At 50.6% G+C, this 142,894-nt stretch overlaps 1 protein-coding gene across 1 annotated transcript; it reads left to right on the forward strand.

The window, feature by feature from the left end:
- The first annotated feature begins 53,897 nt into the window (after window positions 1-53,897).
- On the forward strand, window positions 53,898-93,987 carry LOC148217916 (uncharacterized). The gene is made up of 2 exons (XM_088158357.1): window positions 53,898-55,354; window positions 93,389-93,987. Exons 1-2 carry the CDS (start codon window positions 54,355-54,357, stop codon window positions 93,985-93,987), a joined length of 1,599 nt encoding a protein of 532 aa, XP_088014483.1. The 5' UTR covers window positions 53,898-54,354.
- The last annotated feature ends 48,907 nt before the right edge of the window (window positions 93,988-142,894 follow it).

The following is a 142,894-nucleotide window of genomic DNA, read 5'->3' on the forward strand; positions in this document are numbered from 1 at the left end:
GCAGTTGATCACCCCAATACGGTATATTTTTGTCAGCTCTGAATTTCCCTTCTCCACCTTCAGGAGAAGAAAAAAGTCTGACTTTGTCTCTCGGGTTTCCTGATCATTCATAACTGAAAGCTGTTGAGGTCCTGAACTTGCTCCCATGGTGTTGGACCCATTGTGCCCCCCCAAATATCTTCCTTTACCCTATAAACAACTGACAGAGATGGAAAGCACAGTAACAGGTCGAGTTGCAGGAATGCACCAGCTACAAATCTGTGCCACCTTCTGTCTGCTGCCCTGACCTGCCAAAATAGGGCTTGGAGAAAGTTTTTTTTATAAATGCACATGCTCTTTATTTTTTCTTTTCTTTTATGAGAGCTGCCAACCCTTTTGTACCCTGAATGTCTCTCCAAGTCTCTACCCAAAGGCCTGACCCGAGCTGTGATCCTTCCAGCCAGGACCCCACCGTGAGGGGGTGGCAAGAGCTCTGTGTGTCAGCCCGGGTCTGGAGGCTGAGCTGGGAGTGATAATTATCCCTTTTCTAATGTCCTGTGAGCTGTGACTGCCAATTCTCCAAGGGCTGTGACACATTTTCACCAGGAGTGTGATGTCCATTGTTAAAAGTTTCCATTTTTACAAAGAAAACATTTGCAGTTTCGTTTTCTCCCTGTAGTGGAAGAAGAAAAATCACGGCTACTATTGTAAATAAACCAAAAGCGTTTCAGGCAGCGTTTCAGAAGTTGAAACATCGACTCCTCAGGGCACAGCCTCAGCCTTTTTACAAGGCTTTCTTTGAATGCAATGTGGAATTTCCTTAAATAGGAACTGCTGGTTGATGCTTCCTGAGATGGATTTTTTCTCTTGGATGCAACTGTCTCCAAACTGGAGGATATTTAACAAACTAATAAGTAAATCAGTTTTGTCTCATTTAGGGTGTGGAATGCCAGAGCGATGCAAAGAACTGGTAGAAGCAGGATATGATGTTCGACTCCCAGACAAAGAAAATGTGACTCTTCTTCACTGGGCAGCGATAACAGAGAGGAGCTGGTGAAGAGAGCTGGGAGTCCCTGTGACAGTAACAGCAATAGCATCAGCATATTCTGCCACTGTTACCTATAATGACTTTGTTGCTTTTGGACTTGAAGACAGAGGAATGCCCTGCTTGAGAAGAAAAGGGTAGAATTCAAATCTTAATGAACTTAGCTTTGTGAAAATGTCACCAAAATGGAAAGATAGCCCATTCTCTGCATTCCCGAGCAGCAGGGAGGCAGGGAAAGCAGGCACATTGGATCCCATTGCCGAATTGCAGCGTAGCAAAGTCCCGAAGCCGAATGCACAAAAGCTCCCACAGCGACCATGCAACCGACTGCCCTGATCCACTGATGGAAGGGAAGCAGCTAGGGTTACACCCCAGTCACTGAATTCCAACATTAAACCAAGATTCTTTTGCTCTAGGTAGATTTTCTAGGAGAAAATCCCAACCAGATATTCTCAAGAGGTAAAAAGCACACAGTTTACTAGCAAACTGGCAAAAAAGTTTTACAGGCAAACTAGAGAAAATTAAGGAACATTGTCAAAAGAGTAAACACAATACCACAGCATAGACTTAGCCCACAGAACACAGAAAACCTTCTCACTCATTTGATGTTACCGTCCGTGAGAGAGAAGAAAGAGGGAACCAAAAAGACAGGAAAGATATAGAAAACCAGACATCTGTCTATGGAGTCCTGGGTTCCAGTGATGTAAAACTCCAAGATGAAGGTAGGGCTAAAGGATCATGTGCTTGCCTTATGGTGATCCTTCTTCCTTATGGTGTCCCCAAACCTTTTCAGCCCATCCTGGGCCTTCCTCCCCAGAGGGACTTCTGGTCTTTTGGCCACTTGGGTGCCTCCAGTGTGCCATGACTGACAGACATTGTGGAGCAGAGCACTACCTTCCCAGAGATCTGATCTACTCCTAGCACACATTCCCAGCCCCTCAGGACGTCTCACAAAAGATTACCTTTTCCAGACTCTGACAGGCAGGACCCACCCCCCACAAAATCTTGGGCAGAGCGTACACCTTTAGCACAATGTGAAACTGCCTAGGCAGCCTTTAAAAACTCGTGTCTGAGAGCAAACCCCTCTGTCCTCCTCAAGGTTTCCTGGCAGTCAAATCCTAAAGACACAGCGACCATCTTTTTGGCACAAAGGGTCATGGGACCGATACTTTATCACTAGGAATCCCTCCTAAGCCAGCATCCTTCCAGAGAGTTGGAGAGAAAGAGAGAAGGTCCTCCCTGAGCCTCCTTTCCTGCAGGCTGAGCCCCCATCTCCCTCAGCCGCTTCTCATCTGACTTGTGCTCCAGAGCCCGCCCCAGCTCAATTCTCTGCACACACTCGAGCACCTCAAAGTCTTTCTTGTAATGAGGAACCCAAAACTGACCCCAGGATTAAGGTGAGACCTCAGCAGTGCCCAGAACAGGGGGACAGTCACTGTCCTGGTCATGCTGGCCACACTATTGCTGACACTGGCCAGGATGCCATTGTCCTTCTTGGCCACCTGGGCACACCTGGGCTCGTGTTGGCCAGGTCTCGGTCAGCACCTCGAGGTCTTTTTCTGTGGGATGATTGGAAACTGCAGGGAACGATCAGTGGAATGCGGACAGTTCAGTAACAACTCCAAGGGGCCCAGTCTGATTTCGGGACTCTTTGGCCGCTTTGGTAACAAGTCAAGTCAGCCCAGTTCCCCTTAAGGGCTCTGTGGCCGCCTGAAGTCACCAGCCCGTAGCCCTGCAGGGGGATGTTGTAACCCAAGTGCAGGTGTAAGCTATTTCTTTGGACACCCGTTCCCACTCTTGCAGAACGTTGGGGTTTATTTATGGATCCCTCGTGCCCGCTGGCCGAAGCGCCTCCTGCCCCCGCTGTTGTTGCTGCCGGAGCTCGCAGCGCAGCCCTGCAGGAACGGCCGCTGCGCGCGGGCCCCGCTCCGCCGCTGCCCCGGTGACGGCCGAACCCTGGGCGCGAGCACCGCCACGGGGGCGGGGCCTGCGCCCCTCGCGCTGCTCGGCCACCAATGGGGAGCCGTGGGACGGGCGGGGCGGGCGGGGATTGGCTGGGGCTGGTGGGCTGGGGCTGGTGGGCTGGGGCTGGTGGGCGGGGGCGGGGCCCGGCTGAGGGGCCGTTGGTGCGGCAGAGTGGGAGCGGCGGCGGCCGGGGCGGCGTGGGGGAGCGGAGTGCGGTGGGGAAGGGACCGACCCCCGGTGGGAGAGAAACCGACCCCCGGTGGGAGAGAAACCGACCCCCGGCGAGAGAGGGATCGGCTCCCGGCGAGGAACTGAGTGGCCTCTGGCGAAGGAGTGAGCCCCGGTGAGTGGCCCATAACGAGTGCCCCTCGCGGCGTGGTCTCGCGTCCTGTGCCCAGTACCAGCGCTCTCTGACTGATCCACATCTGTACTTGCATCTGTTTGACATCTGGAACAGGACTCCCATGCTGACCTCCATGGCTGCTGGCATATATTTATTCCCTTTGTGTCACTTTCCAGGTACATTATTGAGTTTTGATCCGGATGCAGTGTCTGGTTTCTCACACAGCTGTTGAATGAATCCTTTTGCACAAAAGGTGCTGGATGATGCACTGGCATTTACTCTTTGGTGTTTCACACTTTCCAAGGCATTTTGGAATCCAAATGAAGCTTATGTACTTAGAAATTAAATATGTAGGGAATGTAGTCAAATATTGCTTGTGTGACGTATTCCTTAATGAGTTCTTTTAGAAAAAGCAACTATATAGAACTGTACCCATTTGTTTTAAATTAATACACAAGATCAAAATAAAAGGACAAGGAGCCGAATCTAATTGCCAACTGTCCTGCCTCCCCACCAAAAAAGGGTGACAACCTTACATGCAATCCATTTTTAGAGCTGTGTAACAGGTTAGATGTATTAGTAGTCTAGAATCACAATATCTGTATACTGCCGTATTGGCTTACCCAATACTTAACAGAAACTTAATAGTAATATTTGGTATATGTATGTAAGGGATAGTGTTTTGAGGGGTTTTGTCTTATATGCATTTACTGTGAATACAGTCTCTTTTCTCGGTGGTTTTGTATGTGTCCATGCCTCACTTCTGCCATAAACTTCTCCCTGGCTGTGTGGGAGGTGTACAAGGAGGTGCTGTCAGCCCTGCTGGGAAGGTCTTCCTTGGAATACATGCACACCATGGAATCCTCTGAAGTTATACTATGTCTGTTCTTAGAGTATTTAATAACCATTGTGTAGCCAGAGCAAACGTGGACATAAAGGCTCTCACCTTCCTCACGTGTTCAGTTCAAACAAAACCAGAAAGCAATCTATGTCATCTTTTAGAATAAGTTATAGCATTTGTATTTCTTATAATTAGTAACACTGTTGATCTGGTAGGCACCACATCATCAATGGAAAAGTACTGGTTGATAATTTTGGAACTTAAAATTGTCAGTGGACTATTGCTGGTATTTGACAAGATAGTTTTACCTGCTCAAGCTCCATGAACCCAAGGGACTTGAACAAAATGTGTGATGTGAACTGTTAGAAAGAGTACTACAGTTGTTACTAACTTGTTCCTATAATTCCTAGGGTTTGGGAGAGAGTCTAATTTCAGTTTTGTGATGAGAAAAGCTCAGCCTAACAAAGCCTGATGGGTTTGGCAGAGTCTAAAGGAAGATTCAGAAAAGTGCCTCAGGGTATATAATTGTGAGGATACGGAGAGAGAAGTCATTTCATGAGCACTTGATGGAGCTTCTGTGTGTTCTGTGCATCCCCATATTAATTAAAAGCTGTATTAATGCAGGGTCACTAACACTCCGTTTTTTCTTCATATTTCAGGTGTCATGAGTAAATCTGAAATCAGTTGACTTCAGGCCTGGATCACTGCCCGTGTGCTTTGGTTTGGAAATGCTTCTTGCTGCCACTTGTTCTCACCTACCATCATTTTTGCCAACTGGATTCCTCTCCTGTGGTGTGCCAATATCTTGGGATTTGCAGTGGCCGTGTTTGCAATGATGAAAGGCTACTTTTTCCCTGCCAGTGCCAAAGACTGGTATGTAAGTTTTAGTAATGAGAGAATACTGGTATCAGAGATTAAAACTGCTAACTAAAATTCGAGTATATAAATGGAATGACAGAGGCACAGGGAGCTAGGCCAGTGCATGGCAGTGGTTCTTTGCTTCAATAGCACCATCCCCTGTGTCTCATGCTGCAGCCTCAGTGTCACAGGTCCTCCCACAAAGGAGGTTTGATTGTTGGTTGCTTGTCAAGGGATGAACGGTGGAAATGCTGAACTGCAGAACCTGATCTTAAACAAAAGTTTGTGAAAACTGTTATAAATTCGTGTCGTTTTCAGCACTTGACAATATGGAACATGACCAACTGAGTTTTATTTTGATACTGAAACCAGACTTTATGGAGCTACTGAGCTGAGCAGGTTGGCCTGGGGTAGTAGCTGGTATGGGCATTGTTTTGGACTGGAGCTGAGACAGTGTTGATAACACAGGGATGTTTTCACTGTTGCTGAGCAGTGTTTACACAGCATCAAGGGCTTCTCTGCATCTCACCCCACCCTCCAGGGAGTGGCTGGGTGAGCACAAGGAGTTGGGAGGGGACACTGCTTACCCCAGGTGAGCCAAGGAATATCCCAGGCCCTATGGCATCATGCTCAGCACATCAGGCTTGAGGAAAAAGGAAGTGGAGGATGTCAGGAGTGATGGTATTTGTCATTCCAAGTCACCATTACCTGTGATGGAGCCCTGCTTTCCTGGAGATGGCTGAACATCTGCCTGCAGGTGACAGGTGGGGAATAGATTCCTTATTTTGCTTTGTTTGTGTGCTTGTACTTGTTAAACTGTGTTTGTCTCAACCTGTGAGTTTTATCCTTTTCCTGATTCCCTCCCCCATCCCACTGGGGGAGTGAGCAAGCAGCTGTGTGGGGCTGAGTTGCCAGCTGGGGTTAAACCATGACAGTCCTTTTTGGTGCCTGACATGGAGCTCAAAGGGTTTGAGTTAACAGCAGCTTTGGCTGGAATGTGCTGGATTGGATTTATAGCTGTTGGTGCTGTTGAGTTGTCTGACTCCTGTGCTTGCCATGGGGCTCTTTAGGGGTTCCATTTTGATTTCACTGCTGGCTCTAGTGCTTCTTCTCTTCCTGTGCTGTGCCTGGGGACACTTGGATGACAGCCATGGTGACACACTCGGGCTGGCAGGTGGCCAGGGCATCGCTGCTGTTTCTGTGCTGCTGGAACTCCAGTGTGAGCTCCAGTTGAGGGAACCGTGACCTGTGGGTGAGCCCACGTGGGACCAGGACACCCTCAGGCATCAGTGGCTGGGAGTAAGCCCATGGCAGAGCAGGAACCTCTCAGAGCATCAGTGGCTGTGGTCGTGTCCGTGCCCAAGAAGGAATTGTGGCCCAAGGATAAACCTGAAGCCCCTGTGGCTGTGGATAGGGCCATGCTCAGCAGGTGCCCCATGGAACATCAGTGCCTGTGCATGGGGTCGTGCTGGAGCCCCTCAGAGCCATGGCCATGGATAAACCCCTGGCAGAGCAGTTACAGCCTTGGAGGTGCTGCAGCCGTGGGGAAGGCCACATCCACTTCTTTAGCGTGGAGAATGGAAAACTTCATTCTCTATCACTTGTGTAAAATCATGTTTGCAAAAATTTACGGTTATAAATTCTTAGTTTCAGGACAAATAAAATACTGCTAATTTCCCTTCAGCTACTTCTTTTCCTGTTACATGGTTATCTTTCAGAGTGACTAAGGGATATAAAAGGACCTCTTGAGAAAGGTTAATTTCAAGAGCTCCTTAGAATTCTGTTTTCCAAGGTGAAACAAATAAAAAGAAAGAGGGATCATAGTATGAAGTATGCAGCTTATAACAAGTTTGGTAGTTATGTTCAAGCAAAAAGACTTTTTTTTTTATTATGGCACATAAATATATTGTTAGTTTTTAGAGGAAGTAGAAAAGTGTGTAAGTTGAAAAGTGTTTTTGTAGAAGCAGCTGAATGCACTGTTCTTCGTGGCAGGATTGGATGAGTTGTGGTGGTGAGTGTGTGTTTTGGTTTTGTTGCAGTCATCCTGGAGAGGATGGTCTGGGCAGGAGAAAAAGGCTCTCTGCAAACCTAGAAAACAAGTGTATATTGGAGCTGAGCTTTGTTTGGCAGCTGGATCTACACACATCATTTTCTTATGTAGCCTTGGAAATTGCACTGCCCCTTTGCTGTTAAAGCCAAGGTGATTTAAATATTGCAAGATAATCTGGACTCCTAAATCAGGGTAGCCTTGCACAGCACAGTGTGGTCCCTTCTGTTCCCTGAGAACTGGTGGATGTTTTATGGAAGAAATTGTCCCTTCAAGAGTAATAAAAATCCCATTTTAGTCTGTTCTGTGAGCTTCATCCTAACATAAGCACTGTGTAAGCAGTGCTCCAAGCAGCGTCCCACTAATGTCACCCTTGAAAACTGGAATCTGAAGGACCATCAGCTTGCTCATCTTCATGCCTGGATCACTTTGTTGTGTGCATGGCAGTGCTGTTAAATTCGTTTATTCCAGAATACCAAAAGAAAAATAAAAAAGTGGAGTATATTTGGGGGTGTATATTGAATTAACTTCTGTCATGATATTTCCTATTAATTGATACTCTGTGGTCAATATCACCTATGAAGTTTGAAAATCACCCATTCAATCTCTGTAGTATGCTGGGAATTTCAAATATAAAAGTGTCAATATTTGCAAAATGGGACATTTTAAAACTTGGGTTAAATAAAACATAGTGGGAAAACACAACCAAATGATCTGGTAATCTGGTAATTACTTGGAGCAGTTAACAAAGTAGTTTGGTTGGGTTATTGTAGGAAGAAAAGTTACAAATTCTCACTTGAAGGGGGCGTAAGAGGATGAGAATCTTCCAGATTGTTTTAGATCTACCAAAGGAACAAAATACACCCCAGTGTTGTAGTGTACCACCTTTATGGATTGTCAGTGTTCGATTTATGGGTGGAATGGAGTGGGGAGAGGGGAACCTGCAATACCTCTGGGAGGGGAGATTGCCTTCACACGTGGAAAACCTCTGCCACCTCTGGCATTTCTGAGACCAGGGCTCCACCTTTGCAGTGTAATTTGTGATGGAATGGGATTGCTCAGTTCCAGTTTTACTCTGACAGTGGGAATGACAACAGGAGAATGTGCTGTTGCCTCACGATGACAGCCAAACTCTTTTCTGCTTTTAATTACCAGTCTAAGGTTCTGATTGTGTGTCTAGGGCTGCACTGCCTAAATTGGATCTCTTCAGTAATGCAGAGTCTTCACTCAACGTTAAAAGTGATGTGCAGTTGAAGATAAAATTATAATAGCATATTTTTTCTATTTTATTTCATGCAGGATGAAAAAGTGTAAATGTGTGTGTCAAATCAAAAGCTTGCTTTGTTTTTAGATGATAGATACAGATCTACTTTATGGCTGCCTAACAGGTAACAAAACTAATTTTTAAAATTATGACATGCAAACTTTTAAAAATATACTTTCCCTTAAAAATGTAAAAAATTCGTGCAGTCCACGGAAGTGTGAAATACATGTTTTATCATCATACCAAAGTAAAAATCAAAACAACAAAAAATATCTAATAAGTACATGTTGCAACAGCTATAAAGTAGTATGGAAGGATTGGAGAATCATTGCAAGAATAAGTAATAGGAAATGTCTTCTAAATAGAGGAAGTGAAAACAGGAAACAGATGAGTTCACAAGAATATAACACAGAGAAAAAATAGCCCTTGTTTTCTGCAAAAAAAAAATCTGACAAATATGTGTAATTATATCATGTACATAGAGGAAATTAATAATTGTATAGTATATTGTGAAATACTAATCTGGACAAAGATGGTGTATAATCTAGGATATGAAATAATAAGACTTGCAACAGTTATGAAGCATAGTCACTATAAAGGTTTTGAGAAAGATCTTAAACTTTTTGTACACTGTAAAGAGTTAGAGAAGAGATGATGTATTCAAAGCTAGAAGAAGAGAATCAAGGTATGAAACCTTTAATCTTGAAGGAGAATGTAAAAAGTAGGCCTCCAAAAATGCAGGACAAGAGGCCAGAGGACCAACAAGGACACAACCCTGAGGATGCAGATGGCCACAAAAGGCCCAGAAGAAAAAAGAGGAGCCTGGTCCTTTCACAGAAGCTGTTCCCAGAGGTGTGTCCCAAAACCACCTGTCCTGCACTGCCAGTCACCAGTCCATGGCTGCCTCAATGCTGTGAGAATGCCATAGGAGAAGATGCTCAGAATGGTGCTGGAGAAGATGGTTCAGGAGCAAAGGCAGGTGATCCCATCTCCAGTGAAGTCCCTGCCATCAGCAGTACAAGAGCAGGATAAGTAAGACCTCCAAAACTGGGATACTTGTTGCAAGAGACTCCATAGCTTTAAGAGCCTTGGTGAGAGCTGCCAGACTGGAGAGGGAGGAAGCCCTTTGGACAGGACTGCCTGCACCCTCACATCCATGGGCATCTGTAAGGTAGGAAGGATTCATGGTCCTCAGCCTTAGTAGAAGTGGAAAGCTTTCCTCACAGTGCACATAGATTTTTTAATATTTTGGCTATCAGGTTAGAATAGCTTGAGCCTGGACAGCCAATAGTAGAAAAGTTCCACTGTCTGCTAAGCAATAATATACATGATGGATTCCCTAGTAGCAACATCAGCTTTCATTTCCTATCACAATTGCTTGCAGAATAATTTCTTCTCCATACCACCTTATTTCTGCTACTTACTTCATTTTGGAAACTTTGTTACATCTCTCCTGCCTTGACTGAGTAGTGTTCTTTGTTCTCTTATTCCAAATCCTCTTGGTTTTCTTTCCCTCCAGGCATCGGCAGAACCTGCTCCTCCTTGAGCAAGCAGATCGGCCAGGAAAATGCAGAAAGCAGGAGTGGAGGCCAAGGCCATTGCAGAAGGGGTTTCTGGCAGGCAGCCACAGAGCAGCAATTTGCAGGAGCTGTGGCTTGCTAAATCACAGCTTTAAGGATGCTGTGGTGGTGCCAGAGGAGAAGACCCTTGGTGTTGTGCAGGAACAAGTTCCTCCAGAAGAAAAGGTGGCGTTCCTTTGTGCAGGGAACTCGTTGGTATCAGCAGTGGAGGAACAGGGTGAGGAAGGCCTGCAGCCTTCGGATTGTACTGCAACAGCCTTCACCCCTGCCAGAACCTTGGTGAGAGCTGCCAGAGTGCAGAGGGAGGCAGCCCTTTGGACAGGCGTCCCTGCTCCCTCAGAGGCACAGCTATGAGACAAACAGCCTGATCCCTGAGGATGCAGATGTGTAGGAAAAGCCTGAAAGCAAAGCTGTGAAAACCTTTGAGTGGTCGTCCATCTTGCATCCATCTTGGGTAGATCCATCGCTGTGCTCTTGTACTACCCAAGGTGTATCCTTTGAAAGCCTTTTTATAAACCTCTCCTGGATTCCTTTTACACTGTCCAGCTGCCTCTGTTCCAGGCAGCCTCTCCTAGGCATCACACCAGGGAACACTGCAAAGTCCTTGAAGAGGGCAAGCCCTTGTTATGAATGATGTTCTATTTTTCTCAATTTATCAAGCAACAAGATTAAATTTAATAGTAAGATTTTAATAGTAACAAAATGAATACAATCAAAGTATTGGAGATGACAATTAAAGTATTGGAGATGAAACAATCAAAGTGCATATATTTAAGAATATACAAAATTCGGCAGTAAGTAATTTAGTATAATTGAGGTTCGTATAAAGCATAAGCAAAACCGACCGGGGAGGGGCCCCCCTCCGACCGGGGATACGGGGAGTGGCTCCCATTCCTCACGTACCAAAGCATCCAGGCTAACAATCCCACTTATATACTGTAGGCTACAGAAGTTTCTAGAAAGCTCCTCCTAGTTTCTATTCCTAAGATCTACGTAACTATACTGCACGGCGCATGCTCTACTAATGGGTTAGGGGGTCTCTTATCCTTTTGAGGGTCTTATTTCCGGTGAAGGCTCATCATCTTCATCAGTGACCGAGGTGTGACCTGCAGGTAGCGCAGGTGCTCTGTGTGACTGAGCAGATGTTTTCCATAACATGACTTTAATTAAGTCCCATGCTTGGAATCATTCCATTTTTGACAGCTTCAAGGTTGAAGCTGTATTTCTAGATGCTGCTTATCAGACCTTCGTCCTTCTACTATTCTTATCTGACTTTCTTCTAACCTCCTTCTTCGACTCCCAACATCTGGAAGATGTCTTTTATCCTGTCTCACCCATCTCTCCCCCTTTCACTTGGTAACAATAGTCTTCTATTGATCTAAATACAATTTTGCTAATATAGTTATAATTTAATTAGCACGAATCACATTTATCACAATCCCATGGGTACCAGCCCCCTTCACTCTGCTGCAGCGTGGGTCACTCTGCCACGGGCTCAGTCCTTCAAGGACAGGCTGCTCCAGCGGGGGCCCCTCTGTCTGCGGGGTCACAGCCTCCTCTCAGGGGTCCCCGCGCTCCTGCGTGGCTCCTCCAGGGGCTGTGGGGGGAACTCTGCATCCCCATGGATCTCCAGATCCTGCAGGGGGATCTCTGCCTCCCCATGGATCTCCAGGGCCTGCAGGGGGATCTCTGCATCTGGAACTGCTGTGTTTGGAGGCAGCAGGAATAGGCTGAGCTCCACCTGAAGCCTTCCCACATACCAAGCACCCAGGGCTTCTCCCTGGCCTGAGGCTTCTCCACCAGTTCCAAGATCTGGCCGGATCTCCCATTGCCTTCCTGGCACAGGGAGGGTCTTTCCTCCTCACAGCTCCCTGGGCTCGGTTTGCAGCCCCTCCTTGTGTGGGATCTCTGGGACTTTTCCTTCCCGTTGCATTTCATTGCCACGAAGCCACTCAAAACGGCCTCTTCCACAAGGTTCTGTGCCAGGGATTTGTTGTCCCTGGTCTCTGTGTGCAGCTCAATGTCTGGGGGAGGAATGACATGGAGAGGAAGGGACAGAGAAGAAGGGAAAAGGAAAAGGCAGAAGAGGAAAGAACAAGAAGGAGCAAGGGAGGAAGGAGAAGGGAAAGGAACGTGGATGGATGAAGGAAAGAAAGAGGAGAGGAAGGAAGGTGGACAAGGAGAGGATGGGATTTGCCTCCATTGCAGATGGAAGGGGAAGGAGATCCCCCCCAATCCGTCCCTGGCAGGAGGTGTCGGCAGCGGGGTTGTCCTGCAGCCGGGGGTGATGCTGGGCTGGGAGATGGAGCAGAGGAGAGGAGGAAAGGGGCACCTGCCCCTTCACCTGCCTCCTACCCAGAGCATCTTCCTTTTCCTCGCAGCCTCCTCCTCCAACATCTGAACAAAGTTTGGGATTGACAGATCCTGGCTTGGGGGGGAAAGAAAGCGGTGAGCACCTTGGGTTTTGTGAGGAACCAGCCTCACTCTTTAAAATTTTTAAAAGTTTAATAAGAGATAAAAGGGACAATAACAGTGCTGGGTGCGTAGCCACAGCCAGAGGCACACTGGTTAACCATAACAACTTTTTCATTGCATTGGTCAAATACATATTTATAAGGATTATACATATTCAAACATTGCTTTGAATTCGTTTACATCTGGCAATTCTTTAGCTTGGTTCGACCCCTGCCCCCCCTTCTGTGCAGTTTAGAGGTTCCTGTGTCACTTGCTCACAAGGGTCCCCTGCTTGGTAATTTCAGTGACAGTTATTGACAGTCAGCAGCAGAGTCCTCCTTACATCTGTTCTCTCAATGTTATCTGCGTGGTTCTTTCAATGATGTCTGAACATGCAGACGGTTTCAGCTATTTCCACTACTGTAAGTTTATTACAAGTACTTTGAATCAGCATAGCCATTTCACAAATATATTTGAGTTATTCTAAATATCGTCAGTTAGTTATAAAAATAAAAGTATTATTTATTATTTCACAACTACATTTATTTATGCAAATATTAATATTATAATGCACAATACAAAGCCTCTACTTAAATATTTTGTGAAAGTTTTAACTATAATATACATTTATCATGGATTAGTGTGTATGGACCCCCTAAACTCCAAGTTTGTGGGGGACTCTCAGCACCAAGAAAATGGAGATGTAGAGCATCCACAGTATGTCACTGGGATCCATCTCCAAGAGATCTGTGGATGCTCTCCATCAGAGAGCAGAATTCCATTGGGATCCACAGAGTGTGAGGTTTTCTATTTAATCGGCCTCTTTCTCTCTTTCTCTCCCCCACCTCTATTCCATTTCTATTTTTCTCTTTTTTTTTGTTCTCTCTGACACTTGTTTACTCTACAATAAAACCCACACTATTGACTTTGCCACATGCTCTCATTTGCACCCCAATTGAGGCAGAGCCATTTCTGATCATTTTCATCAGTGGATCAGAACAAGGGGCTAGAAGCCCTCCAGTCTGGCTGCTGCTCCATGCCACTTCCAGGGGCTTGGGCTGCTGAAGGGCTGCTGGGCTGGGCCCTTTGTGACACAGGGCCGTTCTATCGGGGTCCTGGGTGCTGTTGGCCATTCTGTTGTCCTGGTGCCATGGCACAGCCCCGCCCTGCAGGGGTATATACGGGGCACAGGGCCCTGCGCTGCCCAGTGCCAGGAGTGCCACTGGCTCAGGAGGAAGCAGCTCCTGGGATCTCTGTGCTCCAGGCAGTTGCACATGGAGAAGGAAAAGGTGAATCCCAACTCCAAAGCAGCCAGCCCCATGCCCAGCAGGCTGGAAGAGCAGGCCCTCAGCGGGCAGGGGCTGGGGACAGGCGACAGCTCAGGCCTGCAACCATGCAGCAACAGCTGCCATGAGGGATCCCAAGGGGAAGCCTGCATTGAGCAGGAAGTCTCCCTAGAAAAAAACACCAGCAACCATTAGGAATCCTGTCCCGGCTGGGAGGGCTCTGCTCCCTGCGCGCACGAGGGGCGGCGTGGGCAGAGCACAGAGACCTTCCAGGGGCCTGCGGGAGGGACATTCGTGGCCAGCGCCTTCCAGCTGATCCTCGCTGTCTCCTGCTTCCTCCAGGCTATGGCAAGAGCTGCCATGTGGGATGGATGGGGCACGATGAAAGCAACCCCTTGGATGTTAATGCATGCAACAAGTCCTTTAAAAGGTCAAAACACATGCCAAATTTTGTGATGCAAGACAGAAACAGCTGGAAGGGCTTGAAAATGTGTTCCAGAAACTTGTGATATGACAGCACTGGTGCTGCTTGGGAACTGTTCCTCCTCCCCTCCCCCCTCATCTCCCTCATCTCCTCTTGGAGGCTCACAATTACAGCAGAGACATGAGCCTGCATTGGGCCTTGATTACACTCTCAAAATTTCTAAGCTTGTTGCTTGTTGGCAACAGAACCCACTGTCTCTGTTATTATCAGCATTAATTGTTGCAATCAAGGTGGTGTATTGAGATGGCCCCAGGTTTGCCAGATTCCACAACATCTGCCCTGTGCACCTGACCTTGTCAGGGCCATTGTCATGCTGTCCATCCCTCCCAAAGAGCACCTCCAGCACTGCCACTTCCCTCAGCTGTTGGATCCCTTCCTCAAGGGTCTTCCAGCACATTCTATGGTGGTGCTCCTGCATTCTCTCTCTGTGGACAAACCTCTCTCTTACACTCATTAAAAGTCACTCCCAGAGGGAAAGGGGCCCTGGCTCCCTTACAAATACCAGATTCAGACCTGAGTCCTGGGTCAAGGCTCCCAAATTCCTTGCCTCAGTACCATCCAGTCACACACCTGTTCCCATAATGTCCCAGATCCGCAGTAACCAGGTTGTAAAAGTCTCACGGCACTGTCACACAAGGTCTTTTCACAGATTACGGAGACTCTCATACCACAGGGCCTCATTGATGATCTCAGCCTCTGGCTCCCCTGTTGGTTGTGAGGGCCCTCCTTTCTCATCCTTATTATCTAGGTGCCTTGTTTCCATCTTAGACTTCTTTGTTTCCACAGGGGTGACTGCTGCTGTCTGTGAGTGCCCTTGCAGTTCAGCTGGAACCTGGACAGATGTAATGTCTGTGGGTTCCACTGCTGCACCATCAGACTCTCCCTCTTTAAGGCAGGGGGAGTTTCTCACCAGCTGGGGCAAGGTACTCCTTCAGCATCTGGCTCATCTCACACATCTCCTTCACTAAAACACCCACCCAATCCGGGTGTTTCATTTCTGAAGTGGGCTGTGGGGCAGGGTCAGTCTCTGCAGCAGCATCCCAATTTCCTGGGGTAGGTATCAGGGTTGTTATCCAAATAAATCTCCCCTTATCTCTGAATGTTAAATAGAACAGGTTTAACAGGCATATCAGCAACACCAGCCACTGTAGTATAGCATTAGCATTTAGAGAAGATTTGAAGCCTTTGAAGCCTTTGAAAACGGCTAAACTGTGGACTGGATGAAGGGTTGGGAGAAAATTTCCCCTTCTGTCACTTCCTCACAGTAAATACCATTATTGAATTAAACTCCAAAAACACACAGTTAGAGTGCAATAGCTCTGAATCCACGTTGCCATCTTCCAGAGGAAGTTAAAAAACCATGAATTCCTCACCTTATCAACCCACAAAATGAACTGGATAATAGTCACAGTACCCTTAGTGATAGGACCCATGTTCAAATAAGGGCCTGCAAATGGGAGAGATGTAGCAGTGACCACGTGCAGCCCAAACCAGGGTAGGCTGGACAACATGGTGCCACCTAAAACACAAAATCAGGTCACTCAAGAACTGTTATTGCTTTTCCAGCCTTTCCACTCAATGCCCACAGGTTCCACCGTTGGGTGCCAAAATCTGTCCTGGTTTGAATAAAAGACAGGTGTGTGCTAGGGAAAGCAGGGCCTTCCCTTGAAATGGAGGAAGTAAATCCCTCCCTATGAATGAGTATAATTTTGAAATTAAGGGGCTCTCAGGCCAAGATACGGGGATAGGAATGACAGTTCTTTACTAGTATATCTAAGAAGGCAAACAGAACAACAACTCTGGAATTAACAAGAAGCAGAACAGGAACCCAGTTCCAGTCCTTCTGGGCCTCAGGCTCTTTTCCCCTGTGCTGCAGTCACCGTCACCGCTGGCAGTGAGCGCTGGCAGATTCCCGGTGGACGGGGCAGATGTGACGATCCCGGCACCTGCAGGGGCTGGGGGTGATGGCAGCTGTGTCCCAGATGGGAAGGGATGGAGGAGAGGCAGGATGCTGGGAAAACAGCAAACTGAAGCAGGAGGGCGTCCAAGCAGGGCTGCGGGGTCCAAAACAGAGAGGCAGCTCCCGGCGTTGGGATGGTGGGGGGGTAGCAATGACCTTTCTGCTCCGAGAGCCAAAAGCGAGCGAGAGCCAGCAACTGCCCCCCACCCTCCTTTACCTGCTTCCAATCTCACCGTGTTCCCCCTTTCCCTCCCCCCGCCCTCCGAGAGAAACTCCCAAAAAACCAGGGAACCTCTCCCTGGTGCCAGGACCCAACCATCAGTGCTTCTTAGCATGTCAATGGGAAAAAAATTCCACAGGCAGAGAGGAAAGGAAAAAACAACCCCCAACAGACGCTTATCCAGTTCTTCACTGATTTGAGTTTTATCAGCTGTTGCAGACACTGGGATGATGGTACAATGTTTTAATGTTTGGTAATAATCTAATTTCACAAGTGTTTTTAATTATATCTGTTATCGGAAATGTTTTGGATTGTTGTATCAGAATTATTCCCAGTTACTGTAAATTTTTGGTTTAGTACATGTATTGTTTTGTTTTGAACTTCCCCTCATGTTCATGGCAAGAGTCATGAATGCTGTTTTTAAAACACGGAAGGGGGAATTAGCTCCTAAATTTATATAATTATAAAATTTTTTTGCAATATTTATGCCAAAAAAAAGTAAATTTTTTTTTGTAAGGCTCTTCAATTGAATGTACAATGACAAAGTCAAATCAATTCATTAACTTAAGGAGAAGGTATGCATGTGTTTTTATCATCAACAAGTTCAAAGTAGTCACCTGTTCATTCAGCCAAACATCAATTGCCTCCAAGAAAATGAAGCCCAGTGAGAAGAAAAAGAACCTAATCACCATGCAGCCTTCGTGGCCAGAACAAAACCAGAAGCAGGAGTGCCAAGACATCGCTGTGTCTGGAAATTTACAGGCAAATTGCCAACAAAAGCCTTGTGTCATCATCATGGTATAGAGTTCCTACTAACCTTCTTCAGTTATTCCCTGTTTCAGGATCCAAGAGCACATTCAGTGATGTCAAAGATCAACATTTCCAGCTAATGGACTATTTGGACTTTAAAACAATGGTCATTTATTCCCATTTGCCTAGGAGACATTGGACATAATTCTTTTGTTTTCTCATGCTGTGAAACCCTGTGTCAATGACATGATTGAATTTGCTAAGTTTTGTTGATTGTAATCGGTCTTTTATGTATCTTATCCCATATCTAACAGATAACCAGTGATAACCTTAATGAGATAACACCCTCACAAGAGAGAGCTATTTTATCATCAGAACATATGAGCCTTCTTTGAACAATGAAAAAGGGTGAGAGTTTGCAATCAGGTAGACAAATTATAAAAGGCTTCATAAAATCAGGTGTTGCTCTCTGCTAATTAATAGCTAGCCTGTCACTTCTTCTATGTGCAGCTAAGTAACTTGCTTGTTCCCAGGTGAAAACAATCTTAAACCTGAAAACAATTAACACAACAAGCTATTCTGGTAAGAGAACCATTTGCACCTGCAAGAAATAAGAAATCTGTCGTGCTGGGGACAAGGACGTTCATTCCCTTCCAGGAGCCCAATGCCCGGCTGGGGCTCCAGGACAGGGGGTCCTTGAGCAGCTGCCCCAGAACCTCCGCCAGGGTCTCCCAGCGCAGCCGGAGCCGCTCGGCCTGGGGTCCCCAAAGGCCTCAGCGAGCCCCAAGTCCCTGCCAGGAACCCTCAACTCCCTCCAAGCCAGCATCCCCCACAGCCCCTGCAAGTTCCCCCCATGGCACCGGCCGTGGCCGTGTCCCCACATGTCACTGGCCATGTCCCACCATGTCCTCACCCATGGCTGTGTCCCCACCATGTCTCCATCCCTGTCACTGTCCCCCACATCTCCATCCACGCCTGTGTCCCCCCATGTCCCCACGAATGGCCACGTCCCCCTCCATGTCCATGTGTCCCCATGTCACTCTCCGTGTCTGTGTCCCACCATGTCACTGTCCCCCCATGTCCCCACCCATGTCTCAGTTCAGTGTCTTTATTTTTACCCCAGTGTTGGCTGTTTTAAAGGGATGAAGAGAAATGAAAAGCAAATCCAGGCCAAAAGCAAACTATTTCCATGTCTCTGCGAGCTGAGGATTAACGTGCTTGGGAGGGAGGGAAGAACATTTTTTGGAGGAGTTTCCCCCCAGCTGTCTCCAAAATCTTGGTCTTTGCCCCAGTCCATCACCATTTGGCTGCGGAGGACACCCTTGGACAATAGGAAATCAAAATCCTGGAATCACTGAGGTTAAATGTAGTAGTTTTGGTTTATTAATTTGAATTTTTTTTTGTGAGGTAGGATTAGGAGGAAGACAAAAAGCAGGCTTTACTTTAAATGGTATAACGATAAATTTTATTACTAGAAACCATAAGAAAAATCCCTTAGAATAAAACTTGAGACTACTTTTTTCTTCCATACATTTTTTTAACACTAAACACGTACAAAAACAACTCAGTTAGTTTAACATCTTTAAAATAGTTTTTTACTCATTTACATGAAAGAGGAGACTTTTATTCAGTCTATGGAGATTTTTTCACAAGAAAACGGATTCTTCTTGTTTTGATGTTACAGTGATTAGCTTCCCAGGAGAATGGAAATCTGATTACTATCTAAAAAGCCTTTATTCAGACTAACAGTTTTTCTCATAACTTTTATTGAGGACTATATTAACTTATGCGGCACAGTTTAAGGATTATAACACTTTAAACAAAAGCTTATTTACTTTTGAGAAAAGAAGTTTTTTCCTTTTTCTTTTTGTTGGCGGGAACACCAGGGGTTTTCTTATTATTTAAACCTAGGAGACTACTGCAATTTTAACATTTGTTTGCTTTAATGTTATTGCTTTTGTTTATATGTACAGGTAGAACAGTCATACTCACTTCAAAATATTAAAATATTTTTACAGGTTTTAAAGGAAACAAGAGCTTTTCCCCCATAGTTTAAAAAGAGAGAAATGTTAGCGCATGACTTTTCTCGTTTCTTTATTTCTGATTTGACTTTTCTTTTTGTTTGATTTCGGTGCTTTTATATTGTTTCTATGTGTATCACTATTTTGGTGGGTTTGGGTTTTTTGGTTTTGTTTTTTTGTGTGTGTGTGTGTTTTTTTTGGTTTTTTAATTTTTTTGGGGTTTTTTGTTGTGGTTGTTTTTGTTCGTTTGTTTTTCTTTGGTTTTTGTGTTTTTGGGGTTTTTTTGGATCATCCAACACCAATCCTCCCATGGGGGATGGAGCTGGAGCAGAGCATGAAGCTCTTCCCACACTCGGGGCACTCACAGGGCTTCCCTTAGTGGAGACTCCGTTGGTGTCGGGTCAAGGTTGAGCTCTGTGAGAAGCTCTTCCCACACTCAGGACACTCGTAGGGCCTCTCCCCAGTGTGGATGCGCCGGTGCCTGATGAGGGTGGAGTTGTGCTGGAATCCCTTCCCGCAGTCGGGGCAGCGGAAGGGCCTCTCCTCTGTGTGAATCCGCTCATGTAGGAGGAGATTGGAGCTGGTCTGAAACCTCTTCCCACACTCAGGACACTCATAGGGCCTCTCCCCAGTGTGGATGCGCTGGTGCCTTCTCAGGGCAGAGCTCCACCCAAAGCCCTTCCCACATTCCAAGCAGCTGTAGGGCCGTTCCCCTGTGTGGATCACCTGGTGCCAGATCAGGCTGGTGCTGTAGTTGAAACTCTTCCCACATTCCCCACAAATGTAGGGCTTCTCCCCAGTGTGGATCCTCTGGTGTAGGATCAGCTGGGACCTGTAGCTGAAACCCTTCCCACATTCCAAGCACTTGTGGGGCTTCTCCCCTCCAGGAGGCTTCTCCACCAGCTCTGAGCTCTGCCTGGATCTCCGGCCGCCTTCCCGGCTCAGGGAGGGTCTTTCCTCCTCGCAGCTCCCTGGGCTGGGTTTGCAGCCCCTCCTCGTGAGAGATCTCCGGGGCTTTTCTGCCTCTTCCATTCCCGCACACCTGGGGAATGAAAATTCCTGGTTTAGGGGGAAATAACAAGAAAAGAGCTCCATAAATTGGATGTTCCTCCTTGCCCAAGTTCATCTCTGGAAGTCATTGAGCATCATGTATCTGTAAGAACCTCCCAAACACCAAGATTCCCACCCAGAATCCTCCAGACTTTAAGACACGGATCAAAAACTCCCCAAATATCAAGATTCAGCCAAAATCCCCTCCAGACTTGTGCTGGTTTGAAAGCAAAACCAGTGAAAGACTCCAAGGCAGAAATAGAATTTGATAGGAAAAAAGAGAAGAGAAATAAAATCCATGCAATAGTACAAAAGAAAACAACTGACAGAATCAGAATACAACCTGACACCCCGCTAGTTTTGATGGTGGTAGCAGTCCAGATGAAGTGGTCTTGTAGTAGTGATGCTGTAGAAAGGTCTGGTAGCTCTTGTCCTCTGGAAACCAGTGGGTAAGGGCTGTCTTGGTGTTCCAAATCTCAGATTTTATCTAGGTAGGACAGGCTTGGCTCCTCCCCCTGGCTGGAGCATCTCCCAATGGGATGATGGAATTTTATCAGTCATGCAGCGGCACTCAATGGCCCATTAACAGAAGATATCTTCCTGGAGGAAGGATGGGTTGTGGAACAGATAAAGAACACTGCCCCACCTGGTTTTAACAGATGGCCCATTAGCAGAGGATATCTCCCACAGAGATAAGGATCAGTGCTCCATCTGTTTTTATCCACCACTCTTTGTTCTTTTGTTTCTTCCCAGTACCTCCGACTAGTTACTTAATGTTTGCTGTTGATTTCCTCTCCCTTTTGAAGATGAAAATGGTAAAAGTGTCTTTGACCTGCCTTGCTGGATATTGTGAAGAGGAACAGTCATCTACTGCAAGTGGAAGTGTCACAGGTGGAGCAGAGTTCTGTGAGTGCTGTATCAAACCAGACCTCATCAGACCTGCCAGAACAACTGGTCCATGCTGCCCTTCACTGCTCTGCCTGTTCCCCACTGTTTCATGCCAGAGTAATTTAACTGCTGTTAATTGGGTGTGTGTTTCACTCGAGCCAGTCCAGCAGAACCAGCAGAAAGCAGCCCCAGAATGAATGGGGCTCTGCAGAGGACCCCCAGACTATTCATCAGCCTGCCCGCAGAACTGGCTCCAACTCTGAACCCTTGTGACCACACTCTGAAGAAGACACACTTCTGATATTTCTGAGGCACTTATGACTGAGGCACTGCACGTGCTTGTGCAGGTAAGAATCCCCAAGTTCTTTCTTACTTCAGGAAAAACCCTGCAGCAGTGCATACCCAACATCTGCTATCAGCACATCCTGGCTGCACGTGCAGGAGAAGCAGCAGCAGCATTGTACACGTGGGTTTGTTAAGCTGAACTCCCCTACACTTTGAACAATGCTCATCACAAACATATTTAATGGCACACCGATGCCATACATTTCTCCTAAAAGCCTCCCTTGTAACTAAACTTTACTGGAAAGTTAATGCCGAGGATGAACGAGCAACTTCGGTCTCAGTGCGGAGGTGGAGGGGTTCTAAACACTGACTTTCCGAGAGCAGCATCTCTCCTGAAGCGCTCGGGGCCACCCGAGGCGCCGCCGGGAGCGCGGTGCAGAAGCCGGCCCGGACTCAGCCGCAGCGCCGGGCACCGCGCATCGCTGCTCTGCAGGGCGGCCCGCACGTCCTCCAGCAGCTGCCGCAGGCTGCCCTTCTCCTGCTGCAGCTCGGCCATGCGCTCCTCGGCCCGCTCCAGCGCCACCATCTCCTCGCAGCGCTCTCGGGAGCAGGGCCCCGGCGGCCGCCGCTCGGGCTCGGCGGGGGCTGCGCGGGCGGATGTGGCTCTCGATGTGCTCGCCCTCCCGGCGCAGCGGCAGCCGCGGCCCCGTGCGGGTGCTGAGGTGGCCGCAGAGCCGCGCGTGGAGCTGGCGGAAGGTGAGCTCGGCCCAGAGCCCGTCCCACAGCCCCGCGCACTCCTCGGGCTCCGCCGCCTCCTCCGGCCCCAGCGCCCGGCACAGCGTGCGGGACTCCTCGCCGGGGATGCGGCCCGGCCCGGCGCAGTCCCGCTGCTGGAAGATCTCCTGCAGGGACTGCTCCGGGCCGCTGGCCAGCACGACCATCTCGTTCTCCACGCCGCGCTCCAGCCCGTAGCGGTGGGCGAGGGCGCTGAGCAGCCACTGCGTGCGCCGGGCCGGACGCCCGGAGGGGTCCCAGCCTTCAGGCGGCTCCATCGCGCCCGCCCGGCCCGCGGCGCTGCCCGAGCATCCTGAGCGCCGCCCGCCCGAGCGCTCGGACCCGGCCCCGGCACGGAGCGCCCGGCTCGCCCCGCACGGAGCCGCGTCCGCCTTTGTCCGGCAGGAGCAGGGACTCGGGCAAAGCGGGCAGGTGCCGCCCTGCTCCCTTTGTCTGACAAGCCCGAGCCCCAAGTGTGGTTCTCATTTCTTAGCTAATTTCTCCCTGGTTTCTCTCTAACACAAGCAAGACAATTGCATTGCCCAATTCAGTTTGACAAGTAAGGCTTGTGAACGTGTGAGTGCTTCCACTAAATTAAAAACTCAATGTGCTTGAATGCTGACCTTCTGTTCGCTCAGACTTCCTCACCTCTGTAGATGAGGTGACTTCCTGGTGTTGGTGTGTGGATGTTAAGAGGTCTGTGTTCGAGATGAGTAAGTGTTCAACTCGTTCAAACGAGCTGCCCAAAGCAGTGATTTTGGTCTCTCTTTGCCTGGGGAGCAGGACGGGCGTTGTTGAACGCAGGCAGCAGCACGAGCAGGGCTCCTCCAGCAGCAGGGATATGCCAGGAGCCAGAGGGGACCGTGGCACCAGAGGGGACCGTGGCACCAGCCGTGCCCGAGGTCTGAACAGGCTGCCAAAGTCAGGTGGTGCTGACAGGCTGCGTTAACAGCCCAGGCAAGGCGTGGTGAGGAGCCAGGGCTGGGGGCCACCCAAGGAGTCCTGTCAAGAGCAAATCGTTCTAATATTCTCTCAAGGATAAAAAAGGAGCAAACCAGTCCAGCAGATATGTGAGGAAAACGAATTCAAGTTCGTTTAAAACGCTGCTTAATATAGGGTTGGGTTTCTTTTGGGTGAACTGATGCTAATAAATATTTGCTCCCATATGGTGAGGTTTCTCTGCAAATAGGTCTTGATAGGAAATTTCTGACGACCTTTAGTTTTGCTCTTTCTTCGGTTGAGCACCTGAGTAGCTTTGTTGACGAATGGAGAATTGTTTGTAGCTCATTATTTTCTCAGGAGGAGCCTTAAATTTCAGCACAGGAGGAAGGAAAAGAAAAGGTTTGAAAGCCTTCCTCTGCTGAAGTGACACACTTTGAGAGGAGTCTGTGAGGAGAAGTCCCCTCAGGCACTGCCAGGGCTGTTTGCCTCCTCTGCAGGCTCAGTATTCTGGGAGTTCCACAAGCCTCAGATGCCACTGTATTTTCCCCTCAATATTTCTTGTCGTGCAGTACACAGGGAGAATGTTTTGTGCTAGATTCTCCTCTGGGCTGAGAGGAATGTTGAATTTGTCTTTAAAAATGAGCTCTGGATCTGCCTGTAGATAAGGTTAAGCACTGAGATATAAAAGAAACAATGGGATGGATTCCACTGATTGATGAATGGAAAAAGATGTTTGCCTTTACAAACAAACTGTAAGGCTGCTGATAAATCAAATTGGATATCAAAAGATGAAAGAAGCAAGGGGGGAGGGGAAACTATGAATTATATAAAAAATAAAAAGGAAAAGGGAGGGTTATACATTAGAGGGGAATTTCAGGTATCAGGCGTTCCGAGAAGTCTGTGCCTCTCAAGTACTTCAGCCCATGGGGAAAGAGAGAGGGAAATGCGGCCGGGAAAATAGGATAAAAAGGAGGCTGCGTCCTCCAAAAATTTGAGAGATTCCACGGGAATGTCCCATGGCCTCTCCCTTTATTCGAATAAAGCAAAAAGGATTCCTCTGTCTCCTTTTTGGACATAAACCTCTGGTGTTTGTGGATTAATTTTCCTGACAATTTTGGGGGCTCGTCCGGGATCTTTCCACCGTCCGGGGCAGCGAGTGGAGCTGAAGGCGCCTCACCCAGTTTGGGTGATCAGCTCCCCTTGGTGCCGGCCGGTACCGGGCGATCCATTGGGTTCCCGAGACTGTCCAGGAGACAGACGAGTGGCGGACCAGGGGGGTCCGTGAAGAGTCCGCAGGGAAGGACCACTGAAAATCTCACCGGTGAGTAAAATGGGATCTTCGGGGAGCAAACCTGGGAGGGCACCCATGGAGGGTAGCACAGGTAAAACGGGGCACCCAGAGAGGGTTGGAAGGGTGAAGCCGGGAAGGGGCCCCGGAAAAAGGGATGACGATCCCATAATACCCCCGGAGAGTCCCTTGGGGAGAATGCTGAGGTCTTGGGACAGATTGTATATTCACCCAGAAGTAACTATGGAAATAATGGTAAAATATTGTTATTTTGTGTGGCCAGAGTATAAGTTGGCAAGGGGACTTATATGGCCACCTTATGGAACAGATAAAATTCATTTGTGTTGAATTTTGTGAAGGTACTTAGAGGAGAATTGGAAAGGATGGATTGAAAGGGAATGTGGATTAATATGGGTCAGACAAGAAACAAGAGAAATTTATGTGTTAAGAAAAAAGAGGAGGAAGAGGAAAGTGGTGAGGATTGGGATGTTTTTCAGCTCCTTCCCCCTTCTTGTCCTCCAGTGTTGCTAGCTGACCCAGGGTCAGCTGCAGGTCGTCTGTATCCTCAACTTTCAGAGCAAGGGGATCAGGGAAATGTTATTCCCACAGCCCCACCTGAGAAGGATGATGGTGTAGGGGGAGGGGAGCAGCATGTTGTATCACCCCCCAGAACTAGAAGAGGAACTCAGTTTAGGGCATCAGAAGCCCCCCAAGAGACAGGAGTACACCAGATGCCACTCTGTCAAGTTCCTTTGGGGGGTCAAGGGGGAGGATTTGGGTTTGTAATTGTACCACTCACTACCCAGGATATAAGAGGGTTAAAAAAAAAATATTTATATGTTGCCATAGGGGTGTGGGAAAAGATAGAGAAATATTTGGGAAATGCGGATTATACGTGAAAGGATTGGGATTTTCTTTTGGGAATTTTGTTTGGGTCATCAGAGAAATGAATGATTTTGCAGAAAGCTCGGCAGCTGTGGGAGGATGAACACCCACAAGCAGCAGGGGGGGCTGGACCCAATGCACCTACGGTGGGTGATGCCATCCCCCAGGCAGACCCCCAGTGGGACCCAAATAACCAGGCCAGTCTGGCTCACCGTGATTGCCGTGCTTATTTGATCAGGGCAATCAAGTCAGCGGCTCCCAGAACGAACAACAGAGCTAAGGCTCTGTCGTTAGAACAGGAGAAACAGGAAAGCCCTCATTGGTTGGAGAGGATTAGGGATGCCTTGAGGAAGCAAGGGGGATGGATCCTGAAGGGCCAGCCTTCAACACATTGCTTAAAGTACAATTTGTTACTAAAGCCTGGCCTGATATAAGGAAAGGAGTACAAAAAGATGAAGAGTGACAAAATAAGCCTCTAGAGGAATTGGTTAGAAAAACACAGCAGATATATGTAAGAAGGGATGAGGAAAAGGCAGAAGCTAAAGCAAGGATGATGGCAGAGTTTTTGCAGCCCCGGAGGAATAAACCACAGGGTCCAAGGGGTCCCCAGCGACAGAGGGGACGGGGTCGGCCACAAGGAAGTGGCAGAGGGATTCCCTCCTCGGCAAGGGACAGCCGACCCAAACAGCGGCTGGGGAAGAACCAGTGTGCTGTCTGCAGGGCAGAAGGGCATTGGAAAAACGAGTGTCCGCAAAAACAACTGGACCCTCAGGAGGAGGAAGTCCAGAGAATAATATAAATGATTTGTTAGGGGTGTCAGGGGCTCCTATTATACCAAGGACCCTCCACTCAGGAGCCCTTGGTAACTTTTAAGGTGGGTCCGGATCGAGAGGAGGTGTGTTTTCTGGTAGACACGGGGGCCTCTCCATCCACCTTAAATTTTATACCTAAAGGGGGGGAAATTGTCAAAAAGATCCTTGGTTATTCAAGAAATAAGTGGGAAGGATGAGCAAGTGCATTTTATTCAACCACTGTTAATGAATGTGGGGGACAGATTTGAAGTGCATGAATTCTTGTTTGTTCCTAATTGTGATTGTAATTTACTGCGAAAAGCTTTGATGGCTAGAATGGGAATGCAAATTAGCATTGTAAAAAAGTGACACAGAGTCCGAAACTGTGATATCTTTGTGTAAAATGTCTGAGAAGGCTTATGCTGAAATAAATTAGGAAGTATGGGCAGCCCCAGGGACAAATTGGTTAATGCCCCAGTCTTAGCTCTTCCAGATGCAAGAAAAAAAGAAAAAATTTTCAACTATATGTGGATGTCAAACAGGGTCATGCTAAAGGAATTTTGGTGCAAGAGCATGGGGGAACACGGAGGCCTGTTGCCTGTTTTTCTAAGTTGTTAGAGCCGGTGGCCAGAGGCGGCCCCATTGTCTGCAGAACTGTGCAGCCACAGCTCTGATGGTGGCTGAGGCCCGAAAGCTGACAAGGGGAGGGGATCTCATTGTTAAAGTCCCACATCAGATTAAAGCTTTGTTAACTGAGAGAGCCTCTAAGTGGATGACGAGTGCTCGATTATTACAGTAGGAATCTTGTTTAATGGAACAGGAGGATTTAGAATTTAAAGGTGGGGAAATTTTTAATCCAGCCTCTTATTTAAATGGCCCTAGAGAAAAGGGGGGCCAGGAAGAAATCCATGATTTTGTCCAGGTTATAGAACTCCAGACACGGGCTAGGGAAGATTTACGAGATATTCCCTGGGCTGAGGGAGAGAATGTGTTCATTGATGGGTCCTCCAAGGTGGTAGAAGATAAACGATTTACAGGATACTCTATCGTGAATGGAAAGCAATTAAGGGAAGGGGGGAGGTTACCACACACCTGGTCAGCTCAGACAGCAGAGCTGTACGGGCTTGTGAGAGCCTGTGAATTATACCAGGACAAGACAGTAAATATATTTACTGATTCTAAATATGCATATAGGGTATTACATGCATTTGGAAAACTATGGGGAAAAAAAGAGGTTTATTAAGCTGCAGAGGAAAGAAGAAAATAATTGGTTTACAAGGGATGGTAAGCAGTGGATACCAAAAGCTCTAGCCTTACAATTGTTAAAACAACTTCATGAAGGGAGTCATTGGGGCTCCCGAGGACTGGCAGAAGCCTTCCTCGAAATGAACACTGCTGTTGGTCTCTTTAGCCTGGCAAAGCGAGCCACTGAAGGCTGTTTGACTTGTGCTAAAACCAACAACAAAGTTACAAAGAAACTGGCCAGGGGAGGGAGGCGTTGGGCAGTACGTCCCTTCCAGAGATGCCAGGTGGATTTTACTGAAATGCCTCGAGTGGCAAGATTTAAATATCTTCTGGTAATAGTATGTCAATTAACCGGGTGGCCAGAAGCATTTCCAACTGTTTCAGCAACTACAGGATCAGTTGTTAAAGTATTTTTGGAACAAATAATTCCAAGATATGGGATAGTGGAAGCAATAGATTCAGATAGGGGAACTCATTTTACAGGAAAAATTCTTCAAGGAGTTATGACTGCTTTAGGGATACAGTGGAACCTCCATACCCCCTGGCACCCAGAGAGTTCGGGTCAGGTTGAGAGGATGAGTGGAGAAATAAAGAAACATCTCCTGAAGCTGGTGATAGAAACTAAAATGCCGTGGGTACGGCTCCTACCCCTGGCTTTAACAAGGATAAGAGCCAGACCCAGGGGAGATATTCAATTATCTCCCTTTGAATTGATGTTTGGAATTCCTTCCCCTTGTAATTCTCAGCCTAGTGGGGGGATAGAGATAAGTGATGTGTATTTGAAACAATATGTGGCTTGGATAGTGTCTCTTGTGAAATCTCTTCGACAGGAAGCTCAGCTGGCACAGACCCTGCCTTTGGACTTTGCTGTTCACAACATCCAACCGGGACACTGGGTCCTGGTTAAGGAGTGGGAAGAAGCACCACTGGTGGCCAAGTGGCGTGGACCTTTCCAGGTGTTGCTGACCACAGAAACAGCCGTCAAGACAGCTGAACACGGCTGGACCCATCACACTCGGGTCAAGGTCTCTGCAGCCCCAGAGATTTGGACATCTCAGCTGGAGGAGAAGGACGGGAAGCCGCGACTGACACTCGGCAGGAGGGGACTGGAGCAGCAGCCAGGGCGTCGACATCGGGGGAAGCCTCGTGTGCCCACCCACAGAGTGCCTGCTGAAATAGTCTGTGTGGGCATCCCTCCTCTCAGATCTCCAGGCACTGGGGGCCAACCCTTGCTGTCATTGTTTTCTTTATGTTAAGTTGTTTCTGTGCCTTCACTCGCCACAGGTGGTGTGAAAGACAACTTGAAAGTAAAAAAGACGTTAGGAAATTAGATTACACAATCAGAATGTTTCTCTTAATAATGTTCCCTTTATATTATCAGTTAGGTTGGGGCCAAGAATGGGAAAATATTTTTTTGACCTTAGGAGAAGAAGTAGCAAAAACCTTTAACCTTAGCAATTGTTGGGTCTGTGGAGGTCCAGGAGAATCTGAAAACTGGCCATGGGTGGCCAGCCCAGTTGAACCTCAATAGTAGATTAACACCGTGAGTAAAGTCTGTAATGGAATAGGATTTTGGGATGAGGAAGGAAGTCCATGGCGGCTTCATTCTTCTGAAAAAGACACTTATTGCCTAAATAGACAAATAGAGGACAATGGAAAAGTGGTGAAACAAATTGCAAAATGAATAAAAAAAATTAGCTCATGTACCAGTCCAAAGCTGAAAAAGATGGGAATGGGACATGTTTTCTTGGCTACCTGGTGGACTATGGGTTAAACAACTACTTTTTTTCCTCTTATGTGCTGTAGCAACTCTAATCTTTTTGCCAGGCATGATCCCTTGCTTAGTACAACTTATTCAACATGTGATCAAAGGGATGCAGGTAAGAGCCACGCCCACTAATTCAGATATGGTTCCAAAAGGTCAGAAATTGATGTCACTCCAAATAATTACAAAACAAAAAACAACTCAGGAACAAGAAATTAAGTCAATGAGAGCTAAAGTGTGTAAAGACAATTATTAAAAAATAAAAGAGGAGGGGTTGAGAGGAATGTTGAATTAATCTTTACAAAAGAGCTGTGGATCTGCCTGTAGATAAGGCTAGCACTGAGAGATAAAAGAAACAATGGGATGGATTCTACTGATTGATGAATGGAAAGAGATATTTGCCTTTACAAACAAATGTAGGGCTGCTGATAAATGAAATTGGATATCAAAAGATGAAAGAAGCAACGGGGGAGGGGAAACTATGAATTATGTAAAAAATAAAAATGAAAAGGGAGGGTTATACATTAGAGGGGAATTTCAGGTATCAGGCGTTCCGGGAAGTCTGTGCCTCTCAAGTACCTCAGCCCATGGGGAAAGAGAGAGGGAAATGCGGCCGGGAAAATAGGATAAAAAGGAGGCTGCGTCCTCCAAAAATTGTAGAGATCCCAGGGGAATGTCCCATGGCCTCTCCCTTTATTCGAATAAAGCAAAAAGGACTCCTCTCTCTCCTTTTTGGACATAAATCTCTGGTGTTTGTGGATTAATTTTCCTGACATAGGTGACCCGGGAGAGGGACCTCGCCCCCAATATCTTGGGCCGTCCTGGCAGGGGTTTTTTGAGAGGGGGAGGGATATTCGGAGCTCACCCGAAGTATCTTTGGGTCTCCCTGTTTGTGTAGTTCGGGAGGCGACGGGCGGAGCCATGTTTGCATCTTGCAGGGCTCCAAAGCTGTCCCGAAATCCCCTTTTGGGGGATCCTGCGGGGTCCCTGGGTGGTTTTTTGGGGATGTCTGGGTGGCGGCTGCAGACAGAGCCCCGGCGGTGGGTGGGGGATGGGGGTCCCCGGAGCCCCGTGGCGATCGCCCGGGACTGGCAGGGCGAGGGGAGCAGCCTTGAGGGGGGGAAAGCGAAAAGGGGAGAGCCCCGGGAGTGCCGGAGCCTGGAATGGGGGCCTGGAGAGGGGGGACCCCGAGAGCCGGGAGTGAGGGGAGTCTGGAGAAGGGATGAGCCTGGAGACGGGGAACCCCTAGGACACCAAAGTGGGGACCCCAAAGCCTCCCAGGGCTCTGGCCACGCCAGGGGCTACAGGGACACGAGGCCGGGGCTGCTCCGGGCCGCTTCCAGGCTGTCCCTCTGCTCTTGGGTGCCGGGGGTGGCCCTTTGTGACACGGGCGTGTGTCAGGGCCCTCGGTGATGCGGGACATTGTGGTGCTGTCATGAATGAGAGCGTTTGAGATCGCTTAAAAATCGGTGACAAGGGCATGAACAAAAGTCAGATTTAATACTGAGCGACAAAGTACAATAAGTTTGTTGGCAAGATTCACTCCACTGCCTACAGGACAGGTGAGGCACAACAAGACAAGAACAACACCAAATAAAATCCATGCAATCAGAACAGAAATTAACTGGGAACTCTCTAGGGGAGTGTGGATGGGTGTGTGCTGTGTTTAGGTGCATGCAGGGATTAAAAGGAACACGGCCTAAAAACATTTGAACTTCTACCTTAATTTGTAACTTAACTTATACCTTAGGCCTAGCAAATCAACAGACGAACAACACCAAACTTATACCTAACTTAACTTAGAACTTAACATTAACAATTCCACAGAGCAATAACACTTAACAGCATTTAACCTAACTTACAGCTGTAACTTCCAAGTTGTATTAAGCAACTTAATACAAAAAACAACACTTATGACTTACATTTAAGAACTTAGCAAAACACTTAGCATTTAACAGCATTTAAGTAAGTTCATAACTAGAACAGAACCTTGCTAAGAGGCCTAACTTAGATATTCACGGTAGTTCCACAACTAGGAAAGCAAGATTTCTCCCAGATTTGCTATAGCATATGTGCACGGGCACACACACAGACAGGAACAGTCAGTGCAAGCAATTCCCCCCAGAGCTCATGAAATCCTCCCTTCAGATGTTTTTGCATCTCCCACTGGCCGAAGGATGGGGCCTTGAGCAGTGAGGGTATGGGCCCAGGACACGTCGTGTTTCAGCGACCCTCCAGGCACAGCAAAGCCGAGGGTTTGCTGGCTCTGAGAGGCCCCTCAGAGGGAGACTGCTGGTCACAGCCCACGGTGGCCCAGGAGAGCTCAAAGGTCTCCTTTTGGATTTCTGCTGACAGGGTCACAAGAGAGTGGGCTCCAGTCATAACCATGTTTCATCCTGGCCTCAGTTTGGGTTGGCACTTTCTCTAGAAGTGGGGGAATGCATCCCCACACTGGGATCTCAGGGGTGCCCATGGCCTGGGTGATGCTGGCCCAATGCCAGGCACCCACCAAAGCCACTCTGACCCTGCCCCTCCAGCTGCAAGGGAAGAGAAAGTTTAACCAGGAGCACCAGGATCAGATTAAGACAGGACAAGCAAACACAGCAAACAGCAAAACGGCGTCACAGACACAGCGTGGGCACAGCGAGAAAATTTATTCCAAATCAAATCATAGCAACAGAAGGAAAAGAGAGAGAAATCTCTCCAACCCCTTCCCCCCACCCAGCACGGATCACCCAGGCTCTGAACAACGGGCGTCACTGGGGACCATCCAACACCGATCCTCCCATGGGGGATGGAGCTGGAGCAGAGCACGAAGCTCTTCCCACACTCGGGGCACTCACAGGGCTTCCCTTAGTGGTGACTCCGTTGGTGTTTGGTCAAGGTTGAGCTCTGTGAGAAGCTCTTCCCACACTCAGGACACTCGTAGGGCCTCTCCCCAGTGTGGATGCGCCGGTGCCTGATGAGGGTGGAGTTGCGGTTGAATCCCTTCCCGCAGTCGGGGCAGCGGAAGGGCCTCTCCTCTGTGTGAATCCGCTCATGTTTGAGGCAATCGGAGCTGGTGTGAAACCTCTTCCCACACTTGGGACACTCGTAGGGCCTCTCCCCAGTGTGGATGCGCTGGTGTCTTCTCAGGCTGGTGCTCCACTGAAAGCTCTTCCCACATTCCAAGCAGGTGTAGGGCCATTCCCCTGTGTGGATCACCTGGTGCTGGATCAGGCTGGAGCTGTAGTTGAAACCCTTCCCACATTCCCCACACTTGTAGGGCTTCTCCCCAGTGTGGATCCTCCGGTGCTGGGTCAGCTGGGACCTGTAGCTGAAACCCTTCCCACATTCCAAGCACTTGTGGGGCTTTTCCCCTCCAGGAGGCTTCTCCATCAGCTCTGAGCTCTGCCTGGATCTCCGGCCGCCTTCCCGGCTCAGGGAGGGTCTTTCCTCCTCGCAGCTCCCTGGGCTGGGTTTGCAGCCCCTCCTCGAGAGGGATCTCTGGGGCTTTTCCTCCTCCTCCATCCCCGCAGACCTGAGGAATGAAAATTCCTGGTTTAGGGGGAAATAACAAGAAGAGAGCTCCATAAACTGGGTGTTCCTGCTTGCCCAAGTTCATCTTTGGAAGTCACTGAGCATCTTGTGTCTGTAATAACCTCCCAAACACCAAGATTCCCACCCAAAATCGTCCAAACTTTAACACACGGATCAAAAACTCACAAAATATCAAGCTTCAGCCAAAATCCCCTCCAGAATTGTGCTGGGTTGAAAGCAAAACCAGTGAGAGGCTCCAAGTCAGAAATAAAATTTCATAGGAAAAAAGAGAAGAGAAATAAAATACATGCAATAGTACAAAAGAAAACAACTGACAGAATCAGAATACAACCTGACTCCCCGCTAGTTAGGGTGGTGGTAGCAGTCCCGATGAAGTGGTCTTGTTGTGGTAGTGATGCTGTAGAAAGGTCTGGTAGCTCTTGTCCTCTGGAAACCAGTGGGTAAGGGCTGCCTTGGTGTTCCAAAGCTCAGATTTTATCTAGGTAGGAAAGGCTTGGCTCCTCCCCCTGGCTGGAGCATCTCCCAATGGGATGATGGAATTTTATCAGTCATGCAGTGGCACTCAATGGCCCATTAACAGAAGATATCTCCCTGGAGGAAGGATGGGTTGTGGAAAAGATAAAGAACACTGCCCCACCTGGTTTTAACAGATGGCCCATTAGCAGAGGATATCTCCCACAGAGATAAGGATCACTGCTCCACCTGGTTTTTTCCACCACTCTTTGTTCTTTTGTTTCTTCCCAGGACCTCTGACTAGTTACTTAATGTTTGCTGCTGATTTCTTCTCCCTTTTGAAGATGAAAATGGTAAAAGTGTCTTTGACCTGCCTTGCTGGATATTGTGAAGAGGAAGAGTCATCTACTGCAAGTGGAAGTGTTACAGGTGGAGCAGAGTTCTGTGAGTGCTGTATCAAACCAGACCTGGTCAGAGCTGCCAGAACAACTGGTCCATGCTGCCCTTCACTGCTCTGCCTGTTCCCCACTGTTTCATGCCAGAGTAATTTAACTGTTCTTAATTGGGTGTGTGTTTCACTCGAGCCAGTCCAGCAGAACCAGCAGAAAGCAGCCCCAGAATGAATGGGGCTCTGCAGAGGAGCCCCAGACTATTCATCAGCCTGCCTGCAGAACTGGCTCCAACTCTGAACCCTTGTGACCACACTCTGAAGAAGACACACTTCTGATATTTCTGAGGCACTTATGACTGAGGCACTGCATGTGCTTGTGCAGGGAAGAATCCCAAAGTTCTTTCTTACTTCAGGAAAAACCCTGCAGCAGTGCATACCCAGCATATGCTATCAGCACATCCTGGCTGCAAGTGCAGGAGAAGCAGCAGCCGCATTGTACACGTGGTTTTGTTATGCTGAATTCCCCTGCACTTTGAACAGTGCTCATCACAAACATATTTAATGGCTCACCGATGCCATACATTTCTCCTAAAAGCCTCCCTTGTAACTAAACTTTGCTAGAAAGTTAATACCGAGGATGAACGAGCAACTTCGGTCTCAGTGCGGAGGTGGAGGGGTTCTAAACACTGACTTTCCGAGAGCAGCATCTCTCCTGAAGCGCTCGGGGCCACCCGAGGCGCCGCCGGGAGCGCGGTGCAGAAGCCGGCCCGGACTCAGCCGCAGCGCCGGGCACCGCGCATCGCTGCTCTGCAGGGCGGCCCGCACGTCCTCCAGCAGCTGCCGCAGGCTGCCCTTCTCCTGCTGCAGCTCGGCCATGCGCTCCTCGGCCCGCTCCGGCGCCACCATCTCCTCGCAGCGCTCTCGGGAGCAGGGCCCCGGCGGCCGCCGCTCGGGCTCGGCGGGGGCTGCGCGGGCGGATGTGGCTCTCGATGTGCTCGCCCTCCCGGCCCAGCGGCAGCCGCGGCCCCGCGCGGGTGCTGAAGTGGCCGCAGAGCCGCGCGTGGAGCTGGCGGAAGGTGAGCTCGGCCCAGAGCCCGTCCCACAGCCCCGCGCACTCCTCGGGCTCCGCCGCCTCCTCCGGCCCCAGCGCCCGGCACAGCGTGCGGGACTCCTCGCCGGGGATGCGGCCCGGCCCGGCGCAGTCCCGCTGCTGGAAGATCTCCTGCAGGGACTGCTCCGGGCCGCTGGCCAGCACGACCATCTCGTTCTCCACGCCGCGCTCCAGCCCGTAGCGGTGGGCGAGGGCGCTGAGCAGCCACTGCGTGCGCCGGGCCGGACGCCCGGAGGGGTCCCAGCCCTCAGGCGGCTCCATCGCGCCCGCCCGGCCCGCGGCGCTGCCCGAGCATCCTGAGCGCCGCCCGCCCGAGCGCTCGGACCCGGCCCCGGCACGGAGCGCCCGGCTCGCCCCGCACGGAGCCGCGTCCGCCTTTGTCCGGCAGGAGCAGGGACTCGGGCAAAGCGGGCAGGTGCCGCCCTGCTCCCTTTGTCTGACAAGCCCGAGCCCCAAGTGTGGTTCTTATTTCTTAGCTAATTTCCCTCTGGTTTCTTTCTAACACAAGCAAGACAATTGCATTGCCCAATTCAGTTTGACAAGTAAGGCTTGTGAACGAGTGAGTGCTTCCACTAAATTAAAAACTCGATGTGCTTGAATGCTGACCTTCTGTTCGCTCAGGCTTCCTCACCTCTGTAGATGAGGTGACTTCCTGGTGTTGGTGCGTGGATGTTAAGAGGTCTGTGTTAGAGATGAGTAAGTGTTCAACTCGTTCAAACGAGCTGCCCAAAGCAGTGATTTTGGTCTCTCTTTGCCAGGGGAGCAGAACGGGCATTGTTGAACGCAGGCAGCAGCATGAGCAGGGCTCCTCCAGCAGCAGGGATATGCCAGGAGCCAGAGGGGACCGTGGCACCAGATGGGACCGTGGCACCAGCCGTGTCCGAGGCCTGAACAGGCTGCCAAAGTCAGGTGGTGCTGACAGGCTGCGTTAACAGCCCAGGCAAGGCGTGGTGAGGAGCCAGGGCTGGGGACCACCAGAGGAATCCTGTCAGGAGCAAATGGTTCTAATATTCTCTCAAGGATAAAAAAGGAGCAAACCAGTCCAGCAGATATGTGAGGAAAACGAATTCAAGTTCGTTTAAAACGCTGCTTAATATAGGGTTGGGTTTCTTTTGGGTGAACTGATGCTAATAAATATTTGCTCCCATATGGTGAGGTTTCTCTGGAAATAGGCCTTGATAGGAAATTTCTGACCACCTTTAGTTTTGCTCTTTCTTCGGTTGAGCACCTGAGTAGCTTTGTTGAGGAATGGAGAATTGTTTGTAGGTCAGTATTTTCTCAGGAGGAGCCTTAAATTTTATCACAGGAGGAAGGAAAGGCAAAGGTTTGAAAGCCTTCCCCTGCTGAAGTGACACACTTTGAGAGGAGTCTGTGAGGAGAAGTCCCCTCAGGCACTGCCAGGGCTGTTTGTCTCCTCTGCAGGCTCAGTATTCTGGGAGTTCCAGAAGCCTCAGCTGCCACTGTATTTTCCCCTGAATATTTCTTGTCGTGCAGTAGACAGGGAGAATATTTTGTGCTAGATTCTCCTCTGGGCTGAGAGGAATGTTGAATTTGTCTTTAAAAATGAGCTCTGGATCTGCCTGTAGATAAGGTTAAGCACTGAGATATAAAAGAAACAATGGGATGGATTCCACTGATTGATGAATGGAAAGAGATATTTGCCTTTCCAAACAAACTGTAAGGCTGCTGATAAATGAAATTGGATATCGAAAGATGAAAGAAGCAACGGGGGGGGAAACTATGAATTCTATAAAAATTAAAAATGAAAAGGGAAGGTTATACATTAGAGGGGAATTTCAGGGATTTAGCTTTAAGGGAAGTGTGTGCCTCTCAAGTACTTCAGCCAATGGGGAAAAAGAGAGGGAAATGCAGCCGGGAAAATAGGATAAAAAGGAGGCTGCGTCCTCCAAAAATTTGAGAGGGGAATGTCCCATGGCCTCTCCCTTTATTCAAATAAAGCAAAAAGGACTCCTCTGTCTTCTTTTTGGACATAAACCTCTGGTGTTTGTGGATTAATTTTCCTGACAATTTTGGGGGCTCATCCGGGATCTTTCCACCGTCCGGGGCAGCGAGTGGAGCTGAAGGCGCCTCACCCAGTTTGGGTGATCAGCTCCCCTTGGTGCCGGCCGGTACCGGGCGATCCATTGGGTTCCCGAGACTGTCCAGGAGACAGACGAGTGGCGGACCAGGGGGGTCCGTGAAGAGTCCGTAGGGAAGGACCACTGAAAATCTGACCGGTGAGTAAAATGGGATCTTCGGGGAGCAACCGTGGGAGGGCACCCATGGAGGGTAGCACAGGTAAAACGGGGCACCCAGAGAGGGTTGGAAAGGTGAAGCCGCGAAGGGGCCCCGGAAAAAGGGATGACGATCCCATAATACCCCCGGAGAGTCCCTTGGGGTGAATACTGAGGTCTTGGGATAGATTGTATATTCACCCAGAAGTAACTATGGAAATGATGGAAAATATTATTATTTTGTGTGGCCAGAGTATAAGCTGGCAAGGGGACTTATATGGCCACTTATGGAACAGATAAAATTCATTTGTGTCGAATTTTGTGGAGGTATTTAGAGGAGAATTGGAAAGGATGGATTGAAAGGGAATGTGGATTAATATGGGTCAGACAAGGAACAAGAGAAATTTATGTGTTAAGAACAAAAGGAGAAGAGGAAAGTGGTGAGGATTGGGATGTTTTTCAGCTCCTTCCCCCGTCTTGTCCTCCACCGTTGCCAGTTTACCCAGGGCCAGCTGCAGGTCGTCTGTATCCTCAACTTTCAGAGCAAGGGGATCAGGGAAATGTTATTCCTACAGCCTCACCTGAGAAGGATGATGGTGTAGGGGGAGGGGAGCAGCATGTTGTATCACCCCCCAGAACTAGAAGAGGAACTCAGTTTAGGGCATCAGAAGCCCCCCAAGAGACAGGGGTGCACCAGATGCCACTCTGTCAAGTTCCTTTGGGGGGTCAAGGGGGAGGATTTGGGTTTGTAATTGTACCACTCACTACCCAGGATATAAGAGGGTTGAAAAAGAATTACCCCCATATTTGGATGATCCCATAGGGGTGGGGGAAAAGATAGAGGAATATTTGGGAAATGCGGATTATACATGGAAGGATTGGGATTTTCTCTTGGGAATTTTGTTTGGGTCATCAGAGAAACGAATGATTTTGCAGAAAGCTCGGCAGCTGTGGGAGGATGAACACCCACAAGCAGCAGGGGGGGCTGGACCCAATGCACCTACGGTGGGTGATGCCATCCCCCAGGCAGACCCCCAGTGGGACCCAAATAACCAGGCCAGTCTGGCTCACCGTGATTGCCGTGCTTATTTGATCAGGGCAATCAAGTCAGCGGCTCCCAGAACGAACAACATAGCTAAGGCTCTGTCGTTAGAACAGGAGAAACAGGAAAGCCCTCATTGGTTGGAGAGGATTAGGGATGCCTTGAGGAAGCACGGGGGGATGGATCCTGAAGGGCCAGCCTTCAACACATTGCTTAAGGTACAATTTGTTACTAAGGCCTGGCCTGATATAAGGAAAGGAGTACAGAAAGATGAAGAGTGGCAGAATAAGCCTCTAGAGGAATTGGTTAGAAAAACACAGCAGATATATGTAAGAAGGGATGAGGAAAAGGCAGAAGCTAAAGCAAAGATGATGGCAGAGTTTTTGCAGCCCCAGAGGAATAAACCACAGGGTCCAAGGGGTCCCCAGGGACAGAGGGGACGGGGTCGGCCACAAGGAAGGGGCAGAGGGATTCCCTCCTCGGCAGGGGACAGCCGACCCAAACAGCGGCTGGGGAAGAACCAGTGTGCTGTCTGCAGGGCAGAAGGGCATTGGAAAAACGAGTGTCCGCAGAAACAACTGGACCCTCAGGAGGAGGAAGTCCAGAGAATAATAGAAATGGATTGTTAGGGGTGTCAGGGGCTCCTATTATACCAAGGACCCACCACTCAGGAGCCCTTGATAACTTTTAAGGTGGGTCCGGATCGAGAGGAGGTGTGTTTTCTGGTAGACACAGGGGCTTCTCCGTCCACCTTAAATTTTATACCTAAAGGGGGAAAACTGTCAAAAAGATCCTTGGTTATTCAAGGAGTAAGCGGGAAGGATGAGCGAGTGCATTTTATTCAACCACTGTTAATGAATGTGGGGGACAGATTTGAACTGCATGAATTCTTGTTTGTTCCTAATTGTGATTGTAATTTACTGGGAAGAGATTTGATGGCTAGAATGGGAATGCAAATTAGCATTGTAAAAAAGTGACACGGAGTCCGAAACTGTGATATCTTTGTGTAAAATGTCTGAGAAGGCTTATGCTGAAATAAATCAGGAAGTATGGGCAGCCCCAGGGACAAATTGATTAATGCCCCAGTCTTAGCTCTTCCAGATGCAGAAAAAAAAAAAAATTCAACTATATGTGGATGTCAAACAGGGTCATGCTAAAGGAATTTTGGTGCAAGAGCATGGGGGAACACGGAGGCCTGGTGCCTGTTTTTCTAAGCTGTTAGACCCGGTGGCCAGAGGCGGCCCCATTGTCTGCAGAACTGTGCAGCCACAGCTCTGATGGTGGCTGAGGCCCGAAAGCTGACAAGGGTAGGGGATCTCATTGTTAAAGTCCCACATCAGATTAAAGCTTTGTTAACTGAGAGAGCCTCTAAGTGGATGACGAGTGCTCGATTATTACAGTATGAATCTTGTTTAATGGAACAGGAGGATTTAGAATTTAAAAGTGGAGAAGATTTTAATCCAGTCTCTTATTTAAATGGCCCTGGAGAAAAGGGGGGACCAGGAAGAAATCCATGATTGTATCCAGGTTATAGACCTCCAGACACGGGCTAGGGAAGATCTACGGGATATTCCCTGGCCTGAGGGAGAGAATGTGTTCATTGATGGGTCCTCCAAGGTGGTAGAAGGGAAACGATTTACAGGATACTCTATCGTGAATGGGAAGCAATTAAGGGAAGGGGGGAGGTTACCACACACCTGGTCAGCTCAGACAGCAGAGCTGTACGGGCTTGTGAGAGCCTGTGAATTATACCAGGACAAGACAGTAAATATATTTACTGATTCTAAATATGCATATGGGGTAATACATGCATTTAGAAAACTATGGAAAGAAAGAGGTTTATTAAGCTGCAGAGGAAAGACATTAGCTCACGAGAACTTAATCTCTCGCCTATTGGAGACAGTGAATTTACCAAAAAAGGTGGCGATAATCCACATTAAGGGGCATCAGGCAGGATGGTCGGAGGAGGCAATAGGAAACCGACTGGCTGATGAAGAAGCTCGCAAAGCTGCATTGTTGCCAGAAGTCTCTAAGATCCTGCCTTTGCTCCCAGTAACTGCACCGCTGCCAGAGAAACTCTCTTTTCCACCAGAAGAACTTGAAATAATTAAAAAGAGTGGGGCAGAGGAATGAGAAAATAATTGGTTTACAGGGGATGGTAAGCAGTGGATACCAAAAGCTCTAGCCTTACAATTGTTAAAACAGCTTCATGAAGGGAGTCATTGGGGCTCCCGAGGACTGGCAGAAGCCTTCCTCAAAATGAACGCTGCTGTTGGTCTCTTTAGCCTGGCAAAGCGAGCCACTGAAGGCTGTTTGACTTGTGCTAAAACCAACAACAAAGTTACAAAGAAACTGGCCAGGGGAGGGAGGCGTTGGGCAGTACGTCCCTTCCAGAGATGCCAGGTGGATTTTACTGAAATGCCTCGAGTGGCAAGATTTAAGTATCTTCTGGTAATAGTATGTCAAGTAACCGGGTGGCCAGAAGCATTTCCAACTGTTTCAGCAACTACAGGATCAGTTGTTAAAGTATTTTTGGAACAAATAATTCCAAGATCTAGGATGGTGGAAGCAATAGATTCAAATAGGGAAACTCATTTTACAGGAAAAATTCTTCAAGGAGTTATGACTGCTTTAGGGATACAGTGGAACCTCCATACCCCCTGGCATCCACAAAGTTCGGGCCAGGTTGAGAGGATGAATGGAGAAATAAAGAAACATCTCCTGAAGCTGGGGATAGAAACTAAAATGCCATGGGTACGGCTCCTGCCCCTGGCTTTAACAAGAATAAGAGCCAGACCCAGGGGAGATATTCAATTATCTCCCTTTGAATTGATGTTTGGAATTCCTTCCCCTTGTAATTCTCAGCCTAGTGGGGGGATAGAGATAAGTGATGTGTATTTGAAACAATATGTGGCTCGGATACTGTCTCCTGTGAAATCTCTTCGACAGGAAGCTCAGCTGGCACAGACCCTGCCTTTGGACTTTGCTGTTCACAACATCCAACCGGGACACTGGGTCCTGGTTAAGGAGTGGGAAGAAGCACCACTGGTGGCCAAGTGGCGTGGACCTTTCCAGGTGTTGCTGAGCACAGACACAGCCGTCAAGACAGCTGAACACGGCTGGACCCATCACACTCGGGTCAAGGTCTCTGCAGCCCCAGAGGTTTGGACATCTCAGCTGGAGGAGAAGGACGGGAAGCCGCGACTGACACTCGGCAGGAGGGGACTGGAGCAGCAGCCAGGGCGTCAACATCGGGGGAAGCCTCGTGTGCCCACCCACAGAGTGCCTGCTGAAATAGTCTGTGTGGGCATCCCTCCTCTCAGATCTCCAGGCACTGGGGGCCAACCCTTGCTGTCATTGTTTTCTTTATGTTGAGCTGTTTCTGTGCCTTCACTCGCCACAGGTGGTGTGGAAGACAAAGTGAAAGTAAAAATTAAGTTAGGAAATTAGATTACACAATCAGAATGTTTCTCTTAATAATGTTCCCTTTATATTATCAGTTAGGTTGGGGCCAAGAATGGGAAAATAATTTTTTGACCTTAGGAGAAGAAGTAGCAAAAACCTTTAACCTTAGCAATTGTTGGGTCTGTGGAGGGCCAGGAGAATCTGAAAACTGGCCATGGGTGGCCAGCCCAGTTGAACATCAATAGTAGATTAACACCCTGAGTAAAGTCTGTAATGGAACAGGATTTTGGGATGAAGTAGGAAGTCCATGGCGGATTCATTCTTCTGAAAAAGACACTTATTGCCTAAATAGGCAAATAGAGGACAATGGAAAAGTGGTGAAAAAAATTGCAAAATGAATAAAAAAAATTAGCTCATGTGCCAGTCCAAAGATGAAAAGGATGGGAATGGGACATGTTTTCTTGGCTACCTGGTGAACTATAAGTTAAACAATTGCTTTTTCCCTCTTATGTGCTGTAGCAACTCTAATCTTTTTTGGCAAGCATGATCCCTTGCTTAGTACAACTTATTCAACATGTGATCAAAGGGATGCTGGTAAGAGCCACGCCCACTGATCCAGAGATGATTACAAAAGGACAGAAATTGATGTCACTCCAAATAATTGCAAAACCAAAAAAGACTCAGGAACAAAAAATTAAGTCAATGAGAGCTAAAGTTTGTAAAGACAATTACTAAAAAATAAAAGAGGAGGGATTGAGAGGAATGTTGAATTAGTCTTTACAAATGAGCTGTGGATCTGCCTGTAGATAAGGCTAGCACTGAGAGATAAAAGAAACAATGGGATGAATTCCACTGATTGATGAATGGAAAGAGATATTTGCCTTTACAAACAAACTGTAGGGCTGCTGATAAATGAAATTAGATATCGAAAGATGAAAGAAGCAACGGGGGGGAAAACTATGAATTCTGTAAGAATTAAAAATTAAAAGGGAGGGTTCTACATTAGAGGGGAATTTCAGGTATCAGGCGTTCCGGGAAGTCTGTGCCTCTCAAGTACCTCAGCCAATGGGGAAAGAGAGAGGGAAATGCGGCCGGGAAAATAGGATAAAAAGGAGGCTGCGTCCTCCAAAAATTTGAGAGATCCCAGGGGAATGTCCCATGGCCTCTCCCTTTATTCGAATAAAGCAAAAAGGACTCCTCTCTCTCCTTTTTGGACATAAATCTCTGGTGTTTGTGGATTAATTTTCCTGACATAGGTGACCCGGGAGAGGGACCTCGCCCCCAATATCTTGGGCCGTCCTGGCAGGGTTTTTTTGAAAGGGGGAGGGATATTTGGAGCTCACCCGAAGTATCTTTGGTTCTTCCTGTTTGCGTATTTCGGGAGACGGCGGGCGGAGCGATGTTTGTATCTTGCAGGGCTCCAAAGCTGTCCCGAAATCCCCTTTTGGGGGATCCTGCGGGGTCCCCGGGTGGTTTTTTGGGGATGTCTGGGTGGCGGCTGCAGACAGAGCCCCGGCGGTGGGTGGGGGATGGAGGTCCCCGGAGACCCGTGGCGATCGCCCGGGACTGGCAGGGCGAGGGGAGCAGCCTTGAGGGGGGAAAGCGAAAAGGGGAGAGCCCCGGGAGTGCCGGAGCCTGAAATGGGGGCCTGGAGAGGGGGGACCCCGAGAGCCGGGAGTGAGGGGAGCCTGGAGAAGGGATGAGCCTGGAGACGGGGAACCCCTGGGACACCAACGTGGGGACCCCAAAGCCTCCCAGGGCTCTGGCCACGCCAGGGGCTACAAGGCCACGAGGCCGGGGCTGCTCCGGGCCGCTTCCAGGCTGTCCCTCTGCTCTTGGGTGCCGGGGGTGGCCCTTTGTGACACGGGCGTGTGTCAGGGCCCTCGGTGATGCGGGACATTGTGGTGCTGTCATGAATGAGAGCGTTTGAGATCGCTTAAAAATCGGTGACAAGGGCATGAACAAAAGTCAGATTTAATATTAAGCAACAAATTACAATAAGTTTGTTGGCAAGATTCACTCCACTGCCTACAGGACAGGTGAGGCACAACAAGGCAAGAACAACACCAAATAAAATCCATGCAATCAGAACAGAAATTAACTGGGAACTCTCTAGGGGAGTGTGGGTGGGTGTGTGCTGTGTTTAGGTGCATGCAGGGATTAAAAGGAACACGGCCTAAAAACATTTGAACTTCTACCTTAATTTGTAACTTAACTTATACCTTAGGCCTAGCAATTCAACAGACGAACAACACCAAACTTATACCTAACTTAACTTAGAACTTAACATTAACAATTCCACAGAACAATAACACTTAACAGCATTTAACCTAACTTACAGCTGTAACTTCCAAGTTGTACTTAGCAACTTAATACAATAACAACACTTATGACTTACATTTAAGAACTTAGCAAAACACTTAGCATTTAACAGCATTTAAGTATGTTCATAACTATAACTAAACCTTGCTTAGAGGCCTAACTTAGATATCCAAGGTACTTCCACATCTAGGAAAGCTGTATTTCTCCCAGATGTGCTATAGCATATGTGCACGGGCACACACACAGACAGGAACAGTCAGTGCAAGCAATTCCCCCCAGAGCTCAGTGAAATCCTCCCTTGAGATGTTTTTGCATCTCCCACTGGCCGAAGGATGGGGCCTTGAGCAGTGAGGGTATGGGCCCAGGACACGTCGTGTTTCAGCGATCCTCCAGGCACAGCAAAGCTGAGGGTTTGCTGGCTCTGAGAGGCCCCTCAGAGGGAGACTGCTGGTCACAGCCCACGGTGGCCCAGGAGAGCTCAAAGGTCTCCTTTTGGATTTCTGTTGAGAGGGTCACAAGAGAGTGGGCTCCAGTCATAACCATGTTTCATCCTGGCCTCAGTTTGGGTCAGCACTTTCTCTAGGAGTGGGGGAATGCTTCACCACACTGGGATCTCAGGGGTGCCCATGGCCTGAGTGATGCTGGCCCGATGCCAGGCACCCACCAAAGCCACTCTGATCCTGCCTCTCCAGCTGCAACAGTGGGGAGAAAGTTTAACCCAGAGTTCCTGGGATGGTGTAAAAAGGGGAAGCATCCCATACCAAACAGCAAAATGTGCATCACAGACCCTGCCTGGGCACAGAGAGGAAATTTATTACCAACCAAATCACGGCAGGACAAGAAGAAGGGAAAGAAATCTCTCAAACCCCTTCACCCTCACCAAATGGGGGTCACTGGGAATCATCCAACACAAATCCTCCCATGGAGAATGGAGCTGGAGCAGAGCACGAAGCTCTTCCCACACTCAGAGCACTCACAGGGATTCCCTTAGTGGTGACTCCGTTGGTGTCGGGTCAAGTGAGAGCTCTGTGAGAAGCTCTTCCCACACTCAGGACACTCGTAGGGCCTCTCCCCAGTGTGGATGTGCCGGTGCCTGATGAGGGTGGAGTTGTGCTTGAATCCCTTCCCGCAGTCAGGGCAGCGGAAGGGCCTCTCCTCTGTGTGAATCCGCTCGTGTAGGAGGAGATTGGAGCTGGTCTGAAACCTCTTCCCACACTTGGGACACTCGTAGGGCCTCTCCCCAGTGTGGATGCGCTGGTGTTTTCTCAGGTTGCAGCTCCATCCAAAGCTCTTCCCACATTCCGAGCAGGTGTAGGGCCGTTCCCCTGTGTGGATCACCTGGTGCTTCGTCAGATCAGAAATAGTGCTGAAATTTTTCCTGCATTTTCCACACTCATAGGGCTTCTCCCCAGTATGGACCCTCTGGTGTAGGATCAGTTTGGACCTGTAGTTGAAACTCTTCCCACATTCCAAGCACTTGTGGGGCTTCTCCCCTCCAGGAGGCTTCTCCACCAGCTCTGAGCTCTGCCTGGATCTCCGTCCGCCTTCCCGGCTCAGGGAGGGTCTTTCCTCCTCGCAGCTCCCTGGGCTGGGTTTGCAGCCCCTCCTCGTCCTGAGAGATCTCTGGGGCTTTTCTGCCTCCTCCATCCCTGCACACCTGAGGAATGAAAATTCCTGGTTTAGGGGGAAATAACAAGAAGAGAGCTCCATAAACTGGGTGTTCCTCCTTGCCCAAGTTCATCTCTGGAAGTCATTGAGGATCTTATGTCTGTAATAACCTCCCAAACACCAAGATTCCCACCCAAAATCCTCCAGACTTTAAGACACGGATCAAAACCTCCCCAAATATCAAGATTCAGCCAAAATCCCCCCCAAAATTGTGCTGATTCGAAAGCAAAACCAGTGAAAGACTCCAAATCAGAAATACAATTTTATAGGAAAAGAGATAAATTCATGCAATAGTACAAAAGGAAACAACTGACAGAATCAGAATACAACCTTACACCCCGCTAGTTAGGGTGGTGGTAGCAGTCCAGATGAAGTGGTTTTGTTGTAGCAGTGATGCTGTAGAAAGGTCTGGTAGCTCTTGTCCTCTGGAAACCAGTGGGTAAGGGCTGCCTTGGTGTTCCAAATCTCAGATTTTATCTAGGTAGGAAAGGCTTGGCTCCTCCCCCTGGCTGGAGCATCTCCCAATGGGATGATGGAATTTTATCAGTCATGCAGTGGCACTCAATGGCCCATTAACAGAAGATATCTTCCTGCAGGAAGGATGGGTTGTGGAAAAGATAAAGAACACTGCCCCACCTGGTTTTAACAGATGGCCCATTAGCAGAGGATATCTCCCACAGAGATAAGGATCACTGTTCCACCTGTTTTTTTCCACCACTCTTTGTTCTTTTGTTTCTTCCCGGGATCTCTGACCAGTTACTTAATGTTTGCTGCTGATTTCTTCTCCCTTTTGAAGATGAAAATGGTAAAAGTGTCTTTGACCTGCCTTGCTGGATATTGTGAAGAGGAACAGTCATCTACTGCATGTGGAAGTGTCACAGGTGGAGCGGAGTTCTGTGAGTGCTGTATCAAACCAGACCTCGTCAGACCTGCCAGAACAACTGGTCCATGCTGCCCTTCACTGCTCTGCCTGTTCCCCACTGTTTCATGCCAGAGTAATTTAACTGCTGTTAATTGGGTGTGTGTTTCACTCGAGCCAGTCCAGCAGAACCAGCAGAAAGCAGCCTCAGAATGAATGGGGCTCTGCAGAGGAGCCCCAGACTATTCATCAGCCTGCCCGCAGAACTGGCTCCAACTCTGAACCCTTGTGACCACACTCTGAAGAAGACACACTTCTGATATTTCTGAGGCACTTATGACTGAGGCACTGCACGTGCTTGTGCAGGTAAGAATCCCAAAGTTCTTTCTGTCAGGAAAATTAATCCTCAAACACCAGAGGTTTATGTCCAAAAAGGAGACTTTATTGGAATAAAGGGAGAGGCCATGGGACATTTCCCTGGGATCTCTCCAATTTTTGGAGGACGCAGCCTCCTTTTTATCCTATTTTCCTGGCCTCATTTCCCTCTCTCTTTCCCCATTGGCTGAGGTACTTGAGAGGCACAGACTTCCCAGAACGCCTGATACCTGAAATTCCCCTCTAATGTATAACCCTCCCTTTTAATTTTTAATTCTTACAGAACTCATAGTTTTCTCCCCCGTTACTTCTTTCATCTTTCAATATCTAATTTCATTTATCAGCAGCCCTACAGTTTGTTTGTAAAGGCAAATATCTTTTTCCATTCATCAATCAGTGGAATCCATCCCATTGTTTCTTTTATCTCTCAGTGCTAGCCTTATCTACAGGCAGATCCACAGCTCATTTGTAAAGAAAAAATTCAACATTCCTCTCAATGTGGTTCTCTAAGAAGGCCATAACTAAATGCTTGCATGGGGGTTTTGGCTTCTGGAGCAGTGGGGTAGGGCTGTTGTTGGTTCCTACCCCTCCATCCCATGATGATGTAAGGGGTGAGGGATGCCATGTGTGCTGTGCACTGGCAGTGATCCTCAAGAAATCCTATGAATCCTCTCCTTCGAGCTAGTCAAGCTCCTGGAAATGACAGGACAGAAAAAAATTTTACAAGTGCTCAGTTTTGTGCCCTCCTGCCCTTGTGGGGTGAGGGACAGGAGGCAGAGGTCCAGCTTGGTCTCTCTCTGACCTTTCCTTTGAGACAACACTGTCTGCTCCCACCACAAAGGCACAGAGGGTGCTCTTTGCCCCCACCAGTGGGAAGTGGCTCTGCCGACCCCACTAAGAGTGCTGGAAGATGAGTCCGTGAACTAAACAGTTGAATATTGCCTAGAGGGGGGTAGCAGGCAGTAGATTTTGCCACCATTCTCTTTCCAGGACCCCACTGGGAGTACTTGAACTATCGACGATGAGAGAGCGAGACGGGGACACTGAATGGTGATCAAAATCCAATTTTTACTGAGCACTACATGTGCTTATATACCATTTACAGGAAGGCTGGCAATATTTTACTGCAATCACATAGACAAACCTTACATAGACAAACTCTCACATAGACAAACTTTACATTTGGACTTAGTAAAACCTTATTTCCCATAACCCAGACGTGATCCAGTCCTCTTGCAGTCAGGTCTCTGTTTGCTCTTGCCAGGCTTCCTCGTTGTCAGGCTGCATTTGCTGATTAAATCTGCAGTACTATCAGTCTCATTTGCATTACCCATATCCACACCTCCCCCGTTTCTTTTAACTAAAAATACACTCTTAAGCGATTTGTCGATTAAATTCTTAACACATTGTAAAGTACAAGGAATAACTACTACAATGCATAATATGATGCCTAATACATACAAACCTATTTGAACTAAATTCCTAACCCAGCCAGTGAGTCCCCAGTGCCCTAAGAGCCAGTTCAGCCAGTCGTACCCATTATCTACCCGAAGTTTATTCACACCTTCTTTCAGGGCTTGAATGCTGGCATAGATGGGCTGGGAGTGGTCAGAAAGGTTAAGGCAACACATCCCATCGAATTCCTCAGCCACAGGCGGCGGCGGAGCTCGGAGGCGGCCCCAGCGCAGGTGGGAGCCGCGCTCGGTTGTGCGGGGGCTCGGGGCTCGCTGCGGGCCGAGGGGGCGGCAGGGGGCTCTGGCGGGTTGGTTGTGCCGGTGCCGGCCCGTGTTGGCGCTGGGCTGAGGGCGCTGCGGGAGCGGCTGCCCGCGGTCTCCTTCCCGCTGGGGCCTCGGCAGGAGCCGGTGCCGGAGCAGCGCTGGCTCGTCCCGGTTGCTGTGGGTGGCACAGAGGTGTCTGCCCTGTGCCCGGGGCTGTGCGGGAAAATTCCCGTGGCCAGAGGTTTGTGTGCCCGAAGGAGACAGAGGAGTCCTGTAAAAGTGACTTCGTTCATGAACAAAGGGAGACGCCATGCGGCATTTGCCATGCGGTCTCTCCAGTTGTTGTAGTACGCAGTCTCCTCTTTATTCTCATTTTCCCGGCTGCTTTCCGCCTCTCCCTTTCGCCACCGACTGAGGTACTTTGAAGGCTCAGACTTCCCGATCCGACTACTGCATGTCCTCGTTAATATGTACCTCTCCTTTTGTATAACATCCGATATTCATGGCTCTGTTAAGTGTTTCTCCTTCTCGAAGGTCAGGCACTGAGCAGGATCTTGGCTGAGCAGCTGTCTCTGGAAATTAGTAACAGTTTCTGAAAACGATGGTTTCTCCCATTACTTCCTTTTATACAAATCCCTGGCCCTATCTCCAGGCATATTCATCTTACTCTACTCAAATCCTCTTCTTATTTTCTCAGTAATTATCTTTACTAACTTTAATGTCCATTGGCTTAGTCTCTTTTCCTGGATCCTCTTTGGTTTGGGATTATTCTCAGTGTCCTCATTCCCTGTCCTTTTATAGACATTTGTGGATCAGGAGGCCTGGCTGCCACCTGCATCCCCTTGCTCACCTGCTGAATGAGCTGCACTCAGCGAGGTGTCGTGCATGGTAAAAAGATGAGAGTTGCTGCAGCACATCAGAGGAGGAACAGCATTCGTTTAACCCATGGAGCCCCAAAAACTTGTCTAATTCTCATCCTTTCTACACTTCTACCAGAATATGAGCTACTTTCTACTTTCCTTTGTTATCTGTTTCACCACTTTTTGGTTTTTATCTGTTTGCAAATAGCAGTTTGAATAATCTAATTTTCCACAAATGTCGCCTTCATCTTTGGCGTGGTTTGGTTGTCATGAAGGTCAGGAGCTGGGTCTGCCTGCTTCATTATTATTTCGAGGACATCTTGTAATCTAGTCCTGTAGTTCGAATGATAAATGGGTATTTTCCCCAGCAGTATTAATCTGCATTTCTAAAGCTCTTCTGACTGCCTGGTACCAAAGGTTCTCTTCCAGAGGAGGAGTTGCATGACTCACATGTGGCCCCCCACAATCTGCTTTTTACTTGATATCTTTAGAGAGTCAAGGCATTATTTGATTCTGGGCAGGATGTGCAACAGAAATCATTTCATCCACACATAATTGTCTGAGTGTGCAGAGAAAATCATTCCATGACACGTGAGTTTTACTAGATTTTTCCTGAACTTTATACAGTCTTAAACCCTTTGGAATCCGTTGGTTTAGTGTTCATTACTTCTAAGTTGGATAGTTCTTAATATTTGGTGTCCTATTGGCCCCGTATTACTTTTCCTCTGATGTTAATTAGGTCCACATTCCTGGATTTCCTTCTCAGCCTTTTCCAGACCAGGTGCCTCCGTGTATGCCGGGGGCAGTGTCTGGAGTGGGTGTTCCTTGATGTTTGCTGATGTTTCGCTGTTGTTTGTTAGCTTTGTGGGAATCTTTTGGGCTATTCCCAGTCTCTTGGGATGATAAACTCATGTTCATTGAGTGTAACATCCCTTTAAAAACACACTCAATAATTCCTTTCTCCAAGACAAATGCAAATCAGACCTGCCTAGAGAAATAATTTTGAAAACATTTTTCAACTTGGTATATTTTCCGGCCATGGAATCCCTGGCAGCCCAGTGTGTGAGTGTAACTGAGGGGCAGAGTGGAATTGTGCCGTTGTCTTCCCCAGCAGCTGTGGCAGTGCAGGCACAGAAAGCAGCGAAGCTCCAGCAGTGGCAGCAAGGATTGGCCCCAGTGTGTGGAGATGCCAAAGGAGGGTGCCCAGGCAGAGGATTTCAGCAGAGGATCTGTGGGCAGGCCCAGGGGCTTGGCCCGATGTGGAGCCCTGGCTGCTGCTGCGTTGCCTTCAGTGCAGGGTCAGTGGTGCCCTCCCATGCTGCTCCTGCAGCCAGGAATTCCAAATCTCCGGGGCTTGAGAGCCCCTGAGCCCAGGGTGAGGGGTCCCCCCGTGTTGAGCTGTGCTGGCGGCTGTTTCTGTGCTCAGGGACTCTTGGAATGGGCCACGGCACTTGGCCACCAGTGGTGCTTCTTTGCACTCCTTAGGCAGGACCCGATGTCCTGGGTGGATGTTGTGAAACAGCAAAGTGCCAAGGCAGGCTCTGTGCCAGCCCAGCTTCCTGTGGCAGAGATTTCACATGAGACAGGATTCTGGCCACAGACTGCTTGAAATATACATCCCTTATCTCCACCCTGCACTAGGTGGAGAATTACCAGGGCAATGAATTCCAAAGATCAATTCCAAGGGAGAGAATTGAATATCTGCCCTGGGTCTGGCTCTTATTCTTGCCGTAGCCATTGCATCTTGGTTTCTATCACCAGCCTCCAAAGGAGTTTCTTTATTTCCCCGTTTGTTCTTTCTACCTGCCCTGAGCTCTGGGGGTTCCAGGGCTTGTGGACGTCCGATTGTATTCCTAAAGCAGCCATAACCCCCTGAAGGATCTTTGCTGTAAAATGAGTTCCCCATCTGAGAGTCTGTTGTTTCCACAATCCTTTATCTTGGAGTTGTTTTAGAAATACCTTAATAAACGATCCAGTGGTTGCTGAAGAGTGTCACAGTGTTAGCTGGTTTACACTGGGCAGTGAATTTGGCCACTGATAAGAGAAGTGGCCTGGCATAATAGACAGGCCTCCAGAGAGCAGAGATAGGCTGGAACTCATTGGGTTACATCCTTGTCTGTCTTCAATTCTGTCCTAAGCTGCAGGGGCTATTGGTCAGAGGGCTGAGCAGCCTAAACTCGGAACCAATCACAGGCGCTTACCTGGGAACATTAAGAAAGGTGTTTAAGAAGAAGTCAGAAAAATAAAGAGGACTTTTTCATAAGGATCAGAGAGTGCTGTGTTTTCTCTCTCAAGTACAGCAGCAGTCGACTCAACAGAAGAAGTCAGAATAGCTTTTTTCACCCTGTTAGCTGCCATGCTGTCACCAGAAGATATTTGAGCCTTCCTGCTCAGGGCATTTCAGTGCCAGGCTCTTCCAAGCACACCCAGCTCTGCCGGTTGAGCTGACCACGCAGGTGGAAAACTTAGCTTGGTTTAATTCCCTTTCCTTCATCAGAGCGTGTCTTGGGGCTCTTTTCCCTTCTCCTGCCCTTGCAGACCCATCCATAAACACATTTTGTCCCTCAGGCCGGGGAATTTCTCCTAAATCCCTCCCAGCCTGACTCTGGAGCTCTGTCACTTGAATGCAGTCATGGGTTTGTTCCCAGCCCCCTGTGCATGCTGTTCAAACAGGAGCCTGGGTTAAACCCTTCCCCTGTCCTCAATTCTAAATCCTCCTGTGCCACTGAACAAGTTTCATTCTGTAATCACCGAGCACTGCTCATCCATGTAGAGGCTCCTTTGGTTATCAGAGCTTTCACTTGGTGCCAGACTTGAACAACAGGAGATCTCCTGCCATCAGTTTTTGGGCCTCAGGTCCCATTAAAGCTGTGGCTGCACAATTCTGCAGACAATGAGGCCACTCTGGCCACTGAGCTAAACATTTTAGCACAAGAATTCCTTTGGCATGGCCCTGTTTAACATCCATATACAATTCAAATTTTTTTTTCTGAGTCTGATAGAGCCATGGCTGCAGCATCAATCATTTGTTTATTTCGTTTTCTTAAGTTTTGTTCCATTTCTTGTATCCATACCACAGCATTGAGGCTATCTGGTGTTAAAAAGTCACAAAGAGTTCTGGCTAGAACAGAGAATCCTCAATCCAGACCCTGCAATTTCCGATTAATCGTCATACTTCTTGCAACTCCTTTTTAATCCTGGGTTATTTCTGAGCTTCCCTGGTCTCTCTCTGAGTCAATACACCAGAAACCTGCAGTCAAAATATGTCCCAAATATTTAACCTTTTTTTCCACCATTTGCGCTTTTTTTTTTTTTTTCAAATACTCAAAGATGCTGTTTAGCCTGAACATTCAGCCATTTCCCAGAGGCTTCTTCTACCACTCCTTGTCCTCCTGATTCGATCAAGTCATCCACATCCTGCATTAACCAAATCCCTGGGGGTGGGGTAAATTCTTGTGATATTTTCTGCAAGTCTTTCCTGAATAAGGCCGGTGCTTCCGTGCATCCCTGCAGAAGGACCGTCCATGTCTTTTCCATTTTCCCTTCTACCTCTTGTTCCCACCCAAAAGGAAAATACAGTTTACCATCCTGTGTAAGTGGGCATCCCCAGAAAGCATCTTTGCCATCAAATACTGAATGATGGCGATGTGAGGAGGGCACCTGGTTGAAGATGGTTTAAGGATCTGAGAGCCCCTGGGTGCTTGGGCCTTAATATGCACTCCACTTTTGTATAGCTAGTGATATTCATGGCTCTGTTAAGTGTTTGTTCTTCTTCTGGGAGTTCCTGAATTGAGCAGGAGCTTGGCTGAGCAGCAGTCTGTGTGGTCAATTAATAACATTTTCTGACCCTGATGGCTTCTGCTGTCACTTCCTTATGTCCCCGTCCCCGGCCCTGTGTCCAAGCGGATTCGCAGCATGTGTTTGTAGAGACCCTTTGCTGTTGTTCCTTGCATGGGGGTCCCCCGTTTTGGGGCCATCCCCCCTGGAGCAGGGTGTCCCGGCTTGGTGCAGCCCCGCCCCTCGGGCAGCGCTGAGCCAATGAGAGCGCGCGGCGGTGATGACGCAGCAGTGTCCAGGCAGAGCCGCAGCTCCCAGCGTTGCCCACCTGGAGCCACCTGCGCCCGGCCCGGGCCCCAGCGCCCCCCGGCAGGGGAATTTGGGGAGGTGGGAGGGGGGGAGCGCCAAGGCCGGGCCCCCCCGCGCTGTGGTGGCGGCAGCGGCTGCAGTGGGGAGCGAGTGCGGGCGGGAGCGGCCGAGAGCCCAGCGCTGCCCCAGCCCGAGCTGCCCCAGCTCCATCGCTGCCCCTGCGCTGGGATGCTGTGGGTTTGGGGGGAAGAGGGAGCCGGCAGTGGGTGCTGGGCCTGGGGGAAGCAGGAGAAGGGAAGGAGACGCAGGGTTGAAGAACAACATGATCAAATGATGCATGTGGGAGGAGCAGGTGGGATTGTGGAGGAGAAGGAGGAATAGTAGGAGGAAGAGGAGTGTGAGGGGCAGTAGGGACACAGGATGAGGACGAGGAGTAGCAGAAACAGGAAACATCACAAGGTTCCACCCCTCCCTGTATCTGCAGGCCCTCCCAGCCCCAGGAGTGTTGCACCTCCTGATGTGCCACAGGTGATGAGGGAGAAGGATCCATGATTTGCACAGGGGTAAATCTTGGTGTTTCTGAGCTTTATTGGGTTAAATGTTGGGGCTGAAGTTTTTCTGTGGGTGCTGAATCTTCATATTTTTTTCCTCGATTACAATGTAAAATGTGCCCAAAAGTATGTATTCTGTCACCATCTGTTGAAGCCAGCTGGGGTAGGGATCCTTATCTCCGAGGGAGATATCCTCTGTCAAAGGGCCATATGCTAGAAAACAGGTTGGGGAGTGTTCTTTATCTTTCCTTCCATCCATCCTTCCTGCAGGAAGATATCAGATATCTTCTGTTAATGGGCCATTGAGTTCAATACATAACTGATAAAATTACATCATCCCATTTTGAGATTGTGCACACAGGGGGAGTAGCCAAACATTTTGTACCTAGATTCAAACTGAGATTTGGAACACCAACGCAGCCCTTACCCACTGGTTTCCAGAGGACAAGAGCTACCAGACCTTTCTACAGCATCACTACTACAACAAGACCACGTCATCTGGACTGCTACCACCACCTTAACTAGAGGGGCATAAGGTTGTATTCTGACTCTGTCAGTTGTTTTCTTTTGTATTGCATGTATTATATTTTTTTCTCTTGTTTTTTTCTATAAAATTCTATTTCTGACTTGGAGTCTCTCACAGGTTTTGCTTTCAAACCAGCCCAATTTTCGAGGGGATTTTGGCTGAATCTTGGTGTTTGGGAGGTTATTACAGACACAAGATGCTCAATGACTTCCACAGATGAACTTGGGCAAGGAGGAACTCTCAGTTTATGGAGCTCTCTTGTTTTTTCCCCAAACCAGGACTTTTCATTCCCACGGCGTGAGGAGATGGAGGAGGCAGAAAAGCCCCGGAGATCCCATAGGAGGAGGGGCTGCAAACCCATCCCAGAGAGCTGCGAGGAGGAAAGACCCTCCCTGAGCCGGGAAGGCGGCCGGAGATCCAGGCAGAGCTCAGAGCTGGTGGAGAAGCCTCCTGGAGGGGAGAAGCCCCACAAGTGCTTGGAATGTGGGAAGGGTTTCAGCTACCGCTCCAGCATGATCCGGCACCAGCAGATCCACACTGGAGAGAAGCCCTATGAGTGTAGGGAATGTGGTAAGGGATTCAGAGTCAGCTTCCATCCCATCCGGCACCAGCTGATCCACACTGGGGAAAAGCCCTATGAGTGCGGAGAATGTGGGAAGAGCTTCAGCAACAGCTCCAACCTGATCCGGCACAAGATGATCCATACTGGGAAAAAGCCCTACGAGTGTGGGGAATGTGGGAAGAGCTTCAGCTACAGCTCCAATCTGATCCGGCACCAGGTGATCCACACTGGACAAAAGCCCTACGAGTGTGGGAAATGTGGTAAGGGTTTCAGCAACAGTTCCTACCTGTTGCAGCATCAGTTGAGCCATACAGGGGACAGGCCCTACACATGCTTGGAATGTAGAAAGAGCTTTGCGTGGATGTCCAGCTTAAAAAAACACGAGCACATCCACACCGGGGAGAGGTCCTACGAGTGTCCCAAGTGTGGGAAGAGGTTTCAGACCAGCTCCAATCTCCTCGTCCGTGAGCGGATTCACACAGAGGAGAGGCCCTTCCGCTGCCCCGACTGCGGGAAGGGATTCAACCGCAACTCCACCCTCATCAGGCACCGGCGCATCCACACTGGGGAGAGGCCCTACGAGTGTCCTGAGTGTGGGAAGAGCTTCTCAAAGAGCTCAACCTTGACCCGACACCAACGGAGGCACCACTAAGGGAAGCCCTGTGAGTGTCCCGAGTGTGGGAAGAGCTTCGTGCTCTGCTCCAGCTCCATCCCCCATGGGAGGATGGGTGTTGGATGATCCCCAGTGACCCCCGTTGGGCAGAGCCCTGGTGATCCGTGGTCCTGGTTATCCTCGTTGGGTGGGGGGAAGGGGTTGGAGAGATTTCTTTCCCTTCTTATTCTCCTGTGATTTGGTTGGTAATAAATTCCCTCGCTGTGCCCAGGCTCAGTCTGTTGTTCCCCTTCAGGTGCTCAGGGTGGGATCTCTCCTGTTCATTCTCTCAACTCCTGGGCCTTTCCTCAGCCAATCAAATAATGTAATTTAGATTCAGCCAATCAGAGAGAGCAGCTCTGTTGACACAGCAGTGTCCAGGCAGATCCACAGCACCCAGTGTTCCCCACCTGGACCCCACCCAGTCACTAACCCCCTGTGGCACTTACACAGGTCCTTCCCCAGTCCCTCCACACAATAAACGTGACTGGGTCGAACTGGTAAGCTTTATTGGGAACACTGGGACCAGCTGGGGAGGGGCAGAGTGGCAGCAGGGCTGGGGGTAACACATGATCCCCCTAAAATTAGTGTGGGGACAAAGCAGGGGTCCTGCCCAAGCCTGATACCATGGGGCAGGGCTGCAGCTGCTGCCAGCTCAGCAGCTCTGTGGGAACAGAAAAGGAGGTGACACCCGAGTGGGGGCCCCACGGGGAGCACACACACTCCAGGAGAGGTGGCACATGACCCCCCAGGACCCCTGGTCTTAGGCTGCAATACAGGATGGGACAAAAAGTATGTATTCTATCACCATCTGTTGAAATCAGCTGGGGCAGTGATCCTTATCTCTGTGGGAGATATCCTCTGCTAATGGGCCATCTGTTAAAATCAGGTGGAGCAGTGTTCTTTATCTTTTCCACAGCCCATCCTGCCTCCAGGAAGATATTTTCTGTTAATGGGCTATTGAGTTATACTGTATGACTGATAAAATTACATCATCCCTTCCGTTCCCAATGAATGAATGATAAAATTCCATCATCGCATTGGGAGATGCTCCAGCCAGGGGGAGGAGCCAAGCCTTTCCTAGCTAGACAAAAACTGAGATTTGAAACACCAAGGCAGTCTTTCTCCACTGGATTGCAGTGGAAAATTGGATCTTTCAACATCAATACTGGACCTTCAGAGGAGAACTGCACGTTTCTACAGGAGCACTGCTTCAACTGAACCATATCTGTCATCCAGGAGGACTGCAGCCACCATTCAATCAGACTGCTACCAGCACCCTGACTGACACGGTGTCAGGTGTATTCTGACTGTCAGTGGGTTATTTTTGGGTTTTTACTCTCTGATACTGTATTTCTATTTTAATTTTCCTAGTAAAGAACTGTTATGCCTATTCCCATATCTTTGCCAGAGAACCTCTTAATTTCAAAATTATAATAATTTGGAGGGTGGGAGTTTACATTCTCCATTTTAAAAAGAGGCTTCTGCCTTTCTTGGCAGACACCTTCTTTCAAACCAAGATAGATTTTGGTGCCCAACATGGGGTCTGAGGGCACTGGGAGAAAGAAGGAATAACAGCTCCTGGGTAACCTGGTTTTTTGTGTGCTGGATATAGAACCTCATTGGGTGGCACCATGTGGTCTAGCTTACTGTGGTTCAGGTGGCACATGGTCGTGGCTGTATTCCTCCCATTTGCAGGCCCTATAACTAAAGCTACTGTGGCTGTTATCCAGTTTGCTTTATGGGTTAATAAGGTGAGAAATTAATGGATTTTTAACTTCTTTGGAAGGCGGGTACGTGGATTCAGGACTATCACACTCTAAATGTGTTATTTGGATTACTTTAACAATGGTACCTACTGTGAGGGAATGACACCAGGGAAGACTTTTCTCCCAACCCTTTACCCAGTTTTTTGGGTCTACCCCACCATTTTCTGAAGGGATAAAATGTCCTCTAAATGCTAATGATATCATACAGTGGCTGGTGGTGCTGATATGCCTGTTCTATTTAGCAGTCAGAGATAAGGGAATATTGGCTTGGATAACCACTCTGGTACCTACCCCAGGAAATAGAGATGCTGCTGCAGAGACTGACCCTGCCCTACAGCCTGCCTCAGAAAGGAACCACCCAGACTGGGTGGGCGTTACAGTGAAGGAGATGTGTGAGATGCTGAAGGAGTACCTTTCCCCAGCTGGTGAGAAACCCTCCCCCTGCCTTAGAGGGAGAGTCTGATGGTGCAGCAGTGGAACCCACAGACATTACATCTGTCCAGATTCCAGCTGAACTGCAAGGGCAATCACAGCCAGCAATAGTCAGCCCTGTGGAAACAAAGAAGTCTAAGATGAAAACAAAGCACCTTGATAATAAGAAAGGAGGGTCCTCACAACCAGCAGGGGAGCCAGAGGCTGAGATCATCACCGAGTCCCTGTCATATGAAAGTCTCTCTAGTCTGTGAAAAGACATTGAGTGACGAGGCCGTGAGGCTTTTACAACCTGGTTACTTTGGGTCTGGGACCTTACGGGTACAGGCGTCCAACTGGATGGTCCTGAGGCAAGGAATTTGGGACCCTTGACCCAGGACTCAGGTGTGGACCAGGTATTTGTAAGGGAGCCAGGGCCCTTTTCCCTCTGGAAGTGGCTTTTAATGAGTGTGAGAAAGAGGTCTGTCCACAGAGAGAGAATGCAGGAGTACCACCATAGAATGTGCTGGAAGACCCTTGAGGAAGGGATCCAAGAGCTGAGAGAAGTGGCAGTGCTGGAGGTGCTCTTTGGAAGGGATGGACAGCATGACAATGACCCTGACAAGGTCAGGTGCACAGGGCAGATGTTGTGGAATCTGGCAAACCTGGGGCCATCTCAATACACCTTTACTGCAACAATTAATGCTGATAACAACCAAGAAACAGTGGGTTCTGTTGCCAACAAGCAACAAACAAGCTTAGAAATTTTGAGAGTATGATCAATGGCCCAGTGCAGGCTCATGTCTCTGCTGTAATTGTGAGCCTCCAAGAGGAGAAGAGGGAGATGAGGGAGGAGGGGAGGAGGAACAGTTCCCAAGCAGCACCAGTGTGAGTCACAGACCTGTCACGATCCGCTATTAATGCAGAGCGGGGGTCGTGATGGTTCTTTTGATCTCAAAGGTGCAAACAGGCAAAATGCAGGGGACAAAATCAGTTTATTCAACAACAGAAAATCAGTTTAATCAACAACAGCAATGCATTTCATCAAATGCCAACAATTCAGTTACGGTAAAGGGGAGAGGTATAGGATAGGGAAAGGGGAAGGAAAGGAAGGGATGGGAGAATAGCTACCAACAGACGAGACGGGCGTCCTCGCGGGTCATCCGATAGACGAGTCTTCGTCCGTGGGGAGATCTCAGGGGTCTCCATCAGTGGAGAGATCTCAAAGGGTTCTTTCCAGAGGGTCGCTCTTTTATAGTCCTTCTCCAAAGTGAGTGGCTTCTGGCCAAAAGGTGGGAAGATTTATGGACCATTGTGTGGTGCTGCAGGAGACAGGTACGGACAAGCAGTCCTCAGTTGATGCAACACAGTCTCTGGTTGGTGCCACGACAGCACGGTCCAGTGAACACAATACACCAGCACACAGTCATGAGCATCCACCTGGCCCGGCCAGTAAACCATTGTCCAGAGTCAGCCTGGGTGGGGTCCTCGAGGTCTCCTTGCGACGGTCGGGAGGCAAAATCGAGGGGAACTTGGGACCGACCCTTACACCACCCCGTGACTCACGATCGTCAAGAGCGCCCTTTTGTAGAGTTGTGAAGTCTTCAGTTGTGGTGTCTTCAGGACTCGTCCCTGTTGGTAGCATATCCCGGAAAACAGAGACAGGAAAGTAGGAAAAAGATAAGGGACAGGATAAGGAAAAGGAGAAAAGGGAAAACAAAACAGATTAATTATGTTCAATTTTGTTGATTGCTAATGACTTCAAACAATTTGTTCAATTCTTTAAATTTTTTCAATTTTGATTAGAAATAAATCAATTTTTAAAGCAAGTTTTTGATTAAACAATTCTAATTAAAATTAGAAGATAAAAAAAAAAGAAAATATTCATAATTTTTTTATTTTATTTGAAACCTTGTGTCAATAACCCTGGGGATGTCAACAGTAGCCGATCTGGGTATATCTGTCACAGATGCCAATTGTGTTAATCGTTTCGTTATTCTCCAAGTCATGATGTATAGAATTGCTGACAAAACAAAACCAATTAAAACTAAAATCAAAAGAACAATGGTAGGATGACACAATTTGTTCAGGACACCTGTAGCAGTAGGTGACCACCCAAATAGAGTATCCCACCACCTGTGTTCAGCATCTGTCTTTACCCTTTCTAAAACACGATGTATTTTTTCCACATTGTGATGAACGGCTATTAGAGTTTTCTGTCCGTTTTTCTTAATCTTCTCCAAAATTTCGATCAGATCTTGGTAGAGCAACAATTGCTTCACCAGAGAGAGGTTCATTCCAATTGGAGTGGGCAATAGATGGTGGATCAGTGTGTAATTTGACTGCAAAAGATGGTGAGAAGTAACTGGGGCTACATAGGAAAAATCACATCCTAAAATCCTAGTAGAGTTGCAGACACAAAAGTTTGAATGATTTTTAGTATTCAGTACCAAATTTTCTATAAAAACACTATCACAAGCAGTTCCAAAGCATGCACATCCATTGCCTATATATACTAATACAGTTTCAGGAATCTCATTTGGATGGATTTCAAAGTTACAAACATTCTGTTCTGTGTCCAAGCAGATATCTTGAGCTCTGATTGCATTACTTTCGCAGATAAACCCTTGTTGTTCCCGGACAATGCAAGTTTCCAAATGGACAGTTTGCAACCTCCCACCAATTTGACGGGCCCATTCCCTATGCTCGAAAGGATGGAGAATAGCTCCATCATGGTTCAACCCTAATGCAATGATGGGGAATATTGAATGCACTGAAGCATTACGAATTGTCAGTACAAAGGCTGTGGCAGTGTTTGTGCTGGGATCATAGGTAAAATTTACTAAGTTCCACCAGGACTGGAATTCTTTTTCACAATCAGTGGCACTGTCCCAGACTATTTTTCGGATTTCAGTGGGAAAAGTGCCTTCCTCACCTTCTCTTATAATTAAGGCAGCAACTGACTGCATCCACAACTGGGCCTGGATACAACTGAGAGCCAAAGAGATGTTATTTTGAGTAGCACCAAGTGCATCGATTATCAATTTGTGGTCATTTATGTTTACCTTTTCCCAACTTGGTAATATGTTTGATAACAACCATTGTTGGGTCCCCAAAGCTGTTAAGGCTGTTTGCAGGGGCCGTTGTAATTTGGTTACATCTCCAGCTGTGGTAGCCAATTTATTCATTAGTACTTCCGAATCGATGCTATTCAAAATTCCCAATCCTGTTCCCACAACACCGGTTATGTCTCTTGCCATTCGTTTTTTAGCAGGATTTCGTTTCTGCAGCCAGGTTGTCCATCCCTCAAAAGAAGTCTGTAGAAAGGGTGAACAAACTGGTTGGACTTCTGAGACATTATTTTGCCTCAATAATTTGATTTGTTTGAGAGACCATGCCGGATTAAACAATATTTGTTGTTGGCCAGTTTTTCTAATTACATAAGGTCCAAATTGAAAAATCGTAGGGCTTAGCACACCGGTGGTTGGGTAGTAGGTGTTACAACATTAACATCAAGTTCTCCCCAGTATTTTGTATCATTTTTTCCACACATGATTTTATAGGAAAATTGTACAGCAGTTAGGTTTAGCCAACAGTCTTGATTTTGGGTTTTGCAATATAAAGTCCGGCCATGAGATCCTATGCCATAACTGTATGCAGGTTCAGTGAGGGATCCAGTTGCTAATTTACAAGTTATTGCGACATCATCACCTTGTGTCACCATGAAAGGAGGAAAAACCTTGGTTTGTCATCCAACACTAAGGGGGGTGCTTCTTCATGTCCCTCGGTGTTCTTCTGTGAAAAGTAAACACAAACAGAGTCTGCCTCCAGGAGGCAGGAGATTAAAATGATGGAACTATCCAGTGTGTAGCGTGGACTGGAATTCTGTTAACTTCCCAATCATTTTGCTGCTGAAAAGGAGGCCACTCTGTACCTCCTTTAAACACAGCATAGGAGTCAGTGTAGATGTAAACAAGAGAGATATTCTGTACCTCAAGTCGGAAAACACTCCAAACAACTGTCAGCTCACCGGTCTGAGAGCTGCCTTCTCCCTCAGTAATAATTTGTTCACCAGCAGAAGTGGGGAGGGCTACTGCCCTGTATTTCCCCACCTTTCCCTCTCGTTTGGCAGAAGCATCAGTGAACCAAGAATTTGCTGATTGTTCAGGGGAGAAAGGAGTGGCTACTTTACTTACCAAGGCAGGTTTGTCATGGCTATTTGCCAAGCTCTCAGTTTCTTGTATTGCCAGATTTTTTACAGCTCTTTCTATCACTAAGAAGATGTTACAGTAATGTTTTATCTGGGCATACCACTTCCCAACTGAGGATCTCTGGGCCACCCCGTCAGGGGGAGAGGTCTCAATAGTGACTGTGATGTGTTTTCTCCAGAACACTAATAATTCTAGAGCCTGTTGGATATCTTTCCTGGATTCAGGCAATTTAATTTGATCCAGGGAGGTTAGAATATCAGGTGGAATACATGTCATACCTCCTTTCCACCAAATTCCCAAAAACTTCACCTCCTGAGAAGGTTTTTGAATTTTCTCTGAGGAAATTTGCAAATCAGGGTTTTCCAAATGAGAGATTATTTTTTGTTGGGTATCCCCCACTACTTTTATTTCATCCCCTCCCACCAGAATATCATCAATGTATTGATAGACAGCTGTATTGTCAGGTTTGGGTATCTTTTCTAATTCCTGGGCTAAAGTGTGGTGGGCCGAAGTGGGGGAATGTTCAGACCCTTGGGAAAGCCCAGTGCAGGTGAACTGCTTTGGCTCAACTCCCAGAGCCTGTGCAGGAGATTGATTTGGTTCATTGTTCAGAACTTGTGGAGAAGTTTGCTCTGGTACACTGCCCAGAACCTGTGGAGAAGGTTGCTCGGGGGGTGCATCACTGATATAATCATATTCTATTTTAATCACAGGTTTCAAGTTGGAGCAGCAGTGTTCCCCACAATTTTTCATCAAAATTGGGTCTTTTGGAGAGTACATTGGATTAATGTGAATAGCTTCCTTCTCCTGTGTTCCTTTTGGTGAATCAGCACGCTTTGAATTTTCGTCCCATTCTTCTCTTAAGGCAGCTTTTAACAAATTATTTTCATCTCGCAACAAATGGTTCTCATTCCTTTCTTGATCTAATTGTTTTTGCAAAATTGGAACAAGATTTTGTAGAGAGTCTATAATTGTTCTTTCCTCATTTCTGCACTCAGAGCGAGTTTCTATGGCTGCCGTAAGACAAGCTCCTAAAACCGAGCAGAGTATGGTTTTATCTTTGCCCAGTTTGAACTTTGACTCATGTTGCAGAGAATATATTCTATCAATCACATTCTCCAGATTAAACCAATTATTGTTCGCCCATTCCTCCCCACCTTGGGATGGTCTGGCGCTATACTTAGCTAATAGAGCATAAAATGCAGCTTTATTTGTTACAGTGGAATTCTCAGTCATTTTGTGAAGGGATAAGTAAAAACCACAACAGGGAGGTCTATTGCTTAAGTTACCACACACAATGAAACAGCTTCGCTGTGTGCCCCCCTTCGCTTCCCTGTGTGGGTGAAGAGACCAAACTACTTGGGAGGCACTCCTTAGTTACAAAACACCAGGTTGTCTCTTCACTGCACCAAGTAGTCAAACATCATAAAAAACAACAACAACAACAACAACAGTGTCCCGCCTTTTGCACCAGTAGATCTTTTGTGAAATTCTGACGACAGAACCCTCAAGTGAGTCTGGGGATGCTCCACACCAAGGTGTCTGCAGTCTGTGGGAAATCAGAAAAACCCCCCTTGCTTTCTAGACAGGCTCACCCATCCAAGGTGGCCGGCTAGGTGCGGCTGGAGTAAGTCTTCCTTCCCCTGATACAGACTACAGACAACCTTGCATCCCTTCTGTCTGCCAGAAAATCCTGTCCGTGACACCAATTTAATGTCACGATCCGCTATTAATGCAGAGCGGGGGTCGTGATGGTTCTTTTGATCTCAAAGGTGCAAACAGGCAAAATGCAGGGGACAAAATCAGTTTATTCAACAACAGAAAATCAGTTTAATCAACAACAGCAATGCATTTCATCAAATGCCAACAATTCAGTTACGGTAAAGGGGAGAGGTACAGGATAGGGAAAGGGGAAGGAAAGGAAGGGATGGGAGAATAGCTACCAACAGACGAGATGGGCGTCCTCACGGGTCATCCAATAGACAAGTCTTCGTCCGTGGGGAGATCTCAGGGGTCTTCTCCAGGGGGTCTTCATCAGTGGAGAGATCTCAAAGGGTCCTTTCCAGAGGGTCGCTCTTTTATAGTCTTTCTCCAAAGTGAGTGGCCTCTGGCCAAAAGGTGGGAAGATTTATGGACCATTGTGTGGTGCTGCAGGAGACAGGTACGGACAAGCAGTCCTCAGTTGATGCAACACAACCTCTGGTTGGTGCCACGACAGCACGGTCCAGTGAACACAACACACCAGCACACAGTCATGAGCATCCACCTGGCCCGGCCAGTAAACCATTGTCCAGAGTCAGCCTGGGTGGGGTCCTCGAGGTCTCCTTGCGACGGTCGGAAGGCAAAATCGAGGGGAACTTCGGACCGACCCTTACAGACATCGTTCTTGCCATGGTGGCAGCAGCTCTGTGGGTCCCGAGCTCAGTGTCAGGGGAGTCTTGGCCACACAGCACAGTGGCCTGGACAGCTCTGGGGACCCGGGCTGATCACCAGTGCTGCCACTTCCCACTGCTCCTCGCCTGCAGCAGCCAGTGGCCGTGCTCCAGCAGGGCCTCCTTGTCCCTCCTTGTCCCTGGCCAAAGCAGCCTGGGCACCTCGGGGCTGTCCCCACCGTCCTGCTGAGGCCAGGCCTCGAGGGCTTCTGCCACAGGCACCAGAGACGCGTCGGGGAAGCACCAGAGCAGCCGGCTGGCAGGAAGAAGGTGGCTGTCTGGGGGCTGCTTATGGCCTCTGCCACCCAGCTCCTCAGGGCTTCCCACCAACCCATCCACACAAGTCCTCCTGGCCCATCACAGCCTCCCGCTACCCAGCGCCACACGCATCCCCCTCACGCCTTCCCACTGCCTTCTCCAGGCAGGCCTTGGCAGCACCGCAGCCCTTCATGGCCTCCCACTGTCCCGTGCCCTCCACGCCTCCCCCAGGCCTGCCTGGCTGCTGAAGGAGCTCCAGAGGAGCCGCATCAAGAGGCACCTCAGAGCCCTCAGCAATCCAGCCAGCAACACACGGGCAGGACACAGATGGCGCTTCCAGGCTGGCAGAGGGGTGCTGGCCATCTCCAGGGACCGGTCTCTCAGGGATCCCCGCCGCAGCTCCGGCCTCTGCCCGCCCGCTCTGTCAGAAGCCTTAAGGCTTCCACAGAACCACCAAAGGCCAAGGGCCTTTTGGCCACTTTCCCTTCCACTCCGCACGCTTGGCCAACTTGGCGAGCACAAGCACCCTTTTTGGCCTCTTCCCCATTGGCCTGAAGACTCTGGGCACCAAAAGAAAGCTCCTGGACCTCTGTGTATGACAACAGCAATTTACTAATCCTACGGTGGGGTGAAAGAACGTCCTTGAAGTGCAGAGGTGTTCCCTGCAGGCTCAGGTGGCCCCAGCAGACGCAGCCTCCCAGATCAGTTCTCCATGGTGCTCATGCAGGACAACCAGCCCCTGCGACACAGGGAAGGCCGTGACTTCCAGAGGCGGCGGAATCCATCTCGCATCTGCTGGAGTTGGGAGGAGGGAATGCTCTGTACAACTCTGTTGATGTACAGAGTCTGAAGAGCCAGGCATGAGATGGCAGGGCTGGTGTCATCTGTCATGTCCTGAAGGGCTGGAAGAGAGAGGAACAAAGCCACAGTCAGAGCCTGCATCTGCAGGGACCTGGGGAGACCCTCCTGCCCCATCCATCCCACACGGCAGCTCTTGCCATAGCCTGGAGGAAGCAGGAGACAGCAAGGATCAGCTGGAAGGCGCTGGCCACGAATGTCCCTCCCGCAGGCCCCTGGAAGGTCTCTGTGCTCTGCCCACGCCGCCCCTCGTGCGCGCAGGGAGCAGAGCCCTCCCAGCCGGGGCAGGGAACGCAGCTGCCAGCGCCAGCCCCCGCTGACAGCCCGCTGGCCTCACTCACCCCTGCACATGAGCTGCAACTCTCGCTGCTGCTCTCTCAGGAACCGCCCGGCCATCCCTGCCAACACAGAGCCTGTCACGGCCCCAGCCGCACAGCTGCCCCGCAGCGGCGCTGCCAGCCCTGCGGCCACAGCAGCGCCTTCCCCTGCAGGGCTCAGGCCCGGCCCTCGCCGCATCCTGACGCCCAAGGACACGGCTGCGAGAGGGCGGCAGCGGCGCCGAGGGCAGGCGGGGCTCCAGAGCCCCGGCCCGGATGGCGCTGCCGGGGCAGCAGGCGGGGCTGGGGCCGAGCTGCGGCGGGGCGGGGAGGGAGCCGGGCTTGTGGCTCACCAAGAAACCTGACGGCCGCCTCTCGCAGGGGCTCCTGTGGGCTCCGCAGGTACGGCAGCGCCTGGCGCAGCAGCTCGGCCGCTCGGCTCCTGTCCTGTGCCAGCTGGAGAGAGCGGCAGGGCACGGAGGGAAGGGTTGGCGCGGGCTCTGTCCCTTGGCCCCGGCCTGCCCTGCCCGCACAGCCCTGAGCGGGGCAGAGGGCCCGGCAAGGCGCGGGCTTGATGGAGCTCGGGGCTCCATCAGCTCCGGCCCTGGCGCCAGAGGAGCCTGGAGAAGAGCCCGCGTGGGCAGCCCAGGGAAGGGAGCAGCGTTCTTACCAAGCACTCGCCAAACCTCCACATCTGATCCCCCATCAGCAGGTGCTCAAGATCTCTCCTCTTCAGGAAGCTTAGTGCTGAAAGCAGCGTTTCACAAGAGGCCTGCAGAGCAGCAGAGACCCAGAGATGGCACCGCAGCCCAGGGCACAGGACCTGCCTCCCTGTGCCAAGGCCAGGAGGAGGCTGGAGCCCATGAGGTGCCCGGGTGCAGGGAGACAGCTGAGCCCCCTGCCAGGAGGACAGCAGCGCCCAGGAGTCCTCACCTCTGCCACACGCATGTTCTCATGGTGGCAGTTGAAGAAGAGTGGCAGCAGGCTCTTGCTCACAAGCATCTTGAGGGGCTTTTTACCCTTGGCCGCTACCAACCTCATCACCTCTTGGAAGAGGCGAATGGAGAGCAGCTGCACATGGCGGTTGTCCTGTTGGAAAGGAAGCAAAAGCCCTCCTCATCAGCTGCTCCAGGCCCCTCTGTGCACAGGCCCAAAAATCCACGGGGCACCACACTTGGGGGCAGCACCCAGTGGCCGTGGCTGGGGGCACAGAGCCTTACGTTGTCCAGCAGTGGCCAGAGCGCGCCAGCCAGCCGCAGGGCGATGGGGCTGGGTATTGCGAGGTGTCTGTGCGAGAGCAGAAAGCTGAGCACCGCGACGGTCATCTCAACGATGTCTTCATCTGCATCCCACAACAGGTCCACAAGGCTTTCTGTCAGGCTGTACATTCTAATGCTCCGCATGGAGGACAAGGCAGGGCAAGCCCACGCTGCTGCTGCTGCTGCTGCTGTGGAGCCCAGGGGCCGAAGGCCTGTCCTGAAGCACTCGGGCAGCTGAACAGCAACGCAGGAGAGCTGGGAGCAGCTGCCACAGCTCCCAAAGCCCAGCCAAGCCCAAGGGGCTGCTTTTCCCAGCCCCACGCTGCCAGCACAGCTTCAGCCGCTGCTGTCTTCTCACCATCGAGGGGTCCTTGCTGAGCTGCACGAGGCCTCTGAGCACCAGGCGACGCATCTCCCTGGACGTGCTCTGCAGGTGCCTTGCCATGATCTCCAGGAGGCTGTCACCCCATTCTTTGATGTCCAGGAAGTCCAGGACCTGAAAGGCACAAAGCAGTGACCGGGGTGCCCAGCTGGCAGGAGCTCAGAACTGCACAGGGCTGAGCCAAGGCAGCAGCACAGGGCACGGGCACCGTCCCAGGCAGCTGCGGCTGTGAGAGGGCAGAGAGGTGGGAGGCAGCTCAGAGAGGTTGTGGTGCCCATGGGCCTCACCTCCACAAGGAACGCCATGGCGGGCAGCTGCCAGTCTGAAATGTCTTGGCTGAGGAGCTCCAAGAGGCAGGAGATGAAGCTGCAACACCAGATCATGGAGACACAGCGCATCTCCCTGGTGGGGGGAAAAGGCATTATTGCCCCTGAGTCGGGAGGGCAAAGCTCTCCCAGGAGTGACCCACGGAGCTCTGGTCTTTTCCCAAGCACCCCGTGGGCGCTTTGGGAGGCAGCTGTTCCCGGGCACCCTCCTCTGCCAGCCTTTTCCAGTCTGCTCGTCCGTCTCTTTGTGACAAAGCCCTCTCACCCCTGCCCATGGGAACTGTGTGGGGCACCCTGGGCACAAGTGCCGGGGGCAGCAGGGAGAAGGGGGTCTCACCTGGCCAGGAGTCCCACTGCATAGTGGTGGGTGTCAGTACAGAGCAGCGTGTCCCAGCCAGCCTTGCCTTCCATGGCTACCACAACACGCTCACACTGCACTCGGCAGAGCAGGACCTTCAGGGTCTGCACCGCAAACCTGTGTGCAGAGCAAAGCCCAGGTGGTGCTGGCAGCCCTGGCTCCTGCCTTGGAAGGGATGGGGAGACTGGGAGGACTGGGATGGAGCACCTTTGGGGGTTGGTGGCAAGGCCCAGTTGCTCCTGGCACCCCTTCCAGAAGGTATCAACCTCCTCTGGCGTATCCAGTGCGCTGATGTAAACTTGGAAGAGCAGACACAGAAAGAGCCGGGGAAAATACTCCAACACTATAGGTGGGCACCAGGTCAGGTTGAAGACCCTCCACAGTGTCACGGTTGCCTGCAAAAAATGAACCACCCAGAGACAACACTCAGTGCCAAGACATCCGTGTGGCAGGGCCCGAGCATGCCAGGTGGAGGCCGGGGGAGACACTGTGGGGTCACCCAGCCTGGTGCCCCTGAACCTTGCCCCTAAGGCAGGTTTCAGCGCAGTGCCTGAGGCAGAGAGATGCAGCTGGGGGCAGGACAGAGAGCTAGCTGCTGGAGAGGTGGCCTAGGGGCAAGCCAAGGTCAGTTGCAGGAACTCACAGCCAGGGCAAAGACTCCTGTGCTGTCCCCATCGGAGGTGTACACACTGTCCACTGGCCAGGCGTTCAGCACATTGAGGAGTATCTGCAGCGCCGGCTCCGCAGTCCCAGTGGAGGACATGATCACTCCCCACATGGCCGTAGCAGCTCTGTGGGGTCAGAGCTCTGTGTCAGGGGGGTCTGGGCCACAGCACTGTGGCCTGGGCTGCTGCAGGGGCCCGCGCTGGCCGTCAGCCCTGCCTCTGCCCACCGGCCCTCGCTGGCAGCACCCAGCCAGCCCACGGGGGTGCAGGCATCTTGAGGGGCAGGGAGGGAGCGTGGCAGCACGCTCAGGGGCTGACATGGCAGCACTGGCAAACGGAGGAGCCAGAGGCTCCTGGAACTGTCCCCCTGTCTGGCAGTCACCAGGGACAGGCTCTACAGGGTAACGGGCCAGGGAACCCTAAACCCTCAAGGCAGGTGGGGCTGCCGTACCTGTCTCCCGATGGGGCCCAGCGCAAGACAGTCATCAGCACATCGCAGGGGTATTCCCTGGTCAGCTCCAGAAGGGCCTTGTCCAGCCTGTGCCCAGCAGACTCATTGGCCGTGAGCCACTTGTGGATGTACCTCACCATAGCTGGCACCTGCAGAAGGCCCGGGGAGACTTGGACACCTGCCCGAGCAGCAGGTTCCCCAGCTTCCCCTGAGAAGTGCTGCCCTTCCTACCCTATTGGTCTGGGCCTCAAAGACTGAAGGAACCCAGCAGAGCTGGCTTGAGGCACCACACAATTCCTGGCCACAGGCTGCTTACTTGCTTTGGATTGGAGACACCCTTCTCCACAAGCAAATCCAGCATGGCAGCACTGGTCTCACCATTGAAGAGGGGAAAGTTTGCCAAGAGCCCAGTGCCCACACCGGTGGTCTCTTCCTGCCAAATGCACATGATGAATTCATAGATCATCTGCAGGAGAAGGGCAGGAAGAGAGGGAGAATCCATGGAGTGCTCCAAGCACGGTGCTGGGCTGAGCAGTGACAGCAGGCCCAGCCCAGGTGGGGATGGCTGCAGTACCTGCGCTGTTCTGCGGAAGCGGCCACGGGCAGGGTCCTGATCTTGTGTCGGGTCCATGGCGGCACCTGGCAAAGAGCGAGCGCAGCCAGGGCTGAGAGGCTGTGGGAGAGGCCGGAGAACACAGGCCAGCCCTGCATTCCCAGGCAGGGACAGCCCTGGGATGCTCCAGGGATGGGGTGTGGCTGCGTGGGGGTTCAGCCCCAGCCCCTCTTCTGTCCTATCCATGGGCATGTTGGATGGGATGGGATGGGATGGGATGGGATGGGATGGGATGGGATGGGATGGGATGGGATGGGATGGGATGGGGCTAAGCTGGCTGCAGGCACCAGCCCTGTGACCCAGCTCTGCTACTCACCCTCCTGCAGCAGCTGGATCTGCTCCAGCTCTTCAGGCTGCTGTGCTGAGGGAGCTGCAGCCTCCTCCTCCTCCTTCACCCAGGCCAGCTTGGGCACTCTGGGTGGTGTCTGCTCCATGTCACTGTTTGGAGTTGGGACTGCTTGCAGGAGAGATGTCTTGGAAAAGCTCCAGATGAGCAAGTGCTGCAGTTGTGCCTTGTAGGCAGCTGCAACAGAGAAGCCTTGGGAAGGCTACAGGACACCGTGTCCTGCAGTCTGTCCTCGAGGCCACCTGCAGAGGAAACGCTTTGGAAAAGCTCCGGGTCAGTAGGGAACAAGCTGGCTGTGTGGGGGCTCCTCACAGCACCGCTCTCTCCGTCCTGTCCCGACGAGTGCACCGAGCACTGTGGTGTGGCCGTGTCACCGCCAGCACCTATGTCACGACGTGTCACAAAGGGTCACCCTTGTACGCTCTGTCCCTTTCCTATTGCACGGTGACCACGGTGCACTGTGTCACAAAGAGCCCTAGGACACACCTCCACGTGCCCTGGGGACACCCACACCCCCCCAAAGTGGCCCAGCTTGCAAGGAAGACGTTCCCCCAAGGTTCGAGGACAGCCCAACAGGGATTTTAGGAATGGCTCAAACAACAAGCAGATGCTCCTCTGCTCTGCCTGCTCAGGGCAGCAGAAGGAGCCCCCACGGTTGCCGATGCAGCTGCAGCAGGAAGGGCATCGGGGCCTTCCACAGCAGCTGCCAGGGCCGCTCTGGGACAAGACCCGGTGCTGGGTGGCCGTCACACACACAGGAGTGTGACACAGGCACGGGACGTATGGCCCAGGGCACGAATGCTGCTCTGAGCCCTGGGAGCAGTGAAATCAGCAGGTGTGGCAGAGTCCCTGCCAAAGGAGACCTGCAGCCCCCAAGGGCTGCCAATGCTGGTGCCTGCTCCTGCCACAGAGACCTGTGTCCCCTGGGGACTTCTCTGCCAGAGGACAGCCCAAAGTCCACGTGCATTGGTGTGTGTGCTCCTTTCTGCAGGCGGCTGTTGGCAGGAGCACCTGGTGGCAACACTTGGTCTCTGTCAGAAGCTGTTACTCCTTCCTGGAATGATTTTTGCTTGGAAGTGATTATGTGCAGTGTCCACGCATCTCCCCAGCCCATCAGTGCCTCACACACGAGGTGACCACCAAGCCACTCTCCGGCCATCTGACCCGCAGCTGAGCCCTTCCCAGAGTGCCCGCACCCGCAGGGAGCGCAGGGCTGGATTTGGCCGCCAGAGAGTTGGTGACCCTCGTGAGATCCTCGGTGCATTTAGTTCCTACAGGAGTGTGGGCACCGCTGGGAAATGATCTGCATGCCTTGTTAATTGGATGTTCTTCCACCGCTAGCCTGGGGCAGGATCTCTCCCGGTCCTCCTCTCAACTCCCGGGCCTCTCCTCAGCCAATCAGAGAAGGCACCAAAATAATTGAGCCAATCAGAGCGCGCGGCGCTGATGACTCCTCAGGCAGTCCCAGAGCGCCCAGAGCTCCTCACCTGGACTCCACCCGCGCCCCGCCCCCAGCGCCCCCCACCAGGAGAATTTGGGGCGGGGGGTATCGCGTTTTATCTTCTTTTTTGTTTTTCTAGAGTCGAGATTAAATGCTCGAGAGACGGAATTTCGTGTTCGGACTCAGATGTTTATTAATTCTTATCTATATTACAGTGAGTTCAACAGCACTTACAGCTAACAGGCTAAAAATGGCGACGGATCTCTCTCTACAAAGGTTTTTAAGGGCCAATGAGTCCAATTAAAAACAGACACCATAATAGCCCAAGAACCAATCACCCATGACCTGCAATGTGGAATTATCTATCTAATTACAAAAGTACCACCTAGACCTGCGAAGAAATTGAAGTAGAAAGAAACCTCCGCCCTAAAATCTCCATCTGGTTTAATATATATTACTATATTCTAAAATCACAAATTCTAAATTTTCCACTATGTGACACTGCACATTTCTATTCAAACCACACACCTGTGATCCCAGATCTATCACTGAATTCTGGAAACCTTCTTCCCAGCGTCAGGTCAAAAGCAGTGTTTTCCTGGGGGTCAGTGCCTGTCAGCACAGAAAGCCCAAACCCCTCAGTTTCCAGGGTTCCAACAGGGGGAGGTGTCAGACCCTGCCCGGGGCTGGCCATGGGGCGTGTGGGGCAGCTGGGGCCCTACTGGTGCCACTGGGAGCCCCCCGGGCTGGGGGCGCGGAGCTCTCGGGTGAGCGGGAGAGGCGGGAAGGGAAGTGGTGGGAACGGTGGGGAGAGAAAGGGAAATGGGGAGGTGGGACCCCCAAACAGATGTTGGGGGGGGGGGGCTGGAGACTGGGGAGTGTTGGGAAAGGGGGAGGAAAATACAGAGAAGGGTGGAAAAGAGGAACTGGGACTGCAGGATGAAGGGTCCCATGGCAGCCGTGGGGCACTGGGGGTGCGGAGTCGGGGTTGCCCCGGAGCTCTTGGCTACTGTGGGCTGCTGGGGGCTGCTGGGGGGACACCCCCGGACCTGTGTCCTGCACACACAGCGCTGTTCCAGGAGATGGTTTAGTCCGAGTGTCACTTCATTCACGGCACCGACCGGCTGAGGTTCGTGGAGAGGAACATCTCCAACCGGGAGCAGTTCCTGCACTTGGGCAGCGATGTGGGGCTGCACGTGGGGACACCTCCTTTGGGGACAAGGCTGCCAGGCACTGGAACAGCGACCCGCAATGGATGGAGTACAGACGGGCTGCGGTGGACAGGCACTGCCGGCACAACTACGAGTTGTCCAGCTCGTTCCTCGTGGAGCGCAGAGGTGAGCGTGGGGCAGAGCGTGTCCCCTCGGGCCCTGCTCTGGGAATGACCCTGGAGCCCCTCAAAACCTCCCTGGGAATCACCCGAGACACGTCAGCCCTTCTTGTGCCCATCCCCGGGGCCTCCTGCCCCCTCACCCCAAGTGACTCCGGTGGCTCTTCCAGTTCATCCCAGTGTCTCCTGCTGTCCTCACAGTTCCACCCCGTGACACCAGAGTATCTCCCATTTCCCCTCAGTCCCCAGCCATTCCATTCCCTGTCCACTCCCAGAGCAGGAAAATCTCTCCAACCCCTTCCCCCCACCCAACAGGGATCACCAGGACCACGGATCACCAGGGCTCTGCCCAACGGGGTTCACTGGGGATCATCCAACACCAATCCTCCCATGGGGGATGGAGCTGGAGCAGAGCACGAAGATCTTCCCACACTCGGAGCGCTCAGAGAGCTTCCCTTAGTGGAGCCTCCGTTGGTGTTGGGTCAAGTGAGAGCTCCTGGAGAAGCTCTTCCCACACTCAGGACACTCGTAGGGCCTCTCTCCAGTGTGGATGCGCCGGTGCCTGATGAGGGTGGAGTTTTGTTTGAATCCCTTCCTGCAGTCGGGGCAGCGGAAGGGCCTCTCCTCTGTGTGAATCCGCTCATGTAGAAGGAGATTGCAGCTGGTGTGAAACCTCTTCCCACACTTGGGACACTCGTAGGGCCTCTCCCCGGTGTGGATGCGCTGGTGTCTTCTCAGGGCAGAGATCCATCCAAAGCTTTTCCCACATTCCAAGCAGGTGTAGGGCCGTTCCTCTGTGTGGATCACCTGGTGCCGGAACAGGCTGGAGATCACACTGAAGCTCTTCCTGCATTTCCCACACTCGTAGGGCTTCTCCCCAGTGTGGATCCTCTGGTGCCGGATCAGCTCAGAGCTCCAGTTGAAACCCTTCCCACATTCCAAGCACTTGTGGGGCTTCTCCCCTCCAGGAGGCTTCTCCACCAGCTCTGAGCTCTGCCTGGATCTCCGGCCGCCTTCCCGGCTCAGGGAGGGTCTTTCCTCCTCGCAGCTCCCTGGGCTGGGTTTGCAGCCCCTCCTCGAGAGGGATCTACGGGGCTTTTCCTCCTTCATCTGCCCATGCAATGGGAATGAAAAATCCTAGTTTGGGGAAAGAATAAGAGAAGAGATCACCTTGGACTGGGAGTTCCTCGTTGCCCAAGTGCAACTCACAAAGTCACTGTGCATCTTGTGTCTGTAAGAACCTCCAGAACATCTAGATTCAGCACAAAAGTCCTCCAAACATCAAGACAAAGATCAAAAACTCTCCAAACATTAAGACTCAGCCAAAACTCCCTGCAAAATATATGGATTCAGGCCCAGCAAAAAAACAAAGAACCAACTTTTAGCCCAAAAAAGCTCAGAAACACCAAGATTCACCCCTCTGAAAATCGTGGATCCTCCTCTCCGGTCACCTGCTGAATGTTGGGGGGGGGGACCAACGCCCTGGGACTGGAGGGACGCTGTAGAAATAGGGAGGTTTGGAATCTTGTGCTGCTTCCCGTTTCTACTCCTCCTCCTCCTCCTCCTCCTGTGTCCCTGCTCTTCCTCACACTCCTCTTCCTCCTACTATTCCTCTACTTGCTGCACAATCCCACCTTCTCCTCCCACGTGCATCATTTGACCATTTGATTCTCCAACTCTGCTTCTCCTTCCCTTCTCCTGCAGCCCCCAGGCCCAGCACCCACTGCCGGCTCCCTCTTCCCCCCAAACCCACAGCATCCCAGCGCAGGGGCAGCGATGGAGCTGGGGCAGCTCGGGCTGGGGCAGCGCTGGGCTCTCGGCCGCTCCCGCCCGCACTCGCTCCCCACTGCAGCCGCTGCCGCCACCACAGCGCGGGGGGGCCCGGCCTTGGCGCTCCCCCCCTCCCACCTCCCCAAATTCCCCTGCCGGGGGGCGCTGGGGCCAGGAGACAGACGAGTGACAGATCAGGGGGGCTGGGAAGAGTCGGCAGCCAGAGAGCACTGAAAATCTCAGCAGTGGGATCTTCGGGGACTAAACATGGCAGGGCACCCATGGAGGGTAGAAAGGGAAAGCCAGGAAGGGACCCCAGCAAAAGGGATGATGATCCCAAAATATCTCTGAAGGGTCCCTTGGGAGTATCTTGAGGGAGTTTGCACATTCTCCCAGAGGTAATCAAGGACACTCAGGGAGGCAATAAGGGAGGTCGCAATGGATTTAGACAACAGAGGATGGATGCTGTTTGTGTGATGAGAAGGGCTTGGGTGAAGGGCAGTGTGCAGGAATAGGGTTCAGGAAAGAAGCAGCAGGAAAAATCTACGTGGGAAAAAAATGGATGATGGAAAGAGGAGGGGGAGAAAAATACTGAGGATGGGGATGTTTTCCAGCAGGCTCTTATCCTCAGAAGTTGCCAGCTGCTGCAGATCCTTTGTATCCCCGGTTGCCAGGACAGGCACACAAGGAGGTCAGGATTGCAGGGGGTTTCTCTGTGCTGGGCAGCGGCAGGAGCGGGCGCAGAGGGGCGGCACCGGGAGCACGGGCTGGGGGCCTGTGGGGAGCTGCGGGGCCGGGCCGGGGCTGTGGGGCAGCCGGGGCTCAGCGCCGGGCGCTGCCTGAGCCCAGCACCCCCCGGCAATTGCAGGCCCGGCAGTGGCCCCCGGCCCCCAGGAGGCTGCGGGACGCCCCGGCCGCTGCCCGGCCCCGTGGAGCTGCCGGCCCTGCCCGCCGGGGGGGCCGCGTTTGGACACTGCGGCAGGACAGGCACCGGCTCTGGGATACGGGCTGGCCACGGCAGCCACAGCACAAGGAGCAGCAGCACGAAGGAACAGCTGGAAAATGGGAATTGGACGGGCAAGCATCCAGATCAGCTTTTAAGCATTTTCCTTGGGTCACTGCAGAAAGGAATGATTTAGCAGAAAGCTCCGCAGCTGCAGAGGATGAGCACCCCCAGGCACTGAGGGGGCTGCAGGAGGGGCAGAAGAAGCCCCTGGAGCACTTGGTCACAAAGGCACAGCAGGGGAATGCAAGAAGGGAGGAGGAAAAGGCCAAGGGGAAGGCAAAGGCCATGGCAGAGTTTCTACAGCCCCTGAGGGATGAACCCCAGGGCCCAAGGGGGCCCCAGCACCCAGGGGCTCTCACATCCTTACACCATCTTCAACCAGGTGCCCTCCTCACACTGACACCATTCAGTCCTTGATGGCAAAGATGCTTTCTGGGGATGCCCACTTACACAGGATGGTAAACTGGATTTTGCCTTTGAGTGGGAACAAGAGGTAGAAGGGAAAATGGAAAAGACATGGACGGTCCTTCTGCAGGGATGCACGGAAGCACCAGCCTTATTGGGGCAAGCCTTGCAGAAAATATCACAAGAATTTACCCCATCCCCAGGGAATTGGGTTAATGCAGGATGTGGATGACTTGCTGCAATCAGGAGGACAAGAAGTGGTAGAAGAAGCCTCTGTGAAATGACTCAATGTTCAGGCTAAAAAGCATCTTTGAGTATTTGAAATAAAAGACCAAATGATGGAGAAAATAGTTAGACATATTTTGTCTGAAGGTTTGTGGTGTATTGACCCAGAAAGGGTCTGGAGAAGCTCAGAAGTAATCCAGGAATGAAAATGAGCTTCAAGTATTCTGAGCATTAATAGGAAAAATGCAGGACCTGAATTGAGAGTTGTCTGTTCTTCCCATAACATTGTATCTCTTTCTAAACCCCAATAGCGTCAATGTTGTGGTATGGACAGAAGAAAAGCAACAAATAAAATGAAAATGAAATATAACAAAATGATTGGTGCCACAGCTATGGCTCTTCCATACTCAGAAAAAAAATTGAATCCTAGTTGTGTTATAAGTACATATTATATTATTGACTTTTTGCAAATATTACAATGAGTGCTATATGTTGGAAATCTTTGCTGTATGAATATAGTTTATTTTAGCTCTGTGATTAACAGAACTTAGAAATAGTTGCGGTAAATATATTTTTTTGAACTACAACATTTTGATGTAAAAAGCTTTTGTTCATGTAACTAACTCAGAGAATGGTAAAAAAGATAATCAGGAAATTCTTCACATTCTTGGATTATGGAACACCAAAACCCCAGGGAAGGCAAAAATAGTGATTTACAGGTTGGGGAGAATGATTCAGAATAATGCATGAAGGTCTATGAATATGCAACATGTTGCTGCATTTAGGAAGTGTTTTCTGAGTCAGTGTGTGCCCTTGGCTGAAGGCCAAGCATCCGGCCATTATAACCTTTGGCCAGAGCCAGGGCAGATATTCAATTATCTCCCTTGGAATTGATCTTTGCAATTCCTTACCCTGGGAATTCTCCACCTAGTGCGGGCTGGAGATAAGGGATGGATATTTCAAGCAGTCTGTGGCCAGAATCCTGTCTCTTGTGAAATCTCTGCCACAGGAAGCTGGGCTGGCACAGAGCCTGCCTTGGCACTTTGCTGTTCACAGCATCCACCCAGGACTCTGCCTCTCAATTACACTCACACACTGGGCTGCCTGCGATTCCACTGTTGGAAAGTATACAAGCTTTACATTTTTTTTACCTTTCATTTTACTAGTCAGGCTCGGTTTGCCCTTGTCCCGGGAAAGAAATTTTAAAAGGTTTTTTTTAAGAGATGTTGCACCACTCAACAGAGATGAGTTTAACATCTCAACAGACTGGGAATAGCCCAAAACATATCCACAAAGATAACAACATTCAACAAAACATCAAGGAAACACCAGCAAACATCAAGGAACACCCACCCCAGACACTGCCCCTGGCCCAGATGGAGATACCTGGTCTGGGAAAGACTGAGAAGGAAATCCAGGAGTGAGACCTCATTAACATCATAGGAGGAGAAATCCAGGTCCAATAGGAAACCAAACACTAAGAACTACACAACTTTAAAGCAATGAACATTAAACCAATGGATTTCAATGTGTTCAGACTGTAAAATTTCAGGAAAAATCTAGTAAAATTCACATCTCATGGAATGAATTTCTCTGCACACCCGGGCTATGTGTGGATGAAATTTTTTCTGTTGCACATCCTGACCAGGATCAAGTAATGCCTTAACTCTCTAACACTAAAGATATTGCTGGAGAGTTTTTTATTGTCCCTGCAGTTTCAGTGACAAGATTACACCATGAGAAAAATTTTTCACATTAATCCTACTTTTAGATTGTCAGTTAGGTTTGGGCCAGGGGTGTGACAAGCAATTTTTACTCCTAGGAGAAGAGGCAGAAAAGACTTGATTGCATTGGAATATTTTTCTATATATTTGTGGTGGCTCTTAATGACGGCAGAATTTCGGAATGGATCTTTAGAAGCTCACCTTTTGGATGCATTTTGCAAACCTAGAAGAGTATTAATGGTGAGGCTTTAACGCATAAACTGTTAATAAAAAAGCGTTTAAAAAAATAGAAAATAAAAATAAAGCAGATTGTGAGGGTGGACGTGTGAATCACCTAAAGGCTGCTCTGGAAGAAAATCCTAGTTCCAGGCAGCCAGGAGAGGAGTTTTAGAAATGCAAATTAACATTGCTCTGGAGAAGTGTGGACAATGCCCAAGGGCCTTCTTGCCAGGGGGAGGAATTTCCCTGAGTCCATCTGCCCCTCACCCCCAGCTCTGCCTGCTTGCACAGATGGAATTTGCACAACTAAAGGCAGAGCCCATAGTGAGGATATCTGACTGCAACAGAAATTGGTTAAGCTGCAAAGGGAAACAGCAAACGGAGAATATTGAGCAAATTTCATGAAAAAAAAAGTGTGTGTGGGGGGGGATCATCCCTCTCCCCAAAGCAATGAGGTGTTTTTGCTAGTCCAGAGAAATCACTTGAGAATCCAAATATTTTATCATTTCATAAGATAAAAGTGGTCAATTGATGCAGCCGTGGCAGGAGGGAGCACCCAAAAAAGGGAAAAAGATGAACGGCCACCAGAACAAATCCTACAACACCATGGACCAGCCCCTGGGATCCCTAACGAATTCATATCAGGACACAGAAAACCCATCCATAATTTGAGTGGCAGAATTAGGTTAAAAAGTATCCTTGAAATAATAACCAAGCAGACAGCTCCAGCTCCTGACCTTCCTGCTGACCAAGCCGCTGAAATGAGGAACGAGACATTTCACCATGGGATGGAATCAGATTATCTATTCACAGAAGAAGGAGGAGTTTGTGGAAAATTAAATGACGCAAACGGCTGTTTGCAAACAGATGATAACCGAAAAGTGGTGAAACAGGTAACAAAGGAAATATGAAAATATCTCGTATTCCGGAGAAGGGATGGGAATGGGACAAATTTTCGTGGTTCCCTGGCAGACCATGGCTTAAACGAATGCTGCTCCTCCTCTGACGTGCTGCAGCAACTCTCAGCTTTTTACCATGGAAGACACCTTGCGCCAAAGAGGATGCAGGAAAAGAGATTGAGTCAATGGAAATTAAAAGTTTGTAAAGGCAATTCTTGAGAATATGAGAAAAGGAGGGATTGAAAGCAGTAAGATTAATATCGTAGTAGGAGTGAATATTAAGAGGGACATGCAGTAGGCGATCGGGAACTCTGAACCTGCCAAGTACCTCAGCCTCAGTGGGGAAAGGGAGAGGGAGATGCCAAGGGAAAATGAGGATAAAAAGGAGGCTGCGCTTTAGAGACCGCATGGCAAATGCCGCATGGCCTCTCTCTTTGTTCATCAATAAAGTCACTTTTACAGGACTCCTCTGTCTCCTTTGGGCACACAAACCTCTGGCCACGGGAATTTTCCCGCACAGCCCCGGGCACAGGGCAGACACCTCTGTGCCACCCACAGCAACCGGGACGAGCCAGCGCTGCTCCGGCACCGGCTCCTGCCGAGGCCCCAGCGGGAAGGAGACCGCGGGCAGCCGCTCCCGCAGCGCCCTCAGCCCAGCGCCAACACGGGCCGGCACCGGCACAACCAACCCGCCAGAGCCCCCTGCCGCCCCCTCGGCCCGCAGCGAGCCCCGAGCCCCCGCACAACCGAGCGCGGCTCCCACCTGCGCTGGGGCCGCCTCCGAGCTCCGCCGCCGCCTGTGGCTGAGGAATTCGATGGGATGTGTTGCCTTAACCTTTCTGACCACTCCCAGCCCATCTATGCCAGCACTCAAGCCCTGAAAGAAGGTGGGAATAAACTTCGGGTAGATAATGGGTACGACTGGCTGAACTGGCTCTTAGGGCACTGTGTGCCTCAGCAGTGAGTCTGGGCAGCGCTTTGGGGCTCTTGGATGGATTCTGGCACCTCCTCAGCTGCCCCTCACGGCAATGTGCCATGGATGTGGCCTTCCCGGGCTGGGGATTTTCCAGCGGAGCCAGTTTGTGTGAGGGAGGATGGGTGTTCAGTGCCTGTGGGCAGAGGTTCCTCCACAGCCCCAGAACTCTCCTCCTCCCTGGCTGGCTGTGGGCAGTGTGTGCAAACGTGGCCTCAGCAGATGAGCCTGTGGGCTACGGCCTCCCCCAGCCCCAGCCTGGCCCAAGCTGATTTTCAGGACAGCTGCTGGCTTTGGCTTTCTTTGGATACATTCTCCTGCCTCAGTCTCGTGTCCTTGTCCCTAGACCAGAGGCAATTGATCAATGGTGTCACCTTGATGGTACCTCAGGTGCTGTCAGGCCGCTCAAGTCCCAGGCCAAAGCTGCAGTCAGGTGAAGGAGGGCTGGGCTGGGGTGGTCTCAGCCTCTTTATTCAGTAGAGGATTTTTGAGGTCCTTCCCAACACAAACTATGCTTTGACTCTAGAAGATGTGTGGATGTGTATTTTAACTTGATAACATTAATACAAAATATTATAATAATAATAATTTTATTTTCATTATAATTATTTAATACAAATTCCATTATTTAATACTACATCTATTACTTCTTCTTCCTCCTCTTCCTCTTCTCTTTCTTCTTCTTCCCATTCCTCCTCTTTTTCTTCTTCTTCTTCTGTCTATACTTAAAATGATTATTTCATTTACTCCTACCACCATTTCTTTTTCAACTTAGTAGTTTTATTATTCTTCTTCCTATTATAATTCTTAATATAACTCTTTCTTCTTATGGGCTTCTTCTACTTGTTCTCCTATTTCTACATTTATTTCTATTCTTATGTTCTTATAGTCTTGTTCTTACTCTTATAATCTTATTCTTATTACTTTTGGGTTTTTTTCCTTATTCTTAATTCCTCTTATTTTTCCTATTCTTATTCTAAATCTTCTTATTATTCTTTTTCTTTCAGTTTCTTTTTTTCTTGTTGTCACTCCTTTTCCAGCCCTCCTGCTGGGGCAGTGGAGCCAGGCAGGGGCAGCGGCAGAGGCGGCGCAGCGCCCGCAGTGCCCGCCGCAGCCGGGATCGATGGTTATTGATGGGTGCAGGCGCTTCCACACGGGCAGGGCAGGCACAGCACGGGCCTGGGGAGCTCGGCTCAGCTGGTCCCGGCTCAACCCAGGCCTGGCGAGGGGCAGCCAAGGGGAACCCGCCTGCTGACAGACCTGCCCATCTGCGCTCTCTCTCTTCTTTGTCCTCACAGAGCTCGAGGACTGTGAGGTTTTGAACCTCCAGGTGCTCTCAGGCACCCAACTGTCGGGTTATTTTCTGTCATGTGCCAAGCAGCTAATCGTTACTATCAAGTTGCTTATTGCAGAAGCACATCAGTCTCAAAGGCGAAAACAAAACAAAGCAATGGCAAAAAGCAGATGGCATTAAAAGCAATGGCATAAAGCAATGGCATAAAGCAAGTGGCAATGGCAAAATGCAAGTGGCAAAATGCAATGGCATAAAGCCATGGCATAGAGCACCAGCTCTCCCTAAAGCATGTTCTTTCATAGCAACTTTCCAACTACCTAAGACACAAACTCAGACCACTGCTTCTTAACCTATTAGAATTCTAGTTTCTTAGCACGCCAGGCTATAAACTATGTACAAGGCCTGTCTTGTTCTAACTGAAAAATGTAAGCAATATTCTTAACTCTAACTCTATTATGTCTGAAGCCAGGTTCTTGGAACCTCGAAGGAAACACTAGCACGTCTTTCAACCTTCACTAGAACATGTACTACTTCTCTGGCGTCTAAGACCTTTTACTCCCTAAAAGCACTTAAAACTTATTCCATTTACTTACTTATTGCTCCCTCGTGCTACAACCTAAACCTTCACCTCTGCTTTATGTGTGAGAGGCTTAACATATTTCAATCCATCTCAAGACTTTAATTCAATCCCTGCAGTCTAATCTCTCTCTGAAGGATTCAGAGAAACTCTTGACTTACTGACTCCAAGACATCCCCACACTGATTTTAGAGGAGTTGTGTGTCCCACACCCAGCCCCGCTGTCATTCTGCCCAAGCACAGCTGCTCCAGTGTTCCCAATAAAGCTTCCCAGTTCACCCGGGTCCCGTTTACTGGGGGGGCAGGACTGGGGAGGGACCTGGGGGGACCCCACTCCTTACAAACAGAAAATCCTGGATTTGGGTGAAACACTGGCTTGGGGTGTGCTTTCTTGTCCTCCTCCCTTTTGCCAACTCCTGCTCTTTTCTGTCTCTCTGTGAATGCTAATTTTTGCTTTACATTTTCCCTCTGATAATTGAACTGCTGACCATATCAAATGTAGCAGTTGTTCTTCACCCAAATTTAACACGAGCAGGTGCTACTTCTCTTTCAGTTTAGGATCAGAGCTTGAATGCAGGGATTTCAAAGTGAATAAATTACCTTTCTCTCTTTCAGTCGGAAATGAGCTACTGCCACCTGCACTCGCCCTTCCCTTCCTCTCCTGAACCACCGAACAGCCCCACTGGGATGGCAGGAGCTGGGCCTGGGAACTGCTGCCTTTGGAGTTGCATCTCCTCCTCCCGTGGCCGCTGCTCAGAGCCCAGAAGTGCTCTGAGAACTTGAAGTTGTGGCAGCTGGGTTAGAGCCTACATGGGAGGAGGAGAAGGTTCACCAGAGCCCTTCTCCTGCCGTGCCAGCTCCAGGGCAAGGAGTGCAATGGAAGCCAGCCAATGTCCAAAGCCCATCTGCTCTGCCAGTTCCTGTGGGAATGAGCTGCTGCAGAGGGGAAGATTTGGGTGGGAATGTGGTTCTCTAAGAAGGCCATAACTAAATGCTTGCATGGGGATTTTGGCTTCTGGAGCAGTAGGGTAGGGCTGTGGTTGGTTCCTACCCCTCCATGCCATGATGATGTAAGGGGTGAGGGATGCCATGTGTGCTGTGCACTGGCAGTGATCCTCAAGAAATCCTTCGAATCCTCTCCTTCAAACTAGTCAAGCTCCTGGGAAAGATAGGACCGAAAAGAAAAAAAACATTCTCAGTTTTGTGCCCTCCTGCCCTTGTGGGGTGAGGGGCAGGAGGCAGAGGTCCAGCTTGGTCTCTCTCTGACCTTTTCTTTGAGACAACACTGTCTGCTCCCACCACAAAGGCACAGAGGGTGCTCTTTGCCCCCACCAGTGGGAAGTGGCTCTGCTGACCCCACTAAGAGTGCTGGAAGATGAGTCTGTGAACTAAACAGTTGAATATTGCCTAGAGGGGGGTAGCAGGCAGTAGATGTTGCCACCATTCTCTTTCCAGGACCCCACTGGGAGTACTTGAACTATCGACGATGAGAGAGAGATGGGGACACTGAATGGTGATCAAAATCCAATTTTTAATGAGCACTACATGTGCTTATATACCATTTACAGGAAGGCTGGTAATATTTTCCTGCAATCACATAGACAAACCTTACATAGACAAACTCTCACATAGACAAACTTTACATGTGGACTTAGTAAAATTTTATTTCCCATAACCCAGACTTGATCCAGTCCTCTTGCAGTCAGATCTCTGTTTGCTCTTGCCAGGCATCCTCGTTGTCAGGCTGCATTTGCTGATTCAATCTGCAGTACTATCAGTCTCATTTGCATTACCCATATCCACATCTCCCCCGTTTCTTTTAACTGAAAATACACTCTTAAGCGATTTGTCTATTAATTTCTTAACACACTGTAAAATACAAGGAATAACTACTACAATGCATAATATGATGCCTAATACATGCAAACCTATTTGAACTAAATTCCTAACCCAGCCAGTGAGTCGCCAGTGCCCTAAGAGCCAGTTCAGCCAGTCGTACCCATTATCTACCCGAAGTTTATTCACACCTTCTTTCAGGGCTTGAATGCTGGCATAGATGGGCTGGGAGTGGTCAGAAAGGTTAAGGCAACACATCCCATCGAATTCCTCAGCCACAGGCGGCGGCGGAGCTCGGAGGCGGCCCCAGCGCAGGTGGGAGCCGCGCTCGGTTGTGCGGGGGCTCGGGGCTCGCTGCGGGCCGAGGGGGCGGCAGGGGGCTCTGGCGGGTTGGTTGTGCCGGTGCCGGCCCGTGTTGGCGCTGGGCTGAGGGCGCTGCGGGAGCGGCTGCCCGCGGTCTCCTTCCCGCTGGGGCCTCGGCAGGAGCCGGTGCCGGAGCAGCGCTGGCTCGTCCCGGTTGCTGTGGGTGGCACAGAGGTGTCTGCCCTGTGCCCGGGACTGTGCGGGAAAATTCCCGTGGCCAGAGGTTTGTGTGCCCAAAGGAGACAGAGGAGTCCTGTAAAAGTGACTTTATTCCTGAACAAAGAGAGAGGCCATGCGGCATTTGCCATGCGGTGTCTAAAATGCAGCCTCCTTTTTATCCTCATTTTCCCTTGGCATCTCCCTCTCCCATTCCCCTCTGGCTGAGGTACTTGGAAAGTTCAGACTTCCCGATCCGCCTACTGCATGTCCTCGTTAATATGCACCCCTACTACGATATTAATCTTACTGCTTTCAGTCCTTCCTTCTCTCATATTCTCAAGAATTGCCTTTACAAACTTTTAATTTCCATTGACTCAATTTCTTTTCCCGCATCCTCTTTGGCGCAAGGTGTCGTGCATGGTAAAAAGCTGAGAGTTGCTGCAGCACGTCAGAAGAGGAGCAGCATTCGTTTAAGCCATGGTCTGCCAGGGAACCACGAAAATTTGTCCCATTCCCATTATTTCTCCGGAATACGAGATATTTTCATATTTCCTTTGCTATCTGTTTCACCACTTTTCGGTTATCATCTGTTTGCAAACAGCCGTTTGCGTCATTTAATTTTCCACAAACTCCTCCTTCTTCTGTAAATAGATAATCTGATTCCATCCCATGGTGAAATGTCTCGTTCCTCATTTCAGCGGCTTGGTCAGCAGGAAGGTCAGGAGCTGGAGCTGTCTGCTTGGTTATTATTTCAGGGATACTTGTTAACCTAATTCTGCCACTCAAATTATGGATGGGTTTTCTGTGTCCTGATATGAATTCGTTAGGGATCCCAGGGGCTGGTCCATGGTGTTGTAGCATTTGTTCTGGTGGCCGTTCATCTTTTTCCCTTTTTTGGGTGCTCCCTCCTGCCACGGCTGCATCAATTGACCACTTTTATCTTATGAAATGATAAAATGTTTGGATTCTCAACTCATTTCTCTGGACTAGCAAAAACACCTCAGTGCTTTGGGGAGAGGGATGATCCCCCCCCAAACACTTTTTTTCATGAAATTTGCTCAATATTCTCCGTTTGCTGTTTCCCTTTGCAGCTTAACCAATTTCTGTTGCAGTCAGATATCCTCACTATGGGCTCTGCCTTTAGTTGTGCAAATTCCATCTGTGCAAGCAGGCAGAGCTGGGGGTGAGGGGCAGATGGACTCAGGGAAATTCCTCCCCCTGGCAAGAAGGCCCTTGGGCATTGTCCACACTTCTCCAGAGCAATGTTAATTTGCATTTCTAAAACTCCTCTCCTGGCTGCCTGGAACTAGGATTTTCTTCCAGAGCAGCCTTTAGGTGATTCACACGTCCACCCTCACAATCTGCTTTATTTTTCTTTTTTATTTTTTTTAACGAATTTTTATTAACAGTTTATGCATTAAAGCCTCACCATTAATACTCTTCTAGGTTTGCAAAATGCAACTTAAAGGTGAGCTTCTAAAGATCCATTCTGAAATTCTGCCGTCATTAAGAGCCACCACAAATATATAGAAAAATATTCCAATGCAATCAAGTCTTTTCTGCCTCTTCTCCTAGGAGTAAAAATTGCTTGTCACACCCCTGGCCCAAACCTAACTGACAATCTAAAAGTAGGATTAATGTGAAAAGTTTTTCTCATGGTGCAATCTTGTCACTGAAACTGCAGGGACAATAAAAAACTCTCCAGCAATATCTTCAGTGTTAGAGAGTTAAGGCATTTCTTGATTCTGGTCAGGATGTGCAACAGAAATAATTTCATCCACACATAGCCCGGGTGTGCAGAGAAAATCATTCCATGAGATGTAAATTTTATTAGATTTTTCCTGTAATTTTACAGTCTGAACCCATTGAAATCCATCGGTTTAGTGTTCATTGCTTTAAAGTTGTGTAGTTCTTAGTGTTTGGTTTCCTATTGCACACGGATTTCTCCTCTTCTGATGTTAATTAGATCCGCATTCCTGGATTTCCTTCTCAGTCTTTTCCAGACCAGGTGTCACCATCTATGCCGGGGCAGTGTCTGGGGTGGGTGTTCCTTGATGTTTGCTGATGTTTCCTTGATGTTTTGTTGAATGTTGTTCTCTTTGTGGGTATCTTTTGGGCTATTCCCAGTCTGTTGAGATGTTAAACTCATCTCTGTTGAGTGGTCTAACATCTCTTAAAAAAAACCTTTTAAATTTTCTTTCCTGAGAGAAAGGCAAACCGAGCCTGACTAGTAAAATGAAATGTAAAAAAATTTAAAGCTCGTATATTTTCCAGCAGTGGAATCGCAGGCAGCCCAGTGTATGAGTGTAATTGAGAGGCAGAGTCCTGGGTGGATGCTGTGAACAGCAAAGTGCCAAGGCAGGCTCTGTGCCAGCCCAGCTTCCTGTGGCAGAGATTTCACAAGAGACAGGATTCTGGCCACAGACTGCTTGAAATATCCATCCCTTATCTCCAGCCCGCACTAGGTGGAGAATTCCCAGGGTAAGGAATTGCAAAGATCAATTCCAAGGGAGATAATTGAATATCTGCCCTGGCTCTGGCCAAAGGTTATAATGGCCGGATGCTTGGCCTTCAGCCAAGGGCACACACTGACTCAGAAAACACTTCCTAAATGCAGCAACATGTTGCATATTCATAGACCTTCATGCATTATTCAGAATCATTCTCCCCAACCTGTAAATCATTATTTTTTCCTTCCCTGGGGTTCTGGTGTCCCATAATCCGGGAATGTGAAGAATTTCCTGATTATCTTTTTTACCATTCTCCCAAGTTTGTGACATGAACAAAAGGTTTTTACTTTATACTCTAAGAAAAATATATTTATCACACAACTATTTATAAGTTTTGTCAATTGCAGAAATAAAAGAAACTATATTCGTACAGCAAAATTTTCCAACATATAGCATTCATTTTAATATTTGCAAAAACTCAATAATACAATGTACACTTATAACACACATAGAATTCAAATTTCTTTTTCTCAGACTGGAGGACACATAGCTGGTGGTCCAATCACTTTGTTATTTTTCATTTTCTCAGGTTTTTTTCCTTTTCTCCTGTCCATACCACAATACTGAGGATATTTGGGTTTAAAAAGTCATACAATGTTGTGACTAGAGCAGAGAATCTTCAATCCAGGTCCTGCAATTTCCAATTAATTCTCAGAATTCTTTCACCTGCGTTTTAGTCCTGGATTACTTCTGAGATTCCCTGGTCCCTCTCTGGGTCAATACAACACAAACCCTCAGTCAAAATATGTCCCAAATATTTAACCCTTTTCTCCACGATTTCCTCTTTTATTTCAAATACTCAAAAATGCTTTTTAGCCTGAATATTCAGCCATTTCACAGAGGCTTCTTCTACCACTTCTTGTCCTCCTGATTGCAGCAAGTCATCGACATCCTGCATTAACCCAATCCCTGGGGGTGGGGTAAATTCCTGTGATATTTTCTGCAAGGCTTGCCCCAATAAGGCTGGTGCTTCTGTGCATCCCTGCAGAAGGACCGTCCATGTCGTTTCCATTTTCCCTTCTACCTCTTGTTTCCACTCAAAGGCAAAATCCAGTTTACCATCCTGTGTGAGTGGGCATCCCCAGAAAGCATCTTTGCCATCAAGGACTGAATGGTGTCAGTGTGAGGAGGGCACCTGGTTGAAGATGGTGTAAGGATCTGAGACTGTGGGGTGCCTGGGTTTAATAATCCCATTTATTATTCTAATGTCCTGCACCATTCTATCGATTCCATCTGATTTTTTGACTGGCAGGATAGGAGCATTATAGGGAGAGATCCTTGGCTTCAAAAGCCCTGCCTTTAGCAGGGACTCAATAAGAGGCTGAAAGCCCTTCCTTCCCTCCCTTGGAACAGGGTATTGCTTTTAGACACCACTTGTCCCATTTGCTTCAAAGTTCTTTGGAGAGGCTCCATATCTAATTTTCTCTATTTTTCTGGAGCTGCCCACACTTCTGGGCTCACTTCAGCATTGGCCTTGCCAGACATTTGACACAAAGGTGTAACAGAACTAGCCTCTATCACCTTTTCCAATATTAATTGGCATTCCAAATTAAGACATCAAAAACCTTCCCAGTAAATTACAATCACATTTAGGAACACATAGGAATTCCTGCATTTCAAACCCAGTCCCCTGGGTGCTGGGCACCCCTTCCTGTTTCCATTCCTGTCACTGTCCCCCACATCTCCGTCCATGCCTGTGTCCCCCCACGGCCCATGGTAAAAAGATGAGAGTTGCTGTAGCTCATACAAGGACAAACAACATTCGTTTAAGCCATGATCTGCCAGGGAACCACGGAAACGTGTCCCCTTCCCATCCTTTGCATATTTGGACCGGAATATGAGCTACTTTCTCACTTTCTTTGTTTTGTGTTTCACCACTTTTCATTTGTGATCTGTTTGGGAACAGCAGTTTGAGTAATTTAATTTTCCACAAATTCCTCCTCTTTCTGTTAGTGGACAATCTGATTCCATCCCATGGGGAAACGTTGCATTCCTCATCTGAATAGATTGGTCTGTAAGAAGATCAGGAGCTGGAGCTGTCTGGTTGGGTGTTATTTTGAGGCCATTGTGCAATCTAATTATGCCATTGAAATGATAAATGGGTTCTCTGACTCCTGATATGAATTTGTTAGGGCTCCCAGGGGCTGGTCCATGGTGCTGTAGGATTTGTTCTGGTGTCTGTTCATCTTTTCCCCATATTTGGTGTGCTCCCTGAAGCCAGGGCTGCACCAATTGAGCACATTAATTAAATCCCCACATACCTGGATTTCCAACTCATTTGCTTGAACTTGTGGCACCAAAAACACCCCAGTGCCCCAATACACCCGATATAACCTGGACAGTGACAGCACAGGTTGGAGTGGGGAGAGGGATGATTTCCCCCCCGGTGTTTTTCATGAAGTTTTCCCAACATTCTCCGTTTGCTGTTTCCCTTTGCAGCTTAACCAATTTCTGTTGCAGTCAGATATCCTCACTATGGGCTCTGCCTTTAGTTGTGCAAATTCCATCTGTGCAAGCAGGCAGAGCTTGGGGTGAGGGGCAGAGGGAATCAGCCAAATTCCTCCCCCAGGCATGAAGAGTTTGGTAAATTGTCTGCGCTTTGTCTTAGCAGAGTTAATTTGCATTTCTAAAGTTCCTCTCCTGGCTCTGCCTGGAATGAATCTTCTTTTCATCACAGCCCATCAGGTGACTCACATATTCTCTCCTTCCTCTCTCCCCTCCCCCCTCCCACTGCTTTTCTTTTTTTCTTTTTAAAACAATATTCTATTAAATTATACAGGGCTTTTGGTTTTGCCAAATGCAGCCTAAAGGTGAACAGTGAACATTACAAATTCCATACCAAAATTTTGTCATCACTAACAGCCACTCATAAACATACACCAAAAAAATCCCCAAAGGAATAAAGATTTTTTCTGCTTATTACCCTAACACTAAAATGTGGTTCTCACACCCTTGGCCCAATCTTAACTGAAAATATAAAAGTAGGATTATTAAAAAAAAACATTCTAATGGTGTAATCTTGTCACCAAAACTGTGGGAGGACCCAAAACTCTTCAACACCATTTCTACTGTTAGAGAATCAAGGCATTACTTGATTCCAGCCAGGATGTGCAACAGAAATAATTTCAGCCACAAATAGCCCGGGTGTGCAGAGAAAATCATTCCATGATATGTGAGTTTTACAGGATTTTCCCTTAACTTTTTACAGTCCAAAACCTATAGAAATCCATTGGTTTTATGTTCATTGCTTCCAAGTTGTGTAGTTCTGAGTATTTAATTTCCTATCGGCCCCGGATTTCTTCCCCTCTATATTAATTAGGTCCGCACTCCTGGATTTCCTTCTCATCCTTCTGCAGACCAGGCATCTCCAACTATGCCAGGGGCAGTGTCTGGGGTGGGTGTTCCTTGATGTTTGCTGAAGGGCCTTAATGGTCGTTATCTTTGTGAGTATCTTTTGGGCTATTCCCAGTCTATTGAGATGTTAAACTCATCTCTGTTGACTGGAGGAAAATTCCTTAGAAATATCCTTAAAATTCGTTTCCCCAAAGCAAAGGCACATGAAGCCTCAGTAGAAAAATAGATTTTTAAAATTACACTCGGTATATTTTCCGACCATGGAATCCCGGGCAGCCCAGTGTGTGAGTGTAACTGAGGGGCAGAGTGGAATTGTGCCGTTGTCTTCCCCAGCAGCTGTGGCAGTGCAGGCACAGAAAGCAGCGAAGCTCCAGCAGTGGCAGCAAGGATTGGCCCCAGTGTGTGGAGATGCCAAAGGAGGGTGCCCAGGCAGAGGATTTCAGCAGAGGATCTGTGGGCAGGCCCAGGGGCTTGGCCCGATGTGGAGCCCTGGCTGCTGCTGCGTTGCCTTCAGTGCAGGGTCAGTGGTGCCCTCCCATGCTGCTCCTGCAGCCGGGAATTCCAAATTCCTTTGGCATGGCCCTGTTTAACATCCACATCCCATTCCAATTTCTTTCCTGACTCTGGTAGAGCCATGGCAGGGGTTCAATCACTTTGGTTTTTTTCATTTTCTCAAGTTTTGTTCTTTTTCTTATGTCCATAGCATAATATTAAGGCTCTCTGGGTTTAAAAAGTCGTACAATATTCTGGCTGGAACAGAGAATCCTCCGTGCAGGTGTTGCATTGCCTGCTAATCCTCAGAATTATCCCAGCTCCATTTTAGTGCTGGATAATGTTAGTTCTGAAATTGTATGGTACTTCTGTGGGTCAATACACTACAAAATTTCAGTCAAAATATGTCCCAAATATTTAACCCTTTTCTCCAGCATTTGCACTTCTTTTCAAATACTCAAAGATGCTTTTTAGCCTGAATATTCAGCCATTTCACACAGGCTTCTTCTACCACTTCTTGTCTTCCTGATTGCAGCAAGTCATCCACATCCTGCATTAACCCAATCCCTGGGGATGGGGTAAATTCTTGTGATATTTTCTGCAAGGCTTGCCCCAATAAGGCTGGTGCTTCTGTGCATCCCTGCAGAAGGACCGTCCATGTCTTTTCCATTTTCCCTGGAAAAACAGTGACCCCATGGGCACAGGAGCTGTAGGAATTCTGCCACGGCCTTTGCCTTCCCCTTGGCCTTTTCCTCCTCCCTTCTTGCATTCCCCTGCTGTGCCTTTGTGACCAAGTGCTCCAGGGGCTTCTTCTGCCCCTCCTGCAGCCCCCTCAGTGCCTGGGGGTGCTCATCCTCTGACAGCTGCTGAGCTTTCTGCTCAATCATTCCTTTCTGCAGTGACCCAAGGAAAATGCTGAAAAGCTGATCTCGATCCTTGCACGTCCAATTCCCATTTCCCAGCTGTTCCTTCGTGCTGCTCCTTGTGCTGTGGCTGCCGTGGCCAGCCCGTATCCCAGAGCCGGTGCCTGTCCTGCCGCAGTGTCCAAACGCGGCCCCCCCGGCGGGCAGGGCCGGCAGCTCCACGGGGCCGGGCAGCGGCCGGGGCGTCCCGCAGCCTCCTGGGGGCCGGGGGCCACTGCCGGGCCTGCAATTGCCGGGGGGTGCTGGGCTCAGGCAGCGCCCGGCGCTGAGCCCCGGCTGCCCCACAGCCCCGGCCCGGCCCCGCAGCTCCCCACAGGCCCCCAGCCCGTGCTCCCGGTGCCGCCCCTCTGCGCCCGCTCCTGCCGCTGCCCAGCACAGAGAAACCCCCTGCAATCCTGACCTCCTTGTGTGCCTGTCCTGGCAACCGGGGATACAAAGGATCTGCAGCAGCTGGCAACTTCTGAGGATAAGAGCCTGCTGAAAAACATCCTCAGAATTTTTCTCTTCCTCCTCTTTTCCATCACCCTTTTTTTTCCCACGTAGATTGCTCCTGCTGCATCTTGACTGAACCATATTCCTGCACGGTCTCCTTCACCCAATCCCTTCCCAGCACAGCGACACCTTCCATCCCTTCTCGACTTTCCTTATTGCCTCCCAGGGTGTCCATGTCTTTGATTACCTCTGGGAGAATGTGCAAACTCCCTCAACATATTCCGAAGGGACGCTTCAGAGATATTTTGGGATCATCATCCCTTTTGCTGGGATCCCTTCCTGGCTTTCCCTTCCTACCTTCCATGGGTGCCCTGCCATGTTTAGTCCCCGAAGATCCCACTGTAGTCCCTGCTGAGATTTTCAGTGCTCTCTGGCTGCCGACTCTTCCCAGCCCCCCTGATCTGTCACTCGTCTGTCTCCTGGCCCCAGCGCCCCCCGGCAGGGGAATTTGGGGAGGTGGGAGGGGGGGAGCGCCAAGGCCGGGCCCCCCCGCGCTGTGGTGGCGGCAGCGGCTGCAGTGGGGAGCGAGTGCGGGCGGGAGCGGCCGAGAGCCCAGCGCTGCCCCAGCCCGAGCTGCCCCAGCTCCATCGCTGCCCCTGCGCTGGGATGCTGTGGGTTTGGGGGGAAGAGGGAGCCGGCAGTGGGTGCTGGGCCTGGGGGCAGCAGGAGAAGGGAAGGAGAAGCAGGGTTGAAGAACAAAAGGATCAAACGATGTATGTGGGAGGAGCAGGTGGGATTGTGCAGGCGAAAGAGGAATAATGGGAGGAAGAGGAGTGTGAGGAAGAGCAGGGACCCCAGAGGAGGGTCAGAAATGGGAAGCAGCACAATGTTCCACTCCTCCCTGTATCTGTAGCCTCTACCCCAGCCCCAGGAGCCTTGCTCCCACCACGTGCAGCAGGTGACTGAAGAGGGGGATCCATGATTTTCACAGGGGTGAATCTTGGTGTTTGTGAGCGTTATTGGGATAAATGTTGGTGCTTTGATTTTTGCTGGGCCTGAATCTTTATATTTTGGAAGGGATTTGGGCTGAAACTTGCTTTTTGGGGAGATTTTGATCTGTGTCTTGATGTTTGGATAATTTTTGTGCTGAATTATTGTGTTTTGGAGGTTCTTATAGACACAAGATGCCCAATGACTTCCTGAGTTGCACTTTGGCAGGAGAAACCCTCAGCCCATGGTGCTCTCTTGTGTTTTCCTCCAAACCAGGATTTGTCATTCCCAAGTCCTGGATGGATGGAGGAGGAGGACAAGTCCCAGGGATCCCACAGGAAGAGGGGCTGCAAACCCAGCCCAGGGAGCTGCGAGGAGGAAAGACCCTCCCTGAGCCGGGAAGGCGGCCGGAGGTCCAGGGAGAGCTCAGAGCTGATGGAGAAGCCTCATGGAGGGGAGAAGCCCCACAAGTGCTTGGAATGTGGGAAGGGTTTCAGCTACAGGTGCAGGCTGATCGAACACCAGAGGATCCACACTGGGGAAAAGCCCTATGAGTGTGGGGAATGTGGGAAGAGCTTCAGCATGATCTCTGGTCTGATGCAGCACCAGAAGATCCACACAGGGGAGAAGCCCTACGAGTGTGGGAAATGCAGGAAGAGCTTCAGGACTATTTCAAGTCTGATGCAGCACCAGGTGATCCACACAGGGGAACGGCCCTACACCTGCTTGCAATGTGGGAAGAGCTTTGGCTGGAGCTCTGACCTGAAGAAACACCAGCGCATCCACACTGGGGAGAGGCCCTACGAGTGTCCCAAGTGTGGGAAGAGGTTTCAGAGCAGCTCCGATTGCCTCAAACATGAGCGGATTCACACAGAGGAGAGGCCCTTCCGCTGCCCCGACTGCGGGAAGGGATTCAAGCACAACTCCAACCTCATTGTCCACCGGCGCATCCACACTGGGGAGAGGCCCTACGAGTGTCCTGAGTGTGGGAAGAGCTTCTCACAGAGCTCTCACTTGACCCAACACCAACGTAGGCACCACTAAGGGAAGCCCTGTGAGTGCCCCGAGTGTGGGAAGAGCTTCTTGCTCTGCTCCAGCTCCGTCCTCCATGGGAGGATTGGTGTTGGATGATCCCCAGTGACCCCCGTTGGGCAGAGCCCTGGTGATCCGTGGTCCTGGTGATCCGTGTTGGGAAGACACCTGGCTGGGGGGGCTCCACATCTTCCTGTCTCCCTGTGTGCACCTGGATGAATGCAGGGACAGGAACGTCCATCAGGATGCAAACCAACCTTGGCAATTCCTTGGGGAGAGTGGATTTGTTGCCATTCAGAAAATCTTCTGTGTTCAATCCTATCTTCTGGTGGTGCCCTGCTGGGCAGGGTGGAGGAAGAACCCCCGGCCCGTGGCTGGAATTGAGTGCAGCGGGCGCCGGAGAACAGCCATGAAACCAGAAACTCATCACGGCTCCTCTGACTAAACCCTACAGTCCTCACCCAGCCCCCAGCCTGGCCTTGAAAGACTCTTTATTATAAATAACTCTGACTGCCCCACCTGGGAAAAACCACAAAAACCTCTGCTGCCCCCTGGGCAAAGTATTAACTCTTTCAATGCCCAGAATGAAGCTTCACAGATGCTTTATTCTGTCTCTCCTTAAAAAAAAACAAACAAAAACCACACAGAAACAATATAAAAACATCAAAATCAAACAAAAAGAAATGTCAAATCCCAAAGAACTATAATTTCTCTTTTTTTATGATATGGCGAAAAACCTCTTGTTTCCTCTATAACACATAAAAATATTACGAACTGAATATGACTATTCTAACTGTAAATATAATCAAAGGCTGTAATATTAAACTAAACACGTTAAAATTGCTGTAATCTCCTAAGTTTAAATAATGAAAATCTCCCTGGTGTTCCACAGAAAAAAAAAAAAAAAAAAAAAAACCTCTGTTCTCAAAAATAAAGTAAGTTTTTGTTTAATCTGTTATAATCCTTAAAGACTGCGTCATAAATTAATATAGTCCATAATAAAAGTTGTGAGAAAAACTGTTAGTCTGAAAAAAGGGTTTTTAGATAGTAATCAGATTTCCATTACCTTAATCACTGTAACATCCAAACAACAAGAAAACTGTTTGTTATGAAGAAACCTCCATAGACTGAAAAAAAGTTTCCTCTTTGAATTAAATTAGTAAAAAACTATTTTAAAGATGGTAAACTACCTGAATAGCTTTTGTATGTTTTCAGTATTAAAAAAAAAACTGTGTGGAAGAAAAAAAAGTTGTCTCAAGTTTTATTCTAAGTTTATATTTCTTATAGTTTCTAGTAATAAATTTTCTCTTTATACCATTTAATGTTAAACCTGTTTTTCGTCTACTTCTTAATCCTCTCTCACCACAAAAAAAGTTTCAAATGAATAAACCAAAACCACTACATCAAACCTCAGTGATTCCAGGATTTTGATTTCCTATTACCCAAGGGTGTCTTCTGCAGCCAAATGGTGATGGACTGGGACAAAGACCAAGATTTTGGAGACAGTGGGGTGGAAACTCCTCCAAAAATGTTCTTCTCTCCCTCTCAAGCACGTGGATCCTCAGCTCACACAGACACAGAAATTCTTTTATTTTGGCCTTGATTTGCTTTTCATTTCTCTTCATCCCTTTAAAACATCCAACACTGGCTAAAAATAAAGACACTGAACTGAGACATGGGTGGGGACATGGGGGGACATTGACAGAGTGGGACACAGACATGGAGAGTGACATGGGGACACATGGACATGGAGGGGGATGTGGCCATTCGTGGGGACATGGGGGGACACAGGCATGGATGGAGATGTGGGGGACAGTGACAGGGATGGAAACATGGTGGGGACACAGCCATGGGTGAGGACATGGTGGGACATGGCCAGTGACATGTGGGGACACGGCCACGGCCGGTGCCATGGGGGGAACTTGCAGGGGCTGTGGGGGATGCTGGCTTGGAGGGAGTTGAGGGTTCCTGGCAGGGACTTGGGGTTCGCTGAGGCCTTTGGGGACCCCAGGCCGAGCGGCTCCGGCTGCGCTGGGAGACCCTGGCGGAGGTTCTGGGGCAGCTGCTCAAGGACCCCCTGCCCTGGAGCCCCAGCCGGGCATTGGGCTCCTGGAAGGGAATGAACGTCCTTGTCCCCAGCAGGGAAATCCCAGCACCCCCAGGTTGTCAGGGGCAGGTGAGAGGCCACAACCGGGAGGGGAAAGCCAGACAGAACTGTCCCCTTCCAGAACTGCGCACCAAAAATCCCAAAACTGGGATTCCACTAGAAAGAATCTTTGAGGAGCTGCCCGTATTGAGGAAAAGAGGGATAGGACCCCGAGAGTGAGCAGCAGGGACCTGGAAACCTCTTTCAAAAAGAAGCATGAGGTCAGGGGTGGTTGACTGGGGGACAGTGGAAAAGGGCTGGAAGAGCATGGGAAAAGAGGCGGCTGGTACCCCTAAAGAATTGGCCCTGGGACTGCCAAATTGCGTTGAGAGAGGTCCCACTCCTCCTCCTTTCTAGTCCTGCCTCCTCTCCAGTCCTTCTCCCAGTCCTTCCTCAGCCCTCCTCTGCCTCCATCCCTTTTCCTGCTCTCCCTGGGCCCAGCACCCACCCTTCATCCCCCGGTTTTCCCAACACCATCACATCCTGTGGTAGGAGCTGGGATGGAGCCAGGGCAGGTCGGGCTGGGGCAGCGCTGGGCTCTTGGGACAGCCTGGGCACCCCCCCATGCACCCCCTCCCCAAATTCCCCTGTTTGTTTATTGGGGTCCTGGCACCTTTGGGGTTGGGGCGGTGCCGTGTTGGGGTTCAGGGTCTTCCCAAGGCCCCCTAGAGCAGGGTGAGAAGAGGGGGACACGACCATTCCTGGGGGCCCCCATTCCTGATGCATGCTGGGGCCAGTTCTGCGACCCCCCCCAATCATGGCTCCCCCTGCGGGGTCCCTCCAAGTCCTTCCCCACTGTTCCCCAATAAACAGGACCAGGCAAACTGGGAAGCTTTATTGGGAATACTGGGAGCAGCCGTTCGGGGGCAGAGTGACACCGGGCTGGGGGTCCCCGGGGGGAGCACACACGTTCACCCGAGTCCCGCTGGCCCCAGACAGGTGAGCTCCCAGCAGCACCAGTAGCACCAGTAGGGCCCCAGCTCCCCCGACACGCCCCATGCCCAGCGCCGGGCGGTGCCGCCAGCCCCAAAGCAGCCGCGCTGTGCCCTGGGGGGGTCCCCGCGGCCCCGCCCCACGCGGCACTGGGAGCACCAGTCCGGACCAGTTGGAAGCGTGGGTGGGCGGCACCAGAACCCACGGAAGTGAGTCCACCACAAGGCGTTTAGAACCCCCCCAAATTGGCGGAAAGCATCAACACCAAAATAGGGGTCACACCTGCCCATAAACTAACCGGGAAATCCCCCAAAGCGTTTATGACCCTCTAAAACTGGTGGAAAGCAGCAGGATCTTCCCTAATATCAACTTCTATGCTAGTTGCACCTGGGGAGAAGAAACTCAAGAGAGAAATTCTCTCTGTGAGAGCTCCCTCTGGGAGTTGATGGGACCAATTGGAGGCTGGTTTGGTTATTGACAGCCTGAACAACCAACTGGAGAAAGTTAGTTCGCTCGGTGAGCACACATTTTGAAGGCGGTAACCCGGGAAAAAACTCTCTTTTATTTCCGGTGGCTGAGCAGGTAACAACGGCCCAGCCCGGGCTCCCTCCCATGTGGGGGGAGCTCGGGAGGCCGCTGGGCCCCGTTTGCAAACCAGGGAACCCGATGGCCGGGGGGAGGAAAGGCTCATTGATGAGACCTTAGCCCGGCTTCCTCCCCTACGAGCCCGCGGCTCTGGGGGGGCCCGGCTCCTGCTGCTGGCTCGGAGCAGCTTTGGAGGGGCCGAGCCCGCCCAGCCCCCGCACGGCCTGGGGGAGGCAGCCGGGCCCTGTCTGGAAGCAGGGGTGGCCATGGGCAGTGCGGGGCTGCAGCAAGCTCCAGAAAAGCTGATTAACATCTCAGCCGCCCCCACACCCAGCGCCCTGACTTCTGTGTGAAACTTTAACTCTTTAGTGCTCAGGTAAGATTTTGCAGACCTCCGGCTTTCCTTTGAATATGAGAGGGGAAAAAGGAGATGCTCCAAAGTCAGTGAAGCAAGAGCTAAGTTTCTTTAGAGGGAAGGAGAATGAGGAGATGCTGTGAAGATGGCTGAAAAATCCTTTTGTAAGATTGTAGGAATGAACTGATGTACTGAATATTCCTATAAACCGTGGAGAAATACACGGGGAGGTTGGAGATGTTCCATTTGATCGATTGTTAATCAAAATGCATCTGTGTTGAGAATCCTTCACCCCGAGGAGAAAAGGGGATCTCTTTTTCTGGAGATAGAGCATGAACAGAGAGAAAGAGAGATAAAGAAAATGTTTGGTTTGGAACAGTTAATTCTTAAAACTAAATACCCCATGAGTTTAATGGCCCATAAGCACAGCTTTGGGAAACGACTTTGCAAGTTTTTTCCCGGGCAGATGCAAATCGTGAAAGTGAAGCCACGAGAGGACTTTTTTTTTCCCTTCTTTTGGTGAAGTCCCTATGGCCTGACAAGAGGAAACTTCTCTCTCCAAAGTGAACTGAAAAGGACTATTTAAGCTGGGAACTGACTGAAGTAGTTTTTTGTATGTTTGTTTTGTTGTTATGAAGGTTGGGAGAGGGAAGGAAGGAGTGCTCTAGAGATCTTATTATGAATTTGCTTTTCATTCTCTTTCTTTGTGTAGTTAATAAAGGTTTTTATACCCTTTTTAAGTTTCAGTCCTGCCTTGCTCTTTTGCTCCTGGTTGTGTCTCACAACAGAAAAATGAGTATATTTAAATTGGCAAGTCAAAACTATAACAATGGAGGAGAGCGTCAGCAGCTGCAGCTAAGGGCTCGTGTCCCATCAGAGTCTCTAACGATGGCACCAACGCTGCTGCCTTGGGACAGCCGACTCTGGAAGGCGAGTGTGCCCTCGAGCAGAGCCGCTGAGGTCAGTCAGGGGGACAGGCTGCAGCTGAAGCTGCCAAGCGTTGCTGTGATTCTGGCAAGTCAAGAGAAAACCATGGTGACCACTTTGCCTTACACCCTTTGCCAAGCCACGAAAAATTGTGCACACAGCATCCCCTCTTTTGGCATCCTGTCTGGTGTGCATGTCTTCTTGAGGAGGTACAAGCCTTCTGGGTGCTGCTGTTCCTGTGCACACTCTGGTCATTTTTCTCTGGTGTCCAGAACCACGTTGACCCGGGCTGATCGCCAGCGCTGCCACTTCCCACTGCTCCTCGCCTGCAGCAGCCAGTGGCCGTGCTCCAGCAGAGCCTCCTTGTCCCTCCTTGTCCCTCCTTCTCCCTGGCAAAAGCAGCCTGGGCACCTCGGGGCTGTCCCCACCGTCCTGCTGAGGCCAGGCCTCGAGGGCTTCTGCCACGGGCACCAGAGATGCGTCGGAGAAGCGCCAGAGCAGCCGGCTGGCAGGAAGAAGGTGGCTGTCTGGGGGCTGCTTATGGCCTCTGCCACCCAGTTCCTCAGGGCTTCCCACCAACCCATCCACACAAGTCCTCCTGGCCCATCACAGCCTCCCGCCACCCAGCGCCACACGCATCCCCCTCACGCCTTCCCACTGCCTTCTCCGGGCAGGCCTTGGCAGCACCGCAGCCCTTCATGGCCTCCCACTGTCCCGTGCCCTCCACGCCTCCCCCAGGCCTGCCTGGCTGCTGAAGGAGCTCCAGAGGAGCCGCATCAAGAGGCACCTCAGAGCCCTCAGCAATCCAGCCAGCAACACACGGGCAGGACACAGATGGCGCTTCCAGGCTGGCAGAGGGGTGCTGGCCATCTCCAGGGACCGGTCTCTCAGGGATCCCCGCCGCAGCTCCGGCCTCTGCCCGCCCACTCTGTCAGAAGCCTTAAGGCTTCCACAGAACCACCAAAGGCCAAGGGCCTTTTGGCCACTTTCCCTTCCACTCCGCACGCTTGGCCAACTTGCCGAGCACAAACACCCTTTTTGCCCTCTTCCCCATTGGCCTGAAGACTCTGGGCACCAAAAGAAAGCTCCTGGACCTCTGTGTATGAAAACAGCAATTTACTAATCCTACAGTGGGGTGAAAGAACGTCCTTGAAGTGCAGAGGTGTTCCCTGCAGGCTCAGGTGGCCCCAGCAGACGCAGCCTCCCGGATCAGTTCTCCACAGTGCTCACACAGGACAACCAGCCCCTGAGACACAGGGAAGGCCGTGACTTCCAGAGCCGGCGGAATCCATCTCGCATCTGCTGGAGTCGGGAGGAGGGAATGCTCTGTACAACTCTGTTGATGTACAGAGTCTGAAGAGCCAGGCATGAGATGGCAGGGCTGGTGTCATCTGTCATGTCCTGAAGAGCTGGAAGAGAGAGGAACAGAGCCACAGTCAGAGCCTGCATCTGCAGGGACCTGGGGAGACCCTCCTGCCCCATCCATCCCACACGGCAGCTCTTGCCATGGCCTGGAGGAAGCAGGAGACAGCAAGGATCAGCTGGAAGGCGCTGGCCACGAATGTCCCTCCCGCAGGCCCCTGGAAGGTCTCTGTGCTCTGCCCACGCCGCCCCTCGTGCGCGCAGGGAGCAGAGCCCTCCCAGCCGGGGCAGGGAACGCAGCTGCCAGCGCCAGCCCCCGCTGACAGCCCGCTGGCCTCACTCACCCCTGCACATGAGCTGCAACTCTCGCTGCTGCTCTCTCAGGAACCGCCCGGCCATCCCTGCCAACACAGAGCCTGTCACGGCCCCAGCCGCACAGCTGCCCCGCAGCGGCGCTGCCAGCCCTGCGGCCACAGCAGCGCCTTCCCCTGCAGGGCTCAGGCCCGGCCCTCGCCGCATCCTGACGCCCAAGGACACGGCTGCGAGAGGGCGGCAGCGGCGCCGAGGGCAGGCGGGGCTCCAGAGCCCCGGCCCGGATGGCGCTGCCGGGGCAGCAGGCGGGGCTGGGGCCGAGCTGCGGCGGGGCGGGGAGGGAGCCGGGCTTGTGGCTCACCAAGAAACCTGACGGCCGCCTCTCGCAGGGGCTCCTGTGGGCTCCGCAGGTACGGCAGCGCCTGGCGCAGCAGCTCGGCCGCTCGGCTCCTGTCCTGTGCCAGCTGGAGAGAGCGGCAGGGCACGGAGGGAAGGGTTGGCGCGGGCTCTGTCCCTTGGCCCCGGCCTGCCCTGCCCGCACAGCCCTGAGCGGGGCAGAGGGCCCGGCAAGGCGCGGGCTTGATGGAGCTCGGGGCTCCATCAGCTCCGGCCCTGGCGCCAGAGGAGCCTGGAGAAGAGCCCGCGTGGGCAGCCCAGGGAAGGGAGCAGCGTTCTTACCAAGCACTCGCCAAACCTCCACATCTGATCCGCCATCAGCAGCTGCTCAAGATCTCTCCTCTTCAGGAAGCTTAGTGCAGAAAGCAGTGTTTCACAAGAGGCCTGCAGAGCAGCAGAGACCCAGAGATGGCACCGCAGCCCAGGGCACAGGACCTGGCTCCCTGTGCCAAGGCCAGGAGGAGGCTGGAGCCCATGAGGTGCCCGGGTGCAGGGAGACAGCTGAGCCCCCTGCCAGGAGGACAGCAGCGCCCAGGAGTCCTCACCTCTGCCACACGCATGTTCTCATCGTGGCAGTTGAAGAAGAGTGGCAGCAGGCTCTTGCTCACAAGCATCTTGAGGGGCTTTTTACCCTTGGCCGCTACCAACCTCGTCACCTCTTGGAAGAGGCGAATGGAGAGCAGCTGCACATGGCGGTTGTCCTGTTGGAAAGGAAGCAAAAGCCCTGCTCCAGACCCCTCTGTGCACAGGCCCAAAAATCCACGGGGCACCACACTTGGGGGCAGCACCCAGTGGCCGTGGCTGGGGGCACAGAGCCTTACGTTGTCCAGCAGTGGCCAGAGCGCGCCAGCCAGCCGCAGGGCGATGGGGCTGGGTATTGCGAGGTGTCTGTGCGAGAGCAGAAAGCTGAGCACCGCGACGGTCATCTCAACGATGTCTTCATCTGCATCCCGCAACAGGTCCGCAAGGCTTTCTGTCAGGCTGTACATTCTAATGCTCTGCACGGAAGACAAGGCAGGGCAAGCCCATGCTGCTGCTGCTGCTGCCGTGGAGCCCAGGGGCCGAAGGGCTGTCCTGAAGCACTCGGGCAGCTGAACAGCAACGCAGGAGAGCTGGGAGCAGCTGCCACAGCTCCCAAAGCCCAGCCAAGCCCAAGGGGCTGCTTTCCCCAGCCCCACGCTGCCAGCACAGCTTCAGCCGCTGCTGTCTTCTCACCATCGAGGGGTCCTTGCTGAGCTGCACGAGGCCTCTGAGCACCAGGCGACGCATCTCCCTGGACGTGCTCTGCAGGCGCCTTGCCATAATCTCCAGGAGGCTGTCACCCCATTCATTGATGTCCAGGAGGTCCAGGACCTGAAAGGCACAAAGCAGTGACCGGGCTGCCCAGCTGGAAGGAGCTCAGAACTGCACAGGGCTGAGCCAAGGCAGCAGCACAGGGCACGGGCACCGTCCCAGGCAGCTGCAGCTGTGAGAGGGCAGAGAGGTGGGAGGCAGCTCAGCTGTGCTGCCCATGGGGCTCACCTCCACAAGGAACGCCATGGCAGGCAGCTGCCAGTCTGAAATGTCTTGGCTGAGGAGCTCCAAGAGGCAGGAGATGAAGCTGCAACACCAGATCATGGAGACACAGCGCATCTCCCTGGTGGGGGGAAAAGGCATCATTGCCCCTGAGCCGGGAGGGCAAAGCTCTCCCAGGAGTGACCCACGGAGCTCTGGTCTTTTCCCAAGCCCCCCGTGGGCGCTTTGGGAGGCGGCTGTTCCCGGGCACCTTCCTCTGTCAGCCTTTTCCAGTCTGCTCGTCCGTCTCTTTGTGACAAAGCCCTCTCACCCATGCCCATGGGAACTGTGTGGGGCACCCTGGGCACAAGTGCCGGGGGCAGCAGGGAGAAGGGGGTCTCACCTGGCCAGGAGTCCCACTGCATAGTGGTGGGTGTCAGTACAGAGCAGCGTGTCCCAGCCAGCCTTGCCTTCCATGGCTACCACAACACGCTCACACTGCACTCGGCAGAGCAGGACCTTCAGGGTCTGCACCGCAAACCTGTGTGCAGAGCAAAGCCCAGGTGATGCTGGCAGTCCTGGCTCCTGCCTTGGAAGGGATGGGGAGACTGGGAGGACTGGGATGGAGCACCTTTGGGGGTTGGTGGCAAGGCCCAGTTGCTCCTGGCACCCCTTCCAGAAGGTATCAACCTCCTCTGGCGTATCCAGTGCGCTGATGTAAACTTGGAAGAGCAGACACAGAAAGAGACGGGGAAAATACTCCAACACTATAGGTGGGCACCAGGTCAGGTTGAAGACCCTCCACAGTGTCACGGTTGCCTGCAAAAAATGAACCACCCAGAGACAACACTCAGTGCCAAGACATCCGTGTGGCAGGGCCCGAGCATGCCAGGGAGAGGCCGGGGGAGACACCTCGGGGTCACCCAGCCTGGTGCCCCTGAACCTTGCCCCTAAGGCAGGTTTCAGCGCAGTGCCTGAGGCAGAGAGATGCAGCTGGGGGGAGGACAGAGAGCTAGCTGCTGGAGAGGTGGCCTAGGGGCAAGCCAAGGTCAGTTGCAGGAACTCACAGCCAGGGCAAAGACTCCTGTGCTGTCCCCATCGGAGGTGTACACACTGTCCACTGGCCAGGCGTTCAGCACATTGAGGAGTATCTGCAGCGCCGGCTCCGCAGTCCCAGTGGAGGACATGATCACTCCCCACATGGCCGTAGCAGCTCTGTGGGGTCAGAGCTCTGTGTCAGGGGGTTCTGGGCCACAGCACTGTGGCCTGGGCTGCTGCAGGGGCCCGCGCTGGCCGTCAGCCCTGCCTCTGCCCACTGTCCCTCGCTGGCAGCACCCAGCCAGCCCACGGGGGTGCAGGCATCTTGAGGGGCAGGGAGGGAGCGTGGCAGCACGCTCAGGGGCTGACATGGCAGCACTGGCAAACGGAGGAGCCAGAGGCTCCTGGAACTGTCCCCCTGTCTGGCAGTCACCAGGGACAGGCTCTACAGGGTAACAGGCCAGGGAACCCTAAACCCTCAAGGCAGGTGGGGCTGCCGTACCTGTCACCCGATGGGGCCCAGCGCAAGAGAGTCATCAGCACATCGCAGGGGTATTCCCTGGTCAGCTCCAGAAGGGCCTTGTCCAGCCTGTGCCCAGCAGACTCATTGGCCGTGAGCCACTTGTGGATGTACCTCACCATGGCTGGCACCTGCAGAAGGCCCGGGGAGACTTGGACACCTGCCCGAGCAGCAGGTTCCCCAGCTTCCCCTGAGAAGTGCTGCCCTTCCTACCCTATTGGGCTGGGCCTCAAAGACTGAAGGAACCCAGCAGAGCTGGCTTGAGGTGCCACACAATTCCTGGGGTGATCAAGCCCTGGCCACAGGCTGCTTACTTGCTTTGGATTGGAGACACCCTTCTCCACAAGCAAATCCAGCATGGCAGCCCCGGTCTCAGCAGTGAAGAGGGGAAAGTTTGCCAAGAGCCCAGTGCCCACACCGGTGGTCTCTTCCCGCCAAATGCACATGATGAATTCATAGATCATCTGCAGGAGAAGGGCAGGAAGAGAGGGAGAATCCATGGAGTGCTCCAAGCACGGTGCTGGGCTGAGCAGTGACAGCAGGCCCAGCCCAGGTGGGGATGGCTGCAGTACCTGCGCTGTTCTGCGGAAGCGGCCACGGGCAGGGTCCTGCTCTTGTGTCGGGTCCATGGCGGCACCTGGCAAAGAGCGAGCGCAGCCAGGGCTGAGGGGCTGTGGGAGAGGCCGGAGAACACAGGCCAGCCCTGCATTCCCAGGCAGGGACAGCCCTGGGATGCTCCAGGGATGCTCCAGGGATGGGGTGTGGCTGCCAGGGGGTTCAGCCCCAGCCCCTCTTCAGTCCTATCCATGGGCATGTGGGATGGGATGGGATGGGATGGGATGGGATGGGATGGGATGGGATGGGATGGGATGGGATGGGATGGGGCTAAGCTGGCTGCAGGCACCAGCCCTGTGGCCCAGCTCTGCTACTCACCCTCCTGCAGCAGCTGGATCTGCTCCAGCTCTTCAGGCTGCTGTGGTGAGGGAGCTGCAGCCTCCTCCTCCTCCTTCACCCAGGCCAGCTTGGGCACTCTGGGTGGTGTCTGCTCCATGTCACTGTTTGGAGTTGGGACTGCTTGCAGGAGAGATGTCTTGGAAAAGCTCCAGATGAGCAAGTGCTGCAGCTGTGCCTTGTAGGCAGCTGCAACAGAGAAGCCTTGGGAAGGCTACAGGACACCGTGTCCTGCAGTTTGTCCTCGAGGCCACCTGCAGAGGAAACGCTTTGGAAAAGCTCCGGGTCAGTAGGGAACAAGCTGGCTGTGTGGGGGCTCCTCACAGCACCGCTCTCTCCGTCCTGTCCCGATGAGTGCACCGAGCACTGTGGTGTGGCCGTGTCACCGCCAGCACCTATGTCACGACGTGTCACAAAGGGTCACCCTTGTACGCTCTGTCCCTTTCCTATTGCACGGTGACCACGGTGCACTGTGTCACAAAGAGCCCTAGGACACAACTCCACGTGCCCTGGGGACACCCCCCGCGCCCCCCCCCCCCCAAAGTGGCCCAGCTTGCAAGGAAGACGTTCCCCCAAGGTTCGAGGACAGCCCAACAGGAATTTTAGGAATGGCTCAAACAACAAGCAGATGCTCCTCTGCTCTGCCTGCTCAGGGCAGCAGAAGGAGCCCCCACGGTTGCCGATGCAGCTGCAGCAGGAAGGGCATCGGGGCCTTCCACAGCAGCTGCCGGGGCCTCTTTGGGACAAGACCCGGTGCTGGGTGGCCGTCACACACACAGGAGTGTGACACAGACACGGGACGTATGGCCCAGGGCACGAATGCTGCTCTGAGTCCTGGGAGCAGTGAAATCAGCAGGTGTGGCAGAGTCCCTGCCAAAGGAGACCTGCCGCCCCCAAGGCCTGCCAATGCTGGTGCCTGCTCCTGCCACAGAGACCTGTGTCCCCTGGGGACTTCTCTGCCAGAGGACAGCCAAAGCCCACGTGCATTGGTGTGTGTGCTCCTTTCTGCAGGCGGCTGTTGGCAGGAGCACCTGGTGGCAACACTTGGTCTCTGTCAGAAGCTGTTACTCCTTCCTGGAATGATTTTTGCTTGGAAGTGATTATGTGCAGTGTCCACGCATCTCCCCAGCCCATCAGTGCCTCACACACGAGGTGACCACCAAGCCACTCTCCGGCCATCTGACCCGCAGCTGAGCCCTTCCCAGAGTGCCCGCACCCGCAGGGAGCGCAGGGCTGGATTTGGCCGCCAGAGAGTTGGTGACCCTCGTGAGATCCTCGGTGCATTTAGTTCCTACAGGAGTGTGGGCACCGCTGGGAAATGATCTGCATGCCTTGTTAATTGGATGTTCTTCCACCGCTAGCCTGGGGCAGGATCTCTCCCGGTCCTCCTCTCAACTCCCGGGCCTCTCCTCAGCCAATGAGAGAAGGCACCAAAATAATTGAGCCAATGAGAGCGCGCGGCGCTGATGACTCCTCAGGCAGTCCCAGAGCGCCCAGAGCTCCTCACCTGGACTCCACCCGCGCCCCGCCCCCAGCGCCCCCCGCCAGGAGAATTTGGGGAGGGGGGTATCGCGTTTTATCTTCTTTTTTGTTTTTCTAGAGTCGAGATTAAATGCTCTAGACATGGAATTTCGTGTTCGGACTCAGATGTTTATTAATTCTTATCTATATTACAGTGAGTTCAACAGCACTTACAGCTAACAGGCTAAAAATGGACACGTATCTCTCTCTCTCTCTCTACAAGGCCTTTTAAGGGCCAATCTGTCCAATTAAGAACCGACAGCTGAATTCTTTTTACTTTTAACCCAACAACCAATCACCTGTGACCTGCAATGTGGAATTTTCTATCCAATTACAAAAGTACCACCAAGACCTGTGAAGAAGGTGAAAAAGAAAGAAAACTCCACCCTAAAATCTCCATCTTGTTTTATATGTATTAATATAGTCTAAAACCACAAATTCTAAATTTTCCACCATGGGTCATTACACACTTCTATTCAAACTACACACCAGTGATCCCAGTTCTATCACAATTCTGGAAAGCTTCTTCACATCCTCAGGTCAAAAGCAGTGTTTTCCTGGGGGTCAGTGCCTGTCAGCAGAGAAAGCCCAAACCCCTCAGTTTCCAGGGTTCCAACAGGGGGGAGGTGTCAGACCCTGCCCGGCGCTGGCCATGGGGCGTGTGGGGCAGCTGGGGCCCTACTGGTGCCACTGGGAGCCCCGCGGGCTGGGGGCACGGAGCTCTCGGGTGAGCGGGAGGGGCGGGAAATGGTGAGATGGTGGCTCTTCCAGTCCGTCCCAGTCTCTTCCAGTCCATCCCAGTCTCTCCTAGTGCCTCCCCAGGCCCTGCCAATATCCTCATAGTCCCTCCCAGTGTCACTAGAGTCCCTCCAAATTCCTCTCAGTCCACAGCCATTCCATTCCAAGTCCATTCCCTGTCCTTTCCAAGTCCTTTTTCAGTCCAATTCCAGACCACCACCCTATCACCCATTGCCCCAATCCGTTCCACTCTCTCTCGATGTTTCCCCATTCTCTCCAGCTTCACTCCCAGTCCCTCTCAGTGCCACACCAGTCCTCTCCCATCTCCCCCCCCGCTGATCCCAAAGTGTCCTCACTCTCTCCCAGTGACCCCCAGTGTGTCCATCTCACTGTGGCCCTCGAGCTCCCAGCCCGGCCTCGGCTGCCTGCTCTGCTCCCTGATGGATTTCTACCCTGCCAACATCCAGCTGAGCTGGTTCCAGCGCCAGCAGGAGCCCTCGGGACACGTGGTGGCCACCGACCTGTTCCTCAACGGGGACTGGATTTGTACCAGCTCCTGGTGCTGCTGGAAACCACCCCCGGCACGGGGTCAGCTCCAGCTCCAGGTGGAGCACGTCAGCCTGGAGCACCCCCTGAGCCGGCACTGGGGCACGGCCCGGACCCCACAGCAGGGGGTAGTGGGGGAAGTACTGGGGGGCTGGTGGGTGAATTGAGGTGTGCTGGGAGTAACTGTGAGGGAGTTTGAGATAGTCTGGCTTAAACTGGGAGTAAGGCTCGGGGGTCTAGAATGGCTAAGAAGAAGTCTGAAGGATGTTGGGGAGGGTGGGATGGGGTTCCGGGTGTCCTTCTGGGCACTGGGAGGGAGTTTGGGGGTACTGGGTGTAACTGGGAGGGATTTGAGTGAGCCTGGAGGGGATGGAAGAAGATCAGGGAGGGAAAAGCAGGGGTTGGAATGAGGTTGGTTGTGCTGGAGAGAAACTGAGACGCGTCTTGGTGTGTCCTGGTGGGGCTTGAAAGTGACTGTCAGAGGGTTGGGAGTCCTGTGGTAGTGGGGGGAAACTGAGAGGGGAGTTACGGGATCCGGAGAGGGACAAGGGGGGCTTTGGTGGGAGCTGGGGAGGCTAGGAAGAGGCTGGGAGGAGATTTTAAGGGGTCCTGGGTAGGCTGGAGGAAATTGGGAGGGTACTTAGAGGGATTTGGAGTATCTGTGACAGGTTTTGGGAGGGTCCTGACCCTTGTGATCCCCCAGAGATGTTGCCAGACACCGTCCAGAGCAAGGTGCTGATGGGAATTGGGGGCTTCGAGCTGGGCTTCAATCTTCCTAGCACTGGGGCTCGGATTCTACTTGTGCAAGAGGGAGGGGTCCTAGGGAGTCGTGTGCTCCCTCCACCAGCGCACATGTGCTCCCCCTGAGGCTCCCAGTCCGGTGACATCCCCCTTTTCTCCACCCACAGAACTCCTGACCCAGCAGTGGCGGCAGACCCTGCCCATTGCCTCGAGCCCAGCCAGGACACCCTGCTTTGTCCCCACACTGATATTGGGGGAGGGTCGTGTGTCCTCCCCAGCCCCGCTGTCACTCTGACCCCGCCTGGCTGCTCCCAGTAAAGCTTCTCAGTTAGACCCAGTCCCGTTTATTGTGGGGCGGGACTGGGAAAGGACTTGGGGGGACCCCGCGGGGGGATCGTGACTGGGCGGGGAGGGTGGGGTCCAGGTGGGGAACACTGGGTGCTGCGGGTCTGCCCGGCAACCGGTGAGTCATCACAGCTGCCCTCTCTGATTGGCTGAATCTTCTCCACCGCATTCTCTGATTGGCTGAGGAGAGGCCCGGGAGTGAGAGAAGGAACAGGAGAGATCCCGCCCCGAGCACCGGCACGGGAACAACAGAGCCAGCCTGGGCACAGCGAGGGAATTTATTATAACCAAATCACAGAGGGACAAGGAGAAGGGAGAGAAATCTCTCCAACCAATTCCCCCCACGCAACGGGGATAACCAGGATCACGGATCACCAGGGCTCTGCCCAATGGGGGTCACTGGGGATCATCCAACACCGATCCTCCCATGGAGGACGGAGCTGGAGCAGAGCACGAAGCTCTTCCCACACTCGGGGCACTCACAGGGCTTCCCTTAGTGGTGACTCCGTTGGTGCTGAGTCAAGTGAGAGCTGTGTGAGAAGCTCTTCCCACACTCAGGACACTCGTAGGGCCTCTCCCCACTCTGGATGCGCTGGTGCCTGATGAGGTTGTCGTTGCGGTTGAATCCCTTCCCGCAGTCGGGGCAGCGGAAGGGCCTCTCCTCTGTGTGAATCCGCTCATGTAGGAGGAGATTGGAGCTGGTCTGAAACCTCTTCCCACACTGGGGACACTCGTAGGGCCTCTCCCCAGTGTGGATGCGCTGGTGTTTTCTCAGTTCAGAGCTCCATGCGAAGTTCTTCCCACATTCCAAGCAGCTGTAGGGCCGTTCCCCAGTGTGGATCACCTGGTGCCGGATCAGGCTGGAGCTGTTGCTGAAGCCCTTCCCACATTCCCCACACTCATAGGGCTTTTCCCCAGTGTGGATCCTCTGGTGTAGGATCAGTTTGGAGCTGTAGCTGAAACCCTTCCCACATTCCAAGCACTTGTGGGGCTTCTCCCCTCCAGGAGGCTTCTCCACCAGCTCTGAGCTCTGCCTGGATCTCCGGCCGCCTTCCCGGCTCAGGGAGGGTCTTTCCTCCTCACAGCTCCCTGGGCTGGATTTGCAGCCCCTCCTCGCGAGAGATCTCCGGGGCTTTTCTGCCTCCTCCATCCCTGCACACCTGGGGAATGAAAATTCCTGGTTTAGGGGGAAATAAGAAGAAGACAACTCCATAAACTGGGTGTTCCTGCTTGCCCAAGTCCATCTCTGGAAGTCATTGAGCATCTTGTGTCTCTAATAACCTCCCAAACAACAAGATTCCCAACCAAAATCCCCCAAACTTTAAGACACGGATCAAAAACAACCCCAAATATCAAGCTTCAGCCAAAATCCCCTACAAAATTATGCTGGTTTGAAAGCAAAACTAGTGAAAGACTCCAAGTCAGAAATAGAATTTCATAAGAAAAATATAAGAGAAAAAAAATCCATGCAATAGTACAAAAGAAAATAACTGACAGAATCAGAATACAACCTGACACCCCGCTAGTTAGGGTGGTGGTAGCAGTCCCGATGAAGTGGTCTTGTTGTAGTAGTGATGCTGTAGAAAGATCTGGTAGCTCTTGTCCTCTGGAAACCAGTGGGTAAGGGCTGCCTTGGTGTTCCAAATCTCAGATTTTATCTAGGTAGGAAAGGCTTGGCTCCTCCCCCTGGCTGGAGCATCTCCTAATGGGATGATGGAATTTTATCAGTCATGCAGTGGCACTCAATGGCCCATTAACAGAAGATATCTCCCTGGAGGAAGGATGGGTTGTGGAAAAGATAAAGAACACTGCCCCACCTGGTTTTAACAGATGGCCCATTAGCAGAGGATATCTCCCACAGAGATAAGGATCCCTGCTCCACCTGTTTTTTTCCACCACTCTTTGTTCTTTTGTTTCTTCCCGGGATCTCTGGCTGGTTACTTCATGTTTGCTGCTGATTTCTTCTTCCTTTTGAAGATGAAAATGGTAAAAGTGTCTTTGACCTGCCTTGCTGGATATTGTGAAGAGGAACAGTCATCTACTGCAAGTGGAAGTGTCACAGGTGGAGCAGAGTTCTGTGAGTGCTGTATCAAACCAGACCTCGTCAGACCTGCCAGAACAACTGGTCCATGCTGCCCTTCACTGCTCTGCCTGTTCCCCACTGTTCCATGCCAGAGTAATTTAACTGCTGTTAATTGGGTGTGTGTTTCACTCGAGCCAGTCCAGCAGAACCAGCAGAAAGCAGCCCCAGAATGAATGGGGCTCTGCAGAGGAGCCCCAGACTATTCATCAGCCTGCCCGCAGAACTGGCTCCAACTCTGAACCCTTGTGACCACACTCTGAAGAAGACACACTTCTGATATTTCTGAGGCACTTATGACTGAGACACTGCACGTGCTTGTGCAGGGAAGAATCCCAAAGTTCTTTCTTACTTCAGGAAAAACCCTGCAGCAGTGCATACCCAGCATCTGCTCTCAGCACATCCTGGCTGCACGTACAGGAGAAGCAGCAGCAGCATTGTACACGTGGGTTTGTTAAGCTGAATTCCCCTACACTTTGAACAGTGCTCATCACAAACATATTTAATGGCACACCGATGCCATACATTTCTCCTAAAAGCCTCCCTTGTAACTAAACTTTGCTAGAAAGTTAATGCCGAGGATGAAGGAACAACTTCGGTCTCAGTCCGGAGGTGGAGGTGTTCTAAACACTGACTTTGCGAGAGCAGCATCTCTCCTGAAGCGCTCGGGGCCCCAGAGGCGCCGCCGGGAGCGCGGTGCAGAAGCCGGCCCGGACTCAGCCGCAGCGCCGGGCACCGCGCATCGCTGCTCTGCAGGGCGGCCCGCACGTCCTCCAGCAGCTGCCGCAGGCTGCCCTTCTCCTGCTGCAGCTCGGCCATGCGCTCCTCGGCCCGCTCCAGCGCCACCATCTCCTCGCAGCGCTCTCGGGAGCAGGGCCCCGGCGGCCGCCGCTCGGGCTCGGCGGGGGCTGCGCGGGCGGATGTGGCTCTCGATGTGCTCGCCCTCCCGGCCCAGCGGCAGCCGCGGCCCCGCGCGGGTGCTGAAGTGGCCGCAGAGCCGCGCGTGGAGCTGGCGGAAGGTGAGCTCGGCCCAGAGCCCGTCCCACAGCCCCGCGCACTCCTCGGGCTCCGCCGCCTCCTCCGGCGCCAGCGCCCGGCACAGCGTGCGGGACTCCTCGCCGGGGATGCGGCCCGGCCCGGCGCAGTCCCGCTGCTGGAAGATCTCCTGCAGGGACTGCTCCGGGCCGCTGGCCAGCACGACCATCTCGTTCTCCACGCCGCGCTCCAGCCCGTAGCGGTGGGCGAGGGCGCTGAGCAGCCACTGCGTGCGCCGGGCCGGCCGCCCGGAGGGGTCCCAGCCCTCAGGCGGCTCCATCGCGCCCGCCCGGCCCGCGGCGCTGCCCGAGCATCCTGAGCGCCGCCCGCCCGAGCGCTCGGCCCCGGCCCCGGCACGGAGCGCCCGGCTCGCCCCGCACGGAGCCGCGTCCGCCTTTGTCCGGCAGGAGCAGGGACTCGGGCAAAGCGGGCAGGTGCCGCCCTGATCCCTTTGTCTGACAAGCCCGAGCCCCAAGTGTGGTTCTTATTTCTTAGCTAATTTCTCCCTGGTTTCTCTCTAACACAAGCAATACAATAGCATCGCACAATCCAGTTTGACAAGTAAGGCTGGTGAACGAGTGAGCGCTTCCACTAAATTAAAAACCCAATGTGCTTGAATGCTGACCTTCTGTTCGCTCAGGCTCCTGACCTCTGTAGATGAGGTGACTTCCTGGTGTTGGTGTGTGGATGTTAAGAGGTCTGTGTTAGAGATGAGTAAGCGTTCAACTCGTTCAAACGAGCTGCCCAAAGCAGTGATTTTGGTCTCTCTTTGGCTGGGGAGCAGGACCGGGGTTGTTGAACGCAGGCAGCAGCACGAGCAGGGCTCCTCCAGCAGCAGGGACACGCCAGGAGCCAGAGGGGACCGTGGCACCAGAGGGGACCGTGGCACCAGCCGTGCCCGAGGCCTGAACAGGCTGCCAAAGTCAGGTGGTGCTGACAGGCTGCGTTAACAGCCCAGGCAAGACGTGGTGAGGAGCCAGGGCTGGGGGCCACCCAAGGAGTCCTGTCAAGAGCAAATCGTTCTAATATTCTCTCTAGGACAAAAAAGGAGCAAACCAGTCCAGCAGATATGTGAGGAAAAAGAATTCAAGTTCGTTTAAAACGCTGCTTAATACAGAGTTTGGTTTCTTTTGAGTGAACTGATGCTAATAAATATTTGCTCCCATATGATGGGGTTTCTCTGCAAATAGGCCTTGATGGGAAATTTCTGACCACCTTTTGTTTTGCTCTTTCTTTGGTAGAGCACCTGAGTTGCTTTGTTGAGGAATGGAGAATTGTTTGTAGCTCAGTATTTTCTCAGGAGGAGCCTTAAATTTTAGCACAGGAGGAAGGAAGAGAAAAGGTTTGAAAGCCTTCCCCTGCTGAAGTGACACACTTTGAGAGGAGTCTGTGAGGAGAAGTCCCCTCAGGCACTGCCAGGGCTGTTTGCCTCCTCTGCAAGCTCAGTATTCTGGGAGTTCCACAAGCCTCAGCTGCCACTGTATTTTCCTCAGAATATTTCTTGCAGTACACAGGGAGAATATTTTGTGCTAGATTGTCCTCTGGACTTTGAGGTGAATCTCAGTAATAGTGGTGATTTTCATGTCCAGATGTACATTTTATAGATAGTAAGGAAAAAAGAAGAGGTACCATGGAAAATTAGTTGCTCAAAATGTGAGTGGCCAACCACACTAAAAATGAGGTCTGAACTGAAGAAATTTTTTTATTGCTTTCCCTTGAGAAGTGAGGTAAAACATGCAGTGCTTAAAATGTTCTTTGAAGAGATTCAGCCAGGACCCAGGTGTATAAAAATCAAAACAGCAAAGGATGAGGCAGGGCATGGGAAGAATCTTCAGCCCTTCCTGTTGAAGGCCCAACAGTATGAAAACTGCCTCTGGATGTTATCCATAGGTAACACGTGTTATTTGTAGAGAAGAGCAGATGCCCCAAGCTGTTGGTGGCCCAAGTCCTGCCGTGGCTGGCCCAGTTTCAGTCCTAGCTGGACCAGGGTGGCTGGCTGGGCAGGGGAGGAGGTGGGGGGATCTCGGGGGGCTTCTGCTTCACGGCCGGGCTGGGGGGCCGTGGGGGAGGCAGGGAGGGCTGGTGCTCTGCTTTCCTGGGCGACTGCTGCTGCTGAGGCCGTGTGTGAGAGCTGTCAAACCGGACGGTCCTTGGGCTCCCTGGGGGCGAGGGAGAGTCGCGCCTTCTTGGCCGGGATGGTGGAGCTGCAGCAGGGCGAGTGTGGAGAGAGGAGTGGCTGAGGCCCCAGCTCACACAGGGACCCTCCTGCACAGCAGGGCCCAGAGCTGGCAAGGCTCCCCAGCACGGCTGGAGCTGCTGGCACACCTTGGCCCAGCTGGACAGCTGCCCCTCAAGGCCCTGGCGAGCAGGGGATGGCTCTGGGCAGGGTCCCTGGCCAGGAGCGGGCCCCAGAGCACGTCTGCCTTCCAAGGGCCATCTGGTCCCTGCTCTTTCTCCTCCCCACCTTGCTCTGCCTCTGCCCTGCTACTCCTGGGGCTGCTCTTGGCCACGCAGCCTCAGTGGGAGCCAGCACTGGCTGCAGCCCCAGCGGGCTCCCCAGGACAAGGCCCAGCAATTAAGAGGCCAATTAAAGCACTGGGCAGCAGCAGAACCCTTATCAGAGTTATTTGGACAACAGGGATTTGCCACAGCTCCACAGCAGCATGACCATGAGCCAGGCTACCAATGCAATGAGCAGAGTTTTAATAAAACTGCAGAGAAAAATCAGCAACTTACCGTCCTATCTGATAGAGCTTCCGAATGCCAAAATAGCAGCAGAGCAGGACAAGTGGCACAGTGAACATTGTCACTGCTGTGCCGATCATGCAGGTCCTGTGCACATCCTGGGGGCAGACAATTCTTGGAAGGCGCTCTGGATCCTGAGCATCTATTCCTGTTTCAGGGATAACATCTGTGGGAGCAATGGGGAGCGTGAGCCCGTGCTGTGCTCCACTGCTGAGCTGGCAGCTCGCTGCATACGGCCAGGACGTTCTCTGTTTGCCCCAGAGCTGGGGCCTGCAGGCACCTTGGCACCCCTTGGCACAGGCTGTGCCACCCAACAAAGCCCAGGAGGCCGGGAGGAGAGCCCGGGGCCAGCGCAGCTGCTTGGGCAGTCGCTGCTTCCAGGGAGCCGCGCCCAACCCATCCCTGAGCAGCCACTGCCAGCCCCGACCCTCCCTGCCCCGTGACAGCTCCCCCAGCCCACAGAATGGATCCCACAACAGCAGTGCTCAGCCTGTGGGCTCAGCAGGGACACACCACTCACCCCTGCTATGGGAGCTGGGCTTGTGTGCAGCAACCAACAAAGAAGATTGGAAAGTGCTTTGCCCAAGGGGGCAGACTGTCAAAGAGTCTACAGCCAGGAAAGAGATTGTCCCAGGAATTGTGTGTTGCTCTTCTTCCCTGCAGTCGGTCCCAGAAACATCCCTCAGACTGCTGTGTAAATGCCCACACGTGGTCTGATAAGCCCCTCTGCTTTTGTAGTCTGCACTCAGAAATTTTGCAACAAATCCACCAATAAATTCCAGGTGACCTCTGTGAATTGCACACTACAGTTTCCTTCATTTATTCCCAATACCTGGATGCTTCTGTATATAGTAATGGTCTTGAGGATCTCTGATCCTTTTCAGTGATTTTTTAATATTGAGACAGATGAAACAGCCTTACTGTTTTTAGTTATGGCAGATCTGAGGTTTTGGGGGTTTTGTTTTGTTTTTGTTTACATAATGGTTTACTTATAAATCCACACATAAACTTATTTTTATTTAGGTTTTTTTTGTTCTCCAAGCAATTATTTTGACAATCTGTCATTCACGTCTTAGTTAATGTTCCATATATGAACAATTTTGACTCTGTTTTTGTAGAAATAGAATGGTCTCAGAAAGCTGTATTTTTAATTTTGTTGACATTCTCTCTCCCCGCTCCCAGCTTTTACTACAATCCTTTTTGAAACATCCCTGAGGATAGGTAGAATTATTTGGGAAATACTTGACTGTGTAATGGATTACCTGTGTAATGGATTATTATTTTTAGTGCTATAAACCTACATTGCTTCAAGCTTCACTGCCACAGTCCTGATTTGTTGCTCACTGCATGGATGCCTGTCTGAATTAAAACAATGTTTGTGAGGCAGCTGAAGAGCTTAGACCTCAGAGATTAAAATTCCTGGGAGGAGGAAGAAAGGATAAAATCCCGTTTCAAAGGCTGTTTTTCGTTTCTAGTATGCCAGAAGTATGGTAGAATACACCTGCCTTCAAATGTCATTTAATTACAGAAAAACTCTCGACAGTGCCAGACACCAGGACAAATTAGTCAGCACTTGGCCTGACAATGCATCAGCCTTAATTACAGTGAGAGGTAGGTTTTAATTGGAGTCAGATTAGAGCAAATCAACATTGTGTGAATGGCAAAGGGAATTTGCTTGTGAGCAGATGAATATGTCCCGCTCAATAATGAACAAAATTTGCCTTTACTTGGAAGAAAGTAAACATGAAGCAATGCATATTTGGGTTTTATCCAGTGATAAATGGGGCAAGAAGCTGTAACAACTTACCTGTTTTACATAACACAAGAACTGACACAGCCAATAGCACACCCACATAAAGGGATATTCAGGACATTCCTTTGTTTCTTAACAAGAAATGGGCAGACAAAATGCTGGCATTTATCTGAACTGGAAGCCGTGTTCCTCTCCTGTTTCTGTTTGAGCACACTGTCTGTTGTTTGCACACTTCACTGTCCAGCCCATCAATCCTCTCTTGGCCAGTTGCTAAATGGCACAAGTACCAAAATACAGGTGCCAGCATTGTCACCCCAGCATTAATCCAGCGCTGCTTTGAAGGTGCACAGGAGCACAGAATGGCTTGAGTTGGAAGGGACATTTAAAGGCCATCTGATCCAATGCCCTGCAGTGAGCAGGGACACCTTTAATTAGATCAGGTTGCCCAAAGCATGAGCTTGAATGTCTGCAGAGATGGTTGCCCACCTCTCTGGGTAACCTGTGCCAGGGTTTCAAAACCCACAGTGTAAAAAATGTCTTTCTCATGTCTAGTCTGAATCTACTTCTTTTAGATTAAAATCATTACCCTTCGGTCTTGTCACAACAGGCCCCACTAAAAATTCTGTCCCATCTTTTTTACAAGCCCCCTTAAGGTACTGAAAGGCAGCAATCAGGTCTCCCTGGAGCCTTCTCTCTTTCATGATGAACACCCCCAGCTTCCCAGCCTGTTTCCAAAGCAGAGAGGCTCCAGCCCTCAGATCATTTTGTCCCTCCTCTGGACTAGCTCCAACAGGACCATGTCCTTCCTGTGTTGGGACCCAGAGCTGGATGCAGTACTCCAGGTGGGGTCTCATCAGACCAGAGGGGTGGAATCACCTCCTTCAACATTCACTCCTTTGGATGTGTCATTGCTGGCTCATGTCCAGCCTCTCATCTAGCAGCACCCACAAGCCCTTCCCGGCAGAGCTGCTCTCCATCCCTTCATCCCCCAGGCTGTGAGATCAGCTGGGCTGGGACTGTGTCACAGCCCTTGGACAGAGCTGCTGGGCAGGATGAGCTCCCTCCCAAAGAACATAGATCCCACTCCCCACAAAATTCCACCCTGGCCATGAGGTCACAGCAGGCTCTGGGGTCACAGCAGGCTGAGGTCACAGCAGGCTCTGAGGTCCCAGAGGTCCCAGAGGTCCCAGAGGTGCCAGAGCCCCGTGGTTGCACAGCACCACAGGCACCGAGCAGTCAGGCCTTGAGCACAACTGCTGCGGCAGCAGCGGCGGCGGCGGCAGTGGTGCTGACATTGGGACAGTGGTGTCAGGACAGCGGGGGCAGCAAGAGCTGCGGGACTGGCACAGGGCAAGGCACCATGGCCCTGGCTCTGCGCCTCTTCCTCCTGCTCCTCCTGGCACTGGCCCTGCCTGCCAGGGCTGCCCAGGCAGCTCCGTGGAGAGCACAGGGAGCAGGTGAGCTGGGGGCCTGGCTCCCCTTTCCTGGGACAGCGCTCCCTTCTCCCCAGGAAGCGTTGGGGATGGTTTTCCATAGGGCTTTAGGGAGGCTTTCCTTTGTGGGAGGGAGAGAGTCTGCAGGGGCCCTGGGCTGGCTCGGTTTCTCCTCCAGGGATGTTGAACAGGGCATGGAGAGAGTGTGCAGAGTGACCAGAGCCAGCCCAGAGCTCCCCAGGCCCCTCTGCAGCTTTGGCCATGTTCCATTCACATCTGGCTCCCACAGCCTTACCCGACCCCCTTGCAGTGCCCAGTTCCCTAAGGCAGAAGGGGATCCCAGAAAACCATGGAAATGGTTCTCATCTGTGCTTCCTTCTAGGCTGGGATGGTGACATGGATTATTTTGAAAAACTGGTGAATGACAGGATGAAGGTTCTAGAGCATGGTGGAGGCAAGTTCTCAGTGTGCCTTTCCTGACAAAATAATCTCTGTCACTGTGGCAAGGGCTCATTCCTGTCATGTTTCCCTTTATATACTCCCAGGGTTGAGGTTTTCTGGAATCTTTGCCCTGCTCCCTTCTGGAGCCCTGACTGTTCCCACAGGATTGCTGTCAGTGGGAGGAAGGAGCATTAAGCTGTCAATCCTCTTCCCGTGTGCAATGCAATCCCTGTGCAGCCACGGAGAAGAGCAGAGAGGGAAGGGAAGGGAAGGGAAGGGAAGGGAAGGGAAGGGAAGGGAAGGGAAGGGAAGGGAAGGGAAGGGAAGGGAAGGGAAGGGAAGGGAAGGGAAGGGAAGGGAAGGGAAGGGAAGGGAAGGGAAGGGAAGGGAAGGGAAGGGAAGGGAAGGGAAGGGAAGGGCCCAGGGCTGTGCCCCGGGGCTGTGCCTTGTGTGGCTCCTTTGCCGGCCCCAGGCAGCCTGAGCTGCTCCCGCTGCCGCTGCCAAGCCCTGGCCCTGGCCGGGGCTGGGTTCAGAGCTGCTGGCAGCTCCAGGGAGTCCTTTCTCCCCTGACTGCCAGGCACAGTCACTGGAGGTAATTGCTGAGCCTTTGAGCCTGAGCCCTGCTGAGCCTTGAGCTGCCATCCCTGCTGCTTGGCACTGCGGGCACAGGCTGGACAAAACCGGCACAGCCCAGAGGAATTATCCCGAGCAGGCTCAGGGCACTCGGGTACTGAGCAATCCTGCTGGGATCCCTCGGTGGGAGACGCTGCCCGAAACCTGGGAGGGGCTGCAAGGGGTGACCATGGTGGGGAAAGGGCAGAGGGGGAGAGCAGGGCTCCAGTGTGTCCTGACAGGGCCTGACTCTGTCCCCTTGGGCTGGGGGAGCTGGCCCAGCAGGAGGAGGGAGGGAGGTTGGGTGGGATGTTTGTGGCACTGCCTGCTGCAGTTTTCCCCAGGGATTTAGGGCGGTTTTCCTCTTGAGGACTGATAGAATCCCCAGAGGCCATGGATGCTGCAACTGCCCCTCCAGGGATGTTGAACAGGGCATGGAAAGAGTGTGGAGAGTGACCAGAGCCAGCTCAGAGCTCCCCAGGCCCCTCTGCAGCTTTGGCCATGTCCGTTCATATCTGGTTCCCACAGCCTTACCCGACCCCCTTGCAGTGCCCAGTTCCCTAAGGCAGAAGGGGATCCCAGCACACCATGGAAATGGTTCTCATCTGTGCTCCCTTCTAGGTGAGAGTGCTAGGAATATTATTCCAGCAGCTTGGATTCATGAAGATTTGCAGCCTCTGGAGCCTCCTGCAGGTATCGTCTCAGCTTTCCACCAAAGAATAATCTTTGACAAGCTGGCAGGAACCAGGTGACAGAAGCTTGTGTGGCTGTTGAGTTACAGGTGTGTCTGCAGGGAGCACTTTTCAAGCTCCAGGGCTGGTTGCTGCACACAAGCCCGGCTCCCATGGCAGGGGTGAGTGGTGTGTCCCTGCTGAGCCCGCAGGCTGAGCACTGCTGTTGTGGGATCCATTCATCTGAAATGGAAATACTTTCTCCTAAGGTCCTCCGAGAGGGAGGAACAAACTTACAGGAGACAATCAGTCCCTGAAGGCATCCATATACACGGACCAGACACTGAGTGATCTGCAGAGACGCCGTGGTGGGTGCATTTCCCTCAGCCTTCTCCTGACACTCAGCAGCCGGGGGCTTTCTCTGCACATCTGGACACGTCGTGCCCGGCACAGCAGGAAGGGATCCATGGCAGCCTCGCTGTCCCACTGCTGCTGTCACAGCCTGCAGGGCTGTTTCCCAGCCTGGCCTGGCTGCAGCTTCTCCCCAGTGTCTGCAGGAAGGCCTTTGGCATCATCTGACAGGGAGCCCAAAGTGCCCCAGAGGACATGCACACCCTGAGATCCCTGAAATTTCCTGGTCTTGGGGTAGATCAGAAAGCACAGATGTTAACAGAAGTGAGGGCCTTGGCAAATCCAAAAAATTTATATGACTCCGTGATCAATATCCATGTCTTTGACAAGTACTGCCTCCTGAAGATGCCCCCTTCCAAGTGGGAAACGGTTCCATCTGATCTGCTTTTCCTTTCTCCAGTGATGAAAGGAAAGACTGTGCTGAAGGCGGAGTTTCCCGGAGGAAGCAGTGACTCATTGGCAGCCTCTGCTGCAGGAAGGGAGGCGATGTCAGGGATAGTCACAGGAGGTAATTGCTGTGCCCCTGGGCCTGAGCCCTGCTGAGCCTTGAACTGACATCTCTGCTGCTGCCTCCCTGCCAAGGATTTGCACAGGGCATGGAGAGAGTGTGCAGAGTGACCAGAGCCAGCCCAGAGCTCCCCAGGCCCCTCTGCAGCTTTGGCCATGTCCATTCACATCTGGCTCCCACAGCCTTACCCGACCCCCTGCAGTGCCCAGTTCCCTAAGGCAGAAGGGGATCCCAGCACACCATGGAAATGGTTCTCATCTGTGCTTCCTTCTAGGTGAGCGTGCTAGGAATGTTATTCCAGCAGCTTGGATTCATGAAGATTTGCAGCCTCTGGAGCCTCCTGCAGGTATCTTCTCAGCTTTCCACCAAAGAATAATCTTTGACAAGCTGGCAGGAGCCAGGTGACAGAAGCTTGTGTGGCTGTTGAGTTACAGGTGTGTCTGCAGGGAGCACTTTTCAAGCTCCAGGGCTGGTTGCTGCACACAAGCCCGGCTCCCATGGCAGGGGTGAGTGGTGTGTCCCTGCTGAGCCCACAGGCTGAGCACTGCTGTTGTGGGATCCATTCATCTGAAATGGAAACACTTTCTCCTAAGGTCCTCCGAGAGGGAGGAACAAACTTACAGGAGACAATCAGTCCCTGAAGGCATCCATATACACGGACCAGACACTGAGTGATCTGCAGAGACGCCGTGGTGGGTGCATTTCCCTCAGCCTTCTCCTGACACTCAGCAGCCGGGGGCTTTCTCTGCACATCTGGACACGTCGTGCCTGGCACAGCAGGAAGGGATCCATGGCAGCCTCGCTGTCCCACTGCTGCTGTCACAGCCTGCAGGGCTGTTTCCCAGCCTGGCCTGGCTGCAGCTTCTCCCCAGCCTCTGCAGGAAGGCCTTTGGCATCACCTGACAAGGAGCCCAAAGTGCTCCACGGTCCATGCACACCCTGAGATCCCCTGAAATTTCCTGGCCTCAGGCTAGATCAGGAGGGGTGGCTCTTTGGAGGAGGGAAGGCCCCGTGGCAACCCCAAGAGCCTGGGCCTTTTCCTGATCCTTATCCATGTCTAGGACAAATATTACTTACTGAAGATGCCCCCTCCCCAATGGGGAATGGTTCCATCTGATCCAGCTGCGCCTCTTCCTTTCTCCAGAGGTGGACCAAAAGGCCTTGGTGAAGGCAGTGCTTCCTGGAGGAAGCAATGGCTCCGTGCCAGCCCCTGGTACACAAAGGGAGGAGATGCCAGGCAGAGCCACAGAAGGTGATTGCTGTGCCAGGCTCAGCCAGGCTGAGCAATCCTGCTGGGATCCCTCCGTGGGAGACACCGCCCGAAACCTGGGAGGGGCTGCAAGGGGTGACCACGGTGGGGAAAGGGCAGAGGGGGAGAGCAGGGCTCCAGTGTGTCCTGACAGGGCCTGGCTCTGTCCCCTTGGGCTGGGGGAGCTGTCACGGGGCAGGGAGGGTCGGGGCTGGCAGTGGCTGCTCAGGGATGGGTTGGGCGCGGCTCCCTGGAAGCAGCGACTGCCCAAGCAGCTGCGCTGGCCCCGGGCTCTCCTCCCGGCCTCCTGGGCTTTGTTGGGTGGCACAGCCTGTGCCAAGGGGTGCCAAGGTGCCTGCAGGCCCCAGCTCTGGGGCAAACAGAGAACGTCCTGGCCGTATGCAGCGAGCTGCCAGCTCAGCAGTGGAGCACAGCACGGGCTCACGCTCCCCATTGCTCCCACAGATGTTATCCCTGAAACAGGAATAGATGCTCAGGATCCAGCGCGCCTTCCAAGAATTGTCTGCCCCCAGGATGTGCGCAGGTCCTGCATGATCGGCACAGTAGTGACAATGTTCACTGTGCCACTTGTCCTGCTCTGCTGCTATTTTGGCATTCGGAAGCTCTATCAGATAGGACGGTAAGTTGCTGATTTTTCTCCGCAGTTTTATTAAAACTCTGCTCATTGCATTGGTAGCCTGGCTCATGGTCATGCTGCTGTGGAGCTGTGGCAAGTCCCTGTTGTCCCAATAACTCTGATAAGGGTTCTGGTGCTGCCCAGTGCTTTAATTGGGCTCTTAATTGCTGGGCCTTGTCCTGGGGAGCCCGCTGGGGCTGCAGCCAGTGCTGGCTCCCACTGAGGCTGCGTGGCCAAGAGCAGCCCCAGGAGCAGCGGCAGAGGCAGAGCAAGTTCACAACAATATTTGGGAATGCATTTCAGGATGGGAATGTGGTTATTTAGCAGCTCATGTAAAGTTTCATGGTAATAATGATGTTACAGGATGAGCAAATTTTCTACAATTCAGTGTTTAAACAAATCCAACCTGATGGAGGTTTGGCTTTGGTCTTGAGACTTTGCTCTGTGTGTGAGCCCTGTTCTGGACTGATTTTGGATTCACTTTTGGGTGAAGGCTCATCCCAGCCCTGACCCTTGGCAGCTCTGGGCTCAAAGGGACAGCTGAGGCTGCACTGCACATGACTGGGGTGCAGGGCTCCATTATCAAAGGGCTTTGAGAAGTTTAAATTACTGTATTTTTACTACATGGTTTTGTTTATGAAATTATTCCACTTTTTTTAAACCTAGCTTTAAAAAAAATTCTTTTCTATTGCTTTTACCAGTTATTTGATCTAGTGAATTATGGCATAATTATCCCATGGCTGAATTAGAAGACTGTAAGTACTAGAAAATGAACTAATTTTTACACTCTTCTGTCTTTCACAGACTTATGTTGGTTTGATGTGACCAACAGAAGAGGTTTTTGCTTGCTTTGAATTCAAACAAGGAGCAAAGCTGGAACCTGTTGAAATGAGTCTCTTCACTTCACAGCTAAAGCAAACTGCCAGGGTTCTTTTTTTTCAGCTTTGGGTGAGGATATAAAAATATACCAGCAGCATATACGATAAATAAATATATACTCAATACATAGCAACAAATAGTCCAGTAAAGGAACTGATCTAAATGAGGGGTTTGGTGTGTTTGCTCACCAAGCCCTGAGTTCCTCAGAGCTGCAGCTCCCTGCTCTCTGTGCAGACAGAGGCTGGCTATGGGTGACAGTGCTGTGTCTGGCCTGGTGCACACCAGCTCCACACAGGAGCTAAGGGATTATCCTTGCACACTCCATCCTGGAAGAACCGAGTTCATTGATGAATCTGACACAATTTATGGCATGGCAGCCAAAAAAAAAAAAAAAGGTTAGAATTGATTCCATTCCAAACACTTTACATTTTGCTGTGTGTAATGCAGATGGGAACTACAAGTTTCCTATTCATGCACAATTTGTTAGAGCTCACAGTCCTCAAAGTCACAGGGTCTTGCAGAGCTGTGTGTGAGATGACTTTAAAAACAAAAACAACCTTTATGTGCAACACTTGTCTTCAAAACTTTACAATCCAAATCACAAGCTGATTCCTACTGGTAACTGGAAAAAACCCCAACCAAATAACAAAACCAAAACTGTGACCCAACAAAACAGGCAAACAAAACAACCACCAAGAAAAAATCAAAACCCATACAAAAACCCCCACAAATCCAGAAAAATATAAAAATCAGGTGAAGGAGGGAGTGATCAAAGAGCAACAAATGGCCAGAGGAACTACAGAAAGGACAGATAATTAGAAAGGACAGATAATTAGAAAGGACAGGTAATCAGTGGCTATGGCACCAAACTAGCCAGGGGGATCTGAGATACAGTTCCCACCCTTCTGAATACAAAATGAACAGAAAATAAATGATGATGATTGTGAAATGGGACTCTGCATGTTTAGCTTTAATATATCCATTGTGTGTAAGTTCTGTTTGCCTTGTTAAGTCACATCCTCTGGCAAAGGTGTTTTTCTGTCCAAAGAAAAACACTGCAGTGGAAGAAGAGGCCAGCTTGGAAAATATTAAAAACAAGAGCTAAAAATAAAGGTTTTAATATGTTGTTTGGTTGGTTTCTGTTTGTTCATGGGGATTTTGTCTGTCTTTGAAAGCAACCCCTTGGATGTTAATGCATGTAACAAGTCCTTTTTAAAGGGCAAAACACCTGCCAATTTTGTGATGCAAGACAGAAACAGCTGGAAGGGCTTGAAAATGTGTTCCAGGAGCTCGTGATATGAAAGAGTCTGATTAACACAATTTACTGTCATGAAGTGCAAGATGTAAGTTATCAATAAAATACTCAGAGTGTACTCTAACTTTGGGGTCTGTGACTCGCACTGGTGCTGCTTGGGAACTGTTCCTCCTCCCCTCCTCCCTCATCTCCCTCATCTCCTCTTGGAGGCTCACAATTACAGCAGAGACATGAGCCTGCATTGGGCCTTGATCATACTCTCAAAATTTCTAAGCTTGTTGCTTGTTGGCAACAGAACCCACTGTCTCTGTTATTATCAGCATTAATTGTTGCAATGAAGGTGGTGTATTGAGATGGCCCCAGGTCTGTCAGATTCCACAACATCTGCCCTGTGCACCTGAGCTTGTCAGGGTCATTGTCATGCTGTCCATCCCTCCCAAAGAGCACCTCCAGCACTGCCACTTCTCTCAGCTCTTGGATCCCTTCCTCAAGGGTCTTCCAGCACATTCTATGGTGGTGCTCCTGCATTCTCTCTCTGTGGACAAACCTCTCTCTCACACTCATTAAAAGCCACTCCCAGAGGGAAAGGACTCCTGGCTCCCTTACAAATACCTGGTCCACACCCGAGTCCTGGGTCAAGAGTCCCAAATTCCTGGCCTCAGGACCATCCAATTGCACACCTGTACCCATAAGGCCTCACACCTGCAGTAACCAGGTGGTAAAAGCCTCACGGTGCATCATACAATGTCTTTTCACAGATTACCTCGATACAACAGGGACTTGGTGATGATCTCAACCTCTGACTCCCCTGCTGGTTATGAGGACCCTCCTTTCTTATCCTTATTTTCTAGGTGCTTTGTTTAAATCTTAGACTTCTCTGTTTCCACAGGGGTGACTGCTGCTGGCTGTGACTGCCCTTGTGGTACATTTGGAACCTGGACAGATGTAATGTCTGTGGGTTCCACTGCTGCACCATCAGACTCTCCCTCTTTAAGGCAGAGGGAGGGTTTCTCACCAGCTGGGGAAAGGTACTCCTTCAGAATCTGGCTCATCTCTTTCCCCTGCCTACTCTGGGTGTTTCATTTCTGAAGTGGGCTGTGGGGCAGGGTCAGGCTCTGGGGCAGCAGCTCGATTTCCTGGGGTAGGTATCAGGGTTGTTATCCAAATCAATGTCCCCTGTCTCTGACTGCTAAATAGAACAGGCATATCAGCAACACCAACCACTGTATGATATCATTAGCATTTAGAGTGGATCTGAACTCCTTCAAATCTGGTGGAGAGGACTTAAAAAACTGGGTGATGGGTTGGGAGTACATTTTCCCTGCTGTCACTTCTTCACAGTAAGTACCATTATTGAAGTAAACCCCAAAACTACACACTCAGAGTGTGAAAGCTCTGAATCCATGTGGCTGTCTTCCAGAGAAAGTTAAAAATCCATGAATTTCTCTGCTGATCAACCCACAGAATGAACTGGATAATGTCCACAATAACCTCAGTGATAAGACCCATGTTCAAAAAAGGGCTTGCAAATGGGAGAGATATAGCAGTGACCACATGGAGCCCAAACCAGGGAAAGCTGGACAGCGTGGTGTCACCTACCACAAACCTTAGGTAACTCAAGAGAACTGTTATTCCTTTTTCACCCTCCTCTCAATGCCCTCAGGCCCAAATCTCTCTTGGCTTGGAAGACAGGTATTTGCCAAAAGAGACAGCAGCCTCTCTTTGAAATGAAGAGTATAAACCCCCGTTCTTTTCACTTGACTATAATTTTGAAATCAAGGGGCTCTCAGGTATGGGGGGTAGGAATAGCAGTTCTTTACTAATATATCTAACAAGACAAACAAAAACAACAGCTATGAAATTAACAGCCAACAGAACAATAACTCAGTTCTAGTCCTTTTTTGGCCGCAGACACCCTCTCCTTGCCCTGCAGTTACCGGGGCTGTGGGCAGGTCCCGTCCCCGCAGCTGCGGGAGGACCGGGGCAATGGCTGCGGCCTCGTCCCGGGTGGGAGAGGGATGGGCAGAGACTTCTCTGCTCACGGTGTCGGTCACGGTGCCCAGCAGGGTGTCCGGAGCTGGGAGACCGAAAGCGGGAAAGGGAGCAGTGCGGTGTCCCACAGCAGAGAACGCGGCTCCCGGCGCTGGGATGGCGAGGGGGTGGCGACAGCAGCACCGGCGTCTTTCCTCCGACTCCACGAGCGAGAGAGAGAGAGCGACTCCCAAACCTCTCCTTTACCTGCTGCCTGCACATCGCGGTGTTTCCCCCTCTTCCCTCCCCCTCCCCTCGAGGGAAAACCAGCCGTCTGAGCCAGGGGGTAGCCACAGCTTCTTAGCATAACGATGGGGAAAATTCCACAGAGAGAAAAAGGGGAACACCCAACCTCCAACAAACAGTCATATTCACTTCATAATATTTGTATGTGTTATAGGGAAACAAAAGTATTTTGTCCATAGTTTAAAAAAAGAGAAATTTTAGTTCATGACTTTTCTCCTTTCTTTATTTAGGATTTGACTTTTCTTTTTGTTTTATTTTGGTGTTTTTATATTGTTTCTGTGTGTATTACTATTTTGTCTTTGTTGTTGTTGTTGTTTTTTTCAATTTAGGAGCGAAAATAACGTATCTGTAAAGTTTTATTCTGGGCATTGAAAGAGTTAATACCTTACCCAGGCAGCAGAGGTTTTTGTGATTCTTTCCAGGTGGGGTGGTCGGAGTTATTTAGGATAAAGAGTCTTTCAAGGCCACGCTGGGGGCTGGGTGAGGACTGTAGGGTTTAGTCAGAGGAGCCATGATGAGTTTCTGGTTTCATGGCTGTTCTCCGGCGCCCGCTGCACTCAATTCCAGCCACGGGCCGGGGGTTCTTCCTCCACCCTGCCCAGCAGGGCACCACCAGAAGATAGGATTGAACACAGAAGATTTTCTGGGATTGAAAGTCAACAAATCCACTCTCCCTAAGGAGTTCCCAATGTCAGTTTGGGTCCCAATGGACGTTCCTGCCCCAGCATTCATCCAGGTGCCCACAGGGAGACAGGATGATGCAGAGCCCCCCCAGCCAGGTGTCTTCCCAACACGGATCACCAGGACCACGGATCACCAGGGCTCTGCCCAACGGGGGTCACTGGGGATCATCCAACACCGATCCTCCCATGGGGGATGGAGCTGGAGCAGAGCACGAAGCTCTTCCCACACTCGGGGCACTCACAGGGATTCCCTTAGTGGAGCCTCCGTTGGTGTCGGGTCAAGTGAGAGCTCTGTGAGAAGCTCTTCCCACACTCAGGACACTCGTAGGGCCTCTCCCCAGTGTGGATGCGCCGGTGGCTGATGAGGGTGGAGTTGCATCTGAATCCCTTCCCGCAGTCGGGGCAGTGGAAGGGCCTCTCCTCTGTGTGAATCCGCTCATGTAGAAGGAGATTGGAGCTGGTCTGAAACCTCTTCCCACACTTGGGACACTCGTAGGGCCTCTCCCCGGTGTGGATGCGCTGGTGTTGTCTCAGACTGGAACTCCACCCAAAGCTCTTCCCACATTCCAAGCAGGTGTAGGGCCGTTCCCCTGTGTGGATCACCTGGTGCTGCATCAGATGAGAAATAGTCCTGAAGCTCTTCCTGCATTTCCCACACTCATAGGGCCGTTCCCCAGTGTGGATCCTCTGGTGCCGGATCAGGTGGGAGCTCCACCTGAAACCCTTCCCACATTCCGACCACTCGTGGGGCTTCTCCACTCCATGAGGCTTCTCCACCAGCTCTGAGCTCTGCCTGGATCTCCGGCCGCCTTCCCGGCTCAGGGAGGGTTTTTCCTTCTCACAGCTCCCTGGGCTGGGTTTGCAGCCCCTCCTCGAGAGGGATCTCCGGGGCTTTTCCTCGTCCTCCATCTGCCAATGCCTTGGGAATGAAAAATCCTGGTTTGGGGAGAGAACAAGAGAAAACAGCTCCTAGGACTGGGAGTTCCTCCTTGCCAAAGTGCAAATCACGAAGTCACTGTGCATCTTGTGTCTGTAAGAACCTCCAAAACATCAAGATTCAGCAAAAAATCTCCAAACATCATGACAAAGATCAAAAACTCTCCAAACATCAAGACTCAGCCAAAACTCACTGCAAAATATAAGGATTCAGGCCCAGCAAAAAAAACAAAGAATCAACTTTTAGGCCAAAAGTTCACCCCTCTGAAAATCGTGGATCCTCCTCTCCGGTCACCTGCTGAATGCGTGTGTGGGGTGGGGGGCAATGCCCTGGGACTGGAGGGACGCTGTAGATACAGGGAGGTTTGGAATCTTGTGCTGCTTCCCGTTTCAACTTCTCCTTCTCCTCCTGTGAAGCTGCTCTTCCTCACATTCCTCTCCCTCCTATTCTTCTTCGACCTCTTGCACAATGCCACCTTCTCCTCCCTCGGGCATCGTTTGACCATTTTGTTCTTCAACCCTGCTTCTCCTTCCCTTCTCCTGCTGCCCCCAGGCCCAGCACCCACTGCCGGCTCCCTCTTCCCCCCAAACCCACAGCATCCCAGCGCAGGGGCAGCGATGGAGCTGGGGCAGCTCGGGCTGGGGCAGCGCTGGGCTCTCGGCCGCTCCCGCCCGCACTCGCTCCCCACTGCAGCCGCTGCCGCCACCACAGCGCGGGGGGGCCCGGCCTTGGCGCTCCCCCCCTCCCACCTCCCCAAATTCCCCTGCCGGGGGGCGCTGGGGCCAGGAGACAGACGAGTGACAGATCAGGGGGCTGGGAAGAGTCGGCAGCCAGAGAGCACTGAAAATCTCAGCAGTGACTACAGTGGGATCTGCGGGGACTAAACATGGCAGGGCACCCATGGAAGGTACAAAGGGAAGGCCAGGAAGGGCTCCTGGCCAAAGGGATGATGATCCCAAAATATCTCTGAAGGGTCCCTTGGGAGCGTTTTGAGGGAGTTTGCACATTCTCCCAGAGGTAATCAAGGACAGGGACACCCAGGGGGGCAATAAGGGAAGTCTAGAAGGGATTTAGACAACAGGGGATGGATGCTGTTGGTATGAGGGGAAGGGATTGGGTGAAGAGCAGTGTGCAGGAATATGGTTCAGGAAAGAAGCAGAAGGAGGAATATACGTGGTAAGAAAATGGATAATGGAAAAGAGGAGGAAGAGAAAAATACTGAGGATGGGGATGTTTTTCAGCAGGCTCTCCTCCTCCAAAGTTGCCAGCTGCTGCAGATCCTTTGTATCCCCGGTTGCCAGGACAGGCACACAAGGAGGTCAGGATTGCAGGGGGTTTCTCTGTGCTGGGCAGCGGCAGGAGCGGGCGCAGAGGGGCGGCACCGGGAGCACGGGCTGGGGGCCTGTGGGGAGCTGCGGGGCCGGGCCGGGGCTGTGGGGCAGCCGGGGCTCAGCGCCGGGCGCTGCCTGAGCCCAGCACCCCCCGGCAATTGCAGGCCCGGCAGTGGCCCCCGGCCCCCAGGAGGCTGCGGGACGCCCCGGCCGCTGCCCGGCCCCGTGGAGCTGCCGGCCCTGCCCGCCGGGGGGGCCGCGTTTGGACACTGCGGCAGGACAGGCACCGGCTCTGGGATACGGGCTGGCCACGGCAGCCACAGCACAAGGAGCAGCAGCACAAAGGAACAGCTGGGAAATGGGGATTGGACGTGCAAGCATCCAGATCAGCTTTTAAGCATTTTCCTTGGGTCACTGCAGAAAGGAATGATTTAGCAGAAAGCTCCGCAGCTGTCAGAGGATGAGCACCCCCAGGCACTGAGGGGGCTGCAGGAGGGGCAGAAGAAGCCCCTGGAGCACTTGGTCACAAAGGCACAGCAGGGGAATGCAAGAAGGGAGGAGGAGAAGGCCAAGGGGAAGGCAAAGGCCATGGCAGAGTTTCTACAGCCCCTGAGGGATGAACCCCAGGGCCCAAGGGGGCCCCAGCACCCAGGGGCTCTCACATCCTTACACCATCTTCAACCAGGTGCCCTCCTCACACTGACACCATTCAGTCCTTGATGGCAAAGATGCTTTCTGGGGATGCCCACTTACACAGGATGGCAAATTAGAATTTGCCTTTTAGTGGGAGTAAGAGGTAGAAGGGAAAATGGAAAAGACATGGACGGTCCTTCTGCAGGGATGCACGGAAGCACCAGCCTTATTGGGGCAAACCTTGCAGAAAATATCACAAGAATTTACCCCACCCCCAGGGATTGGGTTAATGCAGGATGTGGATGACTTGCTGCAATCAGGAGGACAAGAAGTGGCAGAAGAAGCCTCTGTGAAATGACTCAATGTTCAGGCTAAAAAGCATCTTTGAGTATTTGAAATAAAAGAGGAAATGCTGGAGAAAATAGTTAGACATATTTTGACTGAAGGTTTGTGGCGTATTGACCCAGAGAGGGTCTGGAGAATCTCAGAAGTAATCCAGGACTGAAAAGGAGGTGCAAGAATTCTGAGCATTAATAGGAAACTGCAGGACCTGAATTGAGAGTTCTCTGTTCTACCCATAACATTGTATCACTTTCTAAAACCCAATAGCCTCAATGCCATGGTATGGACAGAAGAAAAGCAACAAATAAAATGAAATATAACAAAATGATTGGTGCCACAGCTATGGCTCTTCCATACTCAGAAAAAAAAATTGAATCCTAGGTGTGTTATAAGTACATGTTATATTATTTACTTTTTCCAAATATTACAATGAGTGCTATATGGTGGAAAACTTTGCTGTATGAACATAGTTTATTTTAGCTCCGCGATTAGCAGAACTTAGTTGCGATAAATATATTTTTTTGAAGTACAACATTTTGACGTAAAAAGCTTTTCTTCATGTAACTAACTCAGAGAATGGTAGAAAAAATAATCAGGAAATTCTTCACATTCTTGGATTAGGGGACACCAGAACCCCAGGGAAGGAAAAAATAATGATTTACAGGTTGAGGGAGAATGATTCTGAATAATGCAGGAAGGTCTATGAATATGCAACATGTTGCTGCATTTAGGAAGTGTTTTCTGAGTCAGTGTGTGCCCTTGGCTGAAGGCCAAGCATCCGGCCATTATAACCTTTGGCCAGAGCCAGGGCAGATATTCAATTCTCTCCCTTGGAATTGATCTTTGCAATTCCTTACCCTGGGAATTCTCCACCTAGTGCGGGCTGGAGATAAGGGATGTATATTTCAAGCAGTCTGTGGCCAGAATCCTGTCTCTTGTGAAATCTCTGCCACAGGAAGCTGGGCTGGCACAGAGCCTGCCTTGGCACTTTGCTGTTCACAGCATCCACCCAGGACTCTGCCTCTCAATTACACTCACACACTGGGCTGCCTGCGATTCCACTGCTGGAAAATATACCAACTCTAAACTTCTATTACATTCTATTTTACTAGTCAGGCTCGGTCTGCCTTGTCCCAGGAAAGAAATTTTAAAAGGTATTTTTATGGACTGTTAGACCACTCAACAGAGATGAGTTTAACACCTCAACAGACTGGGAATAGCCCAAAAGATACCAACAAACAGAACGACATTTAACAAAACATCAAGGAAACATCAGCAAACATCAAGGAACACCCAACCCAGACACTGCCCCTGGCCGAGACGGAGACACCTGGTCTGGAAAAGACTGAGAAGGAAATCCAGGAATGTGGATCTAATTAACATCAGAAGAGGAGAAATCTGAGTGCAATAGGAAACCAAATACTAAGAAATACACAACCTGGAAGCAATGAACACTAAACCAATGGATTTCAATGGGTTCAGACTCTAAAAGGTTTAGGAAAAATCTAGTAAAATTCACATCTCATGGAATGATTTTCTCTGCATACCCGGGCTATGTGTGGATGAAATTATTTCTGTTGCACATCCTGACCAGGATCAAGTAATGCCTTGACTCTCTAACATTAAGATATTGTTGGAGAGTTTTTGTTTTTCCTGCAGTTTCAGTGACAAGATTACACCATTAGAAAAATTCTGCATAGCAATCCTACTTTTATATTCTCAGTTGGGTTTGGACCAGGGGTGTGAGAATCACTTTTTACTCCTAGGAGAAGAAGTAGAAAAATCTTGATTGCATTAGAATTTCTTTGTGTGTATTTGTGGGTGGCTCTTAATGATGGCAGAATTTCAGAAAGGGTTTCTTGATGCTCACCTTTATGTTGCATTTTGCAAAACTAGAAGAGTATTAATGGTGAGGCTTCAACACATAAACAGTTAGTAGAAAATTGTTAAAAAAAAAAGAGAAAAGAAAAAGAAAACAGATTGTGGGGGTGCACTTGTGGATCACCTAATGTCTGCTCAGGAATAAAAGCATTGGATCCAGGCACAGCCAGGTTGGGGCTTTAGAAATGCAAATTAACACTGATAGGGCAATGTGTGCACAATGAACCAGGATCTTCATGCCTGTGCTGTCACTGTCCAGGTTATATAGGGTGTATTGGGGCACTGGGGTGTTTTTGGTGCCACAAGTTCAGGGAACTGAGTTGGAAATCCAAGTATGTGGTGATTTAATTAGAGAAAAGTGGTCAATTGATGCAGCCCTGGATGGAGGGAGCACCCAAAAACGGAAAAAAGATGAACAGACACCAGAGCCAATCCTACAACACCATGGACCAGCCCCTGGGAACCCTAACGAATTCAGATCAGGACACACAAAATCCATCCATAATTTGAGTGGCATAATTAGGATAAAAAGCATCCTCGAAATAATAACCAACCAGACAGCTCCAGCTCCTGACCTTCCTGACGACCAATCCACTGAAATAAGGAAGGAGACATTTCACATGGGAAAGGATCAGATTATCTATTAACAGAAGGAGGAGGTGTTTACGGAAAATTACAAGACTCAAACTGCTGTTCGCAAATAGATGATAACTGAAAAGTGGTGAAACAGATAACAAAGGAAATAAGAAAATAGCTCATATTCTGGAGAAACGATGGGAATGGGACACGTTTTCGTGGTTCCCTGGCAGACCACGGCTTAAACGAATGCTGCTCTTCCTGTGATGTGCTGCAGCAACTCTCAGCTTTTTACCATGCACGACACCTTGCGCCAAAGAGGATGCAGGAAAAGAGATTGAGTCAATGCAAATTAAAAGTTTGTAAAGGCAATTCTTGAGAAAATGAGAAAAGGAGGTATTGAAAGCATTAAGATTAATACCGTAGTAGGGGAGCATATTAACGAGGACATGCAGTAGGCGGATCGGGAAGTCTGAACCTTTCAAGTATCTCAGCCAGTGGGGAAAGGGAGAGGGAGATGCAGCCGGGAAAATGAGGATAAAAAGGAGGCTGCGTTTCAGAGACCGCATGGCAAATGCCGCATGGCCTCTCTCTTTGTTCATCAATAAAGTCACTTTTACAGGACTCCTCTGTCTCCTGCGGGCACACAAACCTCTGGCCACGGGAATTTTCCCGCACAGCCCCGGCCACAGGGCAGACACCTCTGTGCCACCCACAGCAACCGGGACGAGCCAGCGCTGCTCCGGCACCGGCTCCTGCCGAGGCCCCAGCGGGAAGGAGACCGCGGGCAGCCGCTCCCGCAGCGCCCTCGGCCCAGCGCCAACACGGGCCGGCACCGGCACAACCAACCCGCCAGAGCCCCCTGCCGCCCCCTCGGCCCGCAGCGAGCCCCGAGCCCCCGCACAACCCAGCGCGGCTCCCACCTGCGCTGGGGCCGCCTCCGAGCTCCGCCGCCGCCTGTGGCTGAGGAATTCGATGGGATGTGTTGCCTTAACCTTTCTGACCACTCCCAGCCCATCTATGCCAGCATTCAAGCCCTCAAAGAAGGTGTGAATAAACTTCGGGTAGATCATGGGTACGACTGGCTGAACTGGCTCTTAGGGCACTGGGGACTCACTGGCTGGGTTAGGAATTCAGTTAAAATAGGTTTGTATGTATTAGGCATCATATTATGCATTGTAGTAGTTATTCCTTGTATTTTACAGTGTGTTAAGAATTTAATAGACAAATCGCTTAAGAGTCTATTTTTAGTTAAACGAAACGGGGGAGATGTGGATATGGGTAATGCAAATGAGACTGATAGTACTGCAGATTGAATCAGCAAATGCAGCCTGACAACGAGGATGCCTGGCAAGAGCAAACAGAGACCTGACTGCAAGAGGACTGGATCAAGTCTGGGTTATGGGAAATAAGATTTTACTAAGTCCAAATGTAAAGTTTGTCTATGTGAGAGTTTGTCTATGTAAGGTTTGTCTATGTGATTGAAGTAAAATATTACCAGCCTTCCTGTAAATGGTATATAAGCACATGTAGTGCTCAGTAAAAATTGGATTTTGATCACCATTCAGTGTCCCCGTCTCGCTCTCTCATCGTCGATAGTTCAAGTACTCCCAGTGGGGTCCTGGAAAGAGAATGGTGGCACATCTACTGCCTGCTACCCCCCTCTAGGCAATATTCAACTGTTTCGTTCACAGACTCATCTTCCAGCACTCTTAGTGGGGTCAGCAGAGCCACTTCCCACTGGTGGGGGCAAAGAGCACCCTCTGTGCCTTTGTGGTGGGAGCAGACAGTGTTGTCTCAAAGGAAAGGTCAGAGAGAGACCAAGCTGGACCTCTGCCTCCTGCCCCTCACCCCACAAGGGCAGGAGGGCACAAAACTGAACACTTTTTTTTTGGACCCATCTTTCCCTTGAGCTTGACTAGTTCGAAGGAGAGGATTAGAAGGATTTCTTGAGGATCACTGCCAGTGCACAGCACACATGGCATCCCTCACCCCTTACATCATCATGGCATGGAGGGGTAGGAACCAACAACAGCCCTACTCCACTGCTCCAGAAGCCAAAACCCCCATGCAAGCATTTAGTTATGGCCTTCTTAGAGAACCACATTCCCACCCAAATCTTCCCCTCTGCAGCAGCTCATTCCCACAGGAACTGGCAGAGCAGATGGGGTTTGGACATTGGCTGGCTTCCATTGCACTCCTTGCCCTGGAGCTGGCACGGCAGGAGAAGGGCTCTGGTGAACCTTCTCCTCCTCCCATGTAGGCTCTAACCCAGCTGCCACAACTTCAAGTTCTCAGAGCACTTCTGGGCTCTGAGCAGCGGCCACGGGAGGAGGAGATGCAACTCCAAAGGCAGCAGTTCCCAGGCCCAGCTCCTGCCATCCCAGTGGGGCTGTTCGGTGGTTCAGGAGAGGAAGGGAAGGGCAAGTGCAGGTGGCAGTAGCTCATTTCAGACTGAAAGAGGGAAAGGTAATTTATTCACTTTGAAATCACTGCATTCAGGCTCTGATCTTAACCTGAAAGGGAAGTAGCACCTTCTTGTGTCTAATTTGGGGGAAGAACAACTGTTACATTTGATGTGGTAAGCAGTTCAATTATCAGAGGGAAAGTGTACAGCAAAATTAGTGTTCACAGAGAGAGAGAAAAGTCAGGACGTAGCAAAAGAGAGGAGGAAAAGAAAGCACACCCCAAGCCAGTGTTTTTCCCAAATCCAGGGTTTTCTGTTTGTAGGGAATGGGGTGCAGAGTATCTTTCCCTTGAGATTGAGGACTGAGAGGCCAGAGATGGAAAGGTTGTTCAGTGAGAAATCCCCTCTCCCTGATCTGTACAAGAGCTGTTCTTTAGCTTTTACATGGATGTTTAAAACCTGACATATCCATTCCTCATGTGACTCATCCCACGACCAGTAAACATAGCTGGAGTTAATTACTCTCTTAGTCTATTCTGTTACACAACTCTGTATCATCTTAAGTTCTTTGGTGATGGAGTCATATTTCCACCGGGCTAGTTTTCTTCCCAGGGGGCTATTTAAGGGTCTATCTGTTGACATATTTCCATTTCTTTTTCCCCTGTTGAATTTGTGCCTTGCTCTTAGTCCTATTCTTCCCACCAATCACCGGTTCTCACAACAAAAGCTGCCTTCCCGACAGACAATTACAGGTCCTTGAAAGCAAAGCTGGACTACCAGGAATGTTTTTACAGATCAAGATCTGATTTCTTAGGAGCATTAGTGTTAAATAAATGAGGATTTTCTCAAGAACTGTCTGAATGTTCCCACTGTTTTGGATTTGACTGGGCTTCCTTTCTTCCCAGAAAGTGGCACAGGGATGGGATTGGATGCAGGATGGGAATGCTGTGTATGACAGGGAGAGAATTTGGTTGTGGCTAAGCAAGGCTTGCCCTCCTCAAGGACTCTGCAGGGTCCTAGAAGCCACTCAATATCCCATGCTCTGCCATCGAGGAGGTGACAAAGAGCCTGGAGGGAGCCTGTCCAGGACAGCCCAAGGGACTGGACAGAGGGATATTCTCGGTGCTGGGAGCACCTGGAAGTTGGACCAGCCAGCTCCTGCTGCCTTTTGGTGGTGCCTGAGCAGGGCTGTGACGATGCCAGGGACATCCTGCAGTGACATCTCCCCTGTCCGTCTGGGCGTGCGCTCGGTCCCAAAGCTCACCCTGATCCTGATCTCAATCTCACTCCATGTTGAGACACACTCACTCTCCTGGATTTAATCTCATCCCAGTGCCAGACTCGTGCAGCCCAGAACCAATCTCAAGGCCAGACCTAAGGCAAATGGCACATTTAGCCTTAACCCCAATTCCAGCTCTAATCTAAAACCCAGCTCTAACTGAAAAACCCAGCCCCAGTTCCAGCCCCTTGCCAAATGCTCAGCCCTAAACCAAATGCCACGTTTAGCCCTAAGCCCAAAGCCAGCCCCAATTGCAACTCTAAGCCCAATCCCAATGGCAGTCTCAAGCCCTAAGTGCAGCTTTGAGTGCCAGCCCACACTCCAATGCCAGCTTTAGCTTGAATTCCCAAACTCAGCCCCAGTTCCTGCCCTAAGGCCAACACCATTCTTAGTCCTAAGCCCAATGGTAGCCCCAGTCACACTCCATAGCCCAAGACTGGCTCTAATCTCAAGGCCACTGTGATAAATATATTACACTGTCAGCTTTAGCAATTGTTAGAGTGAATACTACATGTTTTCTAAGGTTGACTTTTGTAAAAGAAGTTTTCCTAAAGTTTAGAGATCTTTTAATGCGAATGTTGTGTTGTGAATGTTGGTGAAGAGTTATTGTAATGTTAACATTTAACCAGTGAAGGAATTCACACCTGTTGAATGTATTGAAAAGTAACAAATGATGAGGACTGGGAAAACTGCATATGCTTGATAAAGGTAGGACAGAGGAGAAACTCTGTTTAAGTGTTGGAATATGTATAGCCTTTCGTAAATATGTATTGGGTTGATGCAATACCCAGGTGGGCTGGGGGTAGTCTCTGCCCCCACCGATTCGGGTGGACTGGCTCTGGCTCCATCCCCCTCTGATCTAGGGGGGCCAGTGCAGTCGCTGTTGTTACAGATGAGCAATGCGGTGGTTGGCTCTCACAATTAAAGGATGAACAGTGTGTGTATGTTAAGATAAGTTTTGTGGATGTATAATGATGTTATTGTAATATATCCTCCCATAGTCCTCTTTCCCCTCTCCCTTGCATTGTTGTCACGACATGGCTCAGGTAGTCGGAGCATTTGGGGAGGGCCGGCTTGTTCCTACACCTGACCTCCAGTGCAGATGTAAGAAAGGAGTCTCCAGCAATGGACAGCAGAGAAGGAGTTCAGCAACAAGACTTTGGGAGGGCCCAGGGGCATAAAAGGCAGAACATCCATTCTGTAGGGGAGCACGTGGGGGTTTAGTCCTGTGCTCCCAGTGCTGATTTTTCTCCTAATTCAGTCTTTGCTGTATTTTTCTAAGGTTTAAGAAATTACTGAAAGTTTTAAAAGAGCAAGCGATGTTTCTCCCACCCTGCACTGCCGAGGTAGGAGGTGCAGTTGGAAGGAGGGAGGCGTGTGGAAAGCTGGTTTGAAGGGTCTCCATTTACTTCTCATTATCCTGCTCTGAGTTTTTGGAGTTTTCTGCCAGAAATCTCTCCCTCCACTCATCCCCTGGGGTGTGGGGCAGTTTTCCCATTTTGGGGGAAATCAAAGCTGAGAGGAATGTTGAATTTGTCTTTACAAATGAGTTGTGGATCAGCCTGTAGATAAGGCTAGCACTGAGAGATAAAAGAAACAATGGGATGGATTCCACTGATTGATGAATGGAAAAAGATATTTGCCTTTACAAACAAACTGTAGGGCTGCTGATAAATGAAATTGGATATCGAAAGGTGAAAGAAGCAACGGGGGGAAAACTATGAATTCTGTAAGAATTAAAAATTAAAAGGGAGGGTTATACATTAGAGGGGAATTTCAGGTATCAGGCGTTCCGGGAAGTCTGTGCCTCTCAAGTACCTCAGCCAATGGGGAAAGAGAGAGGGAAATGCGGCCGGGAAAATAGGATAAAAAGGAGGCTGCGTCCTCCAAAAATTTGAGAGATCCCAGGGGAATGTCCCATTGTTACCGTATGGACTAGAAATCCTGAATATTAGAATATAAAGTGTATAAACCATAATAGTAGTAGTAACGCTAAGGCTTGAAGACTGCAGTCCCCAGAGTAGGCCCTGGGAAACTAATTTAAGAATGTGCTGTGCTAAGAGCATGCAGAACCGTTAGTGATAAGGTTAAAGTATAAACATAAATAAAGTACTGGTGGTGGGCAGTGGCACAAGAGAGAGATTGAGGGGGAGAACACTCTAGTCCTAAGATAAGCAACCATGTAAGATTTATGACGCCAAAATGCTATCTTCAAGGTGAATGTATCTACAGAAGAATGTGTACTTCTGCACATAAACCATTTGTAAAAAGGGTATAAAAAAACCCTCTAAAGAGGGAACCAGTGGGATCCTGACTTGGGACGCGAGTCCGCAGGTCCCCGGGCCCTGAATAAAGCACCGCATAAACTGACACTCTGTTAGTTTGTGTTTTACTTGGGGTTTCGGGCAGCAGTTTTGGCGACCGCGGCAGGACTCCGGAGGCGGCAGGGGCGGTTCGCGAGCTGATCTACTCCACGCCGGCACCAGGTGATTTCTGGGGAGACATCAACCCGTGCCCGACCCCGCGCCTGACGGACGACTGTGAGGTAAGCCCGCAAGGTGCTTTATTCTTTATTGAAAGGGAAAGCCCGCCGATTAAGACGGGACGGTGATCCCGCACCGGGGGCAAAGGACGTCTTAAAGGTTGTGGAAAAGGAAGCCTAGGCGCTGGTCGTCAGACGCAACAGTGATTGCACAGATCCAGCACTTGCCACTCGCGGCGACGAGAAAGGCAAGAATTGTGGTAAAGGGTGTGTGAGTGTGGAAATAATAGTAAAGTGTGTGAGTGTGAGTGTTATGATGCCTTTTAAAACCTTTAAAGTTCTGGCTAGTTCGGGGATGGAAATTCCGAATGATTCACCCTTGGGCTGTTTGTTGCAACATTGGAAGGTGGGGAAATTTGGTCAAGAACTGAGTAAAAAGAAATTGATTGATTTTTGTAATCATGTGTGGCCCCAATACGAACCTGAGGGTATGCAATGGCCCCGAAATGGTACTCTAAATCCTGATATTATAACTCCTCTTATGCACTTCTTACAAAATAATGAGAAATGGGAAGAAATCCCGTATCTTGATTTGTTTTATTATTTGAAAAATAAGCCAGAGTGGCAGAAGGAGTGTGGCATCATGGTCTTAAAAACAGCAACAGATGGTTGTGCGGGCTGCAAAGGGTGGCAGAAAGGGAAGGAGTATTCTGTTAAGTTGTCAGACCCTGAGGAGGATGTTTCTCTGTTGGTAGCACCTAGTGCACCCCCCCCGGAAGAGAGTGAATCGAGTGAGTCGGACGAAGAGGTGAATGAGGAAGAAAAGGGGGGGGATTTAGAGAAAGGAAAAGTCGTTGATAAGCCGCGTACTCCTCTATGTGAAAGGACCCGTAGCGGGCGGGAGAAGAAGGGAAAAAGGGGTGCACAATTGATGGCTCCGTTGCGGGAAGCGGTCGGACCCCACGGGGAGCGAGTAATGGTGAAAGTTCCTTTTTCTCCTAATGATTTGTTAATTTGGAAGCAGTCTGTGGGGGCTTATCGGGAGGATCCTGAACGGGCGGCAAGGGTAGTGAAAATGGTGATTAAAACACAGAATCCAGACTGGAATGATTTACAGGTCTTACTGGATACAATAATGGACTCTACTGAGAAAGAGATGGTGTTTAAAGCTATGAGGGAAAAGGCACGAGAAATTATTAGGTTGCAAATAGCGGACGGTACATTAAATGATTTGGTGCCGCGGGAGGATCCAGAGTGGAATGTTAATTCAACAGGGGGTTACCGTAGACTTAAGGCTTATCAAGAATTGTTGGTAGAAGGAATACGGAGCGGGATACCTAAGACGTTAAACTGGTCCAAGCTGTATTCAGTAAGGCAGGAGAAAAATGAGTCCCCGTCAGCTTTCTTAGAAAGGCTTAAGGAAACTGCTCGAAAATATACCAGTTTGGAAATTGAAGGGGAATCAGGGAAATTGCAGCTAGCTTTAATTTTTATGGGACAATCCCAAGAGGATATTCGGAAAAAGTTGCAGAAATTAGAAGGGGAAGATACACAGAATTTGGATAAACTTTTAGAAGTTGTGTGGAAGGTATATAATAATAGGGAAAAAGAGACTGCTAAGAAGCAACAAGCTAGTATGTTGGCAGTACTACAGCAGATAACGGGGAATGGTATGCGGGGAGGTGGCCGGGGGCGCGGATGGGGGCGAGGAATGGCTAGGGGAGGAATTTCGATGGGTGGAAGGGGATTCCCAAACCAATTACAAATGGGACAAGGAAAAATGAGACTGGGATTGGATCAGTGTGCCTTGTGCAAGAACAGAGGACACTGGAAAAACGAATGTCCACTTAATCAAGGTATGGGATTCGGGCTGAATAGCGGGGAGGGGTTGATAAATAATTCAAGTGCAGTTCGGGGAGGGCCACAAGGTGACACCCAAGCCTCTATGATGGGAAGCTACCAGAATCAAAGCTGACTAGATCGGGACCTGAAGGTAGTTTTAGAAGTAGACGGGGAACCATTGGAATTTAGAGTAGATACGGGGGCTACATATTCTGCAATTAACACCAAATTAGGACCTCTAAGTGATTCTACCATTCGGGTGGTAGGGGTTACAGGACAGGTGGAAGAAAGGGCATTTTTACGTCCGTTGGATATAAAGTTTGGGGGGAAAGAATTTGATCATCAATTTTTATACATGCCAAATAGCCCAGAATCATTAATGGGGAGGGATTTGTTATCAATGTTAGAGGCAAAAATAATCTTTGAAAAAGGAAGAGTAAAATTAGAAATTCCAGAAGATAATATAGCCAAATTATTTACAGTGAAAGAAGTAGAGGCAACAGAAATCCCCACAGAAATAGAACAGGCTGTGGTACCATGGGTATGGGAAACAGGGATCCCTGGAAAATCAAAAGCAACACAACCGGTAGTTGTGGAATTGAAGGAAGGAGCACAACCCGTACGGATAAGGCAGTACCCTCTGAAACTAGAGGCTCTGAAAGGAGTAGCACCCTTAATAGATCAGTTTGTTAGTTTAGGGATATTACAGGAATGTGAATCAGAATTCAATACCCCCATATTTCCGGTAAAGAAGTCCAATGGTAAGTACAGGTTAGTTCAAGATCTGAGGGCAATTAATAATATAACAAAGGATATTCATCCAGTAGTAGCAAATCCATATACATTGCTAACAGCTGTCTCAGAGAAATTTAAATGGTTCACAGTAATTGACTTGAAAGATGCATTCTTCTGTATCCCTTTGGCATTTGAAAGTAGGAAAATTTTTGCTTTCGAATGGGAAAACCCTGCTACAGGACGGAAAAGACAGCTCACCTGGACACGCTTACCACAAGGATTCAAGAATTCTCCAACCATCTTCGGAAACCAACTAGCCCGGAAACTGGAAGAATGGAAACTAACCCAGGTAAAGGAGTCACCTTCCTCGTTTATTCTTTTACAGTACGTAGATGATATTTTTCTAGCCTCAACAGAAGAAGACATCTGTCGAAGACTCAGCATTGAACTCCTCAACATGCTCGGACAAGCTGGATACCGAGTGTCAAAAGAAAAGGCCCAGCTGGTAAGAACACAAGTCATTTATTTGGGATGCGAGGTATCACAAGGAGTTCGGAAATTAGGGGTGAACCAGATCCAGGCAATATGTGCTATACCGACACCTCGAAATCCACAAGAGTTAAGGTCCTTTTTAGGAATGGCAGGGTGGTGCCAGTTGTGGATTCCAGAATTTGGACTAAAAGCAAAACCTCTGTATGAGGCAGTCAAGAATCCTGAATTTAAATGGAATAAAATACAAGAAAAGGCATTTCAGAACTTGAAGCAAGCTCTAAAAGAGGCACCTGCATTAGGGTTGCCAGATCTCACAAAACCCTTTCAACTATATGTAAATGAGAGGCAAAGACTGGGGATTGGGGTGTTGACACAAAAATTGGGAACATGGAAGCGCCCGGTG

This window comes from Sturnus vulgaris, unplaced genomic scaffold, assembly GCF_052056855.1.
Source record: "Sturnus vulgaris isolate bStuVul1 unplaced genomic scaffold, bStuVul1.hap1 Scaffold_198, whole genome shotgun sequence".
NCBI lineage: Eukaryota > Metazoa > Chordata > Aves > Passeriformes > Sturnidae > Sturnus > Sturnus vulgaris.

Coding starts and splice junctions, on each gene's coding strand:
- LOC148217916 (XM_088158357.1), top strand. CDS start 54,355: ATGACTTCCACAGATGAACTTGGGCAAGGAGGAACTCTCAGTTTATGG. Junction 55,355..93,388: donor CTTGACCCGACACCAACGGA/GGCACCACTAAG, acceptor TGATGGAGAAGC/CTCATGGAGGGGAGAAGCCC.